This window comes from Taudactylus pleione, unplaced genomic scaffold (genome assembly GCF_031769625.1).
Source record: "Taudactylus pleione unplaced genomic scaffold, aTauple2 ptg000040l, whole genome shotgun sequence".
In the NCBI taxonomy this organism is placed as follows: domain Eukaryota; kingdom Metazoa; phylum Chordata; class Amphibia; order Anura; family Myobatrachidae; genus Taudactylus; species Taudactylus pleione.
This window is the reverse complement of record NW_028284442.1, coordinates 16,297,634-16,441,812: the sequence shown is the minus strand read 5'-3', so window position 1 is coordinate 16,441,812 and position 144,179 is coordinate 16,297,634. Positions and strand designations below refer to the sequence as shown.

The window sequence follows — 144,179 nt, the reverse complement described above, 5'->3', positions numbered from 1 at the left end:
GAGTGTGGGAGGAAACTGGAGTACCCGGAGGAAACCCACGCAAGCACAGGGAGAATATACAAACTCAGCTAAAGCAGTGGTGGGAATCAAACCCACAACCTCAGTGCTGTGAGGCAGTAACGCTAACCATTACACCATCTGTGCTGCAGTCACGCCAAAAAGCCCCTCTCGGTGCGCCATTTCCCGTGAGACTCTGCTAGCGCTGTGCGTCTTTTTGAATCTGTATAGGAAGTGCTATGATGTAGCGGCTGCAGCTTTTTTCATTCAAAGTTCTGTTGTGGTTCATATACAGACTCAGGTGCACACACATATACAAGTGTCACATATCAAATTAATCAGCACAGTCTACAGATGCATCCCCGATGCTAGCAGAGTTGCACGGGACTTGGTGGCTCACTGCGTGGCGTATTGAGGCTAGATATATGAGAACACATTTGTACCTCTACTTTAGTGTAGACACTCTGCAAACTGCTTTAGTGCACAATGCTGTCCCCAAACCCATCCAATAACCATTAATGTTGACCAACAATAATAAAGATTATGTAATCCTCATATCATACTTTAAGTGTATTTGGCTGATGTTAACATGCAATGATATACAATTAGATACAATTACATATACTACATGTACAGGAATTTTATATATTATTATAAAATAACTTCTACAAGGATAATCTAGAAAGTAAAGACTGTTTTCACATTCCCGCCTTGCAGGTCATTCACCCTCCCCAATACATGGTTGGGCAGCCTTGCCAACCTATTTTCTGTGTGCTCTGTGAGTGGCATGCTGTTATGTTTTTTTTTTAATTCATGTTGTGCGTTGTTAAAATTAACCCTAGAATAGAAATCCCTTCGACTGTGAAGTGTAGAGTGTCAATTAACGCTGATGGATGGTGAAAAAGTGGTATGAAATGTTGAACAATGGATGAACAAACGTACATGACAAATATCGACCAGGACGCTCATCACTTGTGGGCAGATATGATAAATGCTTAAATGAAGGAGATGATTACAATATGTGGAGAAATAGACAAAGGTACTCTGTGTTTAAAAATACAAAAAATTAATTCATTTAATGTGTGTACAATATATATCACACTCTGCATCAGGCTGTATCATGTATCGCACAGTAATTGAAGGTAATTTAAGTACAGCAAAAACTGTATAGCTGGCCACACACTAGACCAACTTACATCCAACCAGCCAACTAGTTTATTGGTTGGAATAAAAATCTGGTAACGTATGGGAGTAAATGATGATCAGCAATTTGCTCCAAATAGCCAGAAAACAGATGAAAATGGTCGTCAGACAAGTTTGTTAAATGTTTGATCTAAACAATTTGTTCAAACAACAGTTTTTGTCCTTTTTCCGGCATTTGGAAGCAAATTGCTGATTGTCATTTGCTTTCATTCTTTACCACATTTTCATTCCGACCAATCAACAAGTTGGCTGGTTGGATGTAAGTTGGTCTAGTGTGTGGCCAGCTTAAGTGTGCATTGGACTATGTAGCCAACTCAGCATCAGCCATAATGATACCAAAAAAGTTCTGCTCAACTCTACTTTTTATTTTTAAATGTCTCCCTATATAATAGATTTTATGTGAAGCCAATTGCTTTTTGTGCATTAAGTAATTTTTAATCATATGAATTCATATAAATCAGTTCCAGTAGAATACTAATGAATAAATGAATCATATTTAGATTTAAAAATAAATGTTTTCTCCGGATTCATTTGTACTTTGATTTCTTTCTAAGATGTTGAACATTTAAACTGACTGCAATATTGTTATAAAGAGTAGGTAGACTGACTACTACATTTGGAATAACTATCAGACAGAATAATTACTTTCCCATATGAAAACATGTCTGTAGACTTCTAAGTTTATTCCAAGATACTGTAGATTTTTGTTCTCATTATGCATACAAATAAACCTATCACTTTATAAGGTGTGTGGTACTGGTAAGCTGGTAACATATGACCTCATTAACACAATAAAAAAAAAAGATTGTTTTTAACTAATTTCTATTTTTTAGCTAATGTGAAAACTAAAATAATTTGCATATTAACTATGCTATATACATTAAACTATTTTTCCAATGAATTTTTCTATTTTGTGTACATTTTCACTATCCATTGGTCTTACATTGTTACCATATACTTGGTGTGACATTAGTCTATTCATGACTAGGTCTATTTTTTAATGATTGTGAGTAGACCATATTTCTATGTTTAATTATCTCTTTTATTTAAATACCTAAGTGGTGAAACCCAATTAGCCCTCCTGAATATAGGGGCACCAAAGATGTGAATAGTATATAAGGTACAGATGTGTCCTCTTACATCCTTGTCGATCGAGCTACAAACATGCACACACATCGCTCCATGTGATTACCCACAGCAGCGTATGCTACAGTATGCTATGGCGCGCACTGCAATCACACCATACAATCCTATGGAGTTGCGGGTGTGAACGCAGCACGCACATCTGCTCACGGGCGCACGCCTCATGCCATGCTTGGTGCGATTTGCTGCGTACGCAGCAAAGATGCAAGAGGACATAGCTGTATGATGGAGATATATGACATTTCTTACATTAAAAAAAAGAAAAAAACATATTTATTTAACCAAGCTAGCCTGTCACAGCTCATGTTTTCAGGATTTCTGTCTGTGGAAAACAGACGTCAAAGGAGTCTGCCTTCTGCAGAGCTAGTAAGTATGTTGGGGGGCTGTGGATTATTAATGTAATGTGGTCACTATGAGTAATAAATGTAATGTGTGGGCAGGGGGATATTGCTATTATTACTATTATGTGGGAACTTGTGTGGGTGTTAGTTATGTGGGAAGAGGTGTATTTACTATTTAGGGGTAATATTATAATGGATTTGTTGCAGAAAGTGAATGTTATGTAGGCATTGGTTTAGGTGGTTAATGCTATGTGGAGACTGTTGGGGTGCTAATGTTATAAGAGATTGAGATGAAAAGGTTAATGTTAAAGTGGAGCTGGTAATTTATTTTATTTATTACCAGTTATTATATAGCGCACACATATTCCGCAGCCCTTTACACAGAATATTTTAGTCATTCGCATCAGTCCCTGCCCCAGTGGATCTTACAATCTATGTTCCCTATCACCTGGACACACATACACACTAGGGACATTTTTTTGTCAATAGCCAATTAACCTATCAGTATGTTTTTGGAGTGTGGGAGAAAACTGGAACACCCGGATGAAATCCACACACAGCTTGGGGAGAGCATACAAACTCCACTCCGATGGGCCATGATCAGGAATTTAAATAATGAACTCAGCGCTGTAAGGCAGTAAGGCTAACCAGTACACCATACATGATGGTTAGGGGTGTTACTGTTATGTGGAGGCTAATGTAATGTGAGGTTGGTGGAAGCCATTAATATGTTTTATGGGCTAATAATGTAATGTGTAACCTATTTATTTTATGTTGGGGTATGATGTGGGGAATTAGAATTATAACTTAAATGTGAATGCCATTAATTTGATGTTGGGGTTAGTTGAGGTTAAGGAGGCCTATATACTAAAGAAAAATGCTATAACATTGATACTGACAGTTAGTTGGAAATATGCCTACAGTATTTACTAAATGTGAATGTCATTGATTTAATGTTTGGACTGGTTGGGGGGAAAATTCTTATTTATTAAATGGGTAAGTCATTCATTGATTTAATGTCTGGGGGCTCATCTTCCTTGACCAGCCAACTTAATCTCCCTGAAATAGTCCTATATATTAAATGAGAATGCTATTGATGACATGTTGTAGCTAGATGGGGTAAAAATAGCCCAATTAATGATTGCCATTAAAAAAATAAAATAGTTTATTTTGGATTTTACAGAATGACTTGCACAAGAGCAAGGTTATATTCATAATTTACAGACATTGACAATATAGGTGACAACAATATTGACAAAATGTTACAAGTATTGTCTAGTGCAGTGGTTCCCAAACTGTGCGCCATGGCACCCTGGGGTGCCTCAGGACACTTGCAGGGTTGCCTCAGGTTGGTGATCCAGCACCATATAAAATAATTTATGGTCAATGTAATGTAAATATGTGGACAAACAGCAGCTCAAACCTTTCCACCACCTCATAACTGAACCTAAGGATGACAGGTAAGCACAATTTACTTCACTTTACTACATTTTTCAAAATTTCTCAATATAAAACGTTTGGCTTAAGGGTGCCATGAAAACAATGCTGATACTCTAAGGTGCCGTGGTTCAAAAAAGTTTGGGAACCTCTGGTCTAGTCAGTGTAGTATTTCTATCATTTTAGATGAACAGTATCCTACTGCTCAAGCACAAGGTGTTTGTTTCAACCATTTTTTATAATATGCAGGAAATTGGATTAAGATCCTGATTCATAGGAAATTAAAAGGAGAGAGATACAAAGTGTATAAGTGAATGTCAAATGAAAAAGGAGAACCAAAGGGAGCTACAGTACTGTGGATGAATAAGCCCTTGTCTATATACTCCTGGTACAGATATAGAATGGAAGAGGTACCAGGGTTCCAAGGTAAAATGCAGTGAATCTGGCACTTGGCCATGCAAGAGGTATGCATTATAATTTTGTCCCTACAGATGTCTATGCTTTCAGTAGGCATCCCTAATAGTATTATAGGGATTTGTGTTTAGTTCCCCCCTTGTGATGCTAGTTATCAAGTGTAAAATGCATCTTCAGAAAGCTACTGTTTTTGGATACATCCAGACCAAGTCCACCACTGTCACATTGCGATAATGTGCTGAAGTCACTCAAGGACCAGATAACAGTCCCCTTTACTTACTGATTGTGCCATTTTTCAGCCTAAGCTGTTACATATTTTTGAAGCCTACTTTATTGCATATAAGGTACCACTCATTGTTATGTCTACAATATCACAGTTGTTTCCTGAGAAGTGAGATATTTCCATAGCATCTGGGCATACTATACATAAAACAGGAACACGCAAAATAGGCAAACTAAAAGGAAATAGTGTGCACGAAAAGAAGATTAACCATAGTGAAAACAGCAGAGAGGTTCAGGAGGTTGAGTAGAGAAGAAAAGACTTAGGTCTGATTCAGAGGTGGACTCTAATGCAAGCGCCATTTCGATGTTTTGCGGAGTTGCAGCGGTGGTAATATACAAATGCTCCTTGTGTACTACAGGTTGTGTCTCCGATATCCAAAATGCTTGGGACCAGGGGTATTCTGGATAACGGAATATTCTGTATTTTGGATTATTTGCATATCATAATGAAATATCTTGGGAATGGGACCCAAATATACACACAGAATGCATTCATGTATTATATACACCTTATACACACAGTATGCAGGTCATTTTATACAATATTTTCAATAATTTTGTGGCTCAAACAATGTTTGTGTACAAACATAAAATTCAGTTATGTTTCATATATAGCTAATACACAGAGGGTCTCATTCAGACCCGCTCGCAAGCGCTGAGCGTTCCCAAGCTGGGCGATGTTGAGGCCCTGCGCACACACAGCAACTGCAAGCCCTGGAACGAGAGAGAAATTCTCTCACTCAGGGGCTCACTACAAAAGGGGCGGCTGTCGATGGTGATCGACAGCTCGCACCGTTTTGTAGGCGTGGTGGGGGGGTGGCTGATCAAACGGTGGCGTTCCCGAAGGAATGCCTGCCATTTGGGGACGGCCACACTGACATCACTTGTGATGTCAGTGGTGAGCTTCCGGCTCTATTAGAGCTGAATGCTCACTGGGGCTTGCGGCAGACGAGACCCTGCCACAAGGGTCTCGTCGCAAGCCCCGATGGTCAAGACCATCGCGACCATCAACCTGGCCGCTCGCTAAAGCTGTGGGTGGTCCCCACAGCTTAGTGAGCGGCCAGGAGGCCGGATTTTAAATGTGAAGCGGCCGCCCTCATTCAGAGCGAGCGCTCGCATTTTGCGAGCGGCTCTGAATGAGGTCCAGAGCCTGAAGGTAATTTTATACAATATATGTAATAATTTGTGCCTTAGACAAAGTTTGTATACATTGAACCATCAAAAATCAAAGGTTTAATTTTCTCAGTCAAGCCAAAAAAATTCCGTATTTCGAAATATTCCGTATTTCTGAATATTTGGATATGGGAGACTCAACCTGTAGTATGTGCTGGACAGTGCAAGCTCTGAAACTCCAAATTTCAATACCAGAGCATATTGACCGGAGTTTTCAAACACTCTACCATCAGTGCACCATCATTATCAGTATCAACATTTGCACCAGTTTATAGCTGGCACAGTGTCTCCTTCTGAAATTACTCTAAACATGGCCTCTGGGGCAGCGGCTCTTCGTTTGGGAATTCAGCCACATTCACTGACATACCTGTGACACTCCCATTACATGCCAATAAGAAGGCCTTTTTTTGCATTGACTTCAGGCCACCTCTGGATTACCTCATATGTTAGACTTTTTTCCAATGTAACTCTGATAAGGAATCTTTGTACTATTTTTGGAAGGTGGAAGATAGAGATGTGCGGTTCAGTTCTCCTGAAATCCAAATCCACCCGAATTTCGTGAATCCGGACAGATATGAGTCGCTGTTCTAGTCTGAGTTGCGGTTCTGATCTTCCATGCGTTCGGAATTCGGATTTTAAATCCGAATTTCGGGTTTTAGATTGCAAACAGTACATGATTTTAGCTGTTTTTCAAAACTTTTCATCATTTTTGTTTTTAAAAAATCCAGAACCAAAACACTCGAGGATGGTTTTTCAAAACCAAATCACAAATTCAGATCCAAAGCCAAAACACAGAGTTCAGCGCACATCTCTAGTGTAATAGTGCACAAAAACCCTATAGATACAGGGCCTGATTCAGACCCTCACGCAAGCGTCCACTCACTCAGAGCGAGCAATGTTTTTCAATCTGCACATGCATACGCTTCATATTGCGCGTACGTGAACTGGTACGAGTGATGGGGAAACTCTCGCTCGCCAAGCATAGACAGCCCAGCTGAATGAGTGACAGGTCAAGCCGTTTCTGAGTGGTAACAGTGGCAGGCCACTGGAAACAGGGGAGTGGAGGTGCGAACGCAGATGTGCCTGAGAAATTCAACGTCGTTTCAGTGGTGTGCATAATTAACAGCCAGCGTCATAGGACACGTCACTTGCTAGAAATCTACACTGAAATGCTCGCAGTACTTGCGGCTGGGTATAATCAACCTCAAGTGCTGCGATCGCATCCGATGGTGCTTGATGTACCAATGGTTTCTTGCACTTCCTGGAGATGACGTACGCAAGTGGGCATATTAAGACAGGGGGTGGGCGTCTACAAACAAAAAGTGATCACTTGCCAATACATAGTGGTTGTGCTTATGACTTGCCCTGCGAGCGGCTGCCTTGATGTCACTTAGCCGAATTTCCATACTCTGGGAGTGAGCAATTGCATCTAACGAATGGGTTTGAATCAGGCCCACAGTTAGATACCATGTGCGGAGTGAATGCAGCACTTAATTGGATGTCCAGAGCTTGATTGTCCAGTTAGTTATACCATTTACTTTCTCATCATTGCTTTATAGTTCCTATCCTGTGATAGTCAAATTATTGACACCTATCTATTTTCCAAGCTGTTGAACACTTTGGGCCATCATCAAAAGTTTTGGAACATGCCCATTTTTTCAGTTTTTATTAAAGTTTTAACATTTGAAGTCTAGTAGATAATCTGAAATGGTACAAAGGTAAGCAGTGAACGCTCACTATGTGACTCTATATCTAACCCCAACAGTTTTTTAAAATTTCTTTAGACACCATTTCCCTTTAGGGTTCTGGTATTCTATAGAGCTTTAGGTTAACAGTAACCCCTGGTCCAGTGACTGTCACTTTTAATGACTGATATATCAGGTATGTCAGAAAAAAAATCTTTGTTTCTTACAAGAAATTATTTAGCCTTATGCTGTTAATTTGTCGAGAGGATTTTGACTATTGTTATTTCTGGAACCAAAGGTACTGCAGTTACTGGAAGGACCAGGGTATCTTACAAAGCTACTCCAAGGTTTAATAAGATTTACATGGTAGATCTGTTCTGGCTTTCTTTTCCCAGGCTCGTATATTTTTCTATGATTTCAAATGGTCCTTTCCACTTGCCCAAAAAATGACTATCTACCATGGGAATCAAATCAAGCACTCTGTCCTCAGTAACAAGGTGCATAATTGGGAATTGTGATTGTACACCCTTTGTTGTGCCTGTTGGGCCTGTTCTATGTGCTCTCTCACTATCAGCACCACTGCAGCTGTTCTTTACTGTATCTAACTCTGGGTACACATGGTCAGACAAAAAGATGATCAGATAACGATTGTTATCTGATCATCCTGCATGTGCTGGGCGTTCGATATCAAACATCCAGCACATACCCCAAACACCCACGGGTCCCTATAGTAAGCAGTCTAACCTTGTCGATATCGACCAGGTTGGCCTGCATGCATGGGCGATGGTCGATATCGATGTTGACCATCTGTGCCCATGCATCGACCATCATTTGGTCATTGAAGGAGCCCGTAAATAGGACAATAGAAATGATGGAATGATAAATGATATAGTTATCGTTAATATCGTCCTGAAAATCAACCCGTGTGTATGCACCATAAGAGACATGCTCAATAATAGTTTTATAATGGCTGGGTTGGTCCTCCCATGTCTCTTTTGCAATATCCAGCAATCTCATTGGGTGTATTCCATACAGCAAATCAAAAGGCGAGAACCCAGTGGAACATTGCAGAATCTCTTTAATGGCCAGAAATAAATACTGTAGCAAATAACCCCAATGTTTCCCATCTTTATCCACCACTTTCTTTAGCATATTCTATAGAGTTTTGTTTAACCTCTCCACTAAACCATAAGTCTGAGGATGAGTAACCTTAAACAGACGGCACAACTTTTTCATAATTCTTGACATAAATAGGGTACTCTGATCAGTTAGGATATCCTTAGGTATTTCCACTCTACATGTACTAGTTTCCTAACAATTGTCTTTGTTGACATATTGCACAATGGTATCACTTACAGGTAATTGTTAGCATAATCCATTAACACTAAAATATACTGATAATCCTGGGCAGACTAAAATAGAGGTCCCACCAAATCTATAGCTATTCTCTCAAATAAAAACCTCAATAATGGGTAATGGGACAAAAAGACTTCTATAATATGGCCTGGGAGTATCAGATTGACACTCAGGGCAGAATACACAGTATTCACATACATCTTTGTGTTTCTGGCCAGAAAAAAATGCTGCAACATTCTCAAAGATGTTTTTCTACCCCTAGATGTCCTGCAGTTCTGTAACCATGAGCCAGGTCTAACACCATTCTACTATATACCTAAGGAACTATCAAATGTTCCTCAATATATTCTCCTTTCTTGGACACTTGGTACAATAAATCTTGATGTACTGCCATGTGAGGGTATAACAACCCACTATGAGGCTCTACTGGGTTCTACTGAGATGCCCACTACCGCTTTCGCACATCCATAAGACCTTGCGATCCTGCGTATACATCAGTAACATCGAGTAACATCGGACCCTCACGCAGAATTACAACAAGTTTGATCTGTGAAATTGCAACTCTCATCGCACGAAATGAGTACTCAAGCTGCAATTGCTATCGCAGGGGCTAATTTATGCATGCCTAGGAAACGCTGTTCATATGGACAGGCACACCTGAATTTCTCTGACCACTCCCCCATCACCACCCACAAACGCTGATGTCCCAACACTTAGTCTGCAATGGCTTTGTATTTGTGTATGCGATCGCAATACTGGCTGGTGCACACGCACTGCGTGGCATACGCATGCGCTGTATGCACCATCGGCCGATCTGCATATGCTGTTGCAGTTGTGATCCATGATGAATCAGGCCCAAAGATATATTTTCTTACTTCAAAATCGGGCAACTAGTTCAACAACATTGAAGGTACCACATTATAGGAGGTACCACATTATGCTCCCTACTATTGCTCTTGTCATATTCTGACTTCCCAACCATGCTTGAAAAAGGGAATACTTCCACTGCCACTGTATCAGTAACATTATCAAATGGATCTTTTACTTCTATAACATATTGGGTTTCCCACAGCTTCGAGAAGTGGGAAATATCTCTCCCCACTATAGCATCAAACATCAAATAAGGAAATTATCCCACAGTGACTACCATGGAACCACACTGTGGACCTCATTCAGAGTCGGTCATAAGCGGCCGCTCGGTCGTACGCCTAACGACCGAGAAACTGAAAAAGGATGCAATCGCATGGCCGGTCGGTCGCAACCAAAGTGACACCTATACGTGAACAATGCACCTCCTCTAGCTAGCGAGTGATAGCAGCTAGCGATCGAGTCAGTCGCTGTATGTTAATTTTCTTCTGATGGTTGCGGCCGCTTGTGTTGTATTCAAATGTCATTTAGTTCATGCTGATGTTTTACTGGTAGTGCGTTTGTAAATAAAAAAGATTTTAAACCCGGATTTTGGAATAATAATGTTGTGTTGTTGTTAAATGCATGTTAAAATTAACAAAAAAACGCATAGAATAAGCCATCCCCATGAAATGTATTCATTCTTATTATTCGCTAATGTTAACGCAGCTGAATCAATTACAAGCCAATTAGCAGTGTTATTAGCTTCAACAAACGATTATTAGCTGCCTGCATTGTGTGGCTCAAAATAGAAACATCAATCCTAACATCAATAACATTCGATAGTATTGATTGTACTCTGGGGCTTGCAAGAGCACGTATCCAACCTCAAGCTGTACGATCAGCTAGGGCTCGAACCTGCTAACAGAGTGACATTTTACTACTTCTGGCCTTCTATGTCGGTCGTAGCAGGTAAATTATGTATGCCCCTAAAACGCCCTCAAAATGCTGAGGCACGCCTGCGTTTTCAGACCACCACCCCGTCAACACCCACAAACGCCCTTTTATGTCAATCAACTCTCGGAAGCCACTTCCTGCTCGTAAGCCGTACGATCTACAGCATTTTGGATCGCAAAGCCTTGCACGCACATGCGCACAACTAACTGTGCACATGCGTGGTTTGGAAACATCAGATGCGTACGACCGAGCGGCCGCTTACGACCGACTCTGAATGAGGTCCTGTGTTTCTATGTTTACTTGAGCTGTATCATATTGCCAAGTATCAAGTTGCACCAACAGTTTTCCCCTGAAGTTTGAGGGGTTTGCCAACTTGACTTTTACATGAGTAACCTGCCTACCAGAATCTAACAGAGCCTCTATCCAATTGCCTTCTACAGTACACATTGCATAAGTTCAGAGGTAAGTTGACAATTAGCTGCAACATGGCCCAAGCTACCACTTGTAAAACATCTGTGTCACAACCCTGGCAAGTTTTTCACCTTTTGCCTTGAGACTTACCCCTGTCAGCTGTCCCGTGGATCGGTGTATGCAATTCGCCTGGGAGATCTGCTCTAAATCATACTGGCTGTAACACTTCTGTGATTGCATTTGGACTGAGCTCCTTTCCACATTGATTATTCACCTGGGCTCTCCTCTGTCTGTGAACACTGCTAAGCTTGATTGGAATTGCAGGTGTAGTTCTGACTCTCAGTGCTGCAGATATGTTTGCCCTCCACTACTCTGAATGCTACTGCTAGACCACCTGACTGTACCCACCAATTCCTGCTAGATCCAGAGTATAAAGATCCTCCTCTGATAGCACTCAGTGCCTGATCATCTCGTTACTTCTCGTGGTGTATTGTTTGTGCTTCGTCCATGTACAAGTGTATTCCAGGCTCCTGCTGATTGCTATACCTGGCGCATCCAGAAATCCTGCTGGTTCCCAGACTAGTTCTATCAGTAACCCTGCTACACGAATATACCTGGAGCATCCAGAAGTCCTACTAGTTCCCAAGCCAGTGCATAATGTCCATTGCTGTTGCATGACTTATGATCCTGAGTTCCCTGTGTGTTACCTGTGCTTCCCAGCACAGCAAACGATACTCCAGTCCGGAGTGATATTCCAAGTCCATTCCACGATACTCCAGTCCGGAGTCATATTCCAAGTCCATTCCACGATACTCCAGTCCGGAGTGATATTCCAAGTCCATTTCATGATACTCCAGTTCGGAGTGATATTCCAAGTCAATTGACATTGCTCCAGTCCGGAGTCAAGTTCCAAGTACATCAGTTGAATTCACATTGCTCCAGTCCGGAGTCAAGTTCCAAGCTCACCAGTTCAATTCTCATTACTCCAGTCCGGAGTCATGTTCCAAGTTCTTCAGTCCGATCCACATTATTCCAGTACAGAGTCAAGTTCCAAATCCTTCAAGTTCAAACTTTGTTACTCCTGTCCAGAGATCCAGTACCAGTTCACTTAAGTTTCAAGTCTACAGTTTCTTTTCCAGTTTCAGCGATTATTGTAAGACTCTTTCCTTCAGTCTATTCAGCTAATCTTCCTGCCGGTCCCAGTCCGGTTCCACCAAGTCACCTACTGATATCCTGTCCAGTTCAGCAAGTCTTCTGGTTCCTCCAAGTCTTCTACTGGTTCCACTCCAATGTTACAAGTTTCCTGTATCTGCCATTTATCACCAAAGGCAGTTCTCACTGCTATACAATTCTTTTGCAAATAGAGCTATTTACCTCAACCATGGTTCCAGTCAAGCCGGTCTCCGCTGAACCCACTTCAACACCTAAGTCAGGTAATTCTCAGACACCAACCGTGACAATCTGATCCTATTTTTATCAAGTCTTATATGGGCAGAAAACTTTCTGGCACAACTGGCCAATCTCCAGGTTGCAAGCCTACAGTCTCTGGATGTTTAAGTTCCCAGCACCCAGCGATCTCCAGAGACTTCTGGAACTGTTTTACCAGAAGCCTCTGGAGATCACTATTGTGGGACTAGGGGCTAGTGTGGTACACTCAATAGTTTATTGGTTGCCACATACCTGTCCACCATTTCCACAATCTGATCAGCAGTTTTAGGGGCCCTGTTGCTCACATACTTGCGTATAACTGCGGGCAGGGATCATACATATTGACCCATAATGACCAATACCATGAACTGTGGCCTGGTTACAGTCTCTGGTTGTAGCCACTTCTAGGTTATGCATTAAATATGATGGAAGTTTATCCACTTGGTATTCCCAGCAATTAACTGTTTGTGCTCAAATAGACATTGTGACACCCAAACAAGTTTCAGTTCTGAGTTTGTCATAGTCCATGGCATCAATAAGGCTTATGTCAAAATATGTTTTTTATGGTTCTCCTGACAAGAACGTTGCCAAAAGACCTGCCCACTCATGTTTAGGCCAACTTACTCTCTCAGCAACAAAAGTTTTTAAATAGGCTTTAAAATCATCACTGTTTGTCATCTTTTGCAGAAAATGACTAGCTAGTTTGGAGCTGGGGCTAGTTGTGACATCCAAGAAACATTTCCAGACAGTGTTGCCAGACACTGCACCACTACTTTTAATGCTTCACAGTTGTGGTGCTGTTACCTACAGAGTCCATCAGTAACCAATTGCTATTGTCTCCAGATCTCCTTAACATCCAGCTACTGTTGCCTTCAGGCCTCCTCAATGGCCAATTGCTGCACCATGGTGGCTTCCTGTTGAGCCAATTTAGCCTGTAGCATGGCCTTAACTACAGTATGTCTTCCACGTTATATCTTTGTCACGACCAGGGTCTCTCTCCCCAGGAGCCTGTGGTGCTTACCAGTGCAGACGCTGTGGCGTGGTCCTTTCGGTGGGGGAGCTGGTACTTGGAGACTGGTGGTGGGTGCGTGCAGGGGTCTTATGTCGGTGGGTCATGCTGGCAGGGGTAAGGCTATTGGCATCACCTCGATGCGGGTGTCTGGGCACAGCCATCTTGCCTCAGGGCACGTGACATAGTAAGCTTATTCTGATGCATCAGGTGATCTCTCCCAGCCACTCACGCTCTCCTGCTGGGTACTTAGGAGGGTTTGGAGCTCCCTGTAGCAGCTTGTTGTGAGAGTGTTCCCTGGGCTCCTAAGTCTTGTTCCTGCTCTGGTGCTACCTCCGCCTCCTGTCAGCAAAATCAGCTACCACAGACCTCCCAGCACCGCTCTGACCAGACCCACAGCCTCCAGTCCGGTGGTGACTGTTCTGTCTCCCACAGGTTACCCACTCCTGTGTTCTGAACATGTCGTTAACCTCTCGTCCAGTCATTCTACAGGATATCTGGATATTTGATTCAGCCATTCTACAGGATATCTGGATATCTCATTAAGCCATTCTACAGGATATCTGGATATCTCATTCAGCCATATTTACATCATTTCTGGATTTCAATTCAAACATCTCTTCCACTTTTCTGGACATTGACTTCGTTCTCTCCCACTACAGTTACCTATCATCCACATACCCTGGTTCTAAGTTTATTTACATTGGGACTCTAGTTACTATCTGTATATTTTCATTCCTACTAATATCCATATTAAACAACCAATTTAAATCTGTCCCTGCTTCCACTCCTGTTTCCACCCCAGTTCACAAAAATCCCAGTGCGTAACAATCTTGGTGTATGGGAAAAACCTCCATAAGCACCACCATGAAGTTCACAATATTGCAGTTTATTCCTCCCTCAATTACTGTCTATTACTTTAAATATGCCACATATATTGTTATGGGGTACCAACTCTTGGAGTAAATGATAGCACATTTCTTGCATCAGCCTGTTAATAGCGTACCAGTCCTTGGTCCTTGGTACAATTAACTGCAGCTAGTTTTATTTCACTGCACAAAATAAACAAAACATAAAAATAAATCCTGGCCTGTCCAGCACTAACTATACATAAGTCTTCCTCTCTCTAAGAGTGGGAGGACCTAATGTCCAACTCACACAAAACAGCATTTAAATACAGCACTTACATAAAGCCATAGTAGTTTCTCACAGGTGGTCTGACAATCAAGGCTGCTTATTACCTGGATAGTTGCCATACCAAATTTAATAACCTGGGACAAATATACCTCCCATATTCCCATCAACAACTAAAAAGCAGGCCAATAGCGTTATGTGAAAAATAGGCTTATTTAGCCAATTAAATCAAAAGATAAAAGGCGTACACCAAATATAAATGAAAACAGATATCTGGTTTTGAGACAAGAATTGGATCAAAGGTAGGATTCACCTTCCTTCTTGGAATCTACCCTCGATCCAGTTCTTAAACTGTGCGCACACTGATAGATATATAACAGCCGATATATCTATAGTGCATTGCCAGGTGTGTACAGCAGATAAGTCTGTGAACAACATAATTCACAGACATATCAGATCTGCTGTGCAGCACAACAGATGGCCATCTGCTGGTGTGTACGGGTGACTCGCCGATTGCCCATACACATTGACAGCTTATTGGGCGCGGGCGATTTAAATGCATGCCAACTTGAGCTGTCAAGACCGGCACATTGGGCAGACAAATTGGTAAGTGTGTATACACTTACCAAACGTCAGATAGGTCAGCGAGTCGGCCCATCGACCTTGTGTGTACCCAGCTTTAGTTCCATACAAGATATACTATTTTAATCTACAGTATATTTGATGTACGCCTTTGATCTTTTGTTTTTAGTTGGCTAAAAATAACTGTGCTCCGCATATCACATTATTGGCCTGCTTTTATCTGTTTTATATCGCTCCAGAAGACAGCATATCAAATAGGTATAGTATTTCAGATGGATTTGGTACTAAGTGCATGTGCATAAATGTATAAAATAAGCCTGTACCAAATATCTGTAAATATGGAGCTTCACTAGGTATCTGCCAACTTCTGAATCAGTCCCTCTCATCCAAATGGAGTGATATAAAACAGATAAAAGCAGCCAATAGTGTAATATGCAGAGCACAGTTTTATTTAGCCAACTATAAACAAAAGATCAAAGGTGTACATCAAATATGGATTAAAACAGTTTATCCGGTATTGAACTAAGAACTGGATCAAGAGTAGATTCCAAGAAGGAAAGTAGAATCTACCTTTGATCTAATTCTTGTTTCAAAACCAGATAATCTGTTTTAATTTATAATTGATGTACACCTTTTATCTTTTGATTAAATTGGCAAAATAAACCTGTTTTGCACATAACTCTATTGGCCTGCTTTTTTCTATTTTATATCACCAAATAGATGAAAGGGACTGACTCAGAAATTGGCTGTTACCTAGTGAGAATTCAGATTTACAAATATTTATTTTATTATAATCATTTATAGGTCTGCAGTGCCTTACAAAGTATAAAAAACAGATACAGTATGAAGAAAAACAAGATAAAAAGAGTACTCCAGTCTACAGATGACCAGTGAATGGCTGAGGGTCTAAGTTGCTTCCAGGATGAGAAAGGGTCTGATCCTGGAGATATTTTTTCAGTTGGAAATGTACTGGATATGTGGTTTAAAGGAGAGGGAGGGGTCAAGGATAACGCCGAGACAGTTCACTTGTGGGCTAGAAGAGATAGTGGTGCTGTTAATAGAAAGCAAATTTGGGTGGTGAGAGTATTCAGGAAGGTGGAAAGATTATCAGGTCAGTCTTAGTCATGTTAAGTAAGTTGTTTAATATAGCACTGAGACATCCCGGAGGAAATAGCAGAGAGATAGTTGGAGATACAAGTGAGGAAAGAAGGGGGAAGGTCAGGGGGGGAGAGGTAGATCTGAGTGTCATCGGCATAGAGATGATAATGGAAGCCAAAAGAGCTGATGAGCTCACTCAAAGAGGAAGTACAGTATAGAGGGAGAATAGGAGAGGTCCAAGAACAGAATCTTGGTGAACATCTATAGGGAGATAAGCTTAATTTCAATAAATCTTTGGTGCAAGTTTATTTTATACATTTATTCAATTGCACTCATCACTAAAATTATCTAAAATACTACACCTAGGGCTAGATTCAGAGATTGACACAAATCCCGACTGCAATTCCATATGCAGTTGTCTTGTGAAAATATGCTAATGACTCACAGTCTAGTGCTCTGAGATGCCCACCTCCGGTGCCTGACATCTGTCACTCAAGCACAAAAGTGGAAAATTCAGTCGCACATTGAACTTGAGTAAGTATATGCTGTCTAAGACAAATCAGCTCTTCTAAGACGTTAGGGCCTCTGCAGCTGCTAATAAATTCACAGAGCCTCAATGAGCATGCCCAGAAAACAGTCCTGACACACCTGCATTTTTTTAACCACTGCCTATTACCTCCCCCAAATGTTGACTACCTGTCACTCACATTGCAAAGACATTTTTAATGACATCATCATTGCTGGAACCTTGGGGTCACTGTAGTAGGGTAACAGCAGATGTGAAAATGGATGCTAGAACATACAGATGTCCTTAACCAGGATACCGGGTTTATTGATAACAGCAACAGCGGCAATACAACGGTAGTAACAGCGGTACACAATGGTAGTGTATATAGTGGTACATGCTAGGCTGTGTATGTGCCAAGACATCACAGGGTCTGAAGTCAGTCCTGCTGGTGACTCCCGGTCCTTGTGCCATGATGTATGCAGGAGACAGTGCCAGAATGCACAGCTGTCTAACACTACCATTCTGGGTTGAAAACACATATTATAAATTATTCCAAACACTTTGGCAAAGTCCACCTGTAATCATAAAACATTCGTTAATGCAATAAATGAACAATGAAAACAAATGTATTCCAGTCCACATCCTTTCAGGAACACACTCAACAGGAGTTGTGATGTCAGCTCCTTTGTCATATCAGCAATATTATCCTCACTCACACCAAAGGTTTTGCAGACAGACTTCTCCACCAGCTCACAGATGAAGTGATGTCTAAGAGTTATGTGCTTAGACTGTCCATGGTGATTTTTACTGTAGGATAAGTCTATTGCACCTCTGTTGTCACACTTTAGGTCAATAGTCTTATCCTGTTTTAGACAACCTAATTCATATAAAGGGCCTGATTCAGACCCACTCGCGAGCGGCTGTCCGCTCGCAAGTGGGTCGATGGTCTGCACTGAGCATGCGCACGACGGAGGGAGCTCCGTCGTGCCCATGCGCCAGACACGACGAGCCAAGGACTTTCCTTCGCTCGTTGTGTCCGATCAAAGGGGACGTGCTGTCAATGTTGATTGACAGCACGCCCCCTTTGGTGGGCATGCCGGGGGCGTGCCTCCCTGACGGGGGTGTTCCCACGGGAACGCCTCCCGTCAGAAGCCGGCCCACTGACATCACTAGTGATGTCAGTGGGAGTGATTTTGGCTCTGATAGAGCCAAAATCACTCCGGAGCTTGCGGTTGAAAACCTCAACCGCAGGCTCCGGCTCGCAATTTCGATGGTCGCGATGGTCACGACCATCGCGCCCATCAAAATGCACGCTCGTATAGCCTGTGGGTGGTGACCCACAGCTATACGAGCGTCCAGGAGGACGCTCCATGAAAATGGAGCCCGGCCCTCATGCAGAGCGTGCGCTCTGCTCAGAGCGTACGGCTCTGAATGAGGGCCAAAGTCTCTTTCAGCTTTTTTGGCAGTTTCTGTCTAAGCCATATACTCCACCTCAGTGGTGGATAAGATTACAGTGGGTTGCTTTCTGCTTGATCAGCTGAAGGCTGCACCTGCTAGTGCAGATATTCCAAGAATGACAGTCATCCTCATCTGATCCTCAGTCGGCATCACAGAAAGATTTCAGTGTATAATTCCCATGCTTTGATAAATAACTTCAAGGAAGTTGAACCCCTGAGGCAGAGGTTTCCAAACTCTGCCACTACAGTCCAGGTTTTAAGGATCTGCATACTTGATTCCAGATGTGTAAATCAATTGACTTAGGAACCTGTGCCCCCTGTTACCTCCCCCAAACCCTGACTGCCCGTCACTGACTTTGTGAATAAATTCTCTCTCCGACTGCCATTGCTAATCCATCGCCCCACATCCACAGTAGCAAAACAATCAAGCTACTGACATTGACATTGCGTGTATCTCTGTTTCAGGCTCTTGATCCGATACAAAAGGAGAAGAGTTTAAGTGGGCAATTTTCAAGTTGTTACCCAAGACAGTCTTTTCAACATCATCAGTATCTACTTTTTGAAAGGAACTAGCCTCTAAATCTGCTGCCATTTAATTTCTTTGTCAATTGCATTCTATAGATATCATATATGATAATACACAGCTTTGTGTTTGTGTTGATGCTCTATCATTAAGTTTAGACAGCAAGCTCCCTGCAGACTTTATTGGTGAAAAAGTTGTGAGGTGTTCATTTTTAAAGTTGACTGTAAATGACTATAAAATGTAATGTTATAAGTGGAACTAATTAAATTGTTTTACAAATTAAATGATTTTACTTGTTTTTGACAATTTTTAAAGAAATGCAAAACAAATAGCAAAACCAAAACACACAAGGAATTCTCTAATAGTAATATATTTAAAAAACAGTATTTTATTTAATATTTCATTATATTGATATTTCTATTTTGTTTTTATTGATTTTATAGTTGATAGCCTTTCAATATACTAACACTGCGTCTTTTCTTCTTTGTGTCTTTCACATCCTGCTTTAGGTTTCTTGCACTATTGAATTTAAAAAAGTACCTCAAACAAAGCTTTATTGTATGGTCCTGGATGTTGAACACCAAAGTATAGGTGGGCACCTACAGTACCAAATTGGATTCAAGGCACCAACTAATTACTGATATATATAACTACATTTACAGATGAAGCATATATCTATCTATCTATCTATCTATCTATCTATCTATCTATCTATCTATCTATCTATCTATCTCTAGTAGGTTGGGTATGAAATCCCAGCACTCGGGATGCCTGCTGTCAAAAGACTCACAGCGGCATCCCGATGCTGAGAATCCTGACAGGAGAGATGTAAGTACCCTAACCTTTCCTCCTTAATCCCCTAACCCTAACTCTCCTGTTGTGCACCCAGTGGCAAACGCAGGATTTCTAGAGGGGGGTTTCCAAATGCTTAATTTTAGAGTGAATGTGGTCAGTCCATGAAGAGGGCAGAATTAGTACTTATCCAGCTTTAATATGTTACATACAAAGTATATTGTGTGTCATAATTCCAGCATATACAGGACCAGAGATCACAGTAATCCATTAAATGCAGAAGTAGGGCCATCCCAGGGCATGGGAGCAAGTCCAGTAATCTGGGGGAGCAGCAGAAGAACATAGCACTGCCCTGGACATATATGTACATATTGGGCTCTATAGCAGTGCATCCCTAACAGTGCATGTTTTCCAAATCCCCTAATTGGTGCACAGGTTATTTATTACTGGCAGATACATGTGAAAAGATCCACAGGTGGTGCTAATTATTTCATTTATGATACTGAGAAGAACATGCAGCACTAGTAAAATTCCATTATATTACTATTTCTATTGGGGTCATGGTGTGGGCTGGGGAGGGGGGTTTCCAGGCAGATGGAAACCACCCCTGCGTTTGCCTATGGCACCCTAACCCACCCTACCCTGCACCCTGACCTTCCCCATTAGTGCCTAAACCTAACCCTCCCCCCTTAGTGTTTAAACCTAACCCCCACTTAGTGCCTAACCCCCCTATACATAGCCAACCCTAACTTCCCCCTTCCTGTATCCTACCCCTGAACCCCGCGGGGTTCCTAAACCTAACCCTCCCCCCTCGCGGCTAAGAGCTAAGGGCTCCCGCTATACTTACCATCTGCATGCTGGCTGTCGGGATCCCGGCGTCGACATCTACCCTCTTTGTCGGGATTCTGGCGCCAGTGTCTTGTCCTCAGTTCAGAATTCCAGCGCCGGGATTTCGTCACCCGGCATGTCAAAGGTCTGCATTTTAACTACATCCCATCTCTAGTATCTAGTATAGTATTTAATAATATTTTGTGGCAGTTGGAATACATTTAAATGCCTGGAGGCACTAACATTTTATTGATGATGAAGAGGTCGTTGCCTAATTGCTGCAGGGGTGAAAAAAATTATATTTTGTGGCGCTGCTCGCTGGGGAGGGTGCGCTGTGAGCCCCACAGTCCGGCGCATAGCCAGTGGGTGGCGCGATCAGTGTAATTGCTCCACTCACAGGCATGGGAGACTGCTGCGGATGCTGCTTAGCAACCGCAAGCAGTCTCCCAGTGCAGCCTAGCAAACAGTAGCGTGTGCTGGTCTGCTGTGATGTAATAGGGGAGATTAGCTCCGGCCCGGGTAATTAATACCAGCCCCCCCCTCGGCGCCCCTGATAATAATAGTAATTATATTTATAGAAAATTTGCTTATCTATATTTTCTTTCAAATAAAGTTCACTTCTTCGCCTCTTTTGATTGATTGTTTATCTCTGCATACTGTACAATACAAAATGTATTTTGAGTTAACAACATAGAATTTCTTTGTTTTTTTATTTTCAATCTATATTCCAAGTGCATTAGTGTGACTGATGCTGGTTATCACAGAATGCACAATTATGTTTTCTGTTACAGTAATATGAAAGTATAATATATTTATAGATACAAAGAGTTTTTTCATATGTGAGCAATATGCATTTAAGTTGTTGGCTATTCAAGAGTATAACATATTATCTTAATGTTTACAGGCTCTATGCATACAAAAGAATATCAATGTGTTCCATGTGTAGCTTACTTTGAAAGTAACATGTAACCATTGCTGTAAGTAAGGAACATGAGTCAGGAAGGAGAAGCAGATGAGGTTACTCTATGGATCAAAACAGTCTACCAGACATAAGTGATGTAACTTTAAATAGCAAAATTTACTGCAGACTATTGACTTTATTTTGTCCCATTTAGAGCATCATAAAGGGAAAAACTCCAGACTGCTTTGAAGTTGAACAGTGACAACAGATCTTTGTGCAGGTTTCATAGTTGTCAACATTCAGAATAAAAAAATCTCTGGTGTTATGGTTTACATTTCCACCGAAAACATGTAAAATTGGCATTTTCTGCTATACAGCCTAATTAAAAAGAACTTTCAATGCCAGTCAGATAAGCTGAAATATCTGGGCAACCTCAGACTCGTACAATGATCATTTCACAATTACTGATACCCTGTATAAATACTGAAAGTAATTAAGACAAATACTTAGAACATATTGTAACACAGCCAGCACTACTTATGTATAATTAAGGGAATTACTGTAGTTATATAAAATGACTATTTCCTATCTGGTCTAGAACAACTTTCAAAGTTTCCTGTAAAGTCCTACACAATAACCCAGAGGTTCCCAAACGCGGTCCTCAAGGCTCCCCAACAGTTCAGGTTTTAGAGATATCCATGGTTGAGCACAGGTGCTTTAATCAAACTGACTGAGATACTAATTAAGTCACCTGTGGTCAATCATAAATATAAAACCTGGACTGTTGGGTGCCTTGAGGACCAAGTGTGGGTATCTCTGATCTAGCCATTTGAGCTGACAATCTTCTGCTTTACTGTACTTCATAAGGATTATTTTGCTTTTCTGTGTTACCGATGAATAAAAAGAGGCGCACAGTGGGCCTGATTCCAAGATTTACGCTAATGCAATCACAACTGCAATCTCTTACGAATCGCATTTGCTAAAATATGCTAATGCCTTCCAAAGCTTAGCCGAGCATAGGGACGCTCACTGCTGCCTTCTCATATCCGTCCGATGACATGCATCAGGGTAAACATCAGGAACATCGATGCACATCGGGCAGCCACCCAGCTTGTAAGTCAAGTCTGCCTCAAACACTGCGGCTCCCATGCTGTGAAGATCGCAATAGCTAATTTATGCACACCCATTAAATGGTCTGTGTTTTCCTAGCCCCCCCACCTCGTTACCTCCCCTAAATGCTGACTACCTCACTTTGCGAATGAATCCTCTATGCGTGCGTAATTGCAATACAATTACTACACGTGCGCCGTACACTTTTCACATGCACAATGGCTAATAATCGGTTGATCTGCATAAATATCAGCACTGCATAAATCTTGGAATCAGGCCTAGGCTATAAACATAAATACTATGGGGCCCATTCATCATTCCTTAAAGTAGGTGAAAAGATAATTTTCATTCTTTCGTTACATAGGTAATGCAGGACATATCACTGATATTTCCTGCTTACATCGAAGTCCCGATGAGGCCTGCCATTTAGTATGGGGACCTTCATTCATCTTCAGATGGCGTCAGTTCCTGGAGCCCTGATTCTTCTTTTCGGATTCCTCTGCCCTCGCACTCTCTCCAGTAGCGCCTATGTGCAAACTCAGTAACACTGCCAAGTGCCAAGTGAAATCCGGCAGTGTAAAATTCCACTGCTACTAATTGGCGGCAGAATTAGCAGTGTTAGGGCTTGCAGAATAGCTGCCCCTACACCGGAGCAATAGAGAATTGCTGTGGTAGTATTGTATCTGTCATCGCAACTCATGGCGAGTTGGATACATAATTAATGTGGGGAAGTTGGGGGCATATTGATGACTATACCCCTTTATATAATAAAAATAAAGTTATATAAAAAACAATAGTAGGTTAAGCACAACCTTAAATGACCCTTCCAAAATGTCCTATAATTTGCAAACTGTGAACATAAGCAAGATAGCTGCTTGTCCCAGTAAGTATAAAGAGTTTTTTCTTTTATAGAAAATACAAATAGATTAATTTAGTAGGCTCATATAGAGTTAATGCAACTTGGGTGCAGATGCTTCCCCTTTGGCGTATGCAGAAAAAAAGTGCTAATATTTTCCCATATGTGTCTTTGAGGTGCACCTGCCTACTCTATTTGATAGATATCATTATTATCAGGGTACCCTTGCACCAACCTATATTTGTCGCAAAAGAGACATCTATACAACTTGCATAGCCCTCAACACCAAACAACACATCCTCTCTGAACTTTGGGCCTGGTTCAGAGCCGCTCGTAAGCGGCCGCTCGTTCGCACTGAGCGATGTTCGCACAACTGCGCATGCGTATGGATTGTAATACGCTTGCGCAAACCAGTCAGTGCGGCCGAAAATCGTTTGTTCGCAAAATAGCGAATGTCTGCTATTTTGAGTGACAGGAGGAGGCGTATGTAGGTGGTAACAGGGGAAGGTGCTTGAAAACGGGGAGTGGAATTCAGAACGCAGGCGTGCTTAAAGGTCAAAACGGGCATTTTATGGGTGTGCATAATTAATGCAGCAGCGTCAGCGACCACGTCACTTGGTTTTTTTGTAGTCAGAACTACTCACAAAATAGCGGTTGAAAAAACCAACCACAAGAATAGTGAGCAGTTCATACGCTGTTCGATGTACTCGATTAATCTAATAAACAGCGGACATGACGTATGATGTGAGCGGCCAGTGGGCGTATTTTTCAAGCAAGTTTTGCTCGCTCGTTCAGACTTAGATGTGTGAACAGACCGCAAAGTGCGAACGGTTCATTTGAATAGCCACCCCTTTTTTTTAAACGAACGACCGCAAATAGCGAGCGGCTCTGAATCAGGTCCTTTGCCAGCATGGGAACTTTACTGCCCAGTTCTGCTATCAGTTGTAAGTGTGGATGCTCTCAAATTGTGTACAACTGTGTCGCACCTATGTACGTGCTAGAGATGTGCGTCGACCCCCGTGTTTTGGTTTTGGATCTGGATTCATCCTTGTATTTTGGTTTTGGTTTTGAAAAAGCACCCTCATGTATTTTGGTTTTGGTTCTGTTTTTTTTTTCATTAAAAAAAGGTAAAATTACAACATTTTGACCTATTAGCATACAATCCAAAACCAGAGTTTGTTTTTTAAAACCGAGTTCCGAACCGCAGGAAGATCTGAACCGGAACTTGGTACCCAAAGTGAGTCCGAACTCGGACTCGATTCCTAAACTCGCTTGTTGTGGGTTCTCTGAGAACCAGACCAACACATCTTTAGTATATACAGTATACTTGTATTTCTATTATGCACAAACAAGCCTACAATCTGCATTGGCCTTTGTAAGTTTATAATTAATTCAAATCAATTTGATGCTTCAACCATTTTTAATGGATTTCTTGTGATTTGAGCCATAGTTCAACCTCAATTCTGGACCTGAATTTAAAATTGCATCCAGAAATCAAACATGTTTCTTGAAATTAGTTAAAAATACTATTTCTTATCGGCATATATTAATTAATGGACAAACTCCACCATGACATATGTGTATAGGTATGCATGTAGCCCAGCTATTTTTCGTCTGTACATTAGCTGCCTTATTAGCCTCCATCACAGCCATCAGAACTATCTCAGTGGGGGCAAGATGATTATATTTTTTCATCATTCCACTGTCTGGTCCATCTCTAAATGTCTTATTCAATGTCAGGCCAATACCCATAGTCCGCAACTGAATTGACCTGACTTGGAGAGAGATCATCGAGCCATAAAAGCAATGACTACAGAGGGCTCATGGGATTCTTGGCTATGCATATACAGTAATAAACATTGAAGTTCCCATCTGATTCTTACAAGAAAATTGTGAACATCTATACATCAAGCTCCAGTTGGTTGTATGCTTGTTCTGTTACATTAAGGTAGCTGAAGTGCGTCTGCCAAAATCTAAAAGGCACCAGGTCCTGTTGCTGCCTTTTTTGGCACTTGTGTGATTAATATAAAATATAGGATACAGTATGTGCAAATCTGTGGGAGCAATGCCCTTTGCAAATTTCAGTCCTTAGGGGGGGTAAGGAGGCATGAGACTCTATATTAGGGTTGGCACCAGCTAAAGATCTACACATTATATATGGCATCAGATAAATATCTATATATTAAAATTGGGGTTGGTTGTCACACATCTTACTATACAGTATATTACTTGCATGGTATTTCCTCCAATCTCTGCTGAGATACTGTATGCACAGTAAAATAAAGAAGATATTTGGGGAGAGCAACTTTAAACTAGGCCCAGAGGCTATGGGTTTAGGCATAGTCAGACCCAATGGAGCAATGTTTTTCTTCTGCACACACGTCTTACACTGTGAACGCATCCCGATATTGTACGTACAAAGTTGCAGTACAGATTTGGACGCATGGTAGCAGAAATGTAAGAGGCCCTCATGGATGGGACTAGGAGGTAACAGGAGGTGGCTAAAAAGACACATGGAGATGTTGCATCTCTTGATTATGTAATTGAAAGTGGTTGCATACAAAGACGCTGAACTGCTCACATAGGTGGGCATACCCTGATAAACTGTACCTGCCATAGGGCTGGTGCAAGTTTCTATGGTGCAACCAATAGTCTACAGCAGAGATTCCTAAACCCTGTCCCCAAGACACTCCAACAGTTCAGGTTGTATCCATGGTTGTGCTCAAGTGGTTAAATCAAATTGACTGAGGTTTTACTGAAGTCACCTGTGGTCAAGCATGGATATCCTTAAAACCTGGACTGTTAGGGTGCCTTGAGACCGAGTTTGAGAACCTCTGGTCTACAGACTGACAGTGGGTGTCTCAGTTCTTCTACATTCAGCCGTATGGATGTACACAACGGAAGGTGTTGTAACAGCATTACCATATAGTTGCAGATACAAGACCAGCAAAAGACGCAAACAAAGATGCAACAGCGTCCAACTCAGAATCATGCCCGATGTGGTTTAGCATGATAAATAGTTCCTATATTACTTCAATATTCTTGCATAAAACTATTTAAAATACATAAAAATTCCTGTAGTGATTCATACATTTTATTGTTGGAATATTAGCAAAACATGTGCACTATACAATCAATATTTAACAGACTAAAATGCAGGGATTATAACTAACAGAATAATAGACTAGAGCACAGGTTCTCAAACAGTGCATGTTTTCCAACTCTCCTGACAAAATCACAGATGAAATAATTATCTCCACCTGTGGATCTTTTAAAATATGTCAGTGAGTAAAGACTACACCTGATCACCTGTTGGGTGACCTGCAAAACGTGAACTGTGTGGGGTCCCGAGGATCGAGTTTGAGAACCACTGGACTAGAGTAATTTTGGTATCTGTTATTGTTATCAACAAATACCACATAGTATTAACAACATTCCTCAAGTTTGTTTCTGAAAAAATATAGCAAGGTACAGTAAAAGGCATAAAATACATGAATAGAGTATTGTGACCGGATTGGGGTTACTCTGCACACAGGTACAGTACATGATACTTTTCCACTCCTAGGGTATAGGAAGTCCTCAGTAACCACCTTTTACTGACATCTCCTACTGGGACTTAAGAGGTTAAGCAGCTGTCACCACCAGGTTCCTACATTGGCACCTGGAACTGCTTAATACTGGGTATGTACGGTGAAGGCTAATTTTCCACATGATAAATGATGACTTGGTCAATGTTGACATTGCGAGAAAGTCGACATGTTGCTTGTTGACATTATGATCATGTTGACATTCAGGGCCGGATTAAGGTCTGTGGGGGCCCCTGGGCAACATATACCCAAATACTACCCTCATTCACCAATTACTTCCCTCCTCTGTCATGCACTAACGACACCCAGCAGAACCCAATCACCCTCTTACATTCACAGCACTCAGATATTCCCCCATACACTACCAACACCCAGACACTCTTCTCATACACTACCATTACCCAGACACCCCCTCCTAGACTACCAGCACCTAGGCACCCCACCTACACTACCAACACCCAGGCACCCCCCTCTTACACAACCATCACCCAGGCACGCCCCCTCCTACACTACCATCACCCAGGCACCCCCCTACTACACTACCAACACCCAGACACCCCCCCTACTACACTAACAGCACCCAGACACCCCCCTCTTACACTAAAAACACAGACACCCCCCTACTACACTAACAGCACACAGACACCCCCTACTACACTACCAGCACCCAGACACCCCCTCCTACACTAAAAACACAGACACCCCCTCCTACACTAAAAACACACAGACACCCCCCTACTACACTAAAAACATACAGACACCCCCCAACTACACTAAAAACACACAGACACCCCTCCTACACTACCAGCACCCAGGCACCCCGCTACCTTCCAGCTCCAGTGTACTGCTTGTGCTCCCTCCATGGTGCTCACTGCGTCCACTGACAGAGCAGAGGAAGCAGATCCTGGGCCCCGGCCACCTTGTGTGTGGGCGGAGAAGAAAGGACAGGAGCGGAGGAGCCGATAAAGGAGGTAGCCCGGTCAGTTTGAAAAGGGGGCGGAGCCAAATTGCAGGAGGGGCGGGGCCTAATTGCGGGCCTCGGCACCATTAAAAGATTTTTAAAAATTGTTTATTATGGGGATGTGGCCGGGAGCAGTGTGTGGGGGCCCCCTTTGTGTGGGGGCCCAGGGACGACCGCCCCTGTCGCCCTGCCCTTAATCCGGCCCTGTTGAAATTCATCATATGAAATAAAGTTTTCTGATTCCATTCCAGCTTCTACCTCAGTCTTGTGACACCTTGATACACCTCTCTCAGTAGACTTTGCCCATCTTTGTGGGAACCTCTGCATGGAACTCAGGGCTCAATTTAGACCCGCTCGCTAGATGCGTACGCTCATTCTCAGAGTATGCAAATTTGGCCAAGTGACGGCAAGGCAGGTGAGTGCACGGCAAGGCATAAGCACGCCCACTATGTCGTGGCATGCGATCGCTTTGTGTATGTAGACGCCCACCAGCCTGTCTTAAGATGCCCACTTGCGCACGTCATTTAGTTTCTAGTGGCCTGCCCCTGTTACCACCCACAATCGGCTTCTCCTGTCACTCACTCTGCTGGGCTGTCTATGCTCGGCGAGCGAACGCTTCCCGTTCTTTCGCATTGGTTCGTGCATACGCGTGCACACAATACGAACCATCGGCAGCTACAAGCGAATGCTTCTTAGCATCCTGGTCTGAATCAGCTCCTCAGAACTCTCACTTCTCTCTCTCTCTCCTGCTCCCAGACATTTTCCCTTTTAAGATGTCACACACACTTTTGCCAGAGGACTTTTTGCAACAGAATAAAAAACAATTTTGTTCGACAATACATCTGATAGCCATGTTTCTCCTTGCTCTATGCCCCAGTAAATAATAGAGCATACCTTAACAGTATAAATCACCCAAGTTTTTATTACTTCTATGCAGCTCCCTCACTTGATGCAAACCAACTAATAAGGTCCTCTGTGTCAGTAACTGTTCACATTAGTGATAATAACCAGTAGTTGGCAGAGCAAGTTTGTGTTTGGGAATTTAGGGCCTGATTCTGCAAGGATCATAATTCCAAAGCTGCACGCAGGCTATAGATATATGATGTATGCACGCAGGCAGCTTTGCAATTGCGACCATTGCAGATATGGTAATGGAGCAGGAGGTTTCACGCCTCCTGTGCATTACTTATCCGAGCTGCGTTGTCCAACGCAGCATTGGATAATCTGCGTAACATCGGCCGGCTGCGGTGACCCATGGGGTCCCGAAGCCGGCCCCTGCAGTATAGAGGAAGAGGCCAGGAAATATCTGTCAGCTGACGGAGGTCGTGGCTTCTTCCCTCCCCTGCAACGGCGGCGACACGCCTCCATTTTGGGAAACGGATTGCATCGCCACTCCCTCCCCGCCCACAAACGGCAGCAGACTGTCAATCACTGACAGTCTGTTGCCAGTCTGAGAGCGTGTTAGCAGGACCCATTCTGCACACTCACAGAATGGGTCCTTCGCCTGCGCAGATTCCCGAACATTGGGAATCTGCATTCAGCAGTGCTCTACTCCTTAGTCTATAAACTCCAAAGGTGGCGGGTTGCTGTGAATGATTCAGTATTCTCTGTGCAGATCTGTATAATAAAATAGCACTATATAAATAATAAAGTATTGTGAAATGTCTCTGTATACCTTGATAAATGACTAGTGGCTTGCATGATCAAAAAGGAATATGACTTAACATTTGAGAATGTATTAGTAAAATGTTCCATTTAATATACAGTAGGTGTTATTTATGTCTGAAGAAAAGGGACCGAAGGCCCACTTTTACTCTTTGTGCTGGAATGTTGAGCTTCACCCTACATGACACAGTAAGAAATAAAATGAATGTATCTACTGTCATCTCACAGGCTGTGTTTGAAAAATGACAGTTGGGAGCTGATTGGCTGGCACCTTATCACTTTCTTATCACTTTTCACTCTGTCTCCTAACACTGCTTAGTAAATAGACCCTTTATACTTTTACTGGATCATCTTTAACTGCCACTGAAGATGTTCGATTCTTGAGGTATTCTGCAACTGAGACTGCCTTTGTCCAGAAACACTCATCCAGACCCACATCACTAAGCATAGTCTGTGCTCTTTCAACGATTGTTCTGTTTGCCCTCACACCATTTTATGCATGTGTGTAGACAATCGTCAGTTGGTGTTGTATGCCATTTCTCTCTTTAGAAAGATAGCAAGCTCTCTGTTCTCATATTACCTATGTTATCAGACCTCACCACTTTTATTTTCAGGCTTGTTTGAGTTTCTAGTAGACTCTTGTATTTTGCAACCTTACTTGTTGCTTTTGGCTTTCAGGAAATATACGTGCATCATCAATGTAGCATTATTTATAGTACAAGCATCATAAAATAGCAGATACCACTCATTGACTCTGGGCCAGATTCAAAGATGGACGCTAATGCAATTGCAGCAGTTTTCTTACGCAACGCAGAAAATATGCTAATTTTTGCAAAGATCACGTTAGCATAAAAATGTCCACTGCTGCTTTTTTACCTGTGTGCGACGAAACATACCTGTGTAGATATCGGTAACATCAACGCACATCGAGTGGCCAACTTGCCCTTGCGGCAGGTCTGACCAGTCGCAGACTCTGCAGCTCTCCTCTTACGTAGAGGGCTCTCATGCTGCATATGCAATCTCACTGGCTAATTTATGCACGCCCATAAAACGGCATTCAAATGTACAGACATGCCTGCGTTTTTATGACCACCCCCCTGTTACCACCCCCAAACTCTGACAACCTGTCAATCACTGTGCATCATTTTCCTATGTGAGTCCATGATCGCAATGCGATCACTGTGCACGCACAGTGCAGCTTATACACATGCGCGATGGCGAACAATTTCTCAATCTGCGTATGGAATCACCATTGCATTCATCACTGAATCAGACCTTCTGTGTCCATGGGTCCACACACGTCAGTATGCACCAATTTCAATGGTGGTCTAACTCTGGATGCTGACTTTGGAAAGGGCAATGTGAAGGGTAAGCAAACCCTTCACACAGTTTAACCTTCTGGTCTTTCCAGGTTGTTCACTAACAACCCTGTCACCATGCCATCTACAAGTTTCTGCACATTGTCGTATCCTAAGTGACCCAGTCTCATAGCATAGTTCCATAGACTGCTTGGAATCTCAAGCCGCCATCACAGAAGACTGCTCAGTGTCTAGTATATACAGTTGTTGGCACCAGGTTGATGTTGATGATGACCTCTTTTATTGTACACAACACACTGACCCTCTGTGAATTGGACCTTGTATCACTTCTTCTCCAGTCCACTGATGGCATTCAGATTTGTTCCTAGATCTGGTACAAAACAACACATCTTCTATGCCCATGACAACTGTTTTGACTTTGATCCTCAAGCGCACAATGATTGTCCCAACTTTCATGCATTGCATAAGGAGCATTGGGTCAGAGGTCACGCATGCATAGCTGTGCACCTCCGTTACTATGAGACAAAAGTTTCAGGGGCATATGTATCAAGCTGATTTTTACATAAAATTATGGAGAAACTACAGTTTCTCCATAATTTTATGTATTGCTCCTATGTGCTAATAGCACAATGCAGGAGATTTCACAGAAATCTCCGGCAAAGTTCTAATTAGTGCTGCAGATCGCAGTCCCCATTATTGTCAATGGGGACTATGATCTGACCCCTATGTACTAAACTCCAAAAAGCGAAGCTTTTCAGAGTTTAGTCCCAGTAGTTTATACCATCTTCAGATGGTGTAAACTACTGTAAGTCTATGGGGACTCCAGGGGCAGAAGAAAAATCTTTCGATCTCTCCCCGCAGCCCCTGGCCGGCCCCGGAAGCTGATACTGAGCGCATGCGCACAGTGTCAGCTTCCCCCGGAGAAGTCTTTCACTCCTGTGAAAGACTTCTCCTAAATGCCAATGATATAACTAGCACGGACAGAGGTTACCGCAACCACTGTTCCTGCGAGTTCTCCTTGGTACATAGCAGGGATATTTTAATTAAAAATGAAAATATTCCCGACGAGATGGATACATAATAATCGTGGCAGTGCCGTGATTATTAGTACATAGACCACTCAGTCCTTGCAGACACAGGTACTCTATGAACACCAGGGAAGGGCTTTTAGTGGTATTTGCATAAAGTCGCAGAAGTAATACCGACAAAAGGCGGACACACGGACGCTGCAGCATCTATCTCAGAGTCAGGTTTTTAATGTGCACAGTATATATTGACTTTTTACAAAGTTTGTAATTTCTGTCCTTAAAGAATGTTTTGTAGGTTGTTACAAAATCAAATAAAAGATTGTTTACTTACTTGTCCAGCTCCATTCACTATATCTGTCTGTTTGACACAAGCTGAGTGGTGTCAGTGTGATTTCTTATGAACTTCCAATTCTTCTTCACTCAAATATCACACTAGGGGGTAGATATACTAAGCTCTGGAAAGTAATAAATTGGAGAGTGATAACCTACCAACCAATCAGCTCCTAGCTGTAATTTTTCAAACAAAGCCTGTAACATGACAGTTAGGAGCTGAGTGGCTGGTAGTTTATCACTCTCCAATGTATCACTTTCCAGAGCTTAGTACATCTCCCCCTTATGCTGGGCACACACGGAACAATCTGTACCACCAACGACATGAATGATATCTTTCAAAGATATCTTTCAGTGAAGTCATCCAGCCACATCTCTGAACAGGAAAAGTTGACGATATCGTCCAGATTGTCCTGCATGTACGGACAATCATAGATATCGTTCATGCCAGAATACGCATCGTTGGTCGTTCACTGCATAAAAAGTAACAATATGAACAATATATTGTTGAATGATATCATTATCATTCATATCGTTCATAGATATTGTACCGTGTGTACGCAGCTTTAGTGAGATTGACATAATTTCAAAGTAATCAGTATTTTCAATGTTGTCAAATTTTTAAGGGGAGTCTGAGTACCTAGAAACCTTGTCTGCCTGTCGACCCATCACCGCAGCTGACCAATTGGTTTTTTTTGTGAGACGAAGAGCTTTGTCTTAGTCTCATCGGAGTCCTGAATAGTCTGTCAATGATGGGAGCGGTCATGGCCATGGATATGGCCGAATATAGGGGAGCTGCTACAACAGCACCTCCCATGTGCCTTTAAGTGCTCGGTGACTCTGCACTCCTTCTTCATCCGGACAATTGCATGCAAGGAGTTTGCATCATATTCATAAATTGGGTATGCGTTCGGCATCCCGGCGGTTGGGATGGCGCTGCTTACATTACCGGCATCAGAATCCCGACACCGGTCAGAATCCCGGCACCGGTGTGGGACAGGATTAGGTTTAGGGGTTAGGGTTAGGCACTAGGGGGAGGTTTAGGGTTAGACACTAAGGGGGGAGGGTTAGGGTTAGGCACTAAGGGTGGAGGGTTAGGTTTAGGGAGCAGGGGCAGGGAGGTTAGGTTCAGGCACTAGGAGGGGAAGTTAGGGTTAGGCACCAAAGAGGGAGGGTTACTGACCAACAAGTGTCGGTATGTTAACCCTGTCGGGATCCCGGCATCGTGATTCTGACCACCAGGATCCTGACTGTTGGTATTTCATACTGATTCCCATAAATTAGGGCATTGGCTGTGTGTGGTGCATGTTGGGGGATGAGGGGAATCATATTAACTTGGCAGCATATAAGGGGTGTTTGCCCTTGACACCCTCCCTAGAGTTGATTCATATTATTATCAAAACCAGAGAGAAAGAAATATGGGCCTGATTCATTACTATTGCGATCGCAGCTGCGATTACTGACTCAGTCTCACTGCGAAAATATGCTAATGACTGCAATTGCTATGCTGTTGCAGCCTAACATAAGGATGCCCACATTACTTTACACACATCCGTAATACTTAGCAAGTCTGCAAAACCATCGGTAACATGGAGTACAATCGAAGCCTCGCGCACACTTGCTCAAGATCTGACCTTATTCAGGAATTGCTAACCTCATCACAGGCAGTGAAAGCCCAAGTTGCATATGGCATCGCAGTGGCTAATTTATGCATGTCCCTGTAACGGCGTTCAAACGCACCGGCACGCCTGCGTTTCAACGACCACCCTCCCGTCACCACCCTCAAATGGTCATTTCCTGTCAATCAATCTGCAATGGATCTGCGTAGTCACTGCAATCACAGTGTGATCACAGTAAAACCTTTGCGCACATACACTACGATGCATATGCATGCGCAGAACGCAACAATCAGCCGATTGCGTGCGTAATCACAGTTGCGATCAGTGTTGAATCAGGCCCTATGACTCTCTGATTGGCAAATTGAATGAATAATATGGTAAAATGTTGCTAATTAGTAATGAATTACATTTTTTAAAGAATCACAAATGGTGGGAGGTGGGAGGGCATGGCGCCACCAATTGGACAGTTCAGAGGTCATGGTGCTGCAATCTAGTCATTTTGGCCACACAATCGCTATAAAATGCTGCGATTATCAGCATTGTAAAACGGTGACACAATTCAGAGCAAATCACTTCATTGAGCGTCTGGACCACCCACTTCACTTGGGATGTGGCTGGCAATGTGCACCTTCCGTGGAACTTGCCTACCTTTCCGGGTGTCCGGGAGAGCCATGTTACTGAGATCCTGGAGTCGCCCATACCGGAGAGTAGGTAAGTATGATAGGCACAAGGTTGTATTAAGGCTAATTCTCTACATGTGGCTTTGTATTGGTCTGTGCGGTCACTATTCCGTTTTTACGCCATTGTATTGGGGCTGAGGCATGCTTTAGCTTGTAGAGCTCCTGCTGTGTGGAGGTCCCAGAGATAGCAACCTGATTGCTCTGCCTTATCTGTCTTTGAAAATGCCTTCAGATCGACCCTTCACACCACTATACGGTGCTAAAATATGTACACACTTCCTGCCTCAAGGGTGTATTATAATGGGTGAGGGTGTGCGGTGCACATGAACCCCTTTGTCCAGTGGGCCCACACCGCACACCCTAAAACCATATATAGTTTATATTTACCTTTCCGCAGTCTCCAGATTGCAGAGTAGCGAAAATCACAGGTAAAAATTTTCCTGGTGACTTGCACATACGCAGTAGAGATATATCTGGGAATAAGGTGTGGCCATTTTACCGGAGACCCACTCATGCTGCCAGAATCTACTGCGTTGCCAGTGAGGAGGGGGACCACACTAAGCCTGCACACGGGCCATCTCCTCTTAAAATTCCCTTGGCCTACCTGAAAATAAAGACACAGAAGATGGGTATAAAATGCTCCTTCTCATCCACTGCCGCTGTTTATGTTGCTGAATTCTACACTATTGCCTGTAAGTAACAACCACGGGGAAGAGAAGAAACAGCACTTAAAGGGCTGTTCTTGGGCAGGCATATATTATACTGTATATATATGTAGTCCACACTATGCATACTGTATTTATTGTCTTACACAAACAAGAAGGGGGATGACATACTGTCTGCTTACCATACGATCTGTGGAATGGTTTCTATATGTTACTTATATCTACTAATTGTCTATGGCAATGTGGATATTAGTGGGCTCTGTGTAATGGTAGTGACAATTATCTTTATTCAATGTGTCTGACACTAGGGATTGACCAAGTTACCTTTGTATACTACTCATATAACAAGGCCATGCAGACAGTTACTCCCCCTAGATATTGTACAATATGCATGTACCTGCTGTACTGTGGATAATTAAGTACTTTTGCAGACTGTCTTTCTAGTAAATATGTCAGCACTATATCAGAAATGGAAATCTCTGTAGTTGTTGCAGAGAAGGATCTCATATGAAACGTGGCATACTGTACATTTAGGAGGATTCTAAGGGGGGGGAAAATGAAAGTGACTTTAACAAAGCATTTCCACATGAATCAGTCCTAATTATATGTACATAGAGTTATAAATAACCTAACTATATAAAGTCTAGGAGGATCTACCTTATGTTATGATTAGTTAAAATAATACAATTATATTAAAATACAGTCGCATGTTAACTCTTAAAACATGTTTTATTTCTTATGGAAATAATTTTGTAGACCTTAGCATGTCCCAAAGCAAGTAAAAATAATGTAGTATAATACTCTGTATGCACAATTGTGTCTGCTGTAGATTTATATATTTGTGAAATTATTATCGGGGAGACGTATCGAGACATGAAGAAGAATAAAGTGGAGAGAGATAAAGTACCAACCAATGAGCTCCTGTCATTTTTCAAACACAGCCTGTAAAATCGCAGTTAGGAGCTAATTGTTTGGAGATTTCTCTCTCTCCACTTTATCATTCTCCAAGGCTTCATACATCTCCCCTTATATCATTTGACTTTTGAACACAGAATAAATGGATACAAGAATTATTAATTTTTTTTAAATCAAAATGTTGGAAAGAAGTACTGGTAAGAAAAAACATGTTCTGATTAGAACTCCGGACCCTAAGCAGTTCATGTTTTCCGGATCACCTGTGGATCTTTTAATGGTGACAATTGGTAATACACCTGTGCACCTGCTAGATGCTTTGGAAAATGTGAACTGTTAGGGATCCCAAGGACCAGGGTCGAGAAACATCAGTCTAGTTAACACAGTATATAACTGCCCACAGATGTATGACCAACTGTCACAATTTAAAGATCCACAGGTGACCTGGAAAACATGAACTGCTTGGGGTCCTGAGGACCGAGTTTGAGTACAACTGGATTAGATGAAATATAATGATGCTGCATCCTCAATTGGTCATTTAGGATTACAAAACTATACCAATCTTTTTTTTATTGTTAAATAATGTAATGACTACTCATATAAACATAAATAACCTTTAAGAAAACACAATTGCAAAGGTAAAATTTAGACATTTCTCTTGTTTCTGTGAAGTTGAATATGTTGCCTGTTTACTGTAAATCTGTGTATACTGTATACATGCAATATAGGCACATGGATTTAACATGACCAAATATACACATATGAGCAAAATATATTTAAACCACCATAGAGTGGGTACAGCCAGGGCCGTATTATTCATAAGGCTGTCTAGGCTGAGGCCTAGGGGCCCCACAGGGGGTAGGTGAAAGGCACATTCGTAGTCAGCTGAGGCTTGTTTTGAGACAATGGGGGATAGAGACAGTGGACCAATAGCACACAAGCCTCAGGGTTGTTACACCTCCATGAGAAAACACATGATCACCGCCATCACAGCAGCTGTCACCGCAAGTACCAGCACACATGGGGACAGCAGAGTCTGCAGGACTTGCAAGGATTCTAGCCGGCCACCAGAGAACCACCACCAAGTGCAGAGCAAGGATAGTCCAGCATAAGGGTAGAGCCAACTGTATTGGACTCTGCAGCCTACCGATAAGTGCATAGTGCGGGACACCGCCACGACACACACACACAAGGACATCTAGAACACTGATGACCACTTTCAGTGTGAGGGAAGCGTCTGGTCTGCACACCATATGGGATGAGCCCTCCCCCCTCAGAAAGGGTCATCTTACACATCCCATTCCCGGTGTGTGAGTGCACTATAAGTAGACACTACACTGCAGACATTGCACAGGGAGTTATCACCACTATTTGGAATATGGACAGTGGAACACCCTAAAGAAGCCAGTTTATCTCACCAACAACCTCTGTGACAACAGTCTTCCCGCACTGGACATTATTGATAATTTTAGGTACATTTTATTGGGATTATGTGGAGCACTGTGTCTCCATTTCTAGCAATCTAATAAACAGAAACTCACGCTATACTGAAACAAGTCACTCCATTATTGCCTTAGATACCATACACTCTGATCAATTTCACATTTTGGCCACGCTGTATTAGACCATATACTGTTGCTCATTTTACACTCAAACAAACCAGAACCACTCAACATACAGAACCTGTAGTGGTGTGAAAGATTGAAGTGCCAGAGGGGGCCCAAAACACCTGAAAGCCTGGCCATGTGTTAATACAGCTCTAGGTACAACAGGAAGTGCAACAAAGAGGGGGGTAAAGTATTCGTATAATATAGAAGATAAGAAGCGTTTCACAGTATCATACATTATGATAATGGCATACATTGTAAAATGTAAACACCAGGATGCTCATGAAAGAGTGAAGGGCCCAGTCTCCAGTCCAGGAGGACCAATATATAGATACTTAAACTTAATGGAGGGGGAGCTAACCAATGAGACCAAATGGCCCCGAAAATGTGTCTAGACTCTAGAGCAGAGGGTCCCAAATGCAGTCCTCAAGGCTCCCCAACAGTTCAAGTTTTAGAGGTATCCATGGTTGAGAACAGGTGACTTAATTAGTACTTCAGTCAAATTGATTTAACCACCCGTACTCCAGCTGTAGTGGAACTATATATCCCAGCATGCCCTGCCACAGTTTTAGCATGCCCTAATAGCAAAACTGTAGCAGTGCATGCTGGGTTATGTAGTTCCATAACAGCTGGAGTGTCAAGGTTAGCCAACACTGACCTAAACTGTTGGGGTGCCTTGAGTATCACGTTTGGGAACCTCTGCTCTAGAATGTTAGAAATAATATTATGTATGTTGTATACTTACTAACCATGGCCCTCATTCAGAGCCGTACGCTCTGAGCAGAGCGCACGCTCTGAATGAGGGCCGGCCTCCATGAAAATGGAGCGTCCTCCTGGACGCTCGTATAGCTGTGGGTCACCACCCACAGGCTATACGAGCGTGCATTTTGAAGGCCGCGATGGTCGTGACCATCGCGACCATCGAAACTGCGAGCCGGAGCCTGCAGTTGAGGTTTTCAACCGCAAGCTCCGGAGTGATTTTGGCTCTATCAGAGCCAAAATCACTCCCACTGACATCACTAGTGATGTCAGTGGGCCGGCTTCTGACGGGAGGCGTTCCCGTGGGAACGCCCCCGTCAAGGAGGCACGCCACCGGCACGCCTACCAAAGGGGGCGTGCTGTCAATCAACATCGACAGCACGCCCCCTTTGATCAGACACAACGAGCGAAGGATTTTCCTTCGCTCGTCGCGTCTGGCGCATGCGCACGACGGAGCTCCCTCCGTCGTGCGCATGCTCAGTCCAGAACATCGACCCACTTGCGAGCGGACAGCCGCTCGCGAGTGGGTCTGAATCAGGCCCCATATTTCTTCAACGGTCATTCCGCATCAAATCAACACAATTTAGGAAAAAATTCTAACTTTACATTATCTAATTTCAATTAAATTTGGTATAATAAATCTTGCCATGAGTGTAAAGAAAACCCTTAAATCTTAGGCTGATAAGTACACTGGTTTTGACGTTATATGCCTTTAAAGCTGCAATTTTTGAATGAAAAATTTGCTATTAACAGTTTTTAAATTGTTTTTGCAGCTCACCTAATTGAGCTACAGAGCTGGGAAATGTCTCTGTTTTTAAACTTGTTTTATGGGCTTTCAAAATTAAAATTTAATATTTTTGAAAAAACTCTCAAAAACTGTTCATAGTGTTGTTAATAAATCCCCAAATTTTTTATTTGGTATCATGATGGGATCACTAGCTATAAGAGCTTTCATTTTTTCATGAACATTGTATTTATTGAGGCACTACGCATTTGAGAAAATCAACAAAACAATCTTTCTTTTCCAATTTACTTCATTAAAGTTATGCACATTCCTCTTCAGGTGTGTTTGGGGACGAGATTCTACAGACAGCGCCTGCTCCCACTTTGCGTAGGTGTACAAACTTAAGTGAAAAGATACTCCATGTGGAAAGACACTTCAATTGTGTTGAATAGGCCCGCCTTTTACATTTCCCTAGACAAGTGGTCCAGGAACAGGTTAGGCTTGGGTGGGCTTTAATTAGTGAAGAAAAGCCCCTTGGCCACTAATTTAAGCCCACCCAAACCTAAACCGTCCCTGGACCATTTGTGTCACATAAACGAAGTGTTTAATTACAGTGGAGTATCAGCCTGGGAGAATGTGTGCTGGGAGCAGGGAGGAACAGCGGCTTGTATAAGGTGTGCTGGGAGGGAGAGACACGGCAGACTGGGAGCAACACTGTACTCACAAGAAGAAGCCTCAGTCACCCGGCCAGACAGAGAAGAAAAGGTACAACCCATGAGACTATTGCTGATCTCCACAGGTCAGAGGAGCATGTGATGGTCTCATGTAATTAGAGCTAAGCACATGCTTCTCTCACAGAGTCTTATGGGAATTATTTTGCAGTATTGCATTGCCCCAGTAACAACTGGACCTCAATAACTCTCCCGCCACCTGCAAGCAGCTGCACTGCACTCTGCGCCCTGATTAAGCGACCAGCGTTGTAGCCATAGTCCCATAGAGACCATAGAGGGTATGTCTCTATGTCAACAAATGGTGGGTTACATTTATTCTGGAGAAAGATGAAAACATTGATGAAGTGTAAGTGATATTCCTCCATCCAGCTGGTCCATCACCATCTTTTTCATACCCAAGGAAGATGGATGTTTTATGGATTCCTATGGTAGATGTTCTGTGTAAAGTGAATCCTTTAACTCCAACAGGTAGAATGTACACACTTTCTGAAATGGAAATACTAAAAACAACTGTAGCCAAACCATTAAGTAGCACCATCCATCCAGAGCAGCAGCACCAAATGGTAATGATCTGTATTAAGTTTTCTTAAAATAGGTGAAAGGCATAACATTTTCACAAAAGTTTTAAATATTTTAGTATTAACATGCTGTGTCTAGGTACATAATATACATCAAAGGAATTGTTTAAAGAGATAAATGAAAAGTAATGATCAGGCCTAGATAGTTCTCATTTTCATTATTTTAACAAACAGTCCAAAGTGAAACTTCTAGTAGCAGATGATCCCAAAATAAAACTTTGAGGATTTATTAACATCAAACTTTTGGGATTTACGTAAAAATACGGCTTTTTGAAATTTTAAATGTTTCAATTTTATAGCAACATACTGCTGTGTTATATATCATATGAAAGCCCATAAAAAGAGGTTTAAAATGAGACCTTGTCAAAATCTCTAGCTCAGTTATGTGAGCTGCAAGTACAACTTAAAAAAACGGGTAATAGCAAATTTTTTATTAAAAAATTGCAGATTTAAAAGCATATAACTTCAAAACCAGTGTACATAAAAGCCTAATATTTTGAATTTATCTTCACACCCAAGACATCAATTAATATACCAAATTTCATTACAATCCGAAACAGTCAGGTTGAAACCCTGTGTTGATTTGGTGTGGGATAACCCTTTAATGGAGTCAGTGGAGGGGTAACTGCTATCTTCCAGTAGAAGGTGATCACTGATAGCATACTAAGCAGTATTCAAGATATGCCTAACTCATTTCTGCAAATGTGTAGGGGTTTTAGGGATTGGGGGCTTGATTCAGAGATGGACGCTATAGCGCAGGTATACAAAAGCCGCAGGAGACATCTTAAGTAAAAAGACTCTCACTGTCAGTTTCTCTAATCTGCTGCTGTGTCCGAAAATGATCAGATCAACGGTGTGAACATCGAACATCTGAGGAATCCTCAGGTTACTCAGCATGTCCAGCAAAATCATTCTGCCGGGGCCAGTGAAGCTGCGTCCAGGGATGCAGTCACTGGCTTTGGCACGCCCCGTATCTGGGACTGACGCGCTCCATGTCACCACTCTGTCAATCATGCTGCGGCTTTGGGGCACTGTGACCGACGTTGCTGAATCAGATCTGCAAATATGTAGTGCGGCTCCTGTGCATGCGCAGATCTGCAAACATCAGAGCTTTACGTAATAATATCAAATTCAGATAAATCTCTGAATTACGCCCTGGGTGTGGAAGGAGAAAAAAAGAAAAGGCCTATGGAATGCATACATTTGTCTTATTGCTGTTTTACTAACCTGTCTAAACACAAAGGACAACATAGGACAAGAGCAGAAGACATGGGTCAGAGGGCCCTCAGCCATCTGGCATCTCCTAAAACATCCCTAGTTTCTTAATTTCATACTAATCAAACTATATACTTATGCTGAAAACAGAAGCTATTTACAAACGTCTTCTATAATATAACATTGCATCATAACACTAAACATTTATTTAATCCTTTTTTAAGAAATTTTTGGAGACATAAAAATTTTTCCTCATAGTTTTGCAGTCAAACTATGCATCCAGAAACAGCCGGCTATCCAGAAACAAATCATCATCGTGTTTTGGTTTTAGCAAAACCACGCTCAAGTGTTTTGGTTCAGTTTTGTATTTCTTTAAAAATGTATAAAATATACACCTAAAATCATGTAACGTGGACCTGTTTTTGTTCCTATAGTATTATTAATATCAATAACATTAATTTCTAGTCATTTCCTTTTGACCACCTCACAACACCTGAAATCACAAGGGAGGGACTTTAATGCAATCCAGAATACCCAAGATCCGGTTTTTAGACCTGAGTTTCCGAACCTGGCAAGAAGACTTGAGTCAAGACTCGGTTCTTCTCAGAGCCCCAAAGTTCAGGTGTCTTAGATTTTTAGCAAAACCAAACCGCTCATCTCTGACATATATATACAGACAGTAGACAGTAATAGAAGCTGCCTCTTTTGCAGAGGGTGTAGTGACTAGAAATTGAAGGGAGCCATAGCATGTAGCATCAGTAGTTATTACTGGTAGGTGCAGGTAATAATAGTCAGTGAAATCACTCCAGCCATTCATTGTCCCCACTGTTATCTAATATAGTGCTTAGTGAAGACAAAATTAGGCTTCATTATTTATATGCAGGATGTTGCAGTGGACCACTGGCATATCCATATAAGTGAATACCAACAATAAAAGATGGCGGACCAGCCGCAAATGGTAGCTTCAAAAGTTAATACTGTAGGTGTTAGAAAGAAGTGAGGTATACTAGTTTAATTCCCAGATAGCAGATAGTTATATTACCAGCTTGTGGTAGAAAAAGTCTGTCTAGTCTTTAGCATGAAAGCTCGCAGTTGGTGGTAGCTGGCGATTGTATATGGTGGATACCCAAGCCCCCGTCAAAACGCTCATCGAGGCCCCAGGGGATACTTTTGTCTGCACAAAGGATCCCCCTGCACCACAAACCACAGTCACTATGGGAATATCACCAAAGGTATTTCTTTTTCTACCTCTTCTTTGTACTTGTTTCACTTTCTACAGCACTCTCATCATCAGGTCATATGGTGTTAAAATACTCTGACAGCAGATAACATTCTAATCTGTATTTCACTGCTGGAGATACTCCTCCCTCGTTTCACTGCCCAGGCACAGCGGGAAAGCAGAGCTCTAAGCACACAAATGCTCAGAATCTGTTATTTTCCAGGTACCGCATTATCAGTGTATATATTTGGGTTTATAGTAACCCTATTTCACCAATCTTTCTTTTCCCTTGAGTGATCAACAATACTGTGAAATGTATCACTATAATCTGATTGATTTGTTTGTTGTGCATTTTTTTTATATTTACTTATCTATTTTTTTACCTATTATTTATATTTTGCCTTTTCTTTCATTGCTTATTTTTTTGTAATTTCTACACAATTACTGCACTTACCTCACTTTAAAAACATTTTTTTTTACTTTTTTCATTCTTTTCTTTTCTTACCACTGAATTGTCATTTATTGGTCAATTTAGGACACCTACATGTTTTAAAAAATATATATATTTTGGTATTCTTTTTATAAAGCCTCTTATTTTATTTAATTATTTCAATAAAAGTGACATTTTATATAAATGCTCAAATTTCTCAGAGTGTGTTCCAGTTACTAGAGCTCCTCTTTTCCCTTGTTTGTATACATACTGTATATTGCTCTGGGTGCATCTTGTCTTTGACTTAATTGCTTTGGATGCTTTACATTCAGTTGTGATATTTCATATACATTTCAACTTTTGAGCTAGAAACCCCTTTTCCCTCTCTCCCTTTTCCATTACTGTGTTGTAGGTAAAATTAGTGTTAAATTAGTAAAAGCCTCAACCCCCTGCCATACCCATGCAAGAAGGTAAAATAAAAGTCTTGGGTATTTTATTTGAATCTTTTATTGATGACACTAAAAGTCGGGACCTGGTCCTATATACAATTAGGAGAAAGGTCTCACTTTAGCAGTTAAGAGACCATACTATGAAGGATTCTACTTCTATTAATATTGTTTGTTTTATAGTTGTATGTTTTTATAGCTTACCCTCCTAAAGATAGATATCTTATACATGTAATGTAGATGGTTTTAGATTTGTATGGAACTAAAAACTATAAGAGTTAAAGCACATCATCATCACTTGCAAAGATTAATGGTGTACGACATGTCATAGATATTACATTGTTTTTATGTCATATTTTGTGTAATGTGGTTTAAATATATAAGAGAGCAGATTTTTTTATTTGTCTAAAGTGCAAACTATTCACTATTGGTAATACTAAGAGATTAGTGCAAATTAATAGCTGCTATTAGGTGGCAGGAGGAGCTGAAAATTTCACATTTCATAGAACCCAGTTGTAAAATATTGTGGATGAGCATGGGCAATCCCTCACACAATAGTTCTGAAACATACTTGGGGCCTGATTCAGAGATGTATGCATTGCAATCCCGATGGTTTATGTACATATCCAATATGTACATAAACCAGGACTCATTCTGCACATGTGTAGAGTGGGTCTTGCAATCTCACTCACAGATCCCCCAATCTGCAGCATGATTGACATGCTGTGGCATTAGGGGGCGTGGCTGGCCAGTTTTCCCAGAAAGGGAGGGACGAGGCCAGAGTCTGCGTTGGTGGATGCAGATTTCATGGCATTGCAAGCTGTCAGGAACCAGCTAGGCTGAGTAAGTCTCAGCTTATGCAGGCTGGCCAAAGGAGCAACCATCGTGACTGTTGGATGCAATGGTTGCGATGGTGATCCGAGGTGATGTTTATGGATGCTGCACTCAGATCGCAGATGCAGCAAGGAGGTGAATATTTCCTACAGACACCTCTTGCTGCATTTGCATTTGAGTTTGACGGTATTGAACAGCTGCTTCCTTGCGACTGTGCATTACCATTAATCTCTAAATCAGGCCCTTAAATTTGTATGCAAAACAGAAAGATCTTTTGCTATCAGCACTAACAATAATATACTCTGTTTCTTTCTTGTAAATAAAAGTATGGGGATTTTGTTCAAATTTTGATCAAAACATTTAAGCTTGCAGCCCATCGTCAACAGTCCACAATTCTCTGCAAGTCCCTACACTAGCAACTGTGCCCAGACTTGGAGTAGCAAATAGTTGATTTGTCATTAGTTTTTCTTTATATGGCTGTTTTAGGACACTGTGTAATATTATTGCAAATCCTGGGATCCTGTCCCAATTGGTCAGTTTTGGATCACCATATTTTTAAAATTATGGAATCCTCAATGAGAATAAAAAAGCAGAGCCATGTTTGCAGCCTTCACTGGCACCACCAGTTCACTAATATGTGAAGCACCATGAATGACCATCATAAAGGTCAACTGAAATAACAAAACCTCAGATACCACCATACTGTATGTAGCCTTATGTTATCCTTTTTTATCACAAAAGTTTATATTGGGTATTCTTAATTTTCTAGCTCTATAAGACTTTGATGAACTTTTTATAAGGTTTGCTCAATATTTTCATTCAGTATTTTAATTGCTAATTGTATTGTAAACTTGCTTTTATAGAAATTAAGCTGTTATCATATTTTACTGTAAACCAGTGTTTCTGAGTCTAAAGATCTATTTATGTTATACCATGACCAGAATGTGTTAATTAGTGCACACAACTATGCTGGTATATTACTGCATAGATGTGAATGGTATGTTGAGCTGTGCATCCAGTATTTGTGATATACTGTATTGCAGTAGGGAAGCAATTGGGAAGCCGACTGCCTATATACTGGCAGCCGGCTTCCCGACTGTCTTATCCCGGCAAGGGTGAAATGCCGGGCGTCTAGATGTAGACGCCCGCATTTCCCCGAAGCCGGGAGACCGGCACCCAGCATCACGATCATAGTGATGCCGGGCGTCGCGAGCGGACAGCCGCTGGGGGGAGGGTTAGGTTTAGGGCTCCCGGGGGGGACTTAGGGTTAGGCACCCCCCGGGGGACTTAGGTTTAGGCAGCGGGGAAGGGGGTGGTTAGGGTTAGGCACTTAGAGGGGGGATTAGGCACTTGGGGGGGAAGTTAGGGTTAGGCACCCCTAAGGAGGGTTAGGGTTAGGAGGGTTAGGTTAGGTTAGTGGATACTTACCTATCCACGATCGGGATTTCCAGAGCTGTTGGGCTTCCGCTGCGTCGCACTCTGCTCCTGTCGGGCTGCCGCTGACGGGAATCGAACTGCCGGTCATGTGGCCGGCGGTATATCATACCCATTCCTTGCAGTAATATCATTGTGGCAATTAGAATACTGTACAGTAGAGCTAGGAATTGTTCTATCTAATTAGTTCCCCAACTACTGCTAAACATACCTTCAGGAATATATATGGGCTTTCATTACAGTTTTGGAGACTGTAACCATGTGTGGCTATTTAAAAGTCAATCAATGTTCACAGTATAGAAAAAATGTATGTCCGGCAGGATTGGATTATCAAGGAATATGCTGGCCTGGAACATACACAGTATGCTTTATTTATAAATCCCATCAGTATTCACCAGAGCTGTGCATTAGGAAATAAAGCAAACCTAATGTGGTAGCAATGCATGATTAGAACATTCTGTAATTAATGTATTATACCCAGAACCGTCCAAGTGACAAAAAGACATCTTCTCTGAAGAAAGACAGTCTTGTCACCACCATGGATTTTTCACTATGAGGTTGTTAACAATTTTTTAATTCCATAACTATTGCAGCAAGGGGGGTGGTGGTTGCAGATTCAGTAAATGGACTTAAAATATAACTAAAAAGGTGTTATTAGCTGTTGTAAATAACCTGTGAATCTTGTTTTATTCCCCTTTGGATGGACATAGGTGATGTACGCAATGCCAATATTTACGCAGATCAAGCATTCGTTTGCCATTGCGCATGCTTGTAAGCCACACTGTGCATGCACAGCGATGGTTTTGTGATTTGGGAGAGGTAACGGGGGTTGTCTTGGCAAACGCAAGCGTGTCTGACCATAAATGAATAAATTAGCCATTGTGAACTCCTTCACAGCATGAGAGCTCTGATCTGCGCTGATGTTACCCATGTTTATGCTGGTGCATGACTTCAGATGTATATGAGAAGGCAGCAGTGGGCGTCCCTATGCTCGGGTAAGCTTTGCAAACATTAGCATATTTTCGCAAGGCGTTCCCTGTGATATCGCAGATGCGATTGCATTAATGTACATCTCTGAATCAGGCACATAGATAGTAGTTATTAATTGTCAAACTTGGTTAACTTGTATCTTTTTTAAACTATGTAACATTTTGGGACAAAAAAAGAGAATGCCCTACTCTATAGCACCTATAGTATAAGTTACAAACACAACACGGACATTGATACACGGACAAGCAGTGTTCAAGCAACAAATAATCTGTGTATTGAATGGATTGACCAAAAAGTTGACATCTTCCTGAACACAGCAGTAAAGTGCTTTGGAAGCAATTGTCGATGGAGAATTTACTAGAAGTACAGTGATGGGGCCTGTTCATCAAACATGGCCTGTTAACCCTACGGAAGCGCTAGTTTCCCCATATTTATGTTACCGGCCATTCATCATCCGGGGTCCGAATAGGACGACCTGATATTCAGCAAACTCCAAAAACTGAAAGTTTTCAGAGTTTGCTTGCGAGAACAAGCTCCTTCTTCAGATGGTGCTTGTTCTCGTAGCCCCGCTCCTTCTTATGGGAAGGAGTTCTGGGGATGCAAAGAGGGATCTGAGTGGATCCCTCTGCCGCCTCCTCCCTGCCTCTTGGGCGGCTTTGCGCATGCGTATAAGCGGTGACGGGGGACAGGTAAGTAATGCAGCTACTTCTGTAGCTGCGTTACTAATTACGGGGACAGCTGCTTTTTGGAGCAGCTGTCCCTGCACTGTAGAAATGATGAATTGCTCCCGTTGTGAGTAACCCCCGCAGCGAGGTGGATACGGTCCCTGATGATGAATAGGGCCCTATGTGAGGGAGACATGATGTTACTCCTGGGCTAGATTATTAGGGAATATAGCATGTTTCCCATAATATGTGAAACCCAATATAGGTAGTAGACAGTCAGAAAGAACAGAATAAATGATTCTAGACTATACACTGTAAGTGCTGCACAAGAAAAATGTTCAAGGTACTGTATGAATGACTACATTTGTGGCAGATTGGAAAGTACAATTAGTGAGATGTACTGTAAAGAGAATGGGAAAGAATAAATGTTGCTGAAGCATATTGTAGAATATGTTAAGGTTTTATAAATTATGATTTTAAAATATAATAAACTCCAAAATGTTGCACCATTAGTAAAGTAAACTTAGTTTAGCAGCTACATTCCAATAGATTGAAGCATGGCCACTTGGTATTAGGGTTACAATTGTGATCACAGCTGGTGATTAGGGTCTTTATAAAGGTATTCTAGAAGAAAGTGAGAGTCTTTGGCAGGGTAAGGTTTTGGCAGAGGAAATCAAAGATGAGTTATTTGAAATCCAAAACTGCTGATTAAGAAAAAGGTATAAATTGTGAAAGGAAAGGGTTCTGGCACTGAGAGAGCATAGGGCCTGATTCAGAGCCGGTCGCTATTTGCGGTCGTTCGTTCAAAAAAAAAGGGGTGGCTATTCAAATGAACCGTTCGCTCTTTGCGGTCTGTTCATGCCTCTAGGTCTGAACGAGCGAACAATACTTGCGGTCGGTTTTTGGGAAACTACGCCCCCTGGCCGCTCGCATCCTACGTCATGTCCGCTATTTATTAGATTAATCGAGTACATCGACCAGGGTATGAGCTGCTCGCTATTCTTGTGGTTGGTTTTTGCTATCACAATTTTGCGAGCAGTTCTGGCTATAAAATAACCCAGTGACGTGCACAATGACGCTGCTGTTTTAATTATGCACACCCATAAAACGCCCGTTTTGACCTTTAAGCACGCCTGCGATCGGATCTCCACTCCCCGTTTTCAAGCACCTTCCCCTGTTACCACCCACATACGCCTCTTTCTGTCACTCAAATTATCAAGCATTCACTATTTTGCGAGCACATGAATTTCGACCGCACTGACTGGTTCGTGCATGCGTATAACGATCCGTACGCATGCGCAGTTGGGCAAACATCGCTCGGAGCGAACGAGTGGCCGCTTGCGAGCGGCTCTGAATCAGGCCCATAGACCCTTCCCAAATGTTTAGACATCTACAAACTTTATTGGGACAATCCGAAAAATGTATTATCATATTATTGTATAGTGTTTTGTTTTTAGGACTGATTCTGAGTTGGGAGCAAAGCAAGAACAAACCATGTTGCAATGCAAGAGATGCAAATACATTTACTAATTTTATTGCATGCAGGGTAAATACTGGCTACTGTTGTATGTACTGTAGCACATGAATGCTGTACAGCTTTATTTTTACACTGCAATTAAAGCCCCCCATACATCAGCAATTGATTGCAGCAATTGTGCAATTTGCAATCGATTGTGTATAAAAATCTTTCCCTTTTTCAATCGATTGTGGCAATTCTGCAATCGATTGAAAAAGGGAAAGATTTTTATACACAATCAATTGCAAATTGCAAAATTGCTGCAATCAATTGCTGATGTATGGGGGCCTTTAGATTATAGTTTGAATATGCCTCCCAGGTGCACAGTTAATTGCTCTCTTAGCTTTTCTCCTAATTCAGAATCAGACCCTTTTCATCCTATGTACTAAGCCTTGGAGAGATAAAAAGTGAACAGAGATAAAATACCAACCAATCTGCCCCTAGCTGTCACTTTACAGGCTGTGTTTGAAAAGTGGAGCTGATTGGTTGGTGCATTATCACCATTCTCTGTAGCTCTCTCCAAGTCTTAGTACATAGACCCCTTTGTGTCAAAATTACTCTTTAGTAGTTATGTATCCAGATTCCTGAGAAAAATATTTTGATTGTAACTACTAGATAGTCCTTAAATCAGTAGGTTAGAGAGAATGGGCTAGCAATTTTTGAACATGGCAAGTAATTTTTGCAGTTGGTGAAAGGGGGTTATAATGTGGAAACCAAGGAGGGTTTAAGACTTCTGCTTTGAACAATATACAGGTAGATGTTATTACTGGAGACATGAATGGCTGGTGATTAGACTTCTCATTGATCCGTACTGTTAGGGTTAGGCAGGACTATAGAGAGCCGGCCCGGTCCCCATTACTATCCTGAGGCATGGCCTAATTGCGGGAGGTTGGGCCACACACCTTTAGAAAAAAATTAAAAAACCTACTTGCGCGCTGGTGAGAGGGGTGCTGTGAGACCCTCAGCTAAGCACAAATCCTCGGGGAGGGGGTGCAATCAATTTGATCGCTACCCCCCACGGCACAGCAGCAGTCTACCTGGTCTCCCATTGCAGTGCAGCATGCAGCAGTCGATCAGTTTGTGTTTATTAAATGGGGTACTGCCAGGTACTTTACAAAAAAAAAGATCCACTTAGTATTTAGGAATTTTGTCATGATTTAATGCTTTTCCACAACTCTGCCAGTGGCAAAGTAACCCTTTGTAAAATCCTAGGTGTGTCTAGATCTTCTTCTGGGGAACAGGACATGTATTACCCCTGATGAAATACTAAGATCTTACTAAGAAATGGAACACTTTGGAGCATGCAGATTTTTGGACCAATATCCTCTGTTATGTTCCTGAACACTATCAGACAATTCAGACAAGCCTTTTATGTTTTATTGATCATTCATGCATTATCTTCTGAGTGAACTGTGTATTGGTCAAAGAAAATTGTCTTAAATATATTGCATTATGATAAACATTTTATCTCTTTTGGAGCACTAAAATTTTGGAGAATATACACCCTGTGAGGCAAGAATTTATTATGACTCTGATATGCACCTAATTGCAGCTAAATGACACTGGCTTGAGTTTGTAGAGCCCTGATTGCAGTGTTTTTTGTGCCTCAGAAGTTTTTGGACACCATTTGATGTGGAGATGAAACACACTGTATTTTGGCAGGATTTCTCATAAGACACTTTGTGTTCTACAGTGCTTTATTCACTTGTGCACTTTAGTATGTTTGGATTGCACTGGTATAATTTTTGTTATATCTTTTATATACATTTCAACAGGGATCTGTATACTGCAGTGAGATCGAAGCCTTAAAGAAGGTGTTTATTACATTTCTGTTGGAGCAGGTATATAACATACTACACTAGAAGGCACTATACTTTGTGGTACAATCTTGTGATAGACTGGGGAAGTTATTGACGGGAGTATGTTCCTCCATCCAGAGAGAGGGAACTTTATATTAGTTAGAGCCGGACAGGCTAGGATTTTTTTTATGTTTTGTTTATTATATGCTGCCAAATAAAACTAGGGGGCCGTGGACTGACGTGCTGTTGTTTGGCTGCTGCATGAGAAGTGCTGCTGTTTACCCCCAGGAGACGGCGCACCTTAACCTGATCTTGCAATACATGGTGGAGAATGAAAGCATTGCACTTTAATTGCAGCCATAAAAATCTGTGTGAAAAATGTAAAGTGACAGACACCCATTTTTGTTTTTGGATGTGGCAAGAAGGAAAGTGTAATATGGGAACTTCATGGTGGTGTCATCATCGGAAGCTTAGGGAAGCCAGATTCTGTATTTCCCCTACACCAGGGATGGGAACCTCAGGCCCTGGGGCCATATAAGGCCCTCGGAGTCATTTGGTCTGGCCCTCTGAGCTTTTTTCTGCTAGCCTCATCTGGCTAGCAGGGTGCCTAGAATGGCACCCTGCAGCCAGAATCTATGCAGCAGTGCCGTCTAGATGCTTCAGACGATCACACCACTGCCCTTACAGCTCCCCGGAGCATCCTCAGGATGTTCCATGCATTGCTGTAATCACCGGTGATTGTGACCCTGCCCCTGGTGACATCATACGGAGAGGGGGCGTGGTCTGCATCAGGCCCGCAAATAATGGTATATATATCAAAATGGCCCTCGGCAGAAAAAAGGTTTCCCTCCCCTGCCCTACACTAAGAGATTAAATTGATAGATATACTTAAGGCCTTGCTACAGGCTACATCAGCTCACCAGAAATGCTTTGGTGCAGCGGCTGCAGCTTTTTTTCACTCCAGGTTTCATTGTGCTTCATCTGTGACTTTGTGCATATTAAAACTAATTCCTGTGCATTTGAAGTCACAGCCAAGTCCCTCTGGTACAACTGAATGGTGTTTTGCAGTGTATGCAGTGCGAATAAAATGCAAATTTAAAGAGAAAGTCGTTACGCTACACCTCTCGGCGTGGCTACTCTTGCTGCATGGTGTATTGAGGCTAGGTCTATGAGGACACGTCTGTAGTCCCTGCTCCATATGGATTAGTCATTCTGGAAAAGATGACAAATAAAGATGATGTTGAAGCCTATTTAACAACTTTTGAAAGAACAGCTGGGAGAGAAAGTTGGCCTAAAGATCAGTGGGCATGTCTTTTGGCATCATTCTCGTTAGGAGAACCACAAAGGTGTGCCAGTTCCACTTGTCAGGCACTCACTGACTGGGGGAAAACAGGCTGGAGGCCTGCTGAGAGACACTGGTATTGTTTTTAGCAGCTGGCATCACCCATGCTGGCTAAAATCAATTCCGAAAAGCCAATTTACTTGACTACGTAGGAACTGTTCAACAAAAGAAACATTCAACATACAGAGTCAAGAATTGAAAAATAGGTTTTTGGAAAAAGACTACGACCCCACAAATATAGATCAAGAGTTGAACGAAGTCACCATCATTAACAGGGATCAACTACTTAACTATAAAGATAATAACCCTAAAGACACACAGACTGTCTTCATCACAGATTTCTCTAGACAATACAGAGATGTCAAAAAGATCTTGAAAAAACATTGGCCAGTTCTACTAATGGATGAGGTATTAGCAGATAGCTTACCAATACAACCAACTGTGGTGTATTGGAAAGCCCCGAACCTAAGACAGAAATTGGTCCATAATCGAATCCCCCCAAGAAAATCAAAACATCTAACCATTGATGGACAGATTCCCACCAATGGTTTCTTCTACTGTGGAACATGTGTAGGGTGCCGCACTGGCAATAAACAAAGTACTAAACCAGTTAAAACTTTTGTGTCCCACCTAACAACACAAATTTACACTATTAAGAATCAGTTAAACTGCAACAGCAAAGGGCTAATATACCTTTTAGAATGTGGATGTCAAAAACAGTATGTAGGTCGCACCTTAAGGTCCCTTAAAGTAAGGGTATATGAACATATTCGCAACATCAAAAAGGGACAAGAGGAACACAATTTGTCTAGACATTTCAATGAACACCACAATAGCGACCCCTCAACACTACAGTTCATAGGGATACAAGAGGACCCCCACAACTGGAGAGGAGGTGACTACCTCAATAAAATTAACAAACTTGAACTTAAATGGATGTATGAACTAAAAACTTTTACTCCACGAGGTCTAAACAAGGACAATGAAGTAAGATCGATTCTTTGCAAACAAACTAGATAATCTTAGTTTTATTTACATGTAGTGACCTGGATTCGGAAATCATCTATATATGATTTTCGCATATACTCACAACAGCACAATTTTACAGTAAAACATGGCTTCTCTAAGATAGACCACAGAACTATCCGACTTGGATTTGAATTAGCATCATATGGGAAGTGATTTAATGAAATGTCAACATACTCACAAAGACTATAACGCAGTGTTGGGTTAACACTGAATTTCACACACTATTACTTAAACACTAACAGAAACACAGAATAGAATGCCTAACTTCAGGTCTCACAACTAGTCTCCCATTCATTCCAAATCGAGTGTACTCCACCACTATGTGTGTTCATTCTTGGTATTTATATCTATTTATGCAATTTCTATTAACATCCTGTTCTGTTACCTGTATGCATAGTTATTTCCCATCTGGCTACAATATGTGGGGCCAATGTGTCTGTATGTATGTGTATATATATGTATATACATGTGTATATATATATTTATATATGACTAATTATACTTGGTAGGTTCTCTAGTATTGCCCCTCATCTTTGATTACCATGCAAGTAGTCCTAATAGTGCTTAATATCTGTTAATTCAATGGTTATTTATATACTCTTATATATTTATTCATCAATAAGATAGATATCAATTTAAGGCCTATTAGTAACATGATAAACATTTAACCCATAGACCATTCAATCATTAGAAGAGACAGCTGACTATCCTAGATAAGTATGGGATTGTCTAATTGATTTAGCCAGACCCTGTTGATTTACAACACCTGGCTTGTCTTGGCTATAAATACTCAGAGACTTTACCCACTTTTCACAATCACTCCCAGAGGAAGGCCCAAGAGGCTAAAACGCGTTGGAGTACATAATTGGACTGACTACCTAACCTAGGATCTGCACAGAAAGAGGAGCTCGTTGTTATTTCCCTGCACTAGCCGGAGTGCCCGCCGGCTGACGTGCGCAACCCGGAAGTACGGAGGCCAGACAGCAGTAGGCGCCCGCATAGGAACGGTGAGAACCAGAACAGACGGCAGAGAGGACAGAGTGAAGGGTAAGTCTCTGGCAGGTGGTGGATTCGTCCGGCAGTCAGTTCCGGCTGGAGCTCATAGCCATGACTGAAAACCCCCCCTTAGACCTAACCGGCAAGTTGGAGGCTCCCGATCACGGTGTTAGTCCCGTTACCAGGCTTAGCGCTGAGACCGGAGATACAACTACACCCGGCCTGGCCCGGAGCCCCGACCACCGTCCATCATCACACCATCAGCTGCAATGGTATGTGCACGGACTTACCACAAACAGGTTAGCGGGACGCCGCAATCTGCTGCTTATTTGCTAGTCTGACTTACTGGAATTCATTGAGCCTCTCTACTAACAACGGACTGATTATCCGAACTATCGTCCAACTATTATATAATTATTTTTATTTTTACAATTATTTTTATTTTTACTTTCAGTTTTATTATTATATTTTTTTCACAATTGTTTCCCGATTTATCAACATTAAATTGATCATAGTGCTACACCATATTTTCTCTATTTTATTGTTTGGATAACAGGTGTGCACTTATATCTTGCTGATATATGGTCTATGACCCACACTTTAAATGTGACTAATAGTATTAAGGACATCTGTATCCACTAGATCCATTGTGAATCAACTAAACAGTATTATACAGATACTACATATATAATCTTTTCATCTACGTAACAACAATTTCTCACTACATTATCAATACAAAATAATTATATACAGATATATTTTGTTGAAAATAGGGTAAAATAGATAACACCTAATTATCAAGAAGTTGAGCGCTACATACTCCTATTTTATATATTGTTTGATATAAGTGATAAGCTAAATGTTGTTTTGTTTGTTGGACATTGGATCCTTCCATCAAGAGAAAGGGAACTAAAGGGTCTATGAGCTAAGCCTTGGAGAGAGATAAAGAAGATAGAGATATAGGGCCTGATTCAGAACCGGTCGCTATTTGCGGTCGTTCGTTCCAAAAACAGGGGTGGCTATTCAAATGAACCGTTCGCTGTTTGCGCCTCTAGGTCTGAACGAGCGAACAAAACTTGCGGTCGTTTTTTGGGAAACTACGCTCCCTGGCCGCTCGCATCCTACGTCATGTCCGCTATTTATTAGATTAATCGAGTACATCGACCAGGGTATGAGCTGCTCACTATTCTTGTGGCTGGTTTTTGCTACCACAATTTTGCGAGCAGTTCTGGCTATAAAATAACCCAGTGACGACGTGGTCAATGACGCTGCTGTTTTAATTATGAACACCCATAAAACGCCCGTTTTGACCTTTAAGCACGCCTGCGATCGGATCTCCACTCCCCGTTTTCAAGCACCTTCCCCTGTTACCACCCACATACGCCTCTTTCTGTCACTCAAATTATCAGGCATTCGCTATTTTGCGAGCACATGAATTTCGACCGCACTGACTGGTTCGCGCATGCGTATAACGATCCGTACGCATGCGCAGTTGGACAAACATCGCTCGGAGCGAACGAGCGGCCGCTTACGAGCGGCTCTGAATCAGGCCCATAGTACCAACCACTCAGCTCCTGTCACTTTACAGGCTCTGGGCCTGATTCAGAGCCAGACGCTCCGAAAGAGTGCTCGCTCTGAATCAGGGCTTTTTTTTTCTTTTTTTGTTCGGCCTCCTGGCTGCTCACTTAGCTGTGGGTGACCACCCACAGCTATTGCGAGCGGCCAGGTGATGGTCACGATGGTCTCAACCATCCCGACCATCGGGGCTTGCGACGAGACCCTTGTGGTAGGGTTTTGTTCCGCAAGCTCCAGTGAGCTTCTGGCTCTTAATAGAGCCGGAAGCTCACCACTGACATCACTCGTGATGTTAGTGGGGCCGCCCCCAAATGACAGGCGTTCCGTCGGGAACGCCTCCGTTTGGCCAGCCACCCCCCCTGCCCGCCTCCAAAACAGGATGAGCTGGCGATCAACATCGACAGCCACCCCCTTTTGGTGCGAAACCTGGAGCGACGGAGCACCTGTCGCTAGCCGGGTCTCACGCATGCACACGTCGGAGGCAGCTCCGGCGTGCGCATGTGCAGTGGCCAAACATCGACCCGCTCGCCAGCGCATAGCGCTGGCGAGCGGGTCTGAATCAGGCCCTCTGTTTGAAAAATGACAGGAGCTGATTGGTTGGTACATTATGTCCATCCACTTTATATCTCTCCAAGGCTTAGTACATATGGGTCTATATGTTAGTTAGAGCTGAACAGGCTAGGATTTATTTTTATATTTTGTTTATTTTATGCCGCCAAATAAAACTAGCTGCAGATACTTGTAACAAGGCACTGGACTGGCAGGCTATTGATTAGTTGCTTCAAAAGAAGGAGACGGGACCCCTTTTGGGACTAATATCTATCTATCTATCTATCTATCTATCTATCTATCTGCCTATCTATCTATACACACATATAAATATATATATATATATATATATATATATACACACACATATACAGTGTTTGTTGGTCTTAGGATACTAGCATAACTATAACACTGTTTTATTAATATTTTTTGCTATAAGAAAATATTATCTTAATAGTATTGCAGAGAGGGGAAAAGCAGTTATCTCCTTTTTATACAGACATGATTGCACACCTGGTCTTAGCCTTGGGGCAGGCATGGTGGTACATGTCAAGTCTCTGAACCATATGCATATTTGCTCCATATAGATATATACTGTATGTTTGCATTCATGATTCTCATTAATGCAGGGACACCATTTGATTTATGCATTCTCTCTCACACAACACAAACTTACAATGTATGCCTGACCACAGATTGTGTTGGGCCCAAAACTTACAGTATAACTTTCTAATTTGAAAAATGAAAAGAAAAAAAAATAGTTGTCTTCTTTTTACACATCCCCCAGAGTCATCTAGAACGAGCAGAGATGATTTATACACTTTTTCCAGCTATGAATTTTAAATCCCCCAAAATATGTGTTTATACTAGATTCATAAAATATTTTTTCCAAAGGAGACGTTTGCAGAATTCTCCAGAGGCTGTGGAACATAAAGAAACAGCCCATGAAATACTTAACCTATGAGGCACTGAAGATTATTTAAGACATTACCTGTTATTTTTTCTTTATGTTGACATCTGACTCTATAACTATACAGAGAACGTGGTAAGAAAGAATTCTGATGCTGTTTCTTCACCTTCTTAATGCTTTGGAATGTTAAAAGAAAAAAAAAATACCCTCCCTCCCTCCCTAAAGTGCCAATTCTGTTACTCATGGCAAACAAACAATACTTACAAAAAATGACAATACAGAGTGCAGATAACTAGGAAAAGTAAAAGAAAAGGCTGATAAAATTCTGGCTAAAGACGTTGGAGACATATCATTACCATATGATCTAATGTGGGTGTCAGCCTGGATTGTGTTCATTGAAGGAAACTATTCTCTAGCAGTGCTTGGGAATAGGAGCAGGAGGGTTTACACAAAGTGACAGTCGCCGAGCACTCCGGCTACCCCCTCCTTCTCTGCACACCTGTAGGCTTCTTTGTCTGGACTGAATATTTAAATTACATCTCTTCTTTGAAAGTTCTTCTTGCAAATCCTAGGATTACAAGGTATGATGATATTATACATGCAGTTTGCATATAACTGAGAATTGATTATTCAGTTTAAACTAAAAAAAGACCATTAGTATAGTAAAGTAGTAATCTTTGCAATGTTCTGTTTTAGTATACAGCATGGGTCAGCCACTAAATGGATGTAGGTAATATTTCATTCTATAAATTGCTCAATTTGTGTTTTTAATAAGGAAAAGATACACATTAAGGTTGTATTATTTCTATTATCACAATAGCATTTTGCAGTGGGCTAGTATAAGCAACAGAATATCCCAATCATTATGGTGTGTTGACATTGATATGATGTATTGCACCTATACATTAAAGCACATTGGGAATGAAGGGCTATATTACTGTGTTACTGTACTGTATTCTGAAGATGATGTAACTTAGTCTATTACATGTAGACTGAAAGCTACAGTGGTATGCTTAACTGTGATGATAGGTTGTACCCAAGTTAATTGTTTAACTACAATATAAGGACGTTCAACTCTATACTGTAAGTGGAGTGATCTGATATTGCTGTGGTTTGTTGCTTTACTACTATCTAATTAGTGCAACTACTGTAACATTATGAATAAGATAAAAAACATACATACAGTAGATGAACACATTGTCTATTGTTTGTTTGCATTACTTAAGTATTGCATATATTAATCTACTGTTTTCTGGATATCTGTATATATATTAGTAAACTTTAAGATATATATGAATAATAAATGCATATGTACTAAATTTCAACCTCAATTTGGTCATATTATCTCAACAGGATAAACTGTAATGCTAATGTGCATGGCTAGTAACTTCTTAGTTTGCTATGCAGGTCTCTGTGTAAACATACAAGGACTGGTGAAGGATCATGTATGTGTTAGATCAGGAAATGTACTCCCGCCCCTTTTAACCACATTATAGAATCAGTGAAGAATTTGACTTTGAACAGTACATAAACATTGTGTACTAACATAAATGGGATAATGCAATCTAATAAATGGATACATGTGTGTGAGATACTGTAATGTTCTATATGTATGTGTTTTTAATTTAAAAAGGCATTGTTGTGGTAACCTGGTATCAGCACTGACTAGTATAATGATAGTCACTGAGAAGACATTTTAAGAACAAATTCTTATTCCTTTGGATAAATTTACTAAGCGTCAGTTTTTGTTTTTTGGGCGATTTTTCATTGGCTTTGTAATTCGCCTACTGACTAAACCAAAGTTGATGGAAAAAAATGCCCAAATAACCGACTTTAGAACACTTTAGAACATCGGACATACTATCGATTATTTTACATAGACAAGTATACAAACTGCAGATTTGCTAAGCATCGGTTTGCAAACTGACCACAAACCGACGGCCAACCCGCCAAATAATAGACTACCAGCTGACAGGTGTGTTTGAGTTTCCTTTGTGTTTTGCTATTGCAAAACTACAATACAGTAATGTTACCTCATATAGGATAGGTACTTGATGGATAGCTACACCGGCAATTTGTCAAAATAGGCTTTACTCTGCCTGTTGAAACATATTGTGCGAAACATTGTACAAAACCCGTATACCACATTTGATGTTCCTTTACAAAATATATTGTTTGTCGTGTTAACATATTTTTCACAGAACCAATAGATAAACAAATAAACATTTTAATGGCATGTATGCTGAAATGTTAACTTAATGACAGCAAACAATTTTACATTATTGTTTCCTTTTAGGAATTGAGGCTGAGATGGGTCCTCAGGGTTTGTGCATGTGGGTTGTTCTCTCTATTCCTTTTCCTCTCCCCCACTATTTAAACAAATAACACAAAGAAGACAGACAAGACAAACTAGCACTGAAAAATAAACCTACACTAAACTAACACTACGGTCCTCACAAACACACCACAGACACACTCAAATAAACACTGATAAGATGGAAAATAAAAATGACACAAGACTTAAAAAAAGACAACCTTTAAATTCAGACAAGACTACACAGAAAATGACAAGACTACTTTCAGAAGTAGTAACAGTAACACTCACCAAACTTCTCTAACAAATCACTTCTAACCTACTACCTCCAACCACCAATCTACACTCTCACCATATAGCAATGCTTGTTCTGGAGGGGGCAGGTTTGTAGGAGATTGTGATGTAGAAATTACATGCGGTCTGTTTTACCCTATAGAAAACCACCAGGAAGTGTTGGTCTATTTGAGGTCTATGTTTGGCCGCCTTGTCATCTGTTTTCACTGGAATTGTCAAAACCGACTACAAAACCGACCTACATTGCCGTCAGTTTTCAATTGACACTGAAAACCAATAGATCCTAAATACAAATTTTTTGTCACAAACACGTCTTCTATAGCTGTTGGATTTAGATTCGATGCTTAGTAAATTTACCCCCTTGAGTAATCCCCCACCACCAAAGGAAAAAAAAAACCAATACAAGTACTGGACTTTAAACATTTCTATTAATAATTTGGTTACATATATTACATATATATTCATTTTTTAAAGTACAAGTTAATAGCCTTCATCAATTTAAATAATCTAAAAGTTGTATCATTTGATTTAAAATAGAATGGCAAGAAGTTACAGAAAACATTATTTATATGAAAAAAAGTGCAAATTCCAATGTAATTTTTATTCAGATTTTACAATGAAAACCCAGATTTAACAGGATTTTTATGTTGACATTTCAGATAACAATAATTGTAGTTTATAAACAAATTTGTCACTTTTCTAGGTTTATTATAATGATAAAATATTCAATATTCAACTATTACTATAAGTTAATAGAGTTTTGAATCTATTTACATTAGAATTTCTGGTATAAATTCATATATGTATCCTTTTTATCTAGCAGTACATCTAATTAGTATTTTGAACTATCGGTCGCACCATCGAACTTCTGAGAAACTCTATAGTCGCTAATAATGTCTGTCGCACGTAAGATGCCGGAGCATAACCACTGCATACGAATTCGCAATTGTTGGCTGTGACACACCCCGAAATGGTCACCACATGCCTGCGATTTAGTTGCCACTTCTCCATTACCTCCCCCAAATGGTCACTGTCTGTCAATCACTCTGCGTCTTAATCCACACTACGACCAGCGTCACAAGACCATTGCGGTGTGACTCTGACGTATGCACGGTCTGAAAACAATGACGACTTGCAAAAAAAATCCCTAAATCAGGCCTCAAGTACAGTAAGAGCATGTTCACTTAATTGTAAACTGAGGCAGAACTGCATGGAGACACAGATACTCCTGTCAATAGTCGTATCACTTGCTGGTATCTGATAGCTGGAGAAAATACACATTGATGATGATCACAAGGTACCCAGAAGTAACTAGCAGCTTCTGATTGGTTAACTGCTGATTAACCACTGAAGCTGATAGGTGCTTTTTTCATTGATCTTGGCTACAGTATATGGTTTTGTGGGCGTAATTTAGAACTAAGTTTTTGCTACTTTCATTCTTAAACTATAAAAAAGAATATACCTGCTATATTATAGTTGGCTTTGTTATTTAAATAAAAATTAATAGCAAATGTTCTATATAAAAAAAAATTAAATATAAGCTTTTCTTGTACTTGTTGCCTGATTTACACCTGATGTAAATATGATGTACAGTCAGGTCCATAAATTCTGAAAATTCTGAAGTGTTTTGGGCAATATCATATGCTCATATTCAGTCAAATGCTTCAAAACTCATTGGATGGCGCTTCACAGTGCAGATGGACAATGACCCGAAGCATACTGCAAAAGCAACCAAAGAGTTTTTTAAGGCTAAAAAGTGGAATGTTATGCAATGGCCAAGTCAATCCCCTGACCTGAATCCGATTGAGCATGCATTTCACTTGATGAAGACAAAACTGAAGGGAAAATGCCCCAAGAACAAGCAGGAACTGAAGACATTTGCAGTAGAGGCCTGTCAGAGCATCACCAGGGATGAAACCCAGCGTCTGGTGATGTCTATGCGTTCCAGACTTCAGGCTGTAATTGCCTGCAAAGGATTTGCAACAAAGTATTAAAAAGTGAAAGTTAGATTTAGGATTGTTTAGTTTGTCCCATTACTTTTGGCCCCTTAAAAAGTGGGAGGCACATATTGAAACTGTTGTAATTCCTACACCGTTCACCCGATTTGGATGTAATTACCCTCAAATTAAATCTGAAAGTCTGCAGTTAAAGCACATCTTGTTTGTTTCATTTCAAAACCTTTGTGGTGGTGAATAGAGGCCAAAATCTGAAAATTCTGTCAATGTCTCAATATTTATGGACCTGACTGTATATGCGATTGGAGCAGAGCTAGATGCATCTTGAGATGCCTCCAACTCAGCAAATTTGTGTAATATGCTATTGTTACGTGCATTTGATCTGAGTATTTTATTTTATGAACACAACTCTGCCCCACTGTTTTTATCTACAGAAACAAGACATATTCTGCACATCTGAAATAATGTGATTGTTTTTAACTTTTTTGTCACAAGTACAGTAATATATTTTGTTTGAAAAAAAAAGTGCTAATAATGTTTAGAAACAATACAAAATATAGCATTTTATCTTTAACGGATTTCCTATGAACGCTGTAAATATTGTCTAGCCCACAGACAGACTTACAGTATACAACTGTCATCTGTGAGACCCTTTGAAAAGGAGAATGAAGTTCAACATTATTTAAGTATTTTTAAATTCATTATAGTTATATGATAGTTTTATGAATATAGTCATATTATTTATTTTTACATAAAATAAAATATAATGAGCTATATCTTTAATAACATAATAATGGTATATGGAACAGAAAACATAGTATCCAAGGTATTAGAATACTGACCCACTATTCTCATACTGATCTTACAGTTTAAAAAATAAAATAACCATCAAAACCTATTTTGCTAGTAGTAACATCATTAACGTAGATACAGAAGGAACATTTTGTTTAGGTGAATGGACAATCATTTACCTACTGTACAGTTGGCCACCTGAATACTAGGAAAATCCCCAGGGGACTCTTTAACTGAGGCCATATGCATCCATGTGTATGATGGAAAGAAGGGAGATAGCTGTAGGCTGGATGAGTTAAGCCCCCTACCAGGGCTGGTCACAGCACTACAATGGGGAGGTATTATGTGGGTACATGCCTCGGGTAGTTCCATTGTGTAGCTATCTAATGCGCATAGCTGTACATATCATATACATCACACCAACACCAACTGGATTTATCTAAAAGAATTGTTATTTTCCTAAAATAATAACTAAACAAGCTTTATGAACGAGAATAATATATAAACTGCCCAAACTCATATTAAACCTCAAAGTTAATATTAACTTTACAAAAGAAAAAACCCTTCCAATTAATATTAAGGACAACGTGTATCAAGTCTTGTAGAGAGATAAAGTACTATCCAGTCAGCCCCTGTTACTTTACAGGCTGTGTTTGAAAAATGACAGTTAGGAGCTGTTTTGGTTGGTACTTTATCTCTCTCCACTTTCTTTCTCTTCAAGGCTTTATTCACCTCCCCCTAAAGCTTGAATTCATTACAAGCCTCTCATAATTATTTTTTTTAATCTAAAAATTTGGGGACATTATAATAACATGGCATTTAAAAAAAATGTTTTCTAGAACTTTTCCTGATCAACAAAGTATGAATAATGAAGGCCATTAACAAGCAGTGTCGATGCCATACACAGTTGGCTGATGTTTAAAGTCTGCTCATGCATCCCAGTTGCACAGTGCATGTGTTCTGATTGTTAGCGCTCAGAGATGTAGAACAGAACTGGATGAATGGTCCGTGGAATTCAGTGGGTGTGCCTGGGCAGTAACAAGGGGTAGGCTAGGCAGATGCGGGCATGTTATGAGACGCTCAGACAGGAGGCCATGGTCAGATGGAAAAACTGCACCTGCTATAGGGCGGGTGTAAGTTTTGATGGTGCGTCCAATGGTCAGATGAAAGTGCACCACCAACATTAGTATAAGACGCGGCTGTTTCTAAGGGGTTCATGAACTTGAACTGAAAACTTGCAATGATTTATCAGTCATTAGCTAAACTAAAAACAAATTGAAATACAGTTGAGGAAAGCAAACAGGTTCAACCATATCGGAACATGTACCAGTGTGCGCTACGACTTGGTGTTCCGCAGCTGCCACTTATATGCCATTGTTGTCCATCTCAGTCCACCGGGCCCCACCCCAACAAGTACCTGCTGCACCCACCTCTCAGTGTCAGTGGCCATAGGTTGCCAACCCCTGGCATCCTTCATTTTTCTTCCAGGCAGCTTCAGAGGACCACACCCTCAGTGCTGGCCCTAAATAAAAGCATTCACATACATAAAAGTGATATATATAAGGATAAACTAAGCAGTATTTTAGGATAAGAATGGCAACAATTAAATGAAAGAAGTGTATGCTTCCTAAGTATAAGTAGGATGGACTTTGAAGCATAATATTCAACTAAAGGGGATGTTTCAAAAGCTGGAATGTGATTGCACAAATGTGAATGTACTAGGTAGTGATGTAAATTCATCCCAGACACCTGGAGGCAAGTAATAATATGTAGCCCCCCCCCCGTCCTTCCGCTGACACTATAATGTAGCTATTCACATGCAGACAGGCTATAGATAGAAGAAGGCGGCAGCTAATGGTCTGACATGTAAGCTCTCCACTAGTGTATGGTGACTTTTCAGGTGCCAGGAAGGGGTGCCATGTATTGGGCGGCCATGATGGTACACTCCGGGTATATAATTGCAGCCCTATGTGGGGTGAATATGTTGTGGACAATGGAGGAGGTGCCCCTTCAGAGCTGGAGCCCGGTGGCAGGCGCCTCCATTGTCTCCCATAGTTCTGCCCCTGGTGCTAGGCAAAATATTAGGGGCATTTGCACAAATAAAAAAGCTTTATGGGCCCATCTGAATTGCTTTTTCAAATAAACTACACTATATTTAAAATATGTCTGTTCCAAAGCTATATGTTTCATATTATTCTGATAACTAGGGGCACTGTTTCATTACAGTGTATGGTTGACAGGTGACCTAGCAAGCAATATGGCAGGATACACTTAAAGTATGACATATAATGGTGCATACACACAATCAGATTTTCCCTTCAGATATGAACGATAACGATTTAAAAATCGTTCAGTCGTTCATATCTGAAGGAAAATCGTTCATATCTGACATGCCTGAACGATGGACGATCAACGATGCGCGTTCCCGTTTGTCAGATAACGATTTCTGACATCTGATGGGTTTGCAGTCAGACTTGGACAATTCCATTCATTTTAATGCAGTCAAAAATCGTTCAATCGTTCAAATCGTTCAAATCGTTCAAAACTTTGGTAAAATCGTTCAATCGTTCAATCGTTCATCTGACAAATCTGACAAGTCTGACAAATCTGACCGTGTGTACGCTCCATAAGAGTGCAACACAAAATAGCATCTTTGTTTATTAGATATAACACAATTAGCTAGGCTCTGATTTGGATATAAATAAGCTGCTGTTGTATAATCATTTTCTGATGAAGTTGGATAGGACTGAAAACCACTTAGCAATATGTTATGGTTTACATTTTACATGAGTATCACTTCAGTTTCTTGTTATTTTTAATCGTGTACTTACCAATGTAATTTTAGTTTTAATTTGTGGGTCAGTTGCCAATTGTAGATTTGTAAAACCGATTAAATGAATGACTGTACATCTAAGATATTTTTAATTCCAGATGCTACATAAGGATGCTATTTTATAGCTGTGATGTGGTATTTTCATGTGCCTTTTAGATTTCTGTAGAGGATATTATCTTACTGGGTTCTATGATTGGGAGAGTATTGTTTAAACACATACAAATTTACTTACAATTTCCTATATCAAGTGAAAAATTATTTTGATAAAGCCTTTTTTGATTTCCAGGTTATTGCATGTGTCAGTGATAGATGATTTGACACCATGAAAGCAGTTATCATCCTCACTTTGCTTGCTACAGTCTGTTACTCCAAACCCTTCCACCAAAGAGGTCTGTTTGATTTTATGCTAGAAGATGAAGGATCCGGTTCTGAGTTTAAAGAATTGGAACCAGTTGGGCCTACATGCCCATTTCGCTGTCAGTGCCACCTCCGTGTTGTGCAGTGTTCTGACATTGGTAAGTCGTATCAAAGTGGAAAAGATAACGTGTTTTAACGTGTATAATGTGTTCCTGCAGTGTGGAATTTTGTATAACAATATTAATAACCTTGCAATGCAGTATATACTGTTGTAGGTGAGGTTCTTCAAATTGATATATGACAGACTCACATGTAGTATAATGCTCTAGGGCATTCGTTTTTTAGGGAAGACCACTTGTTACAGTTTGAATGAATCCCTCTGTCACTCAACTCCTGAAAGGTACTGGAAAGATACCTTTGTTACCTGATCCCTGCAGAACCTGGATGAGTGGAGTAACTTTCAAACATGTGTCAATACTCAATGTGGGCTGAAAGCAACATCCAATTGGACAGGTGCCACAGAAATCCAAACCCTATTGACAACTGCTTCAGTCTTTTCTGGTGACTTGAATCCTCTACTTCCTACATAGAACATGGTGCCTGTATTAGTAACAACTGCGATGTTGTGGTAATACATGGGCTCCCAGTGAAAGGACAACCACTGGGCCATTACCCAAAGGGTAGTGGAGGTTTGTCTTAGGGAAAAACACCTTTTTCTCAGAGATATACTTTAATCCTAGAGCAAGATATTTACTTACGCCTTGATTATGTGGACGTATTCTTTTATCAGCCTTCATGGAGGATTGATTAAGTGATGAAGTTATGAAAGGCTGGTCCCAGGGGGCAGACTAGATGCCACCAAGGTCAACCCTTTGAGAACAGCTAGCATTGTCCATGCCTGGGACCTGCCTTGTATACAATGTCTCTATAGCACTGGCCCAGAGAGCATATGCCACTTTGCCCCATGCATAGCTTATCTCTTCTGTTAGTTGATAAGTTCTCAAAGTTATAATAAACAGCATAGATGTAGGGCACCAACATGAGGCAACAACTAGACAAATATTGTATGTGGTAAATAACTTTTCTTATGAGAAGTAACGATGCCTAGACACTAGACGATGTGCTCACGATGCGATATCATGAGCAATTTCCTTTGAACTCTCCCCGGCAGCTCCCAGGCTCTCCAGGACATGATATGGTGCTAAAAAGTGTCCAATCTGACTAAAGATCTATTTGCACAAAATCTATCTATTGCACCAAATCGTGTATGAGATTGGCAAATCTTACCTGCAGCAGGCAAGATTTGAAGATGCGTTGTACGACCCACGGGTATGCGCATCGGCATCGTGATCGTGAGTGGACACTCAAAATTTGGACAAATTTTACACGATTTGTCGTTCCAATTCGTTGAAATCGGGCGAATCGTGTAAAATATCATCTAGTGTGTAGGCACCTTAAAAGTAGTGAAAAAGAAAGAATTTATTAAAATTATTTCTAATATGTATAATCTCGCTGAAAATAGAAGTTTATTATAATATTATTTAATATTCCCACACAAATCTATTATTTTGGATCTAATTTTGACCAAAACTCTTTTTGCATTGCTAATACTGATACAAGATAATGAACTTGCTACTACTTTCTGAATTTAATCAGTGCTGAGTGATCTGTTATTTTTCATCATGTCATATTTCCATCTACAAGTGGGCTATAGGTTGTGGATCTGCTTATGTGTTGTACTTATTGTCTGTAGATCTATTTGACCTGTGTTGTATTTTACTTTGAACCATTAGATTTAGATTTAACCATATTCCATAAGTTGTTATCCTATTGACATTTCCAAGGTTTGTTGGAAAGCCCTCTCTAGGAGCCAACTCCACGCACTATCATCATGAGTTTGGTGGTGAATGTGTGAATCTGCTATAGTGGTGGTTACTATAATGGAGTAGGAGACTTTGTCAAATTGGGGGATTTGTTAAATTAGGGTAGCTGCAATATTGACATTTCAGAAATAGTTCAATGATTATGGTACTAAATATAAAGCATTAAAATTTATATCAGTGGAATTTCCATTTAATGTAAGAAGACATGCATACAGTATAGAGAATGACTCCTAGGACTAAGGTTACGGTGACCATTCTGCCAGTCACCACAACCTTACTAATCGCATATGTACTAGCATATGCGATTAGTATCGCAAAGGACAGCTCTTGCTATAAGAGCTGCCCTTTGTGAAGCAGCCGTCGCCGGGTGACGGGGTCTCCCTGGGACCCAGCCCCCTCCGAGCTCCAGGAGTTTCCTGCTGGTCACCTGTGCAGGAAGACCTGGGCTCCTCCTCCTCCTCCCTGAACCCGGACAAATATTAGGAGGAGGAGGAGGTGGAGGACCCAGTAAGAGCACGGGACAGCAACCATGGAGAGCAGATGAGTGGGAGCCAGTGCTGGGCGACGGCGGGGTGGCGAGGCATTGGCAAAGCATAGGGTGCGTGGTGCGGTAAGTAGCCCATAGGCTTCTATAGGGTAACACCAGTTTTTCTGGCGTTACTCTCCACACCGAAAAAAGGGCAGCCGAAGCTTAGTACATATGAAAATGCGGTAAAACACCGAAAACGGGGTTTTTACTGCATTTTTCCTTTTGTACATCCCGGCCTAAATTTGTTAAATTGCACAGCATCTTCATACTTAAAGGGGCAATGATATTAATACAAAAAACAGGCGTGTTTTTTATTTACTACTATTGTCTCTTTAAATCCAGCGACTGAACCCTCTAAAGACACAGTGGCTTGAAAAGTACAGCCTAGTAAATGTAGCCCCTATACTCCTTTATATATGCCACCTAGATCCAAGCAACAGAAGGGAATAAGGTGCAATGTTAGGTAAATAATAAAAAATATATGCATTGTCCTGCTTAAGTGTAAAATCATAAATGTACTGCAGAGTCCATGGCTGTATTCTACCAAGGAAATAATGCACTATTTCCCCATAAATATAGTTTCCTTTTAAATCAGTCTATTGATTATATAACTTATATTTAATATAAAAAGGAGCAGTATTTTGAGTCTTGATGAGAGTAGGTACTGAATTGGCAAAAAGTATATCTAATAATCCAGCTTTAGGAATTGTTTCCCTTCAACTTTCTCTATACAATTGTTGACATGTATTCTTCTGTGTATATTATACTGTGATTTGTGTGGGTCTCCAAATAAATGTGGTAAAAGCTACAGTTGCCTAAAGGCCCCCATACACGGTGCGATTTTTACACGATTTGTCTGTTTTCAATTGATTGGAATGACCAATCGTGTAAAAAGAGGTGTGTGTGGGGATGATCACGATGCCGATGCACGCCCCCGTCGTCGTACATCGTCGTCGTTGATCAATTGAACCTGCATCTTTCATGATTTGGCACACTTCGTTTCGTGTCTGTGCATGATGAACGATGCGATGGACGATATGTTGTCACTTTTCCTCCCATGATTTAGATTCCAGAATCGTGAGGTTGTTTGCTACAAATGATATAGCGTTTACGATCTGCAGTCGTTTACGACCCATCTATATCGTTTGGTCGTTTGTACAATCGTTCCTTGTCTGGGCACAATATCGTTTGACCGAAAGAGTGCAGGAATTCCAAGGAAAATCAAAGGAAATCACAAACTTTTGGCCTATGGGTGCCATTAAAAAATGCTGATACTCTAGGGCAGGGGTGGGCAAGTGACCCTGCAGCTGTTGTTTAACTGCAAATTCCAGCATTCCTTGCAACAGTTTTAGCATGGCCTAATAGCAAAACTGTGGCAGGGAATGCTGAGATGTGTAGTTCTACAACAGCTGAGGGGGTCCGCTTATTGTTCACCTCTACCCTAGGGCAGTTGCGTATCTATAATGGGTGCAATGTGTGCGGGGCACACAGGCCCCCGGGTCCAGGGAGGCCCCGCACCACACACACTGTACCCATTTTTTTTAACTTACCTGTCCGTGGTCCCGTGTCGGGTCTCAGCACTGCTCAGAACACCGGAAATTGGCCGCCGTGGCCATTTTCCCAGTGTTCTGCGCATGCGCAGTAGACTCCGGGCACACTCTAGTGCCCAAAGTCTACTAAGGCTCCGGTGGCTGGCCAGCCGTGTCAGTCAGCTGCCAGCCACCAGGGAGAGAGGAGGGGTCCCCGCACGGTGAGTGCACACGGGCCCCGTCCTCTCTTAAGACGCCCCTGCTCTAGGGTGCTGTGATTCAAAAATGTTTGGAAACCACTGCCCTATTCTATTTCTTTAGATTAGCCCAGGGTTTCCCAAACTCTGTCCTCAAGACATCCTAACACTCCACGTTTTAAGGATATCCATGCTTGGACATAAATATAATCAAACTGACTGAGGTACTAAGTCATCTGTGGTTAAGCATGGTTATCCTTAAAACCTGAACTATTAAGCTGCCCATACACCTGCACGATTTCGTGCCAATTGCCTGATTTTCGATGAGTCATCAGATGGATCTTGTGAAAATTGTGTATTATTTTAGTAAGATACGATCCGATGCGCACTACCGCAGCTCCTATAATCGGATCGTATGATCAGATGTGCAGCACATCTTGTCCATCGTATCTTGTGTAGATCGTGCCGTTTATTTTGTTCATGAGATCCATCGTGCAGCAATTCAAGGCATTTCAATGACTGTTTCCCTAATGAGCCTGTGAGGCACAGGATCGATCTTACGACAGATCATGTGCTAAGAAAACAACAAACATGCTGCCGGGACTGCCAGGGAGCTCCGGGGAATCGTATGGAAATCGTATGATGAATCTGATCTTATTCTGGTCGTGTAGGTGTATGGCCAGCATTAGGGTGCATTGAGGACAGTTTGGGAACCACTGGATTTGTCCATGCAAATACATTTCAAACATTTGTATCAATTGGCGTCTACAAGATACAAAATGCTTCCCATTAAATGTAGTGGCCAGAAGCAGTTTTTTTCATATAGTTTGTGAAACTAAACATGGTTGTCAGTTACAGAAAGCCTCCAGAAAAGCAAATACTGTCCACTGCTTGAGATACTTTAGAAAAACTTGTCAGTTTAATAAAATCTTGTTGTTATAGTTTTTGGGCGCATTATCAGGTGTGTTACTTTGGACAACCCTCACTTAGAATGGAATACCCCAATCTTCTCATGTCCACTCAGCTCCTGATGAGTCAGACACCATCTTGACATACCTGGCATGTATGTCTTTATAAAAATATGACATATGACATGACGTTTCACAGTTCATTACATTCATAAATTATATCATGTGTCACAAAAAAAAGCACCTTCATGATCGTGACCTTAATATAAAGTATTGGCAGATCTGGCTAATGTTACATATGACAGAAAAAAGAATAATCATATATTTCCACTACTCTGCTCCCACAGTCATATTTTTTGTTGTTGATTCATTCTGCCTTTTCTTTCTTTAAATGTCATTTTGTACAGTAGCAAACTGAAGAAACGGAAATAATATGTTTAACATCAAGGGCCAAATTTATTTAGCCGCAAGTAGTAGGATGTCACATGTTACATTAATGCAGACTTCCCAGGCTATCTTCACCAAGCGCTCTCCCGCGATCTGCTCCATTGAATTGGAATCGGCAATTCGCAGGCATCACAGCAATGAAGTGCATTCATTCTGCAGTGCACGATCTGGGTGAAGTGTGAGACAAGGGCCCGTATTCAATTTGAGGCGAAAAGTCCGGATCCGCGATACTTTTTCGCTGATGACGTCATTTTCGCCTGTTTTGCTTTTACCTCGTATTCAATTGGAAAGACTTATCGCCTAGTCGGAAGGTCAATGCAATGTACTAGGCGAAAAAGTTTTGCCTGTGAATAGCAGGCGGAAAAAAGTGCAGAATTGGGGTTTTGGGGTGCAACATTGCGGAACCCCACTGCAGCCTTCAGACAGTCCCCCAAAGGTAGACTGTGTCAAAAAAATAAAAAAAACACTTAAAGAGACCCCAAAAAATTACTTTGAAAAAGGGGGCGAAAAAAAAAAAGTTGGGGGACAAAGTTAAAAACTAGCGAACTTGACCCTGGGGGTGGGGGTGGCGGGGGCCAAGTATTCCCCAGGTGTTTTTTTCATTGCAGGTGTTTGCGGCAGGTGGATTTTTCACGATTTTTTCTTCACTTTAGCAACTTAAATATGCTGAGCCCCATTTTTCAAGTACCCCAAATTTGCTGGGATGTTATTTTCTGGAAAAAATACTCCTGAATACTATTCTGCATCACGTATAGAAAAACACTATTTAGCAGCTATTGAGCCCGTTTAAAAACACCAAATACCTTCAGCAAGCCAAATCGGGGGGTACCATAGTGAACCTCCATGTCAGAGCATCTTTTGGGGGGTGTCAGGCTGATTTCCCCATTTCTGACAGTACTTTTCACCTGTTCAAATTGAATACAGGGTAAAGCAGGCATGCGAGCGATACTTTTCCGCCTGCAAAACAGGTGAAGTAGGCGAAAAGTCCGGGCCGCAAAAAAGTATTGCGGCTCGGCTCAAATTGAATATGGCTCAAAGTGGGGACATCTTTCTTAACCCCAAAAAAGTTGCAAATAACATAGCAGAACAGTATAGAAGGCTGTTAGTAGCCATAAGCAAAATATTGGATGTTCTTAAAAGGTGTCAAATGAATGATATTTAATTTTTTTAAATAATGATGGTAAATGATAGCCAGCAAGTACAGTACGTTTCAGCAAATGAAGATGTCTACAGTATTTTGGTGGACATTAAAATGTCTCTAAAGTGATTTTTAAGATTGTATATACACAAGTTTGGGAATATTTGTTACTCCCATTTGCAAGTTCAAAAGCCCATTTCCCATCAATGCAACACATCAATATGCATGTCCCCCATCATTTAATTAATTTTTCTTCTTTTTTAGGGAAACTTAAATTTTTTGTATTAAAATAAATAGTTTTTCTTACTTTTCACCTTCCATAGGGTGGAACCAAAAGTCACATCTTCTCCCATTGAAAGTTACATTAACGTAATGTGGATTTCTATTTGAATAGCAAAAAGTTGCTGCAGCAGCTGCTTGAATTCAGCCCCAAGAATGCACAGTGAGGGTTAAGCTGCTATATTCTTGATATTCCATGTTTAATTTCCACTACTTCATCTGTTTTACATATCACATTTTTTTTTTATTAAACTGTCCAGCTGACAGTTTTTAATTTAAACTATCTTATGTTCTTTTGGCATTCAGTGTGAAAAGGAGAAATCTGTTCTCCAGAACCCTTGGAAACAAATACAATTTTAAGCTTAATTTGGAAACAATTTCTGTACAAGAGTCATAAAACGGTCAACTCCCACTCTATTCATTCCATGTCCAAATTGCTGAGGTGAACAATTTACTGGAAGGAGGAAGGAAAGCGAGCTTAGAAAATGAATCACTTCTCCATTCTTTCTGGTTCTTGAAATAAAGAAAGATGGAAAATAGACTAAGAAAGAATAAGACAGGAGCCCAATGTTTTTCTGTCTCTTCGAGGACCTTTCAAAAATCCTTAAAGCAAAAAAAGTTTTCAACTGCAGATGGTCTGTAGATATAAGCTTAAAGGTACAGACACATTGGATTTAAAAGAAAAATGGACATATGTAAAACACTTGTAAATGTGTCTCAAAACTCATTCAAGCCTATTATTATTATATTTTATTTATAATGCGCCACACATGGTCCCCAGCGCCATACATACGTCAATAGTAGGACAGTACAGGTAACAATTAGCACCACAATACTCAATATACAATACTGCTGGGAAGGTGACGGCTGTCATTATAGTGCTAGAGAAGAGGGCTGTCAGAACAGTAGGGAGGAGGACCCTGCTCCTAGGAGCTTACAATCTAGCCTATCAGCCCTTCCACCTCCTCTGTCTTTGCTACCATCTCTACTCACCACTGTCACCCTATTTGCATCTAGCACTTTGCTCTAGGATGTATGCTCTCATGAGTAGAGCTCTCTACTACTGCACCCATCTCACCATCTCTGTTTCTCATGGCCATGATCCTGAGGGCAGGTCTACATTAAACTGGTGTGGTGCTGGATGTAGTAGTCCCCTAGACATTTTACCCACCAGGAGGGATACACTGTAATGTTGAATGTGTTATGGACTTGTTTGGTGCTGATGGCAGTTAGTCCACACGTGGTACAGCTTATCCAGTTCTTAGGTTTATTGACCCAGGGAGAACAACAAGTAGCATAAGATACAGGAATATGACAGGAATAACTGTAGTATATAAAAGCAGCCTGGAGCTTTAGGGTGTTATGGGCATTATAGTGAGCCGTGCATATGTGAGGTAAATGCACTAGCGGATGTTAGTAATATGCCCACACACTATACCATTGGTGATATAGCGTACTTGCTGTGTTTGTATAGGCCAGCGGTTTTCAACTACTGTGCCGGGGCACACTAGTGTGCCGTGGCCGGTTGTGAGGTGTGCCGCAACAGTCAGAGCCGCCAGGCACATTTTACAGTACTGCAGCAGCCCGGGCCGCTGAGCTCCCCTGGGAGACTCAGGCACGCCCGGGCAGTGACCTCCAAAAGACGCGGCGGCGTGACATCACAGGTCACGCACGCCACGTTGGCTGCTGCCTTCCCGCACACTCCTCCAGCCAGAGCGTTGCGCCATCAGCCGGTTCGTACTCTCTCTCTTACCTCCTGCAGCCGCCTGCCGGGAAGCCCGCCTGCACGCTTGCTCGCTCTCCTGCTGCAGTGTGTGAGTGACAAGATGGGGAGCAATGTGTTTTTTTGTTTGTGTCTGTGGGGGCCAGTCATGTTTTCTTTTCTTAGTGGGGACAGCCATATTTTTTTTTTCTTAGTGGGGACCAGCCACGTTTTATGTATTAGTGGGGAGCAATGTGTTTTTTTTTGTCTTTGGAGTCCAGCCATGTTTTTCATTTAGTGAGGTCCAGCCATGTTTTTTGTTTAGTGGGGAGCAATGTGGGTTTTTTTTGTTTGTTTCTGTGGGAGTTTTTTTGTTTCTGTGGAGGCCAGCCAATGTTATTTTTTTCTGTGGGGGCCAATGTATGTGTTTTATTCCTGTGGGGGTCAAATTATATGTGTGTTTTATTTTTCTGGGGCCAATGTATGTGTGTTTATTCCTGCGGAGGCCAATGTATGTGTGTTTTTTATTTTTCTGGGGCCAATGTATGTGTGTTTATTCCTGCGGAGGTCAATGTAGTGTGTTTTATTCCTGCAGAGGCCAATGTAGTGTGTTTTATTCCTGCGGAAGCCAATGTAGTGTGTTTTATTCCTGCGGAGGCCAAAGTATTTGTGTTTTATTCCTGCGGAGGCCAATGTGTATGTTTTTTCATCTGTCTCGCATGCCGCATTGCCAGATAGTGTGCCTTGGCAATTTTAAATCTTGCGCTGTGTGCCTCAAGTTGAAAAAGGTTGAAAATCAATGGTATAGGCTCTGTATGGATAGAATGTTGGAGAGTCTTGGAATCACATCTAGTTGGCATATATACAGTGGCATAACTAGGTCATGGCCGCTGGGGCTCATGTACCATCTCATCCTAGTAAGCCAGTGTAGTGCCGACCGCAGTGAGTGCAGTCAGCACTACACATTTACTCAGGACCGACGCTAGGCCTCTCTGCGCCCAGCACTGTCCTGTGCTGCATAGCCGTGTCCCTTCCCTCCCCCAGACAGACTCTCATTGGCTGCTGTTGCACCCACTGCAAGAGCCCGGCTTTAGCTCACTCATGAGCTCCGCCATTCGCCTCTTGCAGTGGGTTATGGGAGAAACGTCATAATGTCTCTCCCAGAATGCAGAGCGCGCCAGCCCGGGAAGACCGAGGTGCAGAGCCGGATTAAGGGGGGGGCATAGGAGGCTAGTACCCCCGGGCCCCCCTTTCTTAAGGGGCCCCCTTCCCAGCCATACTCAGAGACACCTTGACTGAGTACTTGCACTGCTGTCCGATCTGGACACACTCCTTCTCACACTGGTTGGGGACTGTCACTGCGCTGCCTGCGGTGCTTGATCGGCACTGCTGCGCATGCGTGGCAGACGGCAGCTCCTCAGAGCAGAGCTCTCTGACTTGAATTTATCATGTATCCAAGGCCGGATGCTTCTTTTCTGCCTTCCGCTCAGCTCCCAATCACAGCGAGCTCCTGAGCACCGCTGATGGTTAGGTCGGATAGATTCTACTATCAACCCACTGCGGATGCCAGTTCCTCTGTGTCTACCCTGCAGAGACTGTGACTCGCACGCAGGAGCCCCTGCAAGTCAGCAGCTAGTGTCGGTGGCAGACAGTACACTACACATTGCCATTGCCATTTGACTTCAGGAGGTGAGTAGTGTGGGCACCATGCTCCACTGTCTGTCTGGGAGGCGGATTTCCCTCCAGGGTAATGGCTGTAGCATTATGCACTAATTACAATATGTTCCATAAGTCTTCTCCTGTCTCTAAATGAATTATGTGCTACTGAACCTCCAATATCATAGAAACCGACCTGATTGGCTACAAGGTAAAAGATAATGTATTCAGCTGCAATCAGTGCGCATGACTTTTCATGTACAGTGTGTATGTATGTGTGTGTGTGTATGTATATATATATTATATATATATATATATATATATATATATAAACCCTCCCCTTCCTGTGTTTGCCACAGGTCCACGGACGATTCTACTCCTTTCCAGCCTCAGCTGCCAGCAGCAGCTCTCCCAGCAGCAACACAACAAAATGGCACGCTGCTGGTGATGGAGCCTGGAGGAGGTTTCCAAGTCTACCCCCAGTGCAGGTAGCACCTGCGCTGCTGCCTCATGAAAATGTTTGGGGGAGGAGGCACACAGCAGGCAAAGCCAGGGGGCAGTGCTGAGAAGAGGGGGAGGGCCCCTCTGTATTAAATGCCCCGGGCCCCCCAAGGGCTTAATCCGGCCCTGCCGAGGTGCGGACGGCGGCGGGAGCAGGAGCCGGAGTGGGGATTCAGGTGGTTTTTTATTTTACTTGTGTGTCTACACTACTGGGGGCACTGCATCAGGGGGGGACCTCTACTGGGTGGGATCTACTACTTGTGGCACTGCATCAGGGTGGAGATCTACTGGGGACTACTACCGGGGGCACTGCATCGGGGGACACACCTCTACTGAGGACTACTACTGGGTGGGGGGGTACTACTTATGGGGCCACTACATCAGGGGGGACCACTACTGGGGGCACTACTAGGGGAGGGACCTCTACTGGGGGCACTGCATCGTGGGACCACTACTTGGGCACTGCTTAGGGTGGGACTACTATTGGGGGCACTATCTAAAGGGCACTGCATAGGGGGTACCACTACTGGGGACACTGCATGGGGGTGACTACTACTGGGGGCACTATATAAGGGGCACTGCTTAGGGAGGACCACTACAGAGGGCAATGTATAAGGGGCACTGGATAGGGGGAATCACTACTGGGGGCCTGCATAAAGGGGGATCACTACTGGGGACCTGCATAAGGGGGATCACTACTGGGGGCTTGCATAAGGGGGACCACTACTGGGGGCACTGTATAAGGGGCACTACTGGAGGCCTGCATAAGGTGGACCACTACTGGGGGCACTGTATAAGGGACACTACTGGGGGCCTGCATAAGGGGGACCACTACTGGGGGGTACTGTATAAGGGGCACTACTGGGGACATTGAATACTGGGGGTACTCTATAAGGGGCACTACTGGAGGACCACTACTGAGGGCACTGCATATGGGGGACTGTATAAGGGGTACTGCAGTAAGGTGCATATGGAATGGAAAGGAATGTTCTGAGTGACGAGAAAGGGGTGTGTGTCATGTTGACGCGCCCTATATTTAAGTGGCCAAGCAACTTGGGACCATGCCCATTTTTCGCTGTGTGCCCTCGGCGCACGCACATAGGGTGGGTGGCAGCTCCAAATGCCCTGGGCTCCAAATACCCTAGTTACACCACTGCATGTATACCAGGTAGATAGACACGCGGAAATGCTGTGCATGCGCAGTAGCGCATGTCAGAGTTCTGGCCTCCTGCTGAGCTCTGGCAGGTCCCAGAGATCACTGGCTCAGTAACCTGTATGCAGTGAGGATGAAGGCAGCACCAGAGTGCTCCTCATCCAACACTTATCACTGATGATTACTGTCTTATCAATAGCTGGATCTGTAATTCTATGTTCTGTTCAATTTGTTGTTGACAGGTAATTATATAATTTTTTTATTGTGTAACTAAGTATTATTCGTTGTTGTCTATACGTTGTTTAATATTGTTAAACTTGTCCTCTGTTCACCCTGGGATGTAGTCTTTAGATCGACATTTACAATGTTGACATTCATGTTGATAATACCATGTCAAAAGTTATATTGTCAATAGGTATCAAGTATCAACATACTTAGAATGTCAACATGTGAAATATCGCCATTGTCAGAATGTTGACATTAGGGTTAGGTTAGGCACTAGGTTGTTAAGTTAGCATTAGGCTCCTGGGGGAGGGGGAGGTTAGGGTTAGGCACTAAAGGGAGGGTTAGGGGTAGGGATTAGGGTCAGGGAATACTTACCGGAATGCAAGAGCATTGGAGGTCTGACTCAGAAGTGACAGTCACATGACCAGCGGGACCTGGAAGCTGTGCTGGAGCTTAGCCACCAGGGACTATATGTCACCAGGAGCAGGTAAGTCACCACTGGGCCAATAGGCACAGTGGGGTCTATGTACTAAGGAAGAAAAGGGGTAAAATCGTTAAAGGCAGTGAAAATTCCTGTACATGCTGTTTCTCAGTATGCACTAAAGGGATTTACTCTTCCTGCAGCCAGCCTGTGCTATGTGCAGGCTACAATATCGCACTGCACCTGGGACACTTAGTGTCCCAGGTATTACTAAGAGGTGAGGTCACTTACCAATACCATCTGGTCGGGTGTCTTCTCCAGCACCTGCTTCATCTCCTCTTGCTGTCTTATCTGCTTCTCCTCACTGGAGTAGCAGGAAGTGCTTTTTATAATTTTGCTTGTTTGCTAATAAAGTTTATTTTTAAAAAAGGGTCACTGCTGCAGTTGCCGGCAGGGAGACAGGGCGAGTCGCACACAGGGGTCAGGAGCAAGGGATCTCAGCTTTTATCTCCGAGGGAGTGGCTTAACCTTCACACTCCATGGCAGGTCTATTAGTTGCGCTAGCTGGCTCCATGCCAAGTGGAGTTTTAGTACATAGATCCCAATATACAACACCAAACCCGTTCACCCCTTATGTATGGCACTGTGGACCATTTATTTTGTCTTAAAAGTAAAATATAATACATTTGACCCTGTAGTTACTTGCAAATTTATAAGCATGCTACTTGTTCTCTGTACTGTATTTGCTGCATTTCAAAGCATTGTAAAGGATGCAAACGCTAAAAAAATTACATATGAATACAGCAAATATGTTTGCAATCAAAATTTGTTTCTGCCAGAGCCAACAAAATGCTATAAAAATAATACAATTGCTTTAATTTTACATAACCAACTGATATTATTATTATTATTATGAATAATAATAATAATAATAATAATAATAATAGTAATAATAATATCTACAAATTATGTCTCCATTAAAGTTGCTTCATATCAAACTGAGGAACTGAGCAGTGTCAAGAGATAGCATTTGGGATGGTCTAATCTAATTATTGCACTGGTCATAATTATGATAGTATTATTAATAAATGTTTAAATTGTAGCAGAATTCAGTGTAATAAAGACAAATGCAAGTGGATCTACAGGCACATCAAATCAGTTGCAGGCTGGAGCGGGAAGCTAAAATAAATTCAGAGTAACTATACAATCTTTAAAGCTGTGCTACCACCTATATACTATTAGCATGCTTACTTCCCATATCTAGTAATAAAGAACAGGCAATTCAATAAATCTTACAATCATTAAATGTGGGAAAGTTTCTGTGAGATTGTGGCTTGTGATTGATGGACCCCTCCCCGATGGAGCCATAATGAAGTGTAAATAATATAAAGTTTATGTGAAGGACCCATGTATTTAATTCCCAAGCAATTCGAGTTTTCCTTAGGAATAAATGATGATATGTTAACATCTTGAAATGTGTATCAATTTGTTACTGTGGGGTCTATTTACTAAGCAGTGTTAGAAGAGTGAAAAGTGATAAGGTGCCAGCCAATCCGCTCCTAACTGCCATCTCACAGGCTGTGTTTGAAAAATGACAGTTGGGAGCTGATTGGCAGGCACCTTATCACTTTTCACTCTGTCTCCTAACACTGCTTAGTAAATAGACCCCTGTGTCTCTTACATACTTTCTGAAGAATGGCAAGAACAGTACAAGAATAGGTTTTGCCTTTTTTCCTCCATCTGCCTCCTTACTGCCATAATCATATTTACAACTAACAAAATCATTGAGAAACATTTAGGCAACTGCAAAAAAGTTGATATAACATTACTTTTCTCACTACGAGTCAGATGCTTACTCCCAGATTTTACATTGTATTAGAAATATGATAAACAGAATCAGATTGGTTGCCATGGGTCTTTGTGTTCATACCTGTTACATTTCATGACTTTCCTCCAATGGGTTTCTTTACTTTCTCTCCAAAGTTCTAATATTTTATGCGCAGCCACACTCTTACCCTTGTGTGTGAAATGTCAACATTATATATTGAATGAACTTGCAATAAGGAAATGACTTGCAGGCTTATGAAGATGACTTTGTTTAATGGCATGGATTCACTTCACATGTGGAGACACTTAAAAAACAGGTTCATGGAGAATAGATCCTATACCTATTTTTGTCTGTATTACAAGACGTGACATTTAGAATCTGAAAGAGTGATTTGTCTTATAGCACCTTTATCCCGAGCACCAGTTTTCATGTAATGTATGTCTGATGTTTACTGGCTTCAGTTGTAGACATATTATTCTGTTCATCAATCAGATAATGTACAGTACTATACAGTGGCGTATCTATAAAGGGTTCAGTGTGTGCGGGGCACACTGGCCCCTGGGTCCGCACCGCACACCCTGCACCCATGTTATTTTAAACTTACCTGTCCGTGGTCCCTCGGCGGGTGTCAGTGCTGCTCAGAACACCGGAATATGGCCGCTGCAGCCATTTTTCCGGTGTTCTGCGCATGCGCAGTAGACTGCGGGCACACTCTAGTGCCCGGAGTCTACTAATGCTCCGGTGGATGGCCAGCTGCATCAGTCGAGAGGAGGAGGTGGCCCCGCACGGGGAGTGCACATGGGCCCCCTCCTCTCTTAAGATGCTCCTGGTACTATATGTGCACATTTTGCAAAGTACAGTATGATCTTTTTTGAAACACAGAATGATAGTATTGGCTTAAGCATAAATATAGTAATATGCCTCTGATGAAACAGGATATACTCCTGAGAAACTAGTCAGGCTGGTGCTACGTATCCATATGGTGTGACTATCCAGGAGCATACACTAAGGAGTAGACTGGATTCAAACAGCAGAACAGTGACTTGAAGGTTCTGTGCTGCGGCTTATCTCTGCCCTTGTGTCCGTGGACTACAACATGTGGTGAGATAATTGTTTCTGTCTTCCAGACAGTATGATTACCTGTGGGCAAGTCAGTTTTTAAATGTCTTTAATCATCTATATCACTCGATTGAACCCGGAGTCCTTTTTGGTCAGTCACTACTGGACAGTGGGGGTGATTCAGAGATGAACATTTATTCACTGGTACGTACATCTCCATTGTTTTAAGATCTGCACATGTGCAGGAGCCGTACTGCACATGTGCAGAACTTGGTCTATGATGCCGCTCGCAGTGCCCCAAAAGCCGCAGCATGCCAAAGCCGATGGCTGCCTCCTTGGATGAAGCTTAACTGCATAATTTTATCGGACATCCTGAGTAACCTGAGGATTACATACGTAGAAACACACATAGATGTGACAAGTGCTTCTAAAGCGGGGTACACACAACATCACAGCTTATTACATGGTCTATGACATTACATTTTACTAAGTAATTGTTTTGACCTACAGTACACTTCTAAGTTATAACAGACAAATATAGAAAAGAAAGGACAAATATAGTCCTAGCGGGTTATCACACTGAATAAAATTATTAATCCAGATATTGACAGTAATCTCAGTGTACCCCCGGGCTAGTTGTCCTATTGGTAAAATAAAAAAGATTCTCTAAATGCAAGAACAATCTAATATGAGATACAGAGTGGTATCCAATTAGCCCCGAACATTTATTCGGGCGCTAGTTGACCCCTGTATATCCCAGGTCTAAACATACCATATACATCATGTGAATCACAAAAGAACCAGATGTTGCATGTAAAGTATGTATTTAATATATACCAGGTTTAAGTATAGCAAAGAATAGCCTGTAATGAGAGTCTATATCTAAATAGAGTGCTTATTAGGTACTTCTAAACCACATAGGACCAAATGTATGCAAATAAAGCATGTGTTCAGCATATCCCAGGTTTGTGCATACCATATTTTAATTGTGAGTCACAGGTAAAACACATGCATATATTCAGTATATCACAGGTATGAACATTTAGTTCACAAAAGATTGTCTGAAACTGATAATGCATGTTTTCAGTACTTTCGGTTTTGGCCTACCAAGAGGGTAGCCTATAATCAGGATCTATTTCTTATACTGTGATGATTAATCAGTATACATACATTTGCTAACACACATACAGGACTCATCACATTTAATAATGTAATAGTGCTTAGCTGATAACATATTTAGCCTTGTGTCATAATAGTAGTATAGGTAAAAGAGTGGAGCAAGTTGCTGCCTCTGCTGTTCCCTGTTATACAAAGTAGTGAATAGGGAATGAGAGAGCAGGCACAATGGCTCTTAGGGTACCTCTGTTAGGGTACCTCCACATCTGTCTGCCCTATTACTACTGCAGTGCAGGACAACACAGCATGGGGACCAGCAATGAGAGTGCTGCTGAGGGAATACCTGTGAAACCAAAATCCAAAGAGGCAATGTGAGTAGATATGAGGACTCTGTGCATAGAGTGAGCACCCAGAACACTGATATGGCTGTTTTGCCAATAGTTTGGTCACGTGACAGCTCAGTATCAAGTCAGAAAATAAATACTGGCAGTGAACCAATCTGAGCCTCATTCCTATGATTGCCAGGTAATCTAGCCAATTGGCGAAGAGGTAGAGTGATCTGCTTTTCAGCATATGTGTCTGTTCACAGGGGAGATGCTGTCTGCAATTAACCCTAGAAGTATGGGCTAAAAATCAGGTACTTGGTGTAGTAAAAAAGAAAGACACAATAGACCATGGAATTAATATGAAAGTCATTCATTGGTACAATTATAAAACATAAGGTTGTACTATAAATGTATACAGTTAGTATCTATCCTGTATGTGAGTGGATGGTGTGTTGAACTTGAAATAGTGAAATATTGAAATGTAAAACATGTTATTAGTAGGGGGAAAAAAGAGGTATGATATTCCTTTGCAATCGTGGGTAAATAATTAATAAATATATAATAAACCTAAGTGGCATGTGACTATAAACTGAGGGTTACTCAGATGTCCGATGGTTATGCAGTTGATCCAATGGCTGTGCCTACAGACTTAGCATCGGATCAGAGAAGCCAACAGTGGGCAACTCTTCACATGTGAATAGCGTCTATCTCTGAATAAGCCCCACTATAGGATCTCATTTCAAAACACAATGAACAATAAACCGTTCAGACACTATCCTATACTGTAGGATACCATTATTACAATATTGAATTTAAGATTAATGTATTAATCAGAAGGTTGTTTTATTAGCTGTTCATTTAGTTGATATTATATGCGACTGTATGACCCCGGAAATGTGTATTATATTATACAAGTAAAACAATTTATTACACAATTGTGGTATTGGACATATTATTTGCACTATTGTAGGCCACACCAGAGCTCCTTTTATTTCATTGATACATACTGTATAGTAATGATGTATACTGATCATTTTTCTTTATTTCAGGGCTGGAGCAAGTGCCGAAAAACATTCCTGCTGACACAACACTGCTAGATTTACAGAACAACAAGATTACAGAGATTAAGGATGATGATTTCAAGCAGCTAAAACAGCTTCATGTAAGATATAATATTTTACATTTTATCACCAACATATTTTGTGTAACAGGAATCTTAACCAAAGAAAGTACAGAGAAGGAATGGAAATAGTAATTACTACAAAGTTACAAACATCTGGAAATAGAAGTGAATTACTCAATAATAGATGCTGCCTAAAGCGTTAAAATAAAGTATAAAGTTTAAATATCGGGACAATTACTGACCTTATTGGATCCACAGTTCTCATTAATGGGACCCATGTATAAAACATAAGTGGTAACTTGCAGGCGTGAATAAAGGAAGCATTACGTTTTCTTGTGAACAATACATGAAATGGGGAGATTTAGACTACGATTAGAAACTGTGCTCATTTTTATGTGTAAGGTTACATTTCTATATAAGGGATAGGATTCAGATTTTTAAATGAAGTTTTTGTAGGGATTGTTGAGCCAAGAGAATTTAGTATTACCTTGGTCATGCAATGTTTAACTTCTTTCTAATACCTCACTCGGGTGAAGACCTGCATATAGAGCCTATGTGACAAAAGGGTGTAGTGCAGTGGTTCCCAAACTGTGTGCCGTGGCACCCTGGGGTGCCTCAGGACACTTGCAGGGGTGCCACAGCTTGGTGGTCCAGCACCAAATCAAATTATTTACTATCAATGTAATGTAAATACTAAATATGTGTACAAACAGAAGTGCTGACCTGTTCCCCAGCACATAACTGAACCTAAGGATTACAAGAAAGCACAATTTACTTAATCATTTTTTTTCCCTGAATTTCTCATTCACAAACTTTTGGCCTAGGGGTGCCTTGAAAGCAACACTGATACTCGAGGGCGCTGTGATTAAAAAAAGTTTGGGAACCACTGGTGTAGTATGTATTACCGCCGGCCACAGCGGAAGACTGGCAGAGGTGAAGATCCTGATCGCTAATTAGGTAAGTATAACTAACCCTATTTTCTCCCCTAACCCTAACCCTCCCTTAGGGGTACCTAACCCTAACCTCCCCCCCAAGTGCCTATCCCTAACCCCCCTCCAAGTGCCTAAACCTAACCCCCCCTTCCCCTCAGCCTAATCCTAAGTCTCCCGGGGGTGCCTAACCCTAACCCCCCCTTCCCCCAGCCTAAACCTAACCCTCCTGGGGGGGTGCCTAACCCTAAGTCCCTCCGGGAGCCCTAAAACCTAACCCTTCATTCGGTATGCCAGGCGTCGGGCTCCCGGCGTAGGTCTAATGACAGGCATCGGGATTTCGACGCCTGTCATTAGTACCTTGCCGGGATCTGACAGTCGGGAAGCTGGTGGTCGGTATTTAGACCGTCAGCTTCCTGACTACATCCCTGACAAAATATGGACGTATGTGCAGTGCAACTGGGACATATGCGCAGTATAAAAAATAATATCAGACAATTGCTCAAACATCTGCGCTGTGTCCACCTCAGAATCAGACCCACTGTACAGCTCCCCATACACATAAGAAAAGTAATGTATACAATTATCATACAGGTCAGTTGCCCATACTATAGTACAGAGTTTCCTCTCCAGTATACCAGTTATAGTACTGTGTAGGTTAGACTACAAGGGGTACATTTACTAAGAATCATGTCTGGCCGAATTTTAAACATTCTGGGCATCGTGGGGACATGAGTGAGTTTTTCCAAATCAAACACACAGATTTACTAAGAATCACGTTTGAATGAATCATATTTTCTGATGGTGTATGGACTATGGAATGGTGTTTGCAGGTGTGTTCAGTCGTATTTGGACTGAAAAGAATAGACCTGCCTGTGAGCTGCATGTTTAGCAGAAGCACGGCGCAGATCTGTGTGATCTGTGCAATGCTTCTGTATTGTATAATGTACAGAAATGGTTCATTTAAAAAAAAAATTGTGTTGGGTCCAAACAGCATAGCCAGTCCTGATCCTTTGAGCCCATTCTGATACTGGAAAATCAGGCGTAAAACCGATGTGGGGTTCCTCCTATTTTCCTATAACAAACACAGGGCTGAACCAGAGAGGGTGGTAATGGCACACCAGGGGGACACACAGCATGGGATCCCCCTTCCAGACTATTCCCCTGCCCCAAACTGGTCAGCCCAGGCAATCCTCAGAAAGTGGGGCTCCCTAAAAAATTGGGGTCCCCCATCCCAAGCAATGCTGTGGCAGTGGGTGAAGGAGTAATGGTATAAATGAAGTATTAATATAGTTTTTTACAGTGGGACTACAAGTTAGTCTGTCCTGATCTGTGCAATGCTTCTGCTAAACACTCTGCTGAGGAGGGGGTCTATTCAGTGGCGTAACTACGCAGGGCGAGCGGGGTGCGTGCCCTGGGCGCCGTTGGACCGGCGGCGCAGGGGGGCGCCGCCGGCCACTGTACCGGCCCGCCTGCCCTAGTTAGCCAGTGTAGCGCCGACCGCAATGAGTACAGTCAGCGCTACACATTTACACAGGACTGGCGCTAGGCTTCCAGTGCCGGTCCTGTGCTGCACGCCTTAGCCCGTTCCCTACCCCTGAGCGCTTGCCCAATAGCGCCAGGATGCGGGCTCAGGCTGTGCATAACACATGCATCGCCGCCAGCGCTGGTGGCGATGCGTGTGTTAAACAGAAGCCAATGAGAGTCAGATAGATTCTCACTGACTGCTGCAGCACCCACTGCAAGAGCCGGACTTCCGTCTGGCTCCTGCAGTGGGTAATGGGACTGACGTCATGACGTCATGACGTCTGTCCCATAATGCTGAGCGCGCCAGCTCGGGCGGGAGCGGCGTCGCGAGCAGGACCAGGACCAGGAGCAGAGATTCAGGTAAGTATATTTTTATATATTTATATATATATATATATATATATATATTTTAAACCTATCTGCACAACGGGGGAGGAGGGTGGCTACTACTGGGGGACCTCTACTGGGGGAGGGGTGGCTACTACTGGGGGGACCTCTACTGGTGGAGGGGTGGCTACTACTGGGGGGACCTCTACTGGGGGAGAGGTGGCTACTCCTGGGGGCGCCATTGGGAGGACCTACTCTACTGGGGACTACTACTTGGGGGGGAACTACCACTGGGGGCATTATAAAAGGGGCCTACTACAAGAGGCACTGCACTCGGGGGAACACTACTGGGGGCAATAATAGGAAGGGCCACTACAGGGGGCACTGGATAGGGGGGATCACTACAGGGTGCCTGCATAAGGGGACCACTACTGGGAAAACTGCATGGGGGGGACTACTGCTGGGGGCACTATATAAAGGGCACTGCATAGGGGGGGGGACTACTACTGGGGGCACCATATAAAGGGCACTGCATAAGGGGATACCGCTACTGGGCGCACTGCATTGTGGGGACTGCTACTGGGGGCACTGCATAAGGGGGAACACTACGTGGGGCACTGCATTTGGGGGGGCCACTACTGGGGGTACCGAGTAAGGGGAACTAATGGTGGGCTGTATAAGGGGGACCACTACTGGGGATACTGTGTAAGGGGCACTACTATGGGCCTGCATAAGAGGGACCACAACTGCATACTGGGGGTACTGTATAAGGGGTTCTACTGGGGTTAAGGTGCATATGGATAGTAATGTTCAGTGTGAAAATAAAGGGGTGTGTCATGTTGACACGCCCCATTTTTAAGTGACCACGCCCATATTTTTCCGCACAGCTCGAGATGTTGGGAGGGGGGGGGGGCTCTCTTTTCAAATTTGCCCTGGGCTCCAAATATCCTAGTTACGCCACTGGGTCTATTATCAACGACTATGTTGTCCTGAGTCTGCTCCATTTACGATTATGTTTGCAGACACGATTCTTGGTAAATCCCCATGTTGTATTCCTGTTTATGGAAATCCCTCAAACATGCAGCTTGACGAGCCAAACACACTTGGAACATGGCTTTGTAGCTCAGATACGCACTGCAATCTTACCAAAGCTCGGCACCACTTACTGCATTCTAAATAAAATGATAATGAGTCAAGTTTACCTTATTCCTGAATTTTGCTTCATAGTCATTTTTATTCTGCATATGGGGCAGATGTATCAAACCTTCTAAAGAGGGCAAATGGAGAAGCTGCCCATAGCAGCCAGTCTGCTTCTAGCTATTATTTTGCAGAATGTACTTGATGAATGATAACTATAAGCTGATTGGTTATTATGGAAACCTTGTCCTCTTTGGAAGGTTTGATACATTTAACATTAAGTCCTCTGTATCACTTAATACAATTGCAGGAGTGTAAACATACAGTATGTGAAGTCAGGTTGGCTGAGGTAGGGTGGGTAAAGTAAATTTAGTTAGGCTTAAAAAGAAAGCAGTCATTTGTCATCTTGAGCAACCATATTATAATGTATGTTTAACAAGAAATTGCCTACCTAGAAAGTATTGTACTGACTGTAAGCCTGATATTCAAACAATATGTTACCTTGGACAGATTGACATACCACCAGCCTCCACAACGATCCTGCAAATTTATAGAAACCTATGGATCACTTATTGGGATCCCTCCAAGAGGAATCCCAATAAGTAGCGGAATGTACTACATCCAAAATGCGATGCATAGTACACCCCCCCCCCAGAGCTTGGTAAATATGGGAAATGTAGCATTTTGTAATTTACAGTATTTGCTTTTCAGTATGGGGATGATGGTTATCAAGCTCTTATTGTGAGCCATGTCATGACAGTTCTCCTGAACTCACTGGTGAAGTTTTATTATTGGCAATTAGTGGTGCTCAGACTGCTGCCCTCACATGTATTGTTGGCATGACTTTAGGAGACCCTCCCTAAAGTTGGGCACACACTATATGATGTGTGTAACCAGTGATTGCACAACAAGATAGAATGATATATATTGCGCACACTGCACACATGGTGTATGATAGCGCAATATAGCTTTCCGGTTTGCAGTCGGGATGCCGACGGTCTACATCCCGACCATTGGCATCCCGACTGTCTAATCCCGGTAAGGGTATAATGACAGGCGTCGAAATCCAGACGCCTGTCATTTTACCTACGACAGGAGCCCGGCGCCCGGCATCCTGATCGAAGGTAAGCCGGGCTCCGGGGGCGGACAGCCGCGGGGGGGATGGTTAGGTTAGGGGCTCCCAGGGGGGGTCTTAGGGTTAGGCAGCCCCCCGGGAGGGTTATGCTTAGGCTAGGGGTAGTGGGGGTTAGGGCTAGGCACCCCCGGGGGGCAGGTTAGGGTTAGGCACCCCCCCGGGAGACTTAGGTTTAGGCAGCAGGGAAGGGGGGGTTAGGTTTAGGCACTTGGGGGGGAGGTTAGGGTTAGGCACAACTAAGGGAGGGTTAGGGTTAGGGGGGATTAGGTTAGTTTATATTTACCTTTAGCACAGTCGGGATCTTCACCTCTGCCGGGCTTCCGCAGTCGGGATTTGAACCGCTGGCCAAATCATAACGATCCCATCTTTCCATGCTGCATTTAGCAGCATGGAATCATTTGTTACATCATCCTGTTTGCTGTGCAGCACAGTAGATGGGATGATGCATGCGCATTGGGGAATACACAATCTGCACGATATACTGTTACGATCCACGTTGGAACGATATATCTTATAGTGTGTACCCGGCTTTAGACTACTTGATGACAACATAAGTTTTCAAAACTAGCAGAACATAATTGTCACTATTACAAAATTATTAGCAGCTACTTTGGTACAAATGAACAGAGTTAATCTCTTTTTACAAAGGATGAAGAATAAAACAATCAGCTAGGCTTTGGGATACCCATCCCTGTTTTATAGGAACACATTGTCTACCATTCCATATCAGTGAAACACAGATCCAGTAAATAACTAACTTGATACTCTTGCCAGGACATTCATGTGTGTGATGTATAAGGAGCAAGAATAGAGACTGTTGTTCTGACAGTATAATAAGTATAATAATCCATCTAGCTTTTTGCCCTCCTGCCCTTGAATGCTTCTGGGACTGAATCTGGTAAATGTTTTCAATTTGGTGGTGTCTAAATTCTGAAGTAATTTTGGATCTTGCTTAATATCTTCAGGACAAATAATCATCCTAAGTGAAGCACATTTTTTCCCAGCATGAATCTGTTCTCACATGCCTGTAATTATTTCTGAGAGGACAGTTAGATTATAGACTATTAGGAGCACAGTGCTATGGGATACATACAGTATTAACACTTCACTTGTTGAAGAAGGTGTATCACAAAGCTTGTTATTACACAGAGTTTTTTCTTTAAGTGATTTAAATAGATTGATTTAGTTTATGGACATACTCTCTTACTATGATTGTAACTGATGAAATCATTTTGAAGGACATTCACTAATGCATGTCTGAAATTTCCAACATCACGAAAGGAAAATGTTTGATATTATAAATATTTGTTTTTATCTATTTGACTGCAGGCTATAGATTTCTATTCTTAACCATTATGTGCTTGGAAATCACCTTGTAGAGTACTACTATAAACTTACAGAGAGTCTAATGCAGGGCCGAAACTAGGATTATTGAAACCCGGACGCCCCCATCCCAAAAAAATCTATATTTATTTGTGCATGTAACTAGTATATTGCTACTCCTGTGTTAGATTTACTGTGTTTTTAGAGGACAAGAATATATTAATGCAATTTGCACAGACGTGGGCATGAGCAAACTGATAACTATTATGAAAGTTTAAATTAAATATCCTAATTAGATATGTGAATATATTTAGCATCCAGGTGGAATGCAACCCGGAGGTTGGGAATAAGTATGTTGCGGTTCAGTCTGCTTGACGGAATGTACAGCATTCTAGTGGTGAATTCTATGCTATATCGATGTTGGGCATGATGCCAACTTATCTCTAAAGCACCAGTAGCAATATTTGATGGTATATTTGTTCATTTTTTATATGTGATGCAACTTTCGCTTTTCGTAACCTGGGGGGAGTGAGACCAATTTGTTTGCTAATGGACATAGGTATTTAAGTAGGCTCCAGGTACCATGGTGTATACTTATGTTCTTGTCTTGTCATGGGATATGTCCTGATGAAGGTCACTCACTGTGACCAAACTTCGACCTTTACTAATGATTTTACCCTGTGAGTAATACATTTGACTCTTGCACTGTCTCTGGTGAGTGCACTCTATTTTCCACAATGTGGATATATATAGATAGTCCAAAGGTGCGGCACTCAGGTCATGACTACAAAATCATTAAATGGGGACAGAAAATACAGCATTTTCTGTCCCCATTTAATGATTTTGTAGTCATGACCTGAGTGCCGCACCTTTGGACTATCTACACATTTGCACAATGCGGGCGCCCGGGCAAGTATTTCTCTGTCTCTGGAGAGCCGGGCTTCTTGGATTTTTTTAATATATATATATATATATATATATATATTTATTAGATATGAGTGGTTCAGTTTTATCTACAATTCTACAGTAGCTATCATTTATCTACACTACCATTCAAAAGTTTGGGGTCGCCCAGACAATTTTGTGTTTTACATGAAAACTGACTTTAATTTATCAAATGAGTTGCAAAATTAATAGACCATATAGTCAAGACATTGGCAAGGTTAGAAATTTTTATTTGAAGTAATAATTTTGTCCTTCAAACTTTGCTTTCATCAAAGAATGCTACTTTTGCAGCAATTACAGCATTGCAGACCTTTGGCATTCTAGCTGTTAATTTGTTGAGGTAATCTGAAGAAATTTCACCCCACGCTTCCTGAAGCACCTCCCACAAGTTGGATTGGCTTGATGGGCACTTCTTGCGTACCATACGGTCAAGCTGCTCCCACAACAGCTCAATAGGGTTGAGATCTGGTGACTGCGCTGCCCACTCCATTACAGACAGAATACCAGCTGCTTGCTTCTTCCCTAAATAGTTATTGCATAATTTGGAGGTACGCTTTGGGTCATTGTCCTGTTGGAGGTGTAAATTGGCTCCAATCAAACGCTGTCCACAGGGTATGGCATGGCGTTGCTTAGCCTTCCTTATTCAAAATCCCTTTTACCTTGTACAAATCTCCCACTTTACCAGCACCAAAGCAGCCCCAGACCATCACATTACCTCCACCATGCTTGACAGATGGCTTCAGGCACTCTTCCAGCATCTTTTCACTTGTTCTGCATCTCTCAAATGTTCTTCTGTGTGATCCAAACACTTCAAACTCCGATTCATCTGTTCATACCACTTTTTTCCAATCTTCCTCTGTCCAATGTCTGTATTCTTTTGCCCATATTAATCTTTTCCTTTTATTGGCCAGTCTCAGATATGGCTTATTCTTTGCCACTCTGCCTAGAAGGCCAGCATCACAGAGTCGCCTCTTCACTGTAGATGTTGACACTGGCGTTTTGCGCGTACCATTTAATGAAGCTGCCAGTTGAGGACTTGTGAGGCGTCTATTTCTCAAACTAGAGACTCTAATGTACTTGTCTTCTTGCACAGTTGTGCATCGGGGTCTCCTACTTCTCTTTCTACTCTGGTTAGAACCTGTTTGTGCTGTTCTCTGAAGGGAATAGTACACACCGTTGTAGGAAATGTTCAGTTTCTTGCCAATCTCTCGCATGGAATAGCCTTCATTTCTAAGAACAAGAATAGACTGTCGAGTTTCACATGAAAGTTTTCTTTTTTCTGGCCATTTGGAGAGTATAATAGAACCCACAAATATGATGCTCCAGATACTCAACTAGTTCATAGGAAGGAAAGTTTTATAGCTTCTCTAATGAGCAAACCCATTTTCAGCTGTGCTGACATAATCGCACAAGGGTTTTCAAGGGTTTTCTAATCATCCATTAGTTTCTAACGTGCTTAGCAAACACAATGTACCATTAGAACACTGGAGTGATGGTTGCTGGAAATGGGCCTCTATACACCTATGTAGATATTCCTTTAAAAACCAGATGTTTGCAGCTAGTATAACCATTTACCACATTAACAATGTATAGAGTGTATTTCTGATTAATTTTATGTTAGCTTCATTGAAAAAAACAGCGCTTTTCTTTCAAAAATATGAAAATTTGTAGGTGACCCCAAATGTTTGAACGGTAGTGTACCTCCACTTGATATCTTTAGAAGTTCTGATAACCCTTCCCATATATATATATTAGAGATGAGTGATTCACTTTAGGCTCAGTTAAGTTCGGATCTGAAAAATGAATCTTATTGGCTGCTGAAAGGAACAGACTAGAAATGAACGCACATCTCATATATATGGGTTGATTAAGGGATGCCGGCTCTCGGGATCCTGGCGGTCAGAATCCTGATGCCGACCTCCGAACCAGGTTAGAATGCCGACGCCCTAGGTAAGTAATCCTAACTTAACCCCTAACCATACCCCAATCCTTCCTTCCCCGGTGCCTAAACCTAACCTCCCTCCCAATAGCCTAACCATAACCCTCCCTCAAGTGCCTAACTCTAACCTCTTACCCTAACCCACCCCCTAACCTCAGTACCCAGTCCCCAATAGGGATTCTGGCGGTCAGGATGCAGGCGCCGGTATTCTGACAAGTGACGGGATTCTGGCATCGGCATTCTGACCCCATCCCTATACAGTATATATATATATATACATATATATATATATATATATATATATACATTGCTTACATTTATGGGGTAACCAGTTCATTGCTCCCTATATGGTCAGAACAGCTGTCCAGATATGCTCTGATATATTTCAATATGGTCTTCACATTTTTCAAAGCTTGCTCATATGGAATGTGTTGGAAGAACCGGATAAACCTGTAAAATGTGTTTATAAATCCAGCCAGGGATTAAAACGCATTGCAAAATACACAGGCTTTTAGAAGTTGCCTCCAAGAGTTGTTTGCAAGCCCAGCAATGTTCAAGAAGCAAGCCAACAAGATTATTAAGGCTGGCTGGGTTGTTGGTGGTTATAGAAAACATCTGTTAGAACATTGACTTCAAATTTTAAAATTAAAACAAAAAATTGTACAACTAATTCTCAGCAAGAATGAGCATGTTCTGCAGTGCCCATGTAACACTAGAATGTCTGTTATAAGTAGTCATAGCGTATAGAATATATGTCTAAAGTTCACATGTTCTATCTCTGTACATGCATTACTGATGTATCCTCATACACCCAGCATCTATGCGCCATATGGAGCGAGATGTCCTGTGCAACTGAGATGCTCCAAGAGCTGCAGCATAGCGTCTATTTCTTTACATTTTGCAACTTATACACATCACAGATGCAGCAAAACACCACTCACAGTGTGCTAGAGATGCTAGGCTGCAACTATAACTGCACAGGAATTGGTTTTAAACATGTACAAAGTTGCAGATCTAGCACAATGGAACTGCATCTTAGCAGTTTGTATAGAGATTTAGTCTCATTAGCACATACATGTACAAATCTAGCACATCATATTGATCAGTGTAATCTAGCAGTAGATTTGTCGCTTCCAGTTGTTTTATTGGTGAAAATAAGATGCACATTTTGAGCGGAAAAGATGCTTGGTGCGGCCAAGACGCATGGGACCTGGCACTTCTGGAGGAGCTGTTTGGTGCCACTGAAGCCACAGTGTATGAGGACACATCTGTAGCTTCTTAAAACACATATTTCAATACAAATATACTGTAAATAATGTATGTGCATTGAAATGGACAGCAATATTTTATTGTCAAATGGCAAATGTGAATTAGTGGGGGCCCATTTCTCTTATGTGTCTTTAGGTGGGAAAGACTGTGGACATTCTTTTGTATTTCATTACATTCACCCTTCTTTTTTCCTATTGCTATTATTATTGTTTTCTCTACAATGTTTAGGGGTTTTTTTGTGTCACTGGTCAACCTTAACCAACGCCATCCATAGTGTCTAAACTATACATACTGTATAATGATATAATGAAGGGAATGGTTTGGTGGGCTATACCAAACTAAATAGGAAGGGACATTTATCCTACTAACCATACACAAATGTTTATTTAGTTTCCCTTTACCACTCAGATAGAGGCAGAATGGTACTAACAACTCAATTCTTGGAAGATGCTAACGGAGGCATATAACTGTATGTTAAAATACTAATTATACAGAACACTTAAGAAATACATCTCTTATGCTGCTATAGACACACTGGTAATAATAGTAACTTCTATATACAGATTGATTTTTTGCTTCTCAGTTAATTTTGCATCTGCTTTTTTATGTAATCATGGTTTCTACAAACACAGTGTAATTTTATATTCTTACTCCAACAGATTCCTTGTAATGCATGATAGCACATTTATTTATATCACTGATAAATGTAATATTTTGTTTTATAGGCATTAATTCTTGTTAACAATAAAATCAAATCGATCAGTCCTGGTGCTTTTGCTCCTCTCACAAAACTGGAACGACTCTACTTATCGAAAAATAACTTAAAGGATCTCCCAACCAATATGCCCAAGTCACTTCAAGAGCTACGTGTGCATGAGAACATGATAACCAAAGTGAAAAAGACTGTGTTTGATGGGTTAAATAACATGATTGTTATTGGTGAGTTAATAATATGCATATGCAGCGTCAGTTTATTTTCAGTCCTTTTGATTGATTTTTATTTTAAATATAATTTGTATTTATTATAGAATACTGTATCTGTTCTTTTCCACAAAATTGCTTAGATGTTTGTGTGGAAACCTGCTGCCACCTCCCAAGGCCTCCACTTTGCTCCTCCTAATGTATAGGGCTGGTGCTAGCAACCCATGCATGCTCTGTAGAACAACGCGGGAACCTCAGGAGCAGACAAACAGTGAGCACTGTCTGCTGTAAAAAAAAAAGCATTTAAACTTCTAGATGATCATTTAAGGGGGTAATGTTCCACTCAATGAAATGCTCACCTCGAATGAGTGAGGACAAAAAAAAAAATACTTTAAAAACTCTGATTTTCACAGTCAGTCTTCTCTTCATGATACAGCACATGTAGGCGGTTAGTTACTGTTCCCAGGAGCAGTTGTTCAGTAAATGGAAAAGTTAATAAGTTTGCCAAATAATTACGAATGATCCAGAAGACTATCGCACAATGAGAAGAAAACAAAGCTTTTGGGCATCACCAGCCTGAGCTATGATGTGTAACATCCCGGAGTCCTTGATTGTATAGGAGGGGAGTTGCATTTTATTTACTATAGATAAACATGCTTCCATGATGTCCTCTGTTCCATGCGCATATCTGCCCGGTATACAAGAATAACTATGCCCAATCCTGCTTTAGGGCATAAACAAGAAATGTTACATGACAGGAAATTAAATACTGCATCCTACCAATAGATTTGTAAAAATATAAATCAAATTTTTGATTGAAACTATTGCTGTTAAATTGGTGACACATATTTATAAACATAAATCTTCACAAACGTTTTCCAACAAAGGCATTGAATGTTGGTATGTAAAATTGTGTGAAAAATGTGATGCAATAAATGTAATTATTTTCTGTTGGTTGGGTTTAAGTTATGTCTTTCATTTATTATTAGCGCTTAGGCAAAGTTCAGACAAACTTTTAAGTCAAATTAATACAGTTAAATAGTAAATTCTAAAAGTGTTCACAAGTGTTCTTTACACTTTGTAGTTGCTGCTTGGGAATATGTTGATCTACATTGTAGAAGTAAAACTAATGACAGAACTCAAATATTGAACTTTCACATGCACTATCTCTTGAAGATGGATGAAAATGGCAAACATGTAAAAGCTAATCAATGAGGTGACTGGCACCTTTTATTTCTAGTGTAAATATCTTATTAACTTTCCACTCTTCTTCTCATGACTAAAAGGGTAATTCCTCTCTGTATTGTACTAATCAGGATGTAATTATCTTGTAAATCCATTTTTTAAGGTTAAAAAGATATGTTATATAGGGATGTACAGAAGTTGGCATCCCGGCATGCGGGATGCCGACGGTCTGAATACCGTCACCAAAATCCCAACAGGTCAGGATCCCATCATCAGTATACCGACCACTGGCATCCCAAAGGTAAGTATTGGGGTGTTAGGGGGAGGTTAGGGTTAGGGTGTGGGGTTAGGCTAAGGCACTAGGGGAAGGGTTAGGTACTAGGGAGGGATTGTGAGGATTAGGGTGCTGGGAGGGGGAGGTTAGGTGTAAGCACAAGGGGGGCGGTTAGGTTTAGGCACTTGGGAAAGAGTGTTAGGTTTAGGGTGTGTGGAGGTTAGGCTTAGGCCCTAGGGGGGTAGGTTAGGGTTAGGCACCGGGGACGGAAGGTTAAGGTTAGGGTAGGGGCTAGGGTGAGACTTACCGTTCTTCCCTATGGTAATTGGGATTCTGGCTGTCGGGATGCCGCTGTCGGTATTCTAACCTGTGGCATCCCAACAGCCAGGATTTTGATTTTATACCCAACCCATTATGTATGTATGTATACATATATATATATATATACTGTATATATATATATATATATGTAACAGATACAGCCCGGCACTCCTATAGTTAATAGTTCAATGTCCCAAGTGCCTATCCAGCAGCTATAATATATAGTAGCAATATACATCAACACAAACAAATGGATGGCACTCTGGATGAATATATCAATGAAAACAGCCCACACTGGCAAGTATAAGTCAATGTTTTCCCTCTTTTATCAAGACATAATGATACTGCGTATATATATATATATATATATATATATATATATATATATGTGTATATATACTGTATATATTTAAACAGATTAATCAATCTTCATGTATTGAATTTGGTGGCAGATATTGAAACTTATATGATTTAAAATTATGTCCTGATTTTGTACTATGTACTCTGTGCCTTTTGCAGAACTGGGCACAAATCCTATAGACACTTCTGGGATTGAAAAAGGAGCTTTTCAAGGAATGAAGAAACTGTCCTACCTCAGAGTTGCAGATACAAACATAACTAGCATTCCCAAAGGTAATTTTTTTATCTACAGTATATTATGATGTGTAGAAATTATAGATTTCAGGGCACATTGTGAGTTATGTTCTTTTGATGTTATGTTATAATGCTTCCTCACACATCAATAGGAGTTTAAACATTCATGAAGTTTAAGAGGGGGGGCTTGTTTAGTTTCATTAGTATGTACATTCAATTATGGTATCCTGTTACCAGGAAAAAGCAATTACCTGGAGAAGGTGATTGTTAAACATAAGGTCTTTGTCTGTGTCTGCATATAGAGTACCTGAAGATGCTCAGCTGGTACCTAAAACAGCTGGGATGTTCAAACAGCCATATGACCAAATGGTGTTATCAAACATAAGCAGGGATCAAATGCATCACCATATTCTATCTGGTTTTGACTAAAAATTTATATTTCTACCACATCTAGGAGTTTCCAAAATCATAGAATTATACTTAAAGTCTATATGCAGGTCGGTTGTGATTTGAAAGTACCTAGGACATTTGGTTAGGTATCTATCCAATAAAACATCCTAGAGCTATCTTGTTTACAATCATTGTATAGTGTAAATAATGCAGATGAACGTGAATTTACCATATTTCATGTGGCTACTACACAGGGGAAATTATGTACAGTTATTTGAACTTAGGTTAAAATATACGTGTGCCATCCTAGTATGGACCCCAGGTTATTACCATCCAGCAATTCATGTGGGACTGGGTCCTAGCATCACATAATAAAAGATATAGGAGTATTTTGTTCTGTTTCAGACTAGGGGGATCAGTTCTAAGTTGAAGCCTGCACCTGCATTTCCTATTATTTCCCTCAACCCAGAGTAAACTGAGTGCAAAGTTTCCCTTTATATTTCAAAACTGCAAAACATGTTTGTCTATGTAATTTTTAACCCTTTTTATTCATTTAATTTCTGTAACTTATCATTGTACTTCCTTTGTACATAAAGTGTTCCTTTATTATTCTTTGAAGAAGCTATTAGATCAGTAAGATTATGTTATAATTATTGTTGTTTTTATTAGGAGCAACTGAGTTCTAATTTGTGACACAGAGATTGCACAATTGTAAAAGAGTGTTAGGGGACATGTGGCCCCTTTGTATTTTCCATGGGTGGTGGCAGTAGAGATATGTATGATTTAAGGGGCAGAGTGATAGAATATTAATTGTGAGTATTATATTAGGCTTTGCCCTCACTACAAAAGGACTTGGGGATCTGCACAATCGCAGTTCTAATGCTAGTGTAGTACCAGTCAGGGCGATAAGGTTTATTGGCTCTGATCTACTCTGAGTCAAATCAGGGACTCCTATTGGGGTTCCTAATATAATGTCATGCAAAAGATTATTAAAATAACACCAACATACTAATGTAATACTATTCTTTGTGACACAACCTGGGTAACTGTAGTCAAGCATGCTTGGTGCTACTTGCCACCCCATACTCACAGAAATAAGTATGTAAATGAGGGGCTTCTCCTTTGGTATGTTAATAATATTATTTTAATTTAGTTATGTATCTCAAGTTCTGGTGCACTTATAGTACATATTCCCAATTTACAGTATAATGTTACAGCAACAGCTTTAATTACATCCATCATTTTGAATTATGCAATTGACATTGTCAGTGGTCTTCAGGTACATAAAAAACAAAATCTACTTTTTCAAAATGTAAAGTAGAATATCTGTAAGTAGCAATAACTAAAGATGAGTAATTCACAAAACTCATTAAAAAATAATGGCCCTCATTCAGAGCCGCTCGCTATTTGCGGTCGTTCATTTAATAAAAAGGGGTGGCTATTCAAATGAACCGTTCGCTCTTTGCGGTCTGTTCACGCCTATAAGTCTGAATGAGCGAGCAAAACTTGCGGTCGAAATTTTGATAAAACGCCCCCTGGCTGCTCGCATCATACGTCATGTCCGCTATTTATTTGATTAATCGAGTACATTGAACAGCATATGAACTGCTCGCTATTCTTGTGGTTGGTTTTTCCTACCACAGTTTTGCGAGCTGTTCTGACTATAAATCAACCAGGTGACGTGGTCAATGACGCTGCTTTTTTAATTATGCACACCCATAAAACGCCCGCTTTGACCTTTAAGCACGCCTGCGTTCTGATCTCCACTCCCCGTTTTCAAGCACCTTCCCCTGTTACCACCCACATACGCCTCATTCTGTCACTCAAATTTGCAGGCCCTCGCTATATAGCGAACAAACGATTTTCGGCCGCACTGACTGGTTCACGCATGCGTACTAAAAACTGTACGCATGCGCAGATGTGCGAACATCGCTCGGAACGAGCGTACTGCCACTTACGAGCGGCTCTGAATGAGGGCCAATATAGCTTATAAAAATAATTTATAATTAATATTTTTACTAACATGAATTGATATTGAGAACAAATATTGTAATTAAACAATACTGGGTATTATCAAACTAAACATAATGAAGTAAGAGAGCTCTATCTACAGGAAAATAGGCGTTTGATATCTGAGGTTAAATGTCACAGATTGCAAACTGACCTAGCCAGATTGCAATGACAGAATGTACATAGGTGCAGTGACACATGAATCTTGGTTTTAAAGTCAGTAAGTTATTTGTGCAAGAAAATAACAAAGTTTTGCGTTAACTATGTAGAGGCATTGGATTTGAAATTTTAAGGAGGTTAAAGTGGTTTGGGAATTTGTTTGAACTTGTATGAAGACGGATGTTTTGGGTAATGCTTGAAGGCTTGGGTTGACTCTTTTACAAGAGTAAAAGTCCCATAACCAGGAAAGGCAGCATAGATACTGTGGAGAGTGAAGGAGTTGAATTGGGAGATATTTTAAGAATAAAATACATAAGGAGCACGGCCTCTTTCTTTCAAAATGTGCGTACTTGACACCTCATATACTTGGCCACTTGGTGTGTAGTACCTGAGCACTCCTCCGACTTCCTCTACTTAGCTGGGCTTCCCCTGTAATCATGCTGTTCACTGTAATAAGCTTGGGTGGACCACAGAAGAGGAAGCGCCCACAGGCCACTTCCTAATGGTTGAACTTGTTTTTACTGGCTTACCCTTAGACCTTGATTTACCTTTTCCTATCAGACCTACATTTGACGTCTTCCTTCTCCAAGTTTCTCTGTCTTACTTTCTGAGTGTGTCTGTATCTCTCTGCTCCCCTGTATGTCTGTTTCTACCTATATATCTATTACCCCCATCCTGCCCCCCTATGTATTTGGATTTTGCCCAGGGGTGCTGAGAGGGGGAGGAGCAGCTACTAATTGCAGGCTTGCTGGAGGGGCCGGAGGGGGCCCAGGCCCAACATCACCCCCCCTCCCTCTTATCTGTCAGTAGCCCAGCACATGCTGCTGTGTGCAGGGCTGCAGTGAGAGCAGGGAGACTTCTCACTGTCACGGAGCAGCAGCAGCAGCAGTCTCCTCACCTCTGCCTGTTGGGGGGAGCGATCACACTGATTGTGACCCCCCTGGATTTGTGCCAGGCTGAGGGGCTCACAGAAGTATTTGTTTTACTTTTTCCTATGAGGGAGCGGCTATGCCTTCCACGATTAGGCCATGACCCCATCAGTACCCTGGCCTGTGCTTTGCCTCCAATTTTGTAAGTTTGCTTCAGTCTCTCCCTCTATCTCCCTTGTGCAAATATATTTCTTTGTGTGTGGGCATGTCTGACTCTTATTTGTGAGTCTGTCCTTTTTTCCCCCTTTTGTGCATTCGCTCCTTGTGTATGTGTTTCTCTGTCTGCCCAAAGTCTGTATCAACTTTGTAATTTTCTTTGCCCTCCTTCTTGTGTATATGTGTCTGTTTCTGTTGTCATAGGTTGTTCCATCGAAACGTGCACCAGCGGTATGGCAGGTGCAGATTTTTCATCTTAGTATGACCTTCAAAGTGAACGATGAAGCTTCTGTGGCATGCCCGCGATACTCCCATAACATGCCCATAAGATGGACCATCTCTGTGCATCTGTATAGCCACCTCCCAGTCCAGGAACACCCAGACACTTTTGATATCATGTGTCTCAGTCGCAACAGTGCCTTTGTGCATACACACTGTGCAACACATGCACCGTATACGTTTGTAATGATTTTCGCACACGCACATTAGCAAAAAATTCCTGAAATCTGAACATCGGCATTGCATGCACCTCTGAAGCAAGCCCTATGTTTGGCCATTTTATATGCTGGTATTCACTGTTCAACACAAAATCCACACTGTAATTGTAAAGTGATTTGTGTTTATTTTCTTTTACATTTATCTGAATTTCAGGCTACTTTAGACTTAACTGTTGCAAATTGCTGTTTGATCCATGGAAACTTCCAATGGCTTTCCCAAACAGGCAGAGATCCTACAACCAGGCTCCAATACTTCTGCAATTAGCAGCTGTGATGAAACACTAAGCAGTTGTGCTGCTCCTATAACTTGAACATTATATTTTGATGCCATTGTACATGGGACAACCAAGAGACAGAGTGGAGATCTGGGCAGAGGCCTCTCTGGGGGCCTGGGAATGCAAAAAGACAACACTCACTATCCCTTAAGGTTTTGCTGCAGCACCTTGCTTTTGCTGAAGGTGACCTTTAGCACTGGGGCCCAGCTGGATCTTTTGACAGCCCTATTTGTATGAATTAAAAACTACAATACAAAATACACATAATAACTTGACATACTAAAAGCACTATCCTGTAATAGTTGCATTTTTGGGGGTGGTGCCAGTGGTGTCACTATGTGTGATGACACCAGGTGTGGCGGTATGTAGACTGGTGTCACCCAGTGCGGCCCGCACCCCCTACACTCCCCTAGGTTCTGTTGGGTGGAGCCAACAGCACATTTGCCCAGTGCTTCACTTACTCTAGAACAGGTCAAACTCAAAATTCCAACCGGACCAAATATTCAACGTCTAAGAGTGTGTGGGCCGCAAGGAAAAAAAAGTAAATTTACTTACTGACTATGGGGAGACAATAGCAAAATTTCCTTTGGGCCCCCATAGGTCTATCTATACAGTGCCCCTTTAGTTTTGCCCATTATGCATTGCACCCTGTAGTTGTGCCCCTTATGCAATACTCATTGTAGTTGTGCCCCTTATGCAGTGCCCTTTATGCAATGCCAAATGTAATTATGCCCATTATGCAATGCCCCCTGTAGTTATGCCCATTATGCAGTGCCCCTTATGCAATGCCCACTGTAGTTGTGCCCATTATGCAATGCCCCCTGTATAAGAGCCCCTTATGCAATGCCCCCTGTATTAGAGCTCCTTATGCAGTGAACCCAGTAGTGCCCCTTATGCAGTGCCCCCAGTAATGCTCCTAGTTGTGCCTCTTATGCTGTGCCCCCTGTAATTCCCCTTAATAGTGCCCCTTATGTGGTGCTCCCAGTAATGCCCCTAGTAGTGCCTCTTATGCTGTGCCCCCTCCCAGTATAGAACAGGCCTCACTTCCCTGTGCAGTAATTACCTTTCTTCACGCTGACTGCTGGGCACCGCTCCAGTCCATGCCATCAGCACTCCCTCGTAGACGCTGCCGCTGTCTGGATCTAATTAGATCTGCATCACGCACACTGCATCACTGGGTACGCTGGCCTCTGAAGCGATCAGAGGCTTTTTCAGTCCCAGTTTTAAATACACTAATCACTGCCTGAGCGTAGCTGAGCTCCGATCGCAGCAGGGGTGTGAGCAGCATCATATTTGGGCCCACACTGTCAGGCCGCGAGTTTGACATGCCTGCTCTGGAACCTAGGCTGAAAGCTAAGGGTGTAGGATTTATTATCATGTGATCAACAGATGCAGAGAAACAATTTAGCCTGACACTAGCCAATAGACTGTAAGTTACTGTAGATACTCAGCTCCCTCACAGCACCTGAAGCCGTCTCCATGATTACCGTCCAGGAAGCCAGAAAGTAGTCGCAATATCATTGAGTTAGCAATGCTGTGACTATAGGCTGCTGATGCTAACAAAGGCAAGACCAGTACTGACCAGGGCCGTCTTTATGTATGGGCTCATGCAGCTCCTAAAATGGATCGTATGATCAGATGTGCAGCCCATATTATCCATAGTATCCTGTGCTTATTTTGTGCATGCGATGCATCATGCGTCCATTCATGTAATTTCAATTACTTTCCCTGAGGAGCGCGTGAGGCACACGATTGATCGTACGACAGATCGTGTGCAATGATAAACAACAAATTGTGCCGCCGGGACTGCCAGGGAGCTCCGGGGAGTCATATGTGAATCTTATCTTAATCTGGTCGTGCAAGTGTATGGCCAGCATTAGGGTTAGGGTTAGGGTTAGGGTTAGGGTTAGGGGGGGGGGAGAGGGGAGGGTTAGGATACTTACCACGCGCCGTCAGGATCTTCATATGCTAGACTTCCAGCGTCAGTATTTAATCCGCTGGGCTTAGGTCTGGCGTTATGTCATACCGATTCCCTGCTTAAAATACAGTACAAAATGAATGTACAATATAGTACATGTCTAGACAGTGTTATAAATAACTAATAAAGTCACATTCACCATGTTATAGTAAATAAAAAAAATTAAGTTTGTATCAAGTTCACTTCCATTGGCTTAGTTTCTGTGGACTGATTGCACATATCATTGTAATAATACAAATGGACAATATAACTATAGAATTAGGATACGTGAAAGTGATTCAGACACATTCAACCAATCAGAAGCAGGTGATGATTGTCATCATCAGTTTATATTTTGGACCAGGCATTAAATACAGGAAAATGATTGGTCTCTAAACAGGCATATATACACCTGTCCAGCGATCAGCAAGGGTCAACATACTGTACTTTGTCGCACCTACATGCCACCTCCAACCCCTCATCATCCTTAGCATAAGGGGTCGCTAGTACAAAATGCAACTCAGTGGATCCATGTATTTTTTTGTGTGGATGTGCAGTAAGTAAAAGAGCATTTTTGGGTAAAATTAAGATGCAAATTTTGATTTATTTGAGAAAAAAGTAGAAACAAAAAGACCCTTTTGGAGTTAAATGTGTAGTAAAGTAGTGAACAAGGGTTTGAGATAGAATTGTTTACAGTATTTTTTTACCACTACAGGTCACAGCAGACCCAGGGCATCCAGGCGTTTGTAGTTCTACATGTGCCAGTAGATTCTGACAACCATGTGAAGTATCAGCATACCCAGCAGTTTATGGCTGTCATGGCTTGCTGGTACCAGTAATACACATATAAATAATTCAACTTAAAATGTTTACCCCAACCACCACCAGCCATAGGTGTATAGTTTAGATTTTTTTCAGCAAAGAGCTGTTTCACATTTTTGTTTTGTGACACTGATTCTAATAAAGAATTCTGCATAGTGATGAACAGGTTGGGGATGAGTACCATTATAACACCCTGCACTGTGTGTTTACATGTAATAATATGCACAGCCCAGTCACTGTTTGTCCCCAAGCATTTGCAGGACCCAATCCCAGGATATGAGCATTGTGCCAGCACGACCCCCTAAATGTAGTGACATCATGATGTCACGCCTAGGTGGTGGGGCTGCCGGCTCTGGGTGGTAGTGCACTAGGCAGCTCTATACTGTAGGCTCTGAAGTAGGGGTGAGCGGGTTCGGTTTTACTCGGTTTTACTCGGTTCTTATCGCCACTTTACTGCAAATTTGGCTCGATTTTATTCGCTATCCAAAACACATGTTCGGCGATAGCCAATAAAAAGATCCGGGTAAAACCGAGTAAAACCGAACCCGCTCACCCCTACTCTGAAGTACTGTGCCAATGTAGGCACCCTGTAAGCCATAAGCAGGTGACGAGGGGGCATAGAGAGTGCCGCCCCCAGGGCCATAGTTACGCCCCTGAATATGCAAGCAAATTAAATGACTCTTTTGCTCCTGTTCTCATCCTTAGTTATACACATTATACACAATCCATTTTATTAATTCTAATTGCAGTATTTAGTTATACTGTATGCAGTGCTTTTAAAATATGAACATAATTTAATTACAGTACATGGAAATAACTATGCCTTGTTTTTAATTTAAGGTCTGCCACCTTCTCTAACAGAACTTCATCTTGATGGAAACAAAATTGCTAAAGTTGATGCTGACAGTTTCAGTGGATTGAACAACCTTGCAAAGTAAGTAGTGTGAGCTGTAAGTAAATTCTAATTAGGATTTGTCCATACAGGTATATGTAATTATTGTGCTGAACACCACAGCAGCCCATGGAGAAGAATTTCTTAGCTGCAAGGTTCCTGCAGAACTTCATGTGATGTACGGTTACACTTATTTCTAGTTATTATGATAGTTCAAACCTCTCTGGGAAGCAAGCAAAAATAAGCAAGGATTTTATACACTAATCTCATGTGGTATGACATCACATGAAATTCCGACATGACCTCACAGCTAATAGAATTTAACCAACACTTACACAAACACTCTCCTGGCAATTAAACACTCTAAAATGAACTGACACATTTCAGAATCAAAATAAAAATTCTTAGTCTCCAAACATACAATAGAAAATATTCTAATGTAGAATATACATAAACAGGGCCATGCTTCCATTGGGTGAACTTAGGAGGTCCGCTAGGTGCCATGGTTTCAGGGGCACCTAAAACAATGAATGAGTGACATGGGGGAGATTTATCAAACTCTCTAAAGGGGACCAGTGACAGTGCTGCCCATAGCAACAAGATTGTATCTATCATTTATCTAGTAGATGCTATAAAATGATACTGCACTGTAGTTAGCATCTGACTGGTTGCTGTGGGCAATACCTCCACCTGCCTTTTTTGGAAGTTTTCATAATGTCCCCCATAATGTGACTAATTCAGGGGGAGACGTAACTAACCTTGAAGAGAGATAAAGTACCAACCATTCAGCTCCTAACTGTCACTTTACAGGCTGTATTTGAAAAATGATAGTTAGAAACTGCTCAGTTTGGGACTTTATCGCTCTCTACTTTATCTCTCTACAAGCTTTGCAACATCTCCCCTGTGTCCTTAATTTCCCTGTGGCTTCCCCACAATGAGCGTGGCAGCGGACATGAAAGGACAACTGCCTGCTGCTTCTTACCTATGAAGGTGCCAGCAGCTTCTTTTGTGAGTAAGTCATACAGATGCGCCAATGTTCATTGTGGCTGATCGCAGCACAAATGTGCCCACGAATCGCGCAATGCGCCATGCTACGCTATGGCACGTCCCCAATTGTTGGAGTGCATCTGCCATTATATCCTATAATTGAATGGAGAAGCGAAAGCATGTTCCCGATCGCAGGAGTGCGTCTCCCATTATATCCTATGGAGACGCGAATGCGCATCTCCTATCGTGGGAGTCCATCTCACGCCACGCATAGAGCGATTCGCTGCACTATTGACAACAATGTAGCTGGGCAGATTTGTACATTGGGTATCTGTACTATATTATGATGTTGCAGACCAGTGCTGTGCTCCCAGTCTGTGATTCACTGAGGATGCTGCAATTAGAAGCTGGAGGTAAGACGATAAGGACATAGTGACCCAGGAGTGGGAGGAGGAGGGAGTCATACCTACTCTGCATGGAAAACCAGAAACAAATGCATTATAAGGACAGCTGTAATTCACACTATGAGCAGAATTTACGAAGGATCGGTATCAGTAAGCTGCTGCGTCCCGGGGGGGTTGCAGGTATATATTTAAAACGGCACCCGGAGTCAGTGTAAAACCCGGCATGCTTTACACTGACTCCGAGTGCCATTTAAAATATTCACCTGTAACCCGCTGGGACGCAGTGGCTCACTGAAGCCGCTGCTTTGTAAATTCTGCTCAATGGGTCTGTTTCTGACATAGGAGCAATCCAAAGAGAGGAGTTGGTGCAGATATAAAATATACAGAGAGATTTGGATGTTAGGTGTGTCATATCTCAAATCTAAATTGCAGTGTAAAAATAATGCTGCCCACTATTTGTGAGCTACTGTACATACAAAAGCAGCCAGTATTTACCCTGCATGCAAAATAATACATGTATGTGCATCCCTTGCATTGCAGCATGGTTTGTCCGGGACCAAAGTTACTTGTTTTTCTTTTTGCTGTACTCCCAACTCAGAATCAGCCCAGGCTATAACTATAAAAACCCCACAAAAATATTCAAGCACTAATGAGTTAAACAATAACATTATAAAACAGTAAAGACAGAACACAGCACAGTGCAAAGCAAACACAAAAACCATAACTGTAACCTAAAATGGAAAAATATGAAACAGTATGACATCTACAAATATTCCAATATTATCTGACACTTCAGAAGACATTACTTTAAAGTAGGTTTATTATTATTTATGTGTACTAAATATCATCCCATACATATTTACCAAAGATTGTACTTGTGACTGAACTGCTCAACAAGAAAAGAACACGTGACCAAACTCAGACTGCTGATAGCTACAGTAACTAGAGATTATAAATCAGATAGGTATGTCATAGCCTGCAGAAAAACAGCGATGAAAATACCTAACACTAGATGTTCAGAGGGTGTTCGTAGGTCAAAGAGAGATCCAGTGAAGTTTGAATATAATGTAAGAGGAAAAAATATGTCATATGCACTATAATATTAAATGTAGCTAATGAAAAAAAACATAAATACACATAAATAAACTGATGAAATGAAAATTGCATATAAACAGACAACCTAATGCTGGGCATACACTCTACAATTATCTGTCAGATATCTGTCAAATCTGTCTGGTGGGAATGAAAATCTGGTCTGTTTTCTAGTGTTTGAGAGCAAATTTGTATTGTCATTTGCTTCCATACATTACCAGGTTTTCATTCCAACCAGCCAGATTGGACAGATTTATGACAGATAATTGCATAGTGTATGCCCAGCATAACAAATCAAAATTCTGGCACAAATCAAAACAAACACATACACAAACATTCACCTATAACAAAAAGCAGCAATTCCAATGTATTATACTGGATTTTTCGCAATTCAACTATCTTTGAACCAATGCCACACTGGACAACGACCAGTTCAAATTCACTTGTAAATTATAACATCCAAAATTTAATTAATTGTAAGTACTCCATCATAAAGTGACTGCAAGTATACATAAATTGGGGTAGGGACCAGTTTTGGGGCACAGTGTAGTTTAACAATTGCCAAACGAATTCTATTATTTTCATTTCAATCAGTTTTTTATGAAATTTTCAAGAATAATGTCTGCAAACGCTGTAGGAAGATCAGCTATGTGTACAGGAAAGAGTAAACAGACAATTCAACTTTCTTTTAGTACAACTTAAAACTTCTAGCCCTCCTTTCACTTAACATGGCGGGTTAGAGAAAAAATAGAAGTGGAAGTAAAAAAGTATGGCAGGGAAGAAAATAAAGGAGTGAAAAATAAAAGGGTTGGGTATGAGATCCCGGCGGTCGGAATGCCACTGGACAGAATACAGACAGCGGCATCCTGACAGTCAGAATCCCGACACCCATAAGGCAAGCAGGTTAGCTTAACCCTTACCCCTACCCCTAACCCTCCCTCATCGGTGCCTAAACCTAACCTCCCCTCCTAGTGCCTAAACCTATCCTCCCCCTCCCCATACCCTAAACCTAACCCTCCCCCCTAGTGACTAACCCTAACCCACCCCATAATGCCTAATTCTAACCACGCACCCTAACCCTGCACCCTAACCCTCCTCCTAATGCCCAATAATTACCCTAGGGATGCCGGCGGTTGGGATTCTGGTGCCGGGACCCAGATGCTGTTGGGATTTCAGTGCCGGTATTTTGTAAGTAACAATCTTAATAAAATAAAATAAAAATCACGGTGGTCTCTAAGTATACATTAAACACAAGCCCATAAAATGTACACAAGTTACAAAAAAAGAAAAACATGTATTACTATGAGTCATCAATCAAAGGATATTATCAACTTTATATTTTTCATTTAGTATGGGAGTAGGAGGTATAATTAATAATTCACCTGTACAGATGTTGCCACTTGGCAATCAATTAAGCATAATAACAAGTTAGCTACTGGGCACAGATAAACCAAGTAAGAGAATGTCCAACGTTGGGTTTTAGCATCTTAATTAGTTATTTATAACATAGTAGTAGTCAGCTACCAAGAGAAATAGGTTTGGCCAATTCACTAACTGGATTTAAAAAATTAATTCCTTTGGGTGACTAATCCAGTGGATGTCTTCTATTTTCAGGAAATGTTAGTCTATATTATTTATAGTAAGTGTGATGGTAGAACTAAAGGAAGTCGGAAGCAGTTAGTCATAATTTTACAATGAAATATAGGTGCTACTTAATTCGATTCAAATAGAATAGTGCATACACAGATGGGAATGAAAGAAGAAACCCTTACATCTAAACTCAAGCAAACTAGAACATTTTATTATATGAAATGTATAGTGTCACTTCATCAACAATGTTGAATTATTGATGGATTTTGTTGACAGTCTCTCCATAACCTTGTAGGGACAAAAGTTTTTAAATGCCATCTTGTCATATGAGTTTAGATTTTGCTAGTCACACCTTTTTGAGAATACAGTCTGGATGGCTTGCAGTCAAAAACAGATATCTCAGCAAAATACAGTATATACAGTATAATTAGCTATTCCATTACAACTATGGATAGCATGAATACCTGAGACCTATACAGGATCCATCTGTAACTGTTCTATGTAAGTAATGTATCAAAGGCAGGGACTGTTCCTTAGTTCAAATTGACATTTTCCTATTATTGCAAATAATGTATTAACTGTATTCTCCCCATTTAACATTTCAATGCTGATATAAATATTCACAGTAAATGAGGATATGTTTAAGGAAGACAATAAGGAAGATATCAAACATACAGCAAAACATTCCATAAATAAAGAGTTGGAAAATTACATGGGTATTCAATACAGTAACATGAAATAATAACAATGAGCTTATAACATACACTGCATGTTAAATGTGGTCTCCCACTGACTTCTCTTATATAATATAGTACCCCCCCCCCCCTCCCCCTTCTATTCAGGCCTCAGGAGAACAGGCTGGAATAAAGGCCTTACTGGCATCAATAAATAAATGGCTTCAATAGCTCCTGGCTCATGTAACCTTTTTGGAGAAGAAATGAAGATTCTGCTGAATAATCAAAGATATGTTCTTAAAGGTTCCTGCAGATTTCAAATACACAAAGGGTACACAAGCAAAATATAACTAAAAGGAGTAGACATACCCAGTATCTAGGGAGTGGCATAGTACAGTATAAAGTTGGATATAGTTTTACTACCAGATGTTCCATGCTGGTAGGTAGGTAGGTCTGACATGGCAGGTGGAGATGAGTAGCCCATAGTCCCACAGAATAAGCAAAATTGAAGGGAACATCTGCACTGTCTTCCTCCATTAATGAGATATGTACCATATGGTTGCATAGATTACTCTCCAGAGGACGGTATGACCATTGCTACTTGGTAATTTGGGGCTAGACAGATGTTAGATATTCATCTATTGCTTCTCTAGTTTACACACTTTGATACAAATGCCCAGTCTGATTCAAGGCCAATAAACTAGATTTGAAGGTAAATCTCAAAAGAAAAGATTCTATTCACGCTCAGCCCCTATAATTCTTTGAGTGGAGTGGAAATAATGATTTTGAAACAAATAGATACTATTATTGCAGTGTTGATTCACAACAGCATCCACTTTTAACAAGTAATTTATGCACTATGTTCTTGTGTATACATGACTACACCACAGGTTCTCAAACTCTGTCCTCAGGACCCCCAACAGTGCATGTTTTCCATGTCTTCCCACAGAATCAAGTAAAATAATTAGCTCCACATGGGGATCTTTTAAAATGTGTCCGTGAGTAATGACAACACCTGTGCCCCTGCAAGGAGACCTACAAAATGTGGACTGTGTGGGGTCTTGAGGACCGAGTTTGAGAACCACTGGTCTACACAAAGCAAATGTATTGGTTAATACAGTCAGATGATAGAACTTGTATCAGAACAGTTCTGTTGCAGACCTGTCAGTTTGATATGTTGCACACTTGTGCTTGATTAGATATAATGTTTTCTCTTGTCAGGATACTGTTACTTAAGTTTCAATGTGAAAATCACAGTCAATATGATGTAAGTCCACTCTGTGGATTCCAGTATGGTAATAGTCACTTAGAGTACCTTATTCCTTCTGGGGAGAACAACATCCCACGTCTCCTGTGTTGTGGTGCACCTCTTCGTCCTGGACTTTTCCTCTGAGCCCAAGTTCTTGATGATTGTTATTGGTGGAGTTGTTCTGGGGGAACAAGCAGTATCAGTGCAGTGTTGTACTGTACCTTAAGGGTCCTTGGTGGCTGCTTTCTCCAAACAGGGCTCTGCCACTCTAGTTCTAATTTTTTGTATTTTTTTCAAGACTATATGGCATTTAGTCTATGCTGACTTGCAGCAGGTGTTATTATTGAAATGGTAACATTTTTTTATTAACTCCTTATATCCATTAGCGCCAGGATTGGGGATCCTATTATGCACCTGTGTGTGTTTTGTGAACCTTGGTATGTCTGCAATGGTTTGGAGTGGACATCTGTAGCTAGAGGTGCCTGGCTCTGGAGGGGCTCTCTCCACAGCGGTCCCATGATATGACACACTGTGTGCCCGAGTGCACTTCACGCCGTCTGCCTACTTCTCCTCAGGGCCGGCTTGAGGCATGTCCGACAAGTGCGGTTGAACAGGGGGCACCCCATAGAGGGTGCACCCCTCCCAACATCCCGATTTCAATAGGACAGTCCCACTTTTTGGGCACTGTCCTGCTGTTTCACCCGTGGGCCGAAGTGTCCCGCGGGTGGTCAGTGGGCAGTGCCGGACCCCGGAGTAGCTGAATGGATGCGTTCGGCATTTATTCAGTGGAGGGAGAGGGCTGGGGGAAGCCCAGCTAGTGGTGGAGTGCTGGGTCCATCCCCAGACTGACGTTACACGGGAGGCGTGCCATGTGGGCACGCCCCCAAATAACTAAATTTATGAGGCATGGCCTATGGTAATTAGACCACACCCCCATTTTAGGTTGCGCAACTAGGGGGGCAATTATTACCCATCCTGCACAGGGTGCAGCTACCCCTGAAGCCAGCCCTGCTTATTCTTGTCACTTCCGGGTCCTGGTCATGTGATCGTGGGTGCTGACTGTATTGGCTTGAGGCTGTAGTCCCGCGGACTATGAGATGTTGTTGGTTTGTTTAGTGGTGGGTATGAGAGTCTGTCCCAATGTGTTTCATCTGGCAAATCCTTCCTCTGGGGACATGTTGAAGGGGATGCGTTGTCCGGGCACACTTTAAATCACCCAGAGTTTCAGCTGCAAGAGATGTCATTGGTGGACTGATTCCGTATTCTGATTGGTTAGGGGTGAATTCGGTCTTGGATTAGTTCAGTAAACTTTCAGTTTAGAAAGTAATGGATTCTATTACTGGCTGCAATGAGTGGAGTTCATGGTGTATTAGGGGTTAATCTGCCATCTTGGAGATGGCAGAATATATGAGATGACAGTGTCTATTCCTCTTAAGTGTTGTTAAAGGTTTAAGCAATAATTGACAAAGTTCAGTGACTACCCCCTCCACATATTCAGAACATGCCTATATTGTAAAGAATCAAAACTGTATTATGGGTTAATCCACCTTCTTAGGGTGGTAATATACTGAGATCTGTGATATATCTTTAATTTCTCATTAAATCAACTTTTGAGGGTAATAACGATGTACTGGGTTATTCACCACACCTATTCCTGCCAAGATACCAATGTTAATTACCCTCAAATAATCATTGTCTGCACTTGTTGTGTTGCAGGTTATTAGATACACCTATTCCTGCCCAGTTGTCCATTTTACTAAATCTCAAAAGGTCATCACGTCTTTAAAAATTCTGAAATTCTATGCCAAAAAGCAACCACTAAGGCCTCATTGTTCTATCCATGCTAAGCTTCAAATGTGAGAATTACTGAAGCACAATGCAGTTACCTTGATAGATACAATACACATCATTTAATGTATGAAGCTAGGACATAAGTTAAAAAAAGACTTGTAAAATTCTTAATTGATTTCAACTTTGAATTTTTCATGAAATATTTATTCTTTGAGCCTCATTTATGTCTTAAGTACATAACGAGATTATGAAAACATCGGTTTTCTTTATTTTATGTTTCATTTATATATGTAAAGGTTTATTTTATTATATTGGTATTTGTGGACCTACAAATATGGGGCCTGATTCAGAGCCGGACGCTATTTGCGCTCGCTCGTTCAGAAAATAGGGGTGGCTATTCAAATGAACCGTTCGCTCTTTGTGGTCTGTTCACGCCTCTAGGTCTGAACGAGCGAACAAAACTTGCGGTCGTTTTTTGGAAAACTACGCCCCCTGGCCGCTCACATCCTACGTCATGTCCGCTATTTATTAGATTAATCGAGTACATCGACCAGCGTATGAACTGCTCGCTATTCTTGTGGTTGGTTTTTGCTACCACAATTTTGCGAGCAGTTCTGGCTATAAAATAACCCAGTGACGTGGTCAATGATGCTGCTGTATTAATTATGCACACCCTTAAAACGCCCGTTTTGACCTTTAAGCACGCCTGCGTTCGGATCTCCACTCCCCGTTTTCAAGCACCTTCCCCTGTCACCACCCACATACGCCTCATTCTGTCACTCAAAATAGCAGGCATTCGCTATTTAGCGAACAAACGATTTTCGGCCGCACTGACTGGTTCGCGCATGCGTAATACGATCCGTACACATGCGCAGTTGGGCAAACATCACTCGGAGCGAATGAGCGGCCGCTTACGAGCGGCTCTGAATCAGGCCCATGGTTTCTTGTGAAAGTGCACCTGAATAGTGAGAAAAACATTCCATTCAATGTATATATGCTGTATAATCTCTTTTACCTCCAAGAATGTGTAAAGATCAAGTTGTTTTGTGGATGCCAGTGTGGCCAATCACTAATACCCCTTTTGCACTGACTTAAAAATCCCGGGTCAATGCACGTGAACGCGCATCAACTCGGGATTTTGTTGGTGTAAACAGATCAACACGTGTCCAGTGACCTGGGGATCTGACCCTGCTGGATTGCAGGGTTGAGCATGGGTCACGATGACCCAGGTCGCGCCGTATGGCACCAATTGACATAATCTCCAAGCATCCACTGCCGGGCCAATCAGAAGGGAGCAGCGCACCCCACCCACCCGCCATGCCTCTGGACCACTTTGAAGTAAGGTAAGGGGCTCGCGGAGGGGGAGGGAGAGAGGGTAAGAAGCACTGCTCACCTGTGCCGGAGAGCCAGCTCAGTGCCACAGTGTAAAAAGGGGTCTGTCCCGGGTCTGATCCGGATTGGAAACATGTTCCAAATCCTGGGTCAGACCAGGGACTTTGCTGTAAAAGGGGTATAAATTTGGAACCTACAATCTTGACATTCACTTAAAGGACCTAAATCTATAGTAAAAATTACAATATAAAACTATAAAACAGGTAATAATAATATTCACAAATTAAAATGTCAAGTTTCACAGGTCTCAGATAATTGAAGTTTTCAATTGCTGTGTAGATACTTTTACTTTGTTAATTTTTCTGACAGTGTTCTATATTTTTTCTCTATTATTAATATTTGCATGCTAAAAAATTATTTTGTACTGAAAACATCATGTTGACTGAAAATGTTGTTCCAAATTCTGATGTGTTTTCAATGCAACTCTCTCAAACTTATTGCACAATTTTTTCTGAGGCAACACCGACCATTGCTTAAATCTCAGCCATATAAAGATACATTAACTCACAATTGTTTTTCCAGTGTAGGAATGACCAGCTATAAAAAAAATTATATCAAGAGAAATTAAAATGCTTTGTTCAAAAATTGTCTTTTGATTGGTCCTAAATAAAGTCATGATAATCTCAAAAGTTTTATAATATTGATATTTAACTTTGTTAGAATGTTCCTGTAAAAATTTTTAGTTGAATGTCAAGTTCTGTAAAAACAATAAACTAAATATTTATATAAGTTTTAAAAATTCACTACAAAAAATACTTATTTACTGTTAAGGTCTATTCAAAAGCTATGTTCAGTATGAACCTGAAATATAGGCTTTGTACATTTTTTGTCAGAGAACAACTTGTCCCCTACTTTACAAATTGTTATATATTTTTTTTAAATTGCAGTTTATTTATGGTTTAGTCTTGAGAATAAAACACCATCAGTATTCCATCTGAATTTAATTTGTCACAATGGTACACTTTTAATGATATGTTTTTTGCCCCTAATGCACTTTCCTGTACCGTTTGATGTCATTCCCTTAAAAAGAAATCAACACACAGTCACCAGAGCCTCAAGTTATGTAAAATTACCTTTCAGGTATACAGTATGGCCTGCCTCTATATACATTACCAACACACATACTAAATGGTGATCACCAGACAATAACTAAAATAGTACACAAAAAAATAAAATGAACCACAGATGGTGGAATCTAACTTCCATACTGTATCTCCCCATCTTGAGTCAAATAAAAAAAAAAATAACCCACTCATTTAATGTGGTAGGTTGTCTAGATGTTTAAATGGAAGGCCTTGGGCTACGTAATTCTTCCTATATATGTAGAAATCGTTTAAATGTTTTGTGGAAAAAAAAGCATATTAATTTCCAGTGCAGTTTTTATTTTGTCAAAACCTACACATAGAATCCTGCTTATTGCTTATTTTGAAAAAGTTAATTATTGGTAAAACAAGAAAGACAAGTGGTTCCCTTTCTTGAAATTTCAATAAATAAATATTTTTTGGGACATTTGGGTTAAAAAAAATTGTAACTGTTAGAATGAGCAAAAAGATGACAGTATTTTCTGAAAATGCAAAGTCTTCTGAAAAAAACAAGGTATAATATGTATGGGTAACTCCTAGAAAAAATGTATATTGATGTTGGAATGTGATGAGCGCAAATCTGAAAAAATGACCACAGCAGATGATTGAGAAATCCCTCACCAGCAGAGGGGTTAAAAGTATAATGTCATATTATTATTATAACAGCCACCCACCCCAGCTTCGCACATGAGCACTTTTGAGTTTATGGCAATAGTCTTTTTTAACCAAGGTCTTATAAGACTGCCTTATAGACAACATTAGTTGTTTTTTCTCCTGACATCAACACAAAAAGATTTAGGAGCTCATTCAGACTTGCTCGCAAGATGCGGTCACTCGTTGGCAAAAAGGGGCCGGATAATAAAATTCCACGCTCGCACTGCGTGGCGTAAGGACGCCCTCTATGTCTTAGTGAGCAACGTCACTGAGCGCTCGCTAGTGTATAAAGATGTCCCCTTTTCCCTCGCAACAAACGTCATCTCCGGGAAATGTAGGATTAATCAGTAACATCGAGAGCCTTCGGAGCTGCTCGTAGCCCTTGAGGTAGCCTTACCCTGCCGCAAGCACTTCGATCAGTGCTGGCTGAAATACATGCAGGTGACGTGTACAATGATTCTACTTTGCTAATTATGCACGCCCTTTAAACAGAGTTTTGTCAGCCTTATACACCTGCGTCCGCAACAACACTCCCCTGTTTACAAGCACCTTCGCCTGTTACCACCCACAAAATGCACTCAAATTAGCGGGCAGTCTGTGTACTACGAGCATACGATTCCCCATTGCTGACACTGGCTTGCGCACACGCACTGTGATTTATACGCATTTGCACTGAGCAACAATCGCCCGGCAGCGAGCAATCGCTCCTTAGCAAACGTGTCTGAATCAGGTCCTTAGTTTTGACATGACAATCAAAAGGGACACGTAAAGTTGTCCATGAGAAAAACTGTCTCCATTTAGGTCAACTCCAGCCACATTCAGGACCTCATTCATAGTCGGTCGTTGCAGCCACACGGTCGTAAGCCACCGATGTTCGCTAAACTGCGCATGCGTAAAATTCACAATGCGCGTGCGCAAACTAGCTATTACGATCAGAAATTGCTCTCTCCTTCAACTTGGCCAGGTCGTTAGTTTGAGTGACAGGATGAGGCGTTTGTGGGTGGTAACAGGGGAAGGTGCTTGTGAACGGGGGAGTGGAGATCCGAACGCAGACGTGCCTGACTATGCAAAAGGCATTTTATGGGAGTGCATAATTAACTAAATAGTGTCATGGCACATGTGACATGGGAGGTTTTTACACTGATTTGATCGTAGTGCTTAAGAGAGGGTATGGTCAACCTTAAGGTCTACGAGCAGCTCCGATGGTTCCCGATGGTCTCGATTAATCCTTATATGCCCGGAGATGACGTGTAATGGGAACGAGAAGGGGGCGTACTTTTAGTCTTACGGCTGCATCCTCCCCTCGCTCGTCCAGCTAACGATCCCATCTTAACGACGCAACTTGCGAGCGATTCAATTGCATATCCGGCCCCTTTTACCTTACGACCGTGCGGCCGCAACGACTGACTCTGAATGAGGTCCTAAGTGTCTGTCCCAGTGCTTTATTTATTATCATGCAAAAGCAGACTCTTACCGGAAATTGGACTGGTTTGAAATTAAAGAATCATTTTTCACATAAATGAAATAAGGTAAAAAAGGGAAAAACTGCAATTTTGTATCAGAAAACAGGGGCTTACATCAATTTTTCTGGTGAAACTAGATAATATGTATCAATCTCTACATGGTATAAAATTAAGTCCATTGTTGTGATTTATCTTTAATAGTTTAGGCAGCGTAAGCCAAGAAAGCGCTTGGACATTTTTTTTCATTGACTTGCTTCACTAAAATCATCACTGCTCAGCTCTCTTTTGTCATACATTAATGTTTCATACACCCAAACCTTCCTTAGGAAATGATCTATAGTGTAGTGCACAGGTTCTCAAACTCGGTCCTCAAGACCCCAAGCAGTGCATCTTTTGCAGGTCTCCTAGCAGAATCACAAGTGCGATAATTAGCTCCACTAAATGTGTCCGTGAGTAATGAATACACCTGTGCACCTGCTAGGTGACCTGGAAAATGTGTACTGTGTGGGGTTCTGAGGACAGAGGGCCTGATTCAGAGCTGCTCGCAAAAAGTGAGCATTCGCTCTGAATCAGGGTGGCCGCTTTTTTTTTAGTTAGCCGGCCACCTGGCCGCTCGCTAAGCTGTGGGTGACCACCCACAGCTTTTGCGAGCGGCCAGGTGATGGTCGCGACCATCTAGACCATCGGGCTCGCGACGAGACCCTTGTGGTAGGGTCTAGTCTGTCGCAAGCCCCAGTGAGCTTCTGGATCTAATAGAGCCGGATGCTCACTACTGACATCACGAGTGATGTCAGTGGGGCCGCCCACAAACAGCAGGCGTTCCTTCAGGAACGCCTCCGTTTGTCCAGTCACCCCCCTCTCCCCGCCTACAAAACGGGGCGAGCTGTTGATCAACATCGACAGCTGCCCCATTTGTAGCGAGCCCCAGAGTTAGTGAATTTCTCACTTGCTCCGGGGCTTGCGCACGCGCATTGCGCACATCGCGCGTGCGCAATGCCCCACCATCGACCCTCTTGTGAGCGTATAGCGCTTGCGAGCGGGTCTGAATCAGGCCCAGAGTTTGAGAACCACTGGTATAGTGTAAACTGCATCAAAATCTATCCTGTGGTTCTTGAGATTGGCCCGAACAAACATACAGACGCCTACTAGGGACTTTATTTTATATTATGTATATATATATAATATATATATATATATATATATATATATACACACTATACAGGTTGGGTATGAAATACCAGTGACTGACCGCCCCGGGGGTGCCTAACCCTAACCCCCCCTCTCCTAACCCCCCCCAGGAGGGTGCCTAACCCTAATTTCTCCCCGGGGCTCCCTATACCTAACCCCCCCATCCCCGGGCTAACGCGCATACTTACCCTGGATCCTTCTTTCAGGATTGCAGTGGTTGGGATGCCGATGCCGGTATCCTGATTCCCTTCGGGATAGTGGCGTCTGCATTTTGCCGGGCGGCGGGATTACAGCGTCGGTATATCGACGGCTGGCATCCCATCTGCCAGCATATTCACTGCATCCAGTATGATACATATAATGACACATTTCATAGTGTTCTGTTTCAAAAACTGTATAGGGGATATGTATAAAACCTTGAAGAGAGATAAAATACCAACCAATCAGCTTCTATCTAGCACTTTAAAGACTGTGTTTGAAAAAAAAAAAACAGGAGCTGATTGGTTGCCACTTTTTCTTTCTCCACTTTATCACTCTCCAAGGCTTGATGCATCTCCCCCAATATGTGGTGACCTTTTATGTTGACCTAAATTACAATGCATCCGGAAAGTATTCACAGTGCTTCACTTTTTCCACATTTTGTTATGTTACAGCCTTATTCCAAAATGGAATAAATTAATTTTTCTCCTCAAAATTCTACACACAATACCCCATAATGACAACATGTAAAAATTTTGTACATAAGTATTCACAGCCTTTGCTCAATACTTTGTTGCTGCATCTTTGGCAGCAATTACAGCCTCGTCTTTTTGAATATGATGCCACAAGCTTGGCACACCTATCTTTGGGCAGTTTCGCCCATTCCTCTTTGCAGCACCTCTCAAGTTCCATCAGGTTGAATGGGAAGCGTCGGTGCACAGCCATTTTCAGTTCTCTCCAGAGATGTTCAGTCGGATACAAGTCTGGGCTCTGGCTGGGCCACTCAAGGACATTCACAGAGTTGTCCTGAAGCCACTCCTTTGATATCTTGGCTGTGTGCTTAGGGTCGGTGTCCTGCTGAAAGAGGAACCGTCGCCCCAGTCTGAGGTCAAGGGCTCTCTGGAGCAGGTTTTCATCCAGCATGTCTCTGTACATTGCTGCATTCATCTTTCCCTCTATCCCGACTAGTATCCCAGTTCCTGCCACTGAAAAACATCCCCACAGCATGATGCTGCCACCACCATGCTTCACTGAAGGGATTGTATTGGCCTGGTGATGAGCGGTGCCTGGTTTCCTCTAAACATAACACCTGGCATTCATGCCAAAGAGTTACATTTTTGTCTCATCAAACCAAGGAGTTTTGTTTCTCATGGTCCTTCAGGTGCATTTTGGCAAACTCCAGGCGGGCTGCCATGTGTTTTTTACTAAGGAGTGACTTCCGTCTGGCCACTCTTCCATACAGGCCTGATTAGTGGATTGCTGCAGAGATGGTTGTCTTTCTGGAAGGTTCGCCTCTCTCCACAGAGGAATGCTGTAGCTCTGACTGAGTGACCATTTTGTTCTTGGTCACAACCCTGACTAGGGCCCGTCTACCCCGATCGCTCAATTTAGACGGCCGGCCAACTCTAGGAAGAGTCCTGGTGGTTCCGAACTTCTTCGATTTATGGATGTTGGAGGCCACTAAGCTCACTGGAACCTTCAAAGCAGGAGATTTTTTTTCTGTACCCTTCCCCAGATTTGTGCATCGAGACAATCCTGTCTCGGATGTCTACAGACAATTCCATGGACTTCATGCTTGGTTTGTGCTCTGATATGCACTGTCAAGTGTGGGACCTTATATACACAGGTGTGTGCCTTTCAAACTCATGTCCAATCAACTGAATTTACTACAGGTGGACTCCAATTAAACTGTAGGAACATCTCAAGGATGATCAGTGGATACAGGATGCACCTGAGCTCAATTTTGAGCTTCATGGCAAAGGCTGTAAATACTTATGCACATGTGATTTCTTATTTTTTTTTTAAATTAAGTTTGCAAAAATCTAAAAAAAAAAAAAACTTTTTTACACGTTGTCATTATGGGGTATTGTGTGTAGAATTTTGAGGACAAAAATGAATTTATTCCATTTTGGAATAAGGCTGTAACATAACAAAATGTGGAAAAAGTGAAGCACTGTGAATACTTTCCGGATGCACTGTAAATACATTAAAAATTAAATTAAGTCCAATGTGATAAATTGACAAAATAACTGTTGAAACATGTGAAACCCCAGAGGCAACAATACTTGGATAACAAGTGCTGACACAGAATGAGAGCACAGTCAAAATACCTCATGTTTTGTCAGATAACACATTCCAGAACTGCACACATTTGTGCTTTAGTTTGTGTTTTTCCATGTCACTATATGAAGCAGCCAAAATATACTGCACATCTTATGGAAAATGCAAGAATCAATAAAAATGATAGAGGACATTGCATTATTACAAATAAATCAAAAATTTCAATATTTTTATGCCATTTTATTAAATAAAGTATTGGTACCATTTACTTGTAATCACGTGTGTGAGAAAGGAAAACTTTTATACGTACAGCTGTGTTTTTGTAAGTAAGTCTGTATGTATGTGAAATGTTTTTGTATAGGGTGGGGCCAGTTGCAGGGATGTGCTAGGTATAATGTGGGCAGTGAAGTGCCTAGCTGAGGTAACAATGATGGCTGAATAGAAGACTGAGGTAGAGAAACTGAAGGTATATTTCAAGCACTGTATAAATAAGGGTATGTAGGACTAATGTCATACGTATATTAAAGTGTAGATTTTTCTTTACTTTTGCTGTATGATTTAAAGACAGCAAAAAAACCCTGCTTTTTTAAATACCCTTGCAAAATCATTGAAAAATTTGCACTTTTGTGAAATCAGAATCTATTAAATTTCCATCATGGTCTCTCTGAGATAAATGAGCCCTAAAATGGACACCATAGTAAATGATATTGGAATTTGTGATGTCAGAAAGTTGTAAATAGGGATGCTTGAAGTGACCGCAAACTGTTTATTGAAAATTTACAAAATTCACTAACATTTTGATTGATTAAAAATTTGAGTTTCAGCAATTTGAATAATAAGTTCAAATATGTTCAGGCCTGGTCACACACATGAAACCTTAAATTGATATTGATTTTTTGCAAATAGAAAACCGTGCAGGCAAATGTAAACAGCAGACTTGTATGCAAACAGCCAATGTCAGATGCAAATTTTGAACCACAAAATCCTTTCAGGATCTTTTGCAGATTGTACAGCGCACACGTTAATTGCCATCAAACTGATGAAATCCAATAAAATTTTGAACCGGATCAAAATTTTTAAGTCTCTAGATAAAAAACAACATAGGAACATCTTTTACAGCTGTTTAACTTTACACACATATTCAAACCATTTATGTGATTTACTCATACAGTATATAGGTGTGTTTTTCCTTCATTGACAATTGTTCTGCTGAATTGTATTTATTCAGTAGTAGGAACTAGCAGAATATGCAGAAGTCTTACTGAACCAATAAAATACTCATATTACAGGAATAACATTTTGTACTTCTTCCTGACCCCTTCATAGAATACACTGTACATACAGTCACACGTAGATGAGGCCTTTTTGATTTCACTTACTTAGCGTCACAATGTTTCCAATAATTTTCACATTCTTTGGTGTCATCCCGTCTAGGGATGACACCAAAGTGCCAAGTCCTCAGTGCAGTGGCGTAACTTCATCTCAGTTGCCCGGAGGCAAGATAAATGTTGGTGCCCCCCCCCACAAGTTTAAAACCCGATTTAAAATGCCCCTATGACATGATGCAAGATTTTCCCAATTACACATGTAGCACTGAAAGATTATAAATGTTCCACTTTACTTTTTTCAAAATCACTGCTTCCACCTTTTATTTGACAAATAATATCTTTATGATAAATTAGATATACCTCCAGTGCTACCATATATATATCTGTATATAATATATGTATATATATATATATATATATATAGTGTGTGTGTGTGTGTGTGTGTGTAGCACTGGTGGAGGTGTATCTGATTTATTTTAAAGACATTATAATCTTGCTCTAAATTTAAATGCATCATGAATTTGGGGGGCTACGGGGGCGGGGTTGGTGCTGGCGGGGGCGATATATTTAAAGTGTATATATCTTATCACAATGTCATGTAAGGGGGAGGGTGATATATTTATAGAGCTTTTGTTTTATTATCACTGTAATGTTATGGGGGGAGTATATTCAACATGGCAGAGTGCTAAAATATATGATCTTTAAATATACTCCCCCCCCCCAACATGGCAGAGTGGTAAAATATATGCTTTATAAATATATCATCCCCCACCTCAGCACCCCCCCTCCCCCGCCCAAGTCCAACGCCAGGCAACGACCCCACCCCACCCCACCCCTCATCAGGCTTGGCTTGCGAGACACTGTGACAGGCAGACTTACTTGATTTTTACTGCCTGTCTCCCCAGTCACAGTGCCACAGCCTGCTGCGCTGCCCACACAGATCCTCTCTCTCACGGGTCCTGGCCACACTCTCCACAGTGTCTCGAACTCTCCACCACGGTCCGGTCTGCAGTGTCGGGAGGCTCCTCAGAGTAAGGGGCATGGGGCAGGCACAGGGTGAGGTCGCGGGCGGTCACATGATACGTGGTGACTTCCGCGGCTCGCCGAGACCACAGAGCACACAGTGTGTAGTGGAGCTGGAGGAGGAGCGCCACTGATGCTGATTGGCGCTCAGCTCAGTGGCTCCTCTCTCTGGCTTTCTTTTTTTTTACAGCGAAGCCGGCTGTAGCCTAGCGGTATAGGTGTAGCGAGTAGATGATGTGGTGGAAGTGGAACGGCCGTGACCCTTGAGACAATGGAGCCAGCTCAGCCAGATGCCCCCTTCAGTGCTGGGCGCCCGGCGGCAACTAACTCCATTGTCTCCGGGAGTTCTGCCACTGCCTCAGTGACAGGAGCCGGTTGCTGTACTGTAGCATTACATGCAGCATTTGGCTCCTGACACTGTGAGGGAGCCGGTAATGCATACTGGACCTCATTCAGAGTCGGTCGAAGCGGCCGCACGGTCGTACGCCACCGATGTTCGCTATACTGCGCATGCGTAAAGTTCGCAATGCGTGTGCGCAAACTAGCCGCAACGATCAGAAATTTCTCTCTCCTTGAACACAGCCAGGTCGGTAGTTTGAGTGACAGATTGAGGCGTTTGTGGGTGGTAACAGGGCAAGGTGCTTGAAAACGGGGGGGGGTGGAGATCCGAACGCAGGCGTGCCTAATTATGCGAACTGCGTTTTATGGGAGTGCATACAGTTTATGGGAGTGCATAATTAACAAAGTAGCGTCATGGCACATGTAACATGGGAGGTTTTTACAGTGACATGATCGTAGAGCTTAAGAGAGGGTATGGTCAACCTTAAGCTCTACGACCAGTTCCGATGGTTCCCGATGGTCTCGATTAATCCTTATATGCCCGGACATGACGTGCAATGCGTACGAAGGGGCGTATTTTTTTTAATTCCGGCCGCTTCCTCCCCTTGGTCGGCCAGCTACCGATCCGAACTTAGGGACACAACTTGCGAGGGAATCATTTGCATATCCGGCCCCTTTTCCCGTACGACCGTGCGGCTGCTTCGACCGACTCTGAATGAGGTCCAAAGAGTGGTCCCAGGGGGCAGACCCCTTCTGGAGTGATTACAACAGGGGTTTTGGCCGCGAGGCCATGCCCCATACCCGTGAGGCCACAGCCCCTACTCCAGAGGCCATGCCCCTTTTCATGGCACAAACTACACCCCTCCCTGCACCGGGTGTCACCATGGGGAGGGATGCCATTGAGCATATCCCTGTCTTATTATTTCAGGGGGTTGGGTACAGGATGCCGACGCTCAGAATCCTGATGGTGAGAATCCTGATGCCGGCATCCCCACTGTGTCGGAATACCGACACTGGTCGGTAAGTACCCCAACCTTACCCCTAAAGCTAACCCTCCCTCCCTGCAGCCTAAACCTAGCCTTCCCTCTAACACCTAACCCTCCCATAACCCCAATACTTACCATCGCGATGTCAACGGTTGGGATGCCAGCGCCGGGATTCTGACTGGTGTCGGAATTCCGATGCCAGTGTTCTGAGCATCGGCATCCCGACATGTCAACCACATCCCATTTCGGGTATTTTAACTATCGTAACATTATAAAATGTAATGTATATTGTGCTGTTTAGGTTCTAAGACATCAGAAGTCACCATTGATTACCATGATTTGATTAAAGGTGAACAACCTGCAGCCTGTGTCTTTATATGGTCATTAGACAGCTGCTGACTTCTGATAGCCTAATAATTTGCTTTATATGATACCTTCTTTCCTTTGATTTAATTACTAGACCAGCCATATACCTATTTTAAGACTGGACATATTTCTTCTTTTTTTTTCAGATTAGGCTTGAGCTTTAACAACATCATTAGCTTTGAAAATGGATCCATTGGAAATGTACCTCACATAAGGGAACTACATTTAGATCACAACAGCCTCACTCAGGTGCCTGCTGGACTTAATGAACACAAGTACATCCAGGTACTGTATGCAATGCAAGATGTGAACAAGTATCACTTTGAGCAACGTTTGTGTTACACTGAATTACAGTTTAGAAACAAATCCTCTATTTGAAAAATGACATACACTAATGGCCGCACCTAAATGGAGTCAGGGAGTAAGTTTAGAATTAGTAGGGATTGGCAGGGTTAAGAGAAGATGAAAAAATTATTCTGGCAAAGTTCTTAGGGCCTAATAGATGGAACGAGATGTCTGATGCCTCTTGCACAACAAAGGTTCTGTATGTAATGCCTGAAAATAGCCAAAAGCCTCACATTGCAACTCAGCAATATCTGGTGTCAGCCACCTGCACAAACCTTATTGAGCCTTGTATTGTGTACGTTCGGATATGTTGCCGGTTCAGAACTCGGATTCAAAAAACAAACTCAGGATTTGGATTCGGATATTTTAGCTGTTTTTATAATTTTTTCTCGATTTTTAATACATTTTTATTGATTTTTATCCAAATCCAAAACCAAAGCCAATACACTTGAGGATGGTTTTGCAAAATTAAAACCAAAATGAAACCACAAAGATGAATCCAGATCCAAAACAAAAACAAAAAGACAGGTCTACGCACATCTCTAATTGTCACAGTTACTCGCAGGGTTAACAGTTGAATTAACATGACTATTTATTTATGCCATGCTGGGACAATGTGACCAATAGGAATCTGTGCAAGCAAGGAATTTTCCCCATTAAAAGCTACTTCAGTGCTTGCTACTTGCAGTGGTGAGAGGAAGTATTTGTTCTGTGCATGCATAGCTATACTAATGGTGTTTGCTATCAGAGCTAAGCTTTTCAGAGCTTTATTTATTGCTCAAGATGCTAAATCCCTTTGCAAAAATCCTTTGTGTCTTAGATGACTGCAGGAGATATGTCTGATATGTCTGATATCTCCCGAGTTCAGCATTTAATAAATATCGCTTCTTTGGTAAATATTATTTCCAATTTTGTAAAAAGGCCACTTAGTGTGATGTTGTTTTTATAGTAGGGTGTGGGAGTCACCCCACCCCATGTTTTCGATGTTATTCAATATATATTAAAACAAAAAAGTGGATCTGACAGTTGAATTCTTCTTGTTTTTTTGTTACATTAATTATATGATTGCAGCTTGTTTCGATCACCTGTAAAAATATTTCACTAACATAACTCACAATGTGATTTTGCAGGTTGTGTATCTTCACAACAACAAAATTTCTGCTATTTCAACAAATGATTTCTGTCCTGTTGGATACAACACAAAGAAGGCTTCATATACAGGAATCAGCCTCTACAGCAACCCAGTTCAATACTGGGAAATCCAACCAGCCACATTCAGATGTGTGTATGAACGCTCTGCTTTACATATTGGAAACTACAAGTAAAAGTATTGATTCATCTTGTATTTGAAATAAAGTCTTCTTTGTTTGTTTGCGTAATTGTTTCAAAAAGCCTTCGCAAGTAATAAAAAAGTCAAATACTGGAAATTGGCCCCAAAATATATTTTGTGACCATGTTTCATGAAACCGCGGCTTCTTTACTCAATAGGAGGTTGCTGGTGACATACATCATATAGCATCATGCTTTCCCATTTTACGATGGTGATCTACTCTTCATGAAACATGGGGTTTTACTGTTGTAAAGTATTCAGCAGTTTACTGATTTAGTATGTGGTAGGAAACTGCAGGTATTAGTAAATCAAGTGTAAAAATCTTTCTAAATAAGAGCAAATTAGTTTGAGTAATTATAAGTTTTCTCCTGAATCATAAACACATATGACAATTTATTGACAATATAGAGATTAGGTCGGTGCTATCCCAAAGTCATCTTTCATGCTATCCCAGTTATTTCTAAAGTAATGTCTTACATTGTATTCCTATGTGTGGTTAACTAAAATGACTTACGATTGATTCTTTCCTATTGGGCTAATTTCTACTGCACTCTCTAATTTCCAGAAAGTCAGACATTTGTAATAAAAACACACTTTTATTATACAGTGAATTATTAGTCTATAGGGGAGATGTATAAAAACCTTCTAAAGAAGACAAGTAGAAGTGATGCCCATAGCAATTCTACAGTAGCTAGCTATATATATATATATATATATATACACACAGTATATATTAACATGTTGATATGTTTTTGGAAAACAGCTGTGTGATGATTACTGTAGGTAAATGCCAGTTAGTTTATTATATTGTAGTGACATAACCAAGTATATTCTATTTTAGTATACTCAGAAAGGACTGTAACTGAAAACAACTTGTGATATTCACAAGAAAACAGGCATTGATAAATAAATTGTATTGGTGAAATAGATTAACCTACAGCATCTTTTGTGTCCCACTAACATGTCAATATACTTACTTTATACATTAATATATAAAAAAAAATACAGTTCAAAACAATTGATACCTTACTTACACATATAGTCCTAGTTTCTCTGTAATTGAAAGACTTTTCTAGCATAAAAATGCTTTAGTTCCCATATTAAGGATCTTTTTATATTGTGTACTGAGCATATAACATGTCTAGTTACTGTTCTCACTATAAATACTATAGACTAGTAGGTATATGTTTGCCTTCTCATTTAAAGCTGCAAATAGGGATATACTGTATAAGAAATCATTTTTATTACTATGCAATATCAACAATATGGTTGGACCACTGACAACTGTCGTGAAGCGCTCCATAGGGCTCTTGGATTGGCATTAGCAGCAACGTGTACTAAATCCATGGACTGTATGGTTATTTACTGGTTTGTAATTCACATGTTTTGTGAAGCTATGGTCAAATACAGATATAAATGGCTGTTAGACTTATATGTGCGACAGTATAAAAAATATTTTGACTGGATTATGTTTGGTTTGAAAAAAAAGAAATTATTTGTAAAGTGAATTAAAATTGTCAGAAATATCAATTATGTTGAATTTTAGATCAGATCTGTGTGACTGATTATTTGGATATAGTGTATTACTAAACATTATTTTATTATATGAATTGAGGGTGACATTACATGTTTGCTCAATACATAAAAATCTTGTTATTGGTGTAAATAATATACATACTGATTTAAATTCAGATGCTGACCTTCAACACAAAAAAACTTTTAAAATCATCGTGCCTTTGTTTCTAGTGTTCCTACAGTCATTTGGGAGGTGCTGAAAGCTTATCCCAATATGTTTACCCGCTGTATATGCATTGAGTAGAACAAAATGTGTTCCGTACACTGGTACACAATGAGAATGCTGCCACAGCACTTGCAGCCACTGCTGACAGCAGAAATACATATGGACCCGGTTACCTGAATTTTACTACCTTTAAAATTGCTAGTAAAATACATGTAATAAATGCCAGTGCTTATGAATCCTAACACACATATAAATTAGGTCACATGAAACAGAGGAAAACATAATTAATTGCACAAATCCAACAATAATGCAACAAGCAAAATTATGACCCATTGAATAGAAATGTAAGCAAGTTTTTACTTTCAGCTACTTACAACAATATAATTCAGTATGTTGGCAATTTGATCCTCCATATTTTTTAGTTACATACTTAAAAATGTAACAAATAATGAACATGTAATAATTTAATTGTTGATGGAACCAGTGGATAAGAATGGCACTAAAGGTATAATATATTATTATATTATATAGATATTATCTAGGCAAATGATTTAAACCATCTGAGATCTACAACATGAATATCAGAGCAGTGCTAATTAGACTTGTGCAGAATAACCCAGTGTCTGTCACAGCAGAATATGGTAATGCTCGATCATTAGAATACCCAAGTATCAAATCATCCTAAAAGCACTTCTGGATATATTTTATTTTGCATTATGTAAATGTGATTAGGTAATGATTACATTATACATTTCTTACTTAAATTACACTTATTATAAATATCTCCAAATATAAGCTGTAATGGATCTAATTAATTACCTTAATCCTGCTTGTTAGAACTTGTGTTCTGACAGCCAGAATGTTGGCATGTACGTTCTGCACAGCAGCAAACCAGGGAAGAGGTGCCGCACGTACCGGTCACAAGTAAGAGCAAATGTGGCAATGTGTACGTATAGGAGGTGGCTTGGGGCCACTTCAGACAAGCTAGGTATGCCCACAGGTGTACAGCATAGTCAAGCACATGTCCTAATTACCAGACATACAGTGTTGGATGTATAAGCCTTTTTATAATCGGTGCAGGGTGTGTGGTGCACATGGGTCCCTGGGTCCAAGGGGGTACCCTCACTGTACACCCTGCACCCATATATTATATACTTACCTTGTGCTTGGAAGCGGGTCCCTTGCTGGCACATGAGAAGATGCACGGATTGGGGGGGACGTTACACAGAGGAGGGGGCACGCTGCACTGGGGCTCCCTCTTATGTAATAACTCCCCTAGTTGACTGGTATGAATTTATCTACAAAAAGCTGGAGTAGTGAATCATTAAGCTGTAGTCTCATATATATTGCTTCTTCCTCCTTCATTAACTCAGTTTCAGATGCCTCTGGCAGGTATACTAATGTGCAGTACCAGGGCTGGCTCTTCCTTTGCATCGCTGCCCATTTCTATAAACACTATGTGAAGGCCCATTTGACATCTCATTGTGCAAGCACGGAAGAGGCATCATTAACATTGTCCATGTGATGCCCCCTCCCCATACAACACCCTTGTTTCTATTCCCTCTTCTATGGAAAGTGACTGTGCGAGAGATTTATCCAATTTTGGAGAGTGATAAAGTGGAGGGAGATAAAGTACCAACCAATCAGCTCCTGACTGTCATTTTATAAGTTGTTCTAGAAAATGACAGTTAGAAGCTGATTGGTTAGTACTTTATTTTTCTCTACTTTATCTCTCTCCAAGATTTGATAAATCTTCCCATGTGCTACTGGCGGGGTTAATATATATGCTTGCCGGGCTTAATATATTCCACTAGCCCTATTGTTGGGGATTTTATAATTGACATTTGAGTATTGGAATGATAAATAAATATCTGGTAGAGAACTACAAAGTTGGCTTACTAAACTGAACTAAGATAAATGCCAGAGCTGGACAAAGAGTACACAGCCTGGGTGTGTGTTATATTCAGCATATATAAACATTTTTTACATGCTCTACTTGTAAGTGTAGTTAGTGATTAAAAAGCTGTATAATAAATATTTTTATCCTTACAAGCTATTTTAGTTAGCCTTTATTCATATTTCATAATATCATTAGAAAATTATTTCATTTTTTTTTACTGATAGACAGTGTAATAACTTCCTACCCTACATGTGTACTGCTCCATAGTCAACAAGCTAATAAAAAGTGCTGGATAACATTTTTCATATTGTGTGTGAAATGAATAATTAAACATAGTCATTCATTGCATTTTGATTAATTGCACAAATTATATTTATTGTTTTATTATACTACCTACTGTATATTCTTCTTTATGTTATGCCAGGCCTTCTTCTGGCTGTCACTGCTGTTATTGCCATTTTTAGAATGTTTTGTTTCCCACTGAAAGTTCATTATATATTATAATATCAAAATAGATAAAAGTGCTGTATTCTAAGAAATTTTTGGCATGCTCAGAATCAGTTTTGAGTGTGTGAGTGTGTGTGCGTCTGTCATTTTATATCAATACTAGCTGATGTGCCTGGTTTTTTAAACCAGGTAGGTCTTAGATATTTACTATTTCCATCTCACCATTCCAGCAACACATTAATCCTTCAACTCTTTAGTAATGCATCTCTCCCTCACTGCTATAGTAAGATATTACCCTCCCTCACCCTTGTGCTAACACATTCCACTCCCTCACCTCCGTAGTAACACATTATCCTCGCTCACTTCTATAGTAACACATTTCCCTCCCTCACCCATGTTGTAACACATTCGACATTCCCCTCTCTCACCTGTGTAGAAATACAGTCCCTCCCTCACACCTGTAGTAACACATTACCCTCACTCATGTAGTAACTTATTCCCCTTTATCACCTCTGTAGTAACATATTAGCCTCACTCACCCCTGTAGCAACACATTCCCCTCCCTCACCCGTGTTGTAACACATTCCTCTCCCTCACCCATGTTGTAAGACATTCCCTTCCTTTACCCCATAGTAACACATGTCACGCCATCACCTGTGTAGTAACACTTTCCCCTCCCTCGCCTGTGTAGTAACACATTCCCTTCCCTCACCTCTAAAGTTACACATTCTCCTCTCTCATCTGTGTAATAACACATTCCCCTCCCTCACCTCTATAGTAACACATTCCCCTCTCACTGCTGTTGTAACATATTCTCTTCCCTCACCTCTGAAGGTTACCCTTCCTCACCTGTGTTGTAACATTCCTCCCCCTTTGCCCATGTTGTTGCACATTCCCTTCCCTCACACCTGTACTAAGACATTACTCTCCCTCACCTGTGACCTAAGAGCTATTGAGAAACCCATGAAAACACATTTTTCCCCTTTGCAGTGCTTTCTGCCTCATACGACATGTCAGAATTATACGGCTAGTGGCAGCTCCAGAGGTGGGGCTGCAGCACAGTCAATATAAAAATAGGAGAGTCACACCTGCTGCCAGTGATGTTTGGCAGCACTTGGGGTGACAGTTGGTGTGGCTTCCCTATTTGAATATTGAGCTGTGCTGCAACCACGCAGGCTGCAGTCATACAGGACTTTGCACAGAGGGAAGAAACATTTAACCATTTTCACCCCCTTAGTAGGCAAATTTCGAAAAATCCCTTCTTAGTGGATGCCTACATCATGGAAGGCATATACTCAGTGTCAGACTGGGGCATGAAGGGCCCACCGGGGGAATGCAGTGATAGGGGCCCATACTTAGGGGTGTGGCCAGTCTTCAGAGGGGGTGTGGCCAGCCTCCACAGAGGTTTGGCTAACCATTAGAGAGAGCATGATCTGGACCCCTTTAAAAAAAATCTCTCTCTCTCTCTCTCTCTCTCTCTCTATATATATATATATATATATATACATACATACACACACACAGTATATAAAACATGCATGATAATGTACCAGATTAATAACAGCAATGCATTGTAGAAAATACACTATAGTCCTGTGCAGTATAATGTAATATATGCATAATGTATAATTCAAAAGCACAGTCTGTAACCTGTTCCTAGAGGAGCGGTGGGCCCTCAGGCAGTGGTGGCCCACCAGGGGTTTCCCCTACACCCCTGTGGGCCAGTCCGACCCTGCATATACTCCCCAAATTTCATGTTTCTAGGTCCAAGGGTTTGGGCTGGGCTTACGCATGAGCTGTTTATATGCATTTTATACTTCTTTTTATTTATTTTTACTTGGTTGGGGGGGTGCAAAAAGAGCCTTATTTTTGGTAATAAACCAAATAACTGTGTAGTTTAGAGGAATTATGCATGGAACAAGGAGAGACAATACACATTTTCATCTGTCTTCCTTTCATACCTTTTACATTATTGATTTAGCCGACATAATATACAGGGCCGCAATTAGGGTGGTGCGACCTGTGCCATGGCACAGGGCACTGCAGGGCAGGGGGCACAGTTTAGGCCTGTCAATTTTTTTGTTTATTATCATTCTCACTTGTAGCTACCTCTTCTTTTATCCCTAGCATATCCTGGCCTCCCCTATCTCTTCCCTGGCCCTTCCCCATGAGACCATGGCCCTTTTTCAGGTGCACTATCTTATGTCCCTATTTAAAGAATGAGGGGGGGGGGAGCGCCACTGCTCTCTCTGGCACAGGGCACCAAAATGTCTAGTTATGGCTCTGATAATATACAAAATATTTTATTTGTCAACTTGCATAGCAATACCAAACATGTGGACATTATTAGTGGCAGACCAGATACTCTAAACTCACTTATTTAATTTAGGAAGAACTTAACAGCTCTCCTTAAACTAAGAGGTTATGGTCTAATATAAATAATAAAATTTAAAATGTACAGTAAGTAACAAACTCAGCAGCATAACTAATGAGTGGTGCTATAGGATCACATTGATTTTCATTCATCCTTAGGTCAACCTATTTCTCTAATGCAAGTGTACATATTTAAATAATTGAAAAATGACTAAGCAGTTTCTGCACATTACATAAACAATGACTGAATATCATCAAAATGCAACTGAAGAGGACAATAATGAATTTAATAAAACCCTGATGTGCTGCTAGCCTCTAGCATCCACTTTCCCAAATGGATTCAATCCTAGCTTAAAACTATAAAATGAATGAGAGTGCATAAGCATTGTACTATTAGACCATATATTAATTTAGGTAATGTATATCAAGCTTATCTGTTTAAAGCTCTTCAGACCTACCCCTAAAGTTAGAAAAAAATATAAACCATAAAGAACAAGATATGGTAAGTAAAGAGCCATCATAATAATGCAAAATCATTATTATTTAATACATCTGGTTAAAACAAAAACACATAAAATGAAAAAATGGTAAAAGCAGATGATCACTCCCTATAATCAGCATATACTTTTAGGTACTATCAGGAACATTTGGATAGATTGCATCCTCAATGGAGGCGTGCCAGCATTGTTGGAAAATATTGTAAAGAACCACTCTATACAGTTTATGAGCACAAAATGTATCGTGTAAGTGAACCCATAATTATAATTGTCATCAGATGGAACACCTGAAAATATCCTGTGTTTAGTAACTGATAGGGCTAAGAGGACTAATAGAAAATGGCATCTATACTGATGTATTATATTAAGAAAAAAATAAGTTTAAGCTATACCAAAAGGAGTCTAATTAAAGGCTACTCCAAAATTACATCTATACTGTAAAACCCATAGTGATTTACACTGAATGTGAGTGCAGCACTAAATTTGCTGCTCCAACCAGACAAGAAGCGACAGCTTCTGTAAATATAGCACTCAGAGAGAGAGAAGTTACTCTATTGTGATGCACATATATTAAAATATAACTGTTATTATTTTTCGATGATAAAATCAATACTTCTTTTGTGAAGTTAGATAAGCAAAATAGGTTAAAAAAAACTTTAGATTATTATAGTAGTAATATGGTGCAGAAAGATAGATATAGTGATTATTATAAAAACTATTTTGGGCAAGAAAATACTAATAAGAAAATGTATCACATTACACATACAAAAATCACTCAATTTCACTGCTTAAACCACAATCATGAGTCATAGGACGTTTATAAACATAAGGACACAAGGGCAAACCTTGAGCTGACTGCTTAAATGTCTAACAAAGCGTCCCTTATTATGGTAATGAAAGGCTCTTGCTTGCTTTGGGGGAAGAGACGTGATGCACTGTGTGTGACTCCCGACCGACTCAACAGGGCATGCGCCACAGCATAGCGCGACTAGCAGGGTGCTACATGGCGCATGGAGTGGTGCTACTGGGCATGCATCAGAGATCCTATGTGCAACCCGTGGAGCTGGCAGCCACCACAGCGCCAATGTGCTGACAGTGCCGCAAATGTGGGGGTTAAAACGCACAGTTTGTAAAACAGACACCCCACTGTTAAACAGACCCCACTACTAGTTTCTAGTCATGAAATCACTATAGTGACTCAGTCTGGGAAAGTGCCAACATTGACGCAAGTATGAGGATTAAAATGCACAGTCAGTTTGTAATATAGAGACCCCACTTTTAAACAGAGGCCACTACTAGTTTCTAAAGTCATGAGATCACTATAGTCTGGAATTCAGTGTGTGACTCCCGACACACTGGGCATGTGCAGAGTACAATGAGACTCTAAATGCCATAGTGCGACTGGCAGGGCGCTATGTGGGTACTGTATTGGAGTGCTGTACACCACTTTCTTCAGCACAGAGTGCATCAGCAGTACAGTGGCATAAAGTAGCATAGAAATGCCAGGTGGGGGGAAATTGTGAATAATGTATTGGTTTCAGTAAGGGTTGGATAACAATACTGAACTTCAATAGCTTGGTCTTTATGCAATGCTGGGAGTGCATCTTTTTGGTCAACACAGATGTCTGTATAAATGACAGAACTCACACACCACCAAGTGATTTCTTTTTAATCCTGTAGTGAAGATTTAAAAAAAATATATATATATTATTTTTCAGGTCTCGAACCCCTGGTACAAGCACTGTAGTAAGGCAATCACCTAACCTCTAGCCCACACGCCAGCCATATCAAGAGCTGCACCTGTCATGTATGTGATGTGACATATGTGAATTACAGCAGGCAATGTGTACTATGAGTCTCCATATGCCACAGCATAGCGCGACTGGGTATGGAGCAGCTCCACTGGGCATGCACCAGAGATCCCATTAAAACCCCCAGAGCTGGCAGCCACCACAGTGCCAACAGTGCCGCAAGTGTATGGATTAAAACCCCACTTTCAAACATCTCACTGCTAGTTTCTAAAGTCATAAAATCACTATAGTGTTTGTCTGGGACAGCGCCAACATTGACGCAAGTGTGCAGATTAAAACGCAAAGTCAGTTTGTAATATAGAGACCACACTTTTAAACAAAGCCCACTACTAGTTTCTAAAGTCATGAGATCACTATAGTCTGGGATGCAGTGTATGACTCCCAACACACTGAGCATGCGCAGAGTACAATGAGATTCTAAACATCATAGCACGACTAGCAGGGCGCTACATGGGTACTGTATTGGAGCACCGTACACCACTTTCTTGACCACACAGTGCATCAGCAGTACAGTGGCATAAAGTCACATAGAAATGCCAGGTGGTGGGAAGTTGTGGATAATGTATTGAGTTCAATAAGGGTTGGATAACAATACTGAACTTCAATAGCTTGGTCTTTATGCAATGCTGGGAGTGCGTCTTTTTGGTCAACACAGATATCTGTATAAATGACAGAAGTCACACACCACCAAGTGATTTATTTTTAATCCTGTAGTGAAGATTTTAAAAAATATATCTATATATATTTTCCAGGTCTGGAACCCCCAGTACAAGCACTGTAATAAGGCGATCACCTAACCTCTAGCCCACATGCCAACCATAGCAAGAGCTGCACCTGTTGTGTATGTGATGTGACATCTGCGAATTACAGCAGGCAATGTATACAATGTCAATAGTGGGCTCATCCTTGTGCACTTCACCTACCAGCTGCTGTTTTTAATAATAACAAAATGTGTCTTCCTTACAAAATATTATACTAGTACATACAGTATATACACAGTACCCCACCATTGGAGAACAATTCATCCTGTCTCATTGAAAGCTGTGCGTGCATCTCATTAATATATAGTATTGGTTATACCATCATAAGAACACGACAATTACACTACTGTACAGTTATGTACAATGTGTGTACTGATTTGCGTCCCGTTCTAAGAGCTTATGTGATATTAAAAAGATTGGTTGTGCGAACATGTAATATGCACATACACTGCGTGAATGGGATATACATCCAATTTAACAGTATGGTATTCAGTACAAATTACATCAGTGAAGCACTCGCCACCCAGCGGTTAAGCAGTGTATTACATGCCATAGCATATCTTTAGTTGAAGAATACCACGGTACGCCAAAGTCCAGTCATCACGTAACGTTCCATGGCGCAACACAGAGGCCTGAATGGTGCGATATGAGCAACAAACTAGCTGGGTCCGTCTGAATACATTGTAAAGCCCGTGGTGATTTACGCTGAATGTGAGTGCAGCTCTAAATTTGCTGCTCCAACTAGACAAGAAGTGACAGCTGCTGTAAATATAGCCCTCAGAGAGAGAAGTTACTCTATTGTGATGCACATATATTAAAATATAACTGTTATTATTTTTCAAAGATAAAATCAATACCACTTTTGTGAAGTTAGATAAGCAAAATAGGTTAAAAAAACCTTTAGATTATTATAGTAGTAAAATTGTGCAGAAAGATAGGAATAGTGATTATTATAAAACCAATTTGGGCAAGAAAATACTAATAAGAGAATGCATCACATTACACATACAAAAATCACTCAATTTCATTGCTTAAACCACAATCATGAGTCACAGGATGATTATACTTTAATAAAACACTACGTTATTATAAGCATGTTTTCTTCACTTTGAGGTTGATGTATCAAACAGTGAAAAACATGGAGAAGTGCACCAGTGGAGAAGTTGTCCATAGCCAGGGCTGCCATCAGAAATTGTGGGGCCCGGCACTGTCATAATAGGCAGGGCCCCCCTCAACCTTCACAAACCCCCCTTCCTCCACTACCTTACCTGTACACAATATATATATATATATATATATACATATATATATATATATATATATATATGTATAGATATATACTGTGCATGTTTTAGTTAAGTCAGGGTACACACACTTTAACTTACCTGACCAGTGGCGTAACTTCATCCCAGGTGCCCGGAGGCAAGATAAATGTTGGTGCCCCCCCAAAACTAAAATGTACCACCCCCCAGCACCTATGCCAGCCCCAGCTGCCGCCGCCCCCCTTATGCAGTTCCTTTTATATAATGCCCCCAGTAGTGGTCCGCCTATGTAGTGCTCCCCAGTAATGGTCCCCCTATGCAGTACATCTAGTAGTGAGCCCCCGGTAGTTGCCCCCAGTAGTGAGCCCCTTGTAGTTGCCCCTAGTAGTGAGCCCCCTGTAGTTGCCCCCAGTAGTGAGGTCCCTGTAGTTGCCCCCAGTAGTGAGGCCCCTGTAGTTGCCCCCAGTAGTGAGGCCCCTGTAGTTGCCCCCAGTAGTGAGCCCCCAGTAGTTGCCCCCAGTAGTGAGATCCCTGTATTTGCCCCCTGTAGTGAGCCCCCTGTAGTTGCCCCCAGTAGTGAGGCCCCTGTAGTTGCCCCAGTAGTGAGCACCTTGTAGTTGCCCCCAGTAATGAGCCCCTGTAGTTGCCCCCAGTAGTAGGCCCCTGTAGTTACCCCCAGTAGTGAGGCCCCTGTAGTTACCCCCAGTAGTGAGGCCCCTGTAGTTGTCCCCAGTAGTGAGGCCCCTGTAGTTGCCCCCAGTAGTGATGGCCCCCACCGCGTGCGCGCACACACACAAAACAAACAAACACTTACCTTTATCCCCGCTCCAGTGCTGCTGACATCCATCCCCGGCGTCCGCTCCTCGGCACCATGGGAGTGACGTCATTACGTCACTCCCATAGTGCACTGCTGGACCCGGAAGACGGAGTTCACTCCTGAGCTCCATCCCCGGTGTCCGCTCCTCGCCACTATGGGAGTGACGTTATGACATTACTCCCTTAGTACATACACTGCGGGACCCGGAAGACGGAGGGAGCTCCGTCCTCCGGCTACCGCTGGGGGTTTGAATAGGAGCCGGGCGCCCGCTGGTAATAAACTCAGCGGGCGCCCGGCAAATGGAGGGTGCAGGGGGTGCGAGCGCACCCCTTGCACCCTCCGTAGTTATGCCATGCAGCTCCTGGGGACAATGGAGCCAGGTGCCCCCTTCAGGGCTGACGCCCGGGAGAAAATGACTCCATTGTCTCCGGGAGTTCCGCCTCTGTAACTGACCTCGCTTACTCCATACTTCTTCTGTCAGTCTTCATGCTCCGGGCGGCGCGGTGTGACATCGCGCTCGCCGGCTTCAGGGATATTAGTAAAACTTTATTGTCAGCAGTAGGCACACTGCTCTTTGGCCAATCCAGTAAGGTGGGAGGAGGAGAGGGAGGACGGCTGCCAAGCCCAGCTGGGTGAGGTGACTCACAAGTCACTTAACTGTGTCTAATGTGTGGCAGCAGTGGGTATAGTAGAGGATGCAGCCAGGCCTACCACTTGTGGCCAGGGGGATAGTAGCGGATGGGCAGTATGTAGCAGGCGCCGGGCGGGCCCCCTGAGTGTACGGGCCTGGAACTCCAGTACCGGCAGTCCCACCCTGATGGCGGTCCTGCCCATAGCAACCAATCAGCTTTGAAATAGCATTTATCAAGTACAGTCTATAAAATAATAGGTAGGAGCTGATTCGCTGCTTTGGGCAATTTCTCCACTGGTCTGCTTCTCCATGCTTTTCACTGATTGATACAAAAACCCCTAAATCTCAGAACAAGTAACGCTTTCTTAACACTGGAAAAGTGGTCTTATGATGGTCTATTGGAGAGATTGAAATTTAAACTCTCCTGGTCTGTTGGCTATTTTACTGAACCTTTGTGTGTTTACGCTTAATCCCTCTATTTTGAACCTTGTGAGGTTTGTAGCAGAAATAACAAAGTGTGATTATAGTAAAAATTATAATAATTATTGGTAGAATAAATGTAGCACAAATAATTTGCAATGTCAATATTCAAAATGGCAAACAGTACTTTAAAATGTACTGTAGGTAGTGATGAACAGAATATATATGCAGAATATCAAATGAAGAACATAATTTGCAGACATAAGGTAGATAAATGAATGTCAAACACAATGCAAAGAGTCATATTATAATATCAGCTGAAACAGAGTTCAGGTAAATCCAATGACTGAGATGGACCCTGCGCCCCTCAGTGTAATTGGCAAGAGATCCCAAGGTAAGTCTAGCACTGTTCCTATCACTCTAGGTGGATGCTGGCAGCTGAGGTGAATGTAGATGGTGGAACCATGTCACTGAACACCCAGATGTAAAGAGGACACTGCGTTGCTGAGCAACCACTACATGACAACAGTGTTAAGATTATCCAACACCTTCTTTTGTCATTTATATGGTCAGTTTGTATATTCCACCATACACCGACAGAACTGTACAATAGTATACACTATGATTTGGTTTTCTTTTCAGTCCATTTATGAGTACATTACCAGGGAGGAAGTGATGCTGAGAAAACACCAGTATAAAACTCCCTATATATGATAATGTAGTAAGTAAACATGAATGGAAATAGCTCTGCAGTAGTGACAATATAGGCTGCCTCCAACTCAGCCAGGAATGGACTCTGACTATCTGGAACCCACACTGGAAACAGGTACACGGATGGCTGACTGGTAGCCTGACTGGCGTCCTGGCTAGGCCCTGCCAGGAATCAGAAACAGGGATGGTAGTAAGTTTAACCAGAAACCAAATATAGAAACATAGTAGCTGTATCAGAAGATTGATTCAGTGCATACAGCACAAGAACCAGGAATCATAGAAGATGTATCCAGAGACTGAATCAGAGCACATACAGTAGCACAGGAACCAGGAATAGTAGAAGCTGTAACAGTTGACAAGAAATACACAGAACAGGAACCAGGGAGCTATGGTGGGAGCAACGCTATCTCTGGCAGAGATGGAGTATCAGGACGGAGCTTTTATACCAGATACAGCCAATCGGTACTACTAGGTAACCATACCTGCATTGACATTCTCACACTTTCAGGGAGCACAACTGCATTGCAGCTCAGAGTGATTGAAAGTACACACATGGAAAGTCAGTGACTGACACTGACAAAAAGGCAGAATCCTAACAGGCCTTAGTTGACAAGTAATTTTGCTTTCAGTCTGTGATGTACCTGATTCATTTGTTAGGAATCTTCTAAATGGAATGTTACTGAACTTCTTGATAAGAGGCCTGTTAGCTACTGTATTAATATGTTGGTGTTCATAAACATTGTTAATTGTGTTCAATTTGTCTTTCTTATTCTTGATAAGATCTTTTTTAAATGTGTCCAAATATTTATAATTTTTTTCCAGTGAATTGCAGTAAGTATCGGTCAGTAAGTGCAATTTTGAGAAGTTCCTCAAAGGAAGAGAGTTCATATGAGTATACAGTAGATAGAAGTTAATCTCCATAAGGATTAATAAAATGATGTATCACATCTGCCTCCCAGAACTTGCCTTCTCTGGATCCTGACATCAAGCACATTGGATCACTCTAGGCACCATCCAGGTTCTGACCCGAACTTCATCCGGTCTAGGCCACAGTGTCGGCCTCCATTATGACTTCAACTCATCCTTTTGCAACTTGGACTACCCAGTGCTCCACCATACCCTTTCTTCCTGCAATCTGGTTCACCCAGCATTGCAACTGCTACCCACTTAACCCCCTAACAATTGTCTCTTGGGCATCTTGTGTGCCCAAGATAACCACATCACCAACTGTGTAACACATGCCAAATGTAGTGTATGTTTTGTACACCCAAGGTGGTTGCTCCACCATCTGTGTTTTATACTGTCTTTGCATGGTATATAACCTTTGACTGTCTAGTTATATGTTATAATTTGTATTTCCCCACGGTGTATCATATAGCCACTTACTGCTTATCATATCCATTGTAATTCTATGTAGTGCACCCAAGATGCCTACTCGCTTTGTACTTTTATTTTGTGGGATGAACAATCTATGGATCAAGCAATGATATGGGTAACATGTGTTCTGTATGTTTTATTTGCATTGATGTAAATTCAATGCTTCATATCTTCACCAATTGCTAATCCAACCCATTGTAACCTATACAGTGAACCTAAGATGGCTGTCTTGTCTAGGACTGTCATGGGTGGAATGAACAATCTGTGGAATATATGGTTCTGTATGTATCTTGTAGATTGTAATTTGCATTCTGCACTTTGTATATCCCCCAAAGTGTAATCACACCTCCACATATTGCTCACTCCACCAATATAACCTGGTCACAAGCAGACTTATCCACATTTATTCAGTCACATAAATGGATACTGTAGGTTATTGCTTTTTGCAAGATCATCACACTAATATCTTAAAATGCCTTGTGCCATGTGAAATTCTGATGATCTATTCTCTGCATGTGATTTTTCCCATACACATTTTAAGCAAGGATAAACAGGAGAAAAAATTCTAGATTTGTAATTTGTAAATCAATAGGGTTTTGGGCCTTGCAATAACTGTAAAATGCAAAAATTGTCACTGTCCAACCAAAATCAGTGTGTTTGCAGGGTATCATACATTTGCCACTTTTAAAGTTACTGTATGTTTATATATATATATATATATATATATATATATATATATTTTTTTTTTTTAAATGATCTGTCTGGGAATGACTCATTTCTAAACTGAAAGACATACTAAGAAAAAACAGACAAACTGAAACATTTATGAAAGTGGAACAAAGAAAACTTGAATGTAATACTTCCATTATTATATCATTTTCAGGTCACAAATGACACTACTTATTATGGTACTTCAGATTTCTGTAAGCCATTTTCATAAATGTATGATGCCGTTACACTATATGATCCAGCATAAATTTTTTTTTACTTTAAACACCAATTAAGTCTATATACACATACAGGGCCTGATTCAGACCCACTCGCATGTGCACTGGGTGCTGTTGGCCCAGTGCACATGCGCACGACGGAGGCGGCTCTGTCGTGCGCATGCGGTAGACTCGGATAGCGACGGGCAAGCCGTTGCTCCGGGTCTCGCTACAAAGGGGGCGTGCTGTCGATGTTGAGTGACAGCACGTCCCCTTTGATGGGCGGGCCGGGGGCGTGGCTGCCCAGATGGAGGCATTCCCATGGGAATGCCTACCGTCTGAGGCCGGCCCCACTGACATCACAAGTGATGTCAGTGGGTGGACTTCTTGCTCTGTAAGAGCAAGAAGTCCACTGGGACTTGTGACAACGAGACCCTACCACAAGGGTCTCGTCGCAAGTCCGATGGTTGCGATGGTCACCCACAGCTATGCGAGTGGCCAGGAGGCTGCTCTAAAAATACAATAGGCGGGCACTGATTCAGAGCGAGCGCTCTGAAAGAGTGTCCGGCTCTGAATCAGGCCCACAGTACATAAATATATTTAAGTCTATATAATGATTTAAGTCTATATAAATGAAAAAAGGCTGGTCTAAATCAATAGTAGCAGTCTCCTTTTTATAAGTTAATAAATCATACATTTTAAGGTCCCTGGTTTCCTTAAGGATACCCTTAAATCGTGTGTAACTAAAGTCATGTGTATCCCCATCAAAAATGAAAAATAAATCATCTACTGTATATAATGGCCAAAGAGGACAAGGTCCGCACCGAGGCTCCTCTCCCAAATGTGGGGAAACTCGTCGCGGACCTCGTCCTCTATGGCCGTTATATACAGTAGATAATT

The 144,179-nt window shown here is 41.5% G+C and overlaps 1 protein-coding gene across 1 annotated transcript; it reads left to right on the top strand.

Moving 5' to 3' along the window:
- Window positions 1-57,355: 57,355 nt before the first annotated feature.
- DCN (decorin) lies at window positions 57,356-127,702 on the top strand. Its single transcript, XM_088454426.1, has 8 exons — window positions 57,356-58,166; window positions 66,060-66,288; window positions 84,077-84,189; window positions 95,407-95,620; window positions 97,902-98,015; window positions 106,012-106,105; window positions 126,077-126,215; window positions 127,406-127,702. Exons 2-8 carry the CDS (start codon window positions 66,096-66,098, stop codon window positions 127,598-127,600), a joined length of 1,062 nt encoding a protein of 353 aa, XP_088310552.1. The 5' UTR covers window positions 57,356-58,166; window positions 66,060-66,095; the 3' UTR covers window positions 127,601-127,702.
- The last annotated feature ends 16,477 nt before the right edge of the window (window positions 127,703-144,179 follow it).

Coding starts and splice junctions, on each gene's coding strand:
- DCN (XM_088454426.1), top strand. CDS start 66,096: ATGAAAGCAGTTATCATCCTCACTTTGCTTGCTACAGTCTGTTACTCC. Junction 98,016..106,011: donor CATAACTAGCATTCCCAAAG/GTAATTTTTTTA, acceptor TTTTAATTTAAG/GTCTGCCACCTTCTCTAACA. Junction 106,106..126,076: donor GGATTGAACAACCTTGCAAA/GTAAGTAGTGTG, acceptor TTTTTTTTTCAG/ATTAGGCTTGAGCTTTAACA.